Source organism: Cherax quadricarinatus, unplaced genomic scaffold (assembly GCF_038502225.1).
Source record: "Cherax quadricarinatus isolate ZL_2023a unplaced genomic scaffold, ASM3850222v1 Contig1160, whole genome shotgun sequence".
In the NCBI taxonomy this organism is placed as follows: Eukaryota; Metazoa; Arthropoda; class Malacostraca; order Decapoda; family Parastacidae; genus Cherax; species Cherax quadricarinatus.
This window is the reverse complement of record NW_027196186.1, coordinates 1-103,518: the sequence shown is the minus strand read 5'-3', so window position 1 is coordinate 103,518 and position 103,518 is coordinate 1. Positions and strand designations below refer to the sequence as shown.

Here is a 103,518-nt window from a genome sequence, read left to right as displayed (position 1 = left end):
CCTATAGGTTAGGCAAGTAAAGAATTCCCTGTATCAAGATCCCAAGATGTTGCAGTGTCTGTCAGGAATGTAGATAAATGGTTCAGAGAACAGACAAGTTGATAAATCAGAGGAGTTGGAGGAGATTCACAAACTTTGATATAGTGTCCTTTGGTTTTCATGTTTGTGCCTTTTAAATAATCCCTGACATAAAAATGAAAGATATATATATATATATATATATATATATATATATATATATATATATATATATATATATATATATATATATATATATATATATATATGCATGTAGGAGGACTCTAGGGTCTCTAGACTCTTCCTAGAGTAGGTCCTTAGAGAGGGAGCAGAGACGCTGTGTGTGCCAATGACCACAATTTTCAGCACATTCATTGAAACGGGGCAACTACCTGAGGTATGGAAGACGGCAAATGTAGTCCCCATTTTTAAGAAAGGAGACAGAAACGAGGCACTAAACTATACACCAGTGTCACTGACGTGTATAGTATGCCAAGTCATTGAGAAGATTATCAGGAGGAGAGTGGTGGAGCACCTAAAACGGAACAAGCTTATTAACAACAATCAGTACGGATTCAGGGAAGGCAAATCCTATGTCACAAACCTACTGGACATTTATGACAAGGTAACAGAAGTAAGACACGAGAGGGGTGGGTAGATTGCATTTTCTTGGACTGCAAGAAGGCTTTCGACACAGTTCCTCACAAGAGATTAGTGCAAAAGCTAGAGGATCAGGCACGTATAACAGGAAGGGCACTGCAATGGATCAGAGAATACCTGACAGGGAAGTAACAACGAGTCATGGTACGTGACGAGGTATACAGTGGGCGCCTGTGACAAGCGGGGTTCCACAGTGGTCAGTCCTAAGACCAGTGCTATTTTTGGTATATGTGAATGACATGACGGAAGGGATAGACTCAGAAGTGTTCCTGTTTGCAGATGATGTGAAGTTAATGAGGAGAATTAAATCAGATGAGGACCAGGCAGGACTACAAAGAGACCTGGACAGGCTGCAAGCTTGGTCCAGCAACTGGCTACTCGAATTTAACCCCGCCAAATGCAAAGTCATGAAGATCGGGGAAGGGCAGAGAAGACCACAGACAGAGTTTAGGCTAGGTGGCCAAAGACTGCAAACCTCACTCAAGGAAAAGGATCTTGGGGTGAGTGTAATACCGAGCACATCTCCTGAAGCGCACATCAACCAGATAACTGCTGCAGCATATGGGCGCCTGGCAAACCTGAGAACATAGTTCTGATACCTCAGTAAGCAGTCGTTCAAGACTATGTACACAGTGTACGTCAGGCCCATACTGGAGTATGCAGCACCAGTTTGGAACCCACACCTGGTCAAGCATGTCAAGAAATTAGAGAAAGTGCAAAGGTTTGCAACAAGGCTAGTTCCAGAGATCAGGGGAATGTCCTACGAAATGTTAAGGGAAATCGGCCTGACGACACTGGAGGACAGGAGGGTTAGGGGAGACATGATAACGACATACAAAATACTGCGAGGAATTGACAAGGTGGACAGAGGATGTTCCAGAGATGAGACACAAAAACAAGGGGCCACAATTGGAAGTTGAAGACTCAGATGAGTCAAAGAGATGTTAGGAAGTATTTCTTTAGCCATAGAGTTGTCAGGAAGTGGAATAGTCTGGCAAGCGATGTAGTAGAAGCAGGAACCATACATAGTTTTAAGACGAGGTATGATAAAGCTCATGGAGCAGGGAGAGAGAGGACCTAGTAGCGATCAGTGAAGAGGCGGGGCCAGGAGCTATGTCTCGAAGCCTGCAATCACAAACAGGTGAGTACACACACACACACACACACACACACACACACACACACACACACACACACACACACACACACACACACACACACACAACATTTACAAAAAAGTAATCAGGTCACTTGTTCTATCTAGGCTGGAATATTACTGCACACTAACAGCACCTTTCAAGGCAGGTGAAATTGCTGACCTAGAAAATGTACAGAGAACCTTCACGGCGCGCATAACGGAGATAAAACACCTCAATTACTGGGAGCGCATGAGGTTCCTAAAACTGTATTCCCTGGAACGCAGGCGGGAGAGATACATGATTATATACACCTGGAAAATCCTAGAGGGACTAGTACCGAACTTGCACACGAAAATCACTCACTACGAAAGCAAAAGACTTGGCAGACGATGCAACATCCCCCCAATGAAAAGCAGGGGTGTCACTAGCACGTTAAGAGACCATACAATAAGTGTCAGGGGCCCGAGACTGTTCAACTGCCTCCCAGCATACATAAGGGGGGATTACCAACAGACCCCTGGCAGTCTTCAAGCTGGCACTGGACAAGCACCTAAAGTCGGTTCCTGACCAGCCAGGGTGTGGCTCGTACGTTGGTTTGCGTGCAGCCAGCAGCAACAGCCTGGTTGATCAGGCTCTGATCCCCCAGGAGGCCTGGTCACAGACCGGGCCGCGGGAACGTTGACCCCCGGAACTCTCTCCAGGTAATCTCCAGGTAAACTCCAGTGTTCAATATTTCGCAATCTGCCTAGATAAATTCCTAATATCTTCCCCAGTCTTCATTCTATTCTTGTCATGGTGAGTACACCAGACACTTGTTTGCAGTTGGAACTCCTAGTCCATGATAACCAATAGTTTCCTGGGTCGTTAACATTTTTATTTAAAAAACACTTATCTCCTGAGATTTTAGGGTTTCGTGAGGTCTCCTGAAGGAGGGAATATTAGTAGGTGTACTATCTAAACACCCAGACGTCACCTCTTCCTCCAGGTCACTTTTGAAATGGATTCCGGTAGCACAGATCTCCTGGAGGAGTTGACCTGTGGACTTCAGTAGCACTCTGGTAAACTATCCCCTCCTAATTCTAGCTCTTACTCACCCATTCAGTTAATCACAGTTGCGTAGTCGACAGACCTTAATCCTAACAAGCTAGACATAATTTGTAAACTGAGCTCTTTTTATTATTATTAGACTAATGAAAACTTGACTATCTTATCCATGTTAAACTCTTTATAATGGCAATGTATACTGTAGTTGAAGCCAAAGACTAATGTTCAAGAGCAAACATAAATGCACAACTTTTCATGAAAAACCATATCTTTCTCCAGCCAATGACACAAACTATCTCATGTGGAGGCATTAAACAGAAGATGAGATTGTATATTTTGACCTTACTGCTGCAAAGTGCTTTAGCGTGAAGCAGATATATAAATTATTTTCTGACCTATTTAGATATAAATATTATTGAGTACATGTAAATGTGAAACACTTGAACTGGGGTTAACGATACTAAATTATCAATTTTTAAGGTTCCTGTCGAAAACGGTAGATAAATATTCCATAGTTGACAGCTACACCTGCCTATATTCCCTGTGACTCACTCATTCTTCCCTTCATATACCTTTAACTCTGCTCTTTGATTTGGCTCACTACACAGCAAGAAGACCTGAGAAGAGCAGTAGCAGTCACAACAAAGACACTCAGAGCAGACGCCTAGTGTCAACATGTGGAAACATCTACAAGTGTTGGTGTTACTGTCCGTAGTGGTCTTCGCTGCTGCGCAGCTCGCAGCGCCACCAGGTACAAGTAAAATTCTCGTTTTCATTATTTTATTTAGGTTACTGCGATTTTTTAAGTACAGTACTGATCTTTAATACATAATTCTTATTAATGTCTTGGTCTCCTGTTTATCCATTTATGAACATTTTTGCTTGATCTACTTTCTCTGTAGCGAATATCTGTTGCCTGTTCCACTTGTGATATTTTGGAAGACATCATATTGGCACTCCTGTTTGTTACTGTTAGTAACTATTCCATCACTATATTTACCATTTAATTTATCCCAGTCAACAATAACCAAGTGATCTGGAGATCCAATATAATCTGTAGAACAAAAATCTGACAGCCAACTGCGTTATCCTTTTGATCATACTCCCAAGTAGAATCAAAAATAGTAGATTTGTGATTTCTACTGCCAAGCTCCGTGATCTCTAACTTGTTTACATATTCACTAGAACCAAGTCAAGCAGGTTACTCTCTCCCTGACTGATTCCTTCTCAAACAGCTTTAAAAAGTAGTCGTAGACTGCCTTTAGGCAGTTCTCGGACTATAAATTTAGTCAATGAATTCCAGTCAATTTGGCTGAAATTAAAATCCCCAGCTTTCGAGTCTTGAGGCCTGAAGAATCTCCTTTCTGAGACGTTATCTTCTGCTACTTTATAAATTCGAGGATCGGTATGTAACACTGAAGGGGAGTTTTTCATGTCCTTCAAGAAATAGCAACCAATCAAATTCTGTATCTGTCCTATCGGTCTTTATGATGTTTTAACAAAGTCCCACTCCGCCCATTTCTTGTTTCTATAATTGTGGAATAATTTAAATACCTGCATCTGGCATTCGGAAGGCAGGTCAAAACAATTTATGTTAAAACATGTCTAAGTTATTGCAATAATATATAATTCCTGTATGTGCAATGAATCGAAGCGCTATGGATATATGTATAATAGAAGCTGAGAGAGTATGTCATTCATCTTCCCACTTAACGTGCTTTTCTTATAAAGTGTATATATTATTACCTACAATACAATATCTACTCTATTGACGTTTTCTCATATACCTGTTATAAAATAAGCTTAAGACTCTTGACAGGCCACTGACTCGCCACCTTCTCCGCTAAACCAGGCGTGTGCGATTCCTTGCTGGCAATTATCTTCAATAGCCCTGGAATGCCTTATTTTTCTACTCCCACCCTAAAAAAAATCCACATATTGCAGATGCTGTACCCCTTTACTTAATGCAATAGCTTTATTATTTTTTTAGCAACTCCTCACTTCCAGTCTTCCTGACACTTTTACCTCAGCACTCATGCTAACGATGAAATCATGCGGAAATCCAGACAGGATACCACTCATCCTGTACACAAAAATCCTCTATCTCAGCTCAGAGATGACTATTTCTATTTTTCTTGTCCCTGCCACAACATGCCCGATGCACATACCTCACCTGAAAGTGTCCAATAACAAAAAAATACAATTCCTTATATTTCCCATGGCGTTTTTTGCCGACACGTCCATTCACTACCAGGTCAGCTTGTCAACATTTGTTTTATTTTTTCTATTCTCTCCAGACTTACTCACCTCTGCACACTTCCATCTTACTGTCTTCAGTCTTTTAGATGTTTAGCTTCATTTCCTTTCCACCGCTGATCAGTCACCTCCTTTTTGATCATTCCATACTCTCATAGAGGTAGCTATACATTTTCTTATATTTCTCCCTCTTATAAGCTGCATTTCTCCCGTAGACTCTTCCAGCTCTGCCTTCATCTGAAGATAAAGTTGTTCTTGGCTGACAGTAGACATAGTTGTTCATCGTTCAACTATAGGATGACACTCCACTAGCACTGCTCATAACCACTGACTACTCATAACTCAAGTGACACCTCACAATTCTGTATGACGCTTAACTCCAGGTGACAGCGCAAACCCTGACTGACAACACAACTGAGTGCAAACGTCTTCTAGCAGTGTAACAGGTAGTAAGTGAATAGTCGTGCAACAATGTGTTGGTTATAATGACTACTATTCTGTAACCTCAAATGTCACCAACCTGCTCACAAGTCTGGTTCTGTAATTGGGTTTCATCAATACTATTTTATTCCTCCTTGATGACTGTTCATCGATTATTTATATAAATATACTTTGGGATTATGTTCATACTGATGATTTAGTATCTGTAGTGTGTATTTTTCATCCTGAGGAATATCATCAAGCCAGAATTTCCTTTCAGTTTTGAACATCAAAATGGTATACAATACCGACAGGTTGTTAGGTAAGACACATATGCAACAGTTAGACAACTTTATTCCGAAACGTTTCGCCTACACAGTAGGCTTCTTCAGTCGAATACAGAAAGTAGGCAGGAACAGTACATCGTCTTCACATCTCTACTGTTCCTGCCTACTTTCTGTATTCGACTGAAGAAGCCTACTGTGTAGGCGAAACGTTTCGGAATAAAGTTGTCTAACTGTTGCATATGTGTCTTACCTAACAACCTTTCAGTTTTACTCTTTTCATATTTTCATCTTCTTTCTAGAATTATTTTTACTCACATTAAAGAGAAAACAGATAAATTAAATTATACGTAAACAGCCACTTAATTCTGAGTTACAGTTGTTTGTAATTCAAAGGCGTACTCTAGGAAACTCAGGAGAATAAGAGGAGCATTGTTGTATATACAAAAATAGATACCCCACATTGTGAGACTATCCTAATTAATAAGAACTCTTACATGCTAGAAAGGTGCTAAGCATTCAACTACTCTCAATCATTTGTCCTTATCTACAACACTATTACCAATCCAGTCCTTTTCTAAACGCAAATTTATCCATTATGAAAGCATTGTTGTGAGTTCGATCTTGGAGGATTTCCGTTATATATAGCAATCCCTTTATATATGGCAATCCTACGTTAGTACACTTCAACTATCTTCCCTCTATCCACGCCTTTCATGAATTTTTAAATTCCGAGGCTCCAATCAATCTCTGTAGGAAACATTAAATCTCTGCAAAGTTACTAATACATCTGTATACATTTTCTAATATGTAAAAAAAAGAAAAGCACTACATGAGCTAAATAAGATCTAACAGACTATGAATAGTGTTAGTATAATATTGGATCTTTTTAATTTATTCCTCGATATTAAAAGCAGTAATGTATTAATTTCATTGTGAACATTTATGCACTTCTGCCAGACTTCATTTTATACAAGCAAGTGTTTTCCAAGGATTAAGATCTTATACTTGTCCACATTGAGCAGTATTTGCTACTGTTCCTACATCATCTTATTCAAACAATTCTGAAGCTCTCAAGTAAGCTAATTTTTCAGTTGTCAGCGGCCTTTATGTCACAGTTTCCTCGTGTAGATCGCTAAATTAGACCGCGAACATGGGGCCCAACTCTGACCCATGCCTGATTTCAAAAATTAAAAATGAAAATGTTGCTACTTAATAGACTGATCTTAAAACGGCCAAAAACTTAAAGGACTGCAAATTTTAGCAAAAAAAAAAAAAAATTGCCCCCATCTCTCATTTTCCTTTAATACGCGCACAGTTTTGGTCACCGTATTACAGAATGGATATAAATGCTCTGGAAAATGTACAAAGAAGGATGACAAAGTTGATCCCATGTATCAGAAACCTTCCCTATGAGGATAGACTGAGGGCCCTGAATCTGCACTCTCTAGAAAGACGTAGAATTAGGGGGAATATGATTGAGGTGTATAAATGGAAGACAGGAATAAATAAAGGGGATGTAAATAGTGTGCTGAAAATATCTAGCCTAGACAGGATTCGCAGCAATGGTTTTAAGTTAGAAAAATTCAGATTCAGGAAGGATATAGGAAAGTACTGGTTTGGTAATAGAGTTGTGGATTAGTGGAACAAACTCCCAAGTACAGTCCTAGAGGCCAGAACGTTGTGTAGCTTTAAAAATAGGTTGGATAAATACATGAGTGGATGTGGGTGGGTGTGAGTTGGACCTCATAGCTTGTGCTACCAGGTCGGTTGCCGTGTTCCTCCCTTAAGTCAAGGTGACCTGACCTGACTAGGTTGGGTGCATTGGCTTAAGCCGGTAGGAGACTTGGACCTGCCTCGCATGGGCCAGTAGGCCTGCTGCAGTGTTCCTTCGTTCTTATGTTCTTATGTCGGTGAAAACATACTTGTCATTATTCAATATTACGACTCACCGTCACAAACCAAAATGACAGAGGTTGCAACTGTTGTCTTTTACCATGGAGATTATTATCTATTATAAACTTTACGCCCTGCATTTGGTTGTTCTTAATATCAGATTCATTATAACGTATCAAAGTAATATTTACACAGACGGATCTCAGTGATAATTAATTTACTCATTTTATGTACCTTTAAGAGACTTATGACACAGTAATCATGCTAGAATTTTGCAATCTTGTCAATCTGTAAAAAATAATTTGACATGCATTCAGAATTCAAGTCAAACAAAAATATAATTTGTGTACATCTACTACCTGCAAACAACAGCAAATTATTTTTCAGCATGCAGAAATGACACAAAGTGTTTGGTTGAAGGGGGACAGTGTCAAAACTGCTGTCCATATCCTAAGCGTGTGATTTCCGGTTCATGTGATGGAGACTGTAAGTGTTGTGCCGACCCATGCAATTCCACGTTGTGTACTGCCGTCAAAGGCAAATGTATTCAAAATACGAACGACTGTGGTGATGGCATGCTGATCAGGACACTCTGTCAAGGCTACGGATGTGGTTACTGTTGCATCCCAAACCGTAAGCTTCTAAAAATCTTATTTAAAATGTATTTTCATTTTTATTTCGTGATTACTCTTAGATTTATATGCAGTGCTAAACCCGTTTGGGGTTATCACTGCATGAGGCTAAGGGTGGTGGTTCGCTCCTCCGTTCCCTAATCGCAAGACAGACACGCCATTTTCGCACATAGACTTCACCCGACATGAAGAGTGAACGAGCGAGCGAAAGATAGGGAGGAGAGAGAGAGAGAGAGAGAGAGAGAGAGAGAGAGAGAGAGAGAGAGAGAGAGAGAGAGAGAGAGAGAGAGAGAGAGAGAGAGAGAGAGAGAGAGAGAGAGAGAGAGAGAGCGCAAGTTTGTACCTGCATTTACGAATGTATATACGTAATGTAAGGAAAGAATTCAATTATATATTACGAATAGGTAAAATAGGTAAAACTGGTCAATTAGCAAGAACTCATTTAAAATTAAGTCCTTTCTGAAATTTTCTCTTATACGTTTAAAGATATATTTTTTCATTAATGTTAATGTAAAATTTTTTAATTTTGTACCAAAAGAATCTTAGAAAACTTACCTAATCTTATTATAACAAGAACAATTTATTTTAGCCTAACCTAACTAAATATATTTTAGATTTGTTTACAGTAATTTAATACTAAACAAACACAGTGAAATATATTTTTCTCGTTAGGTTCGGAATGATTTTGGCGAAATTATTGCATACACAAATTTTCGCTTGTCCTATATGGCAAGATGAGCGTTGCTATTTAAGCCAAGATCGCAAGTTCTGCCTATTCAGCACGACACACACACACACACACACACACACACACACACACACACACACACACACACACACACACACACACACACACACACACACACATATATATATATATATATATATATATATATATATATATATATATATATATATATATATATATATATATATATATATATATATATATATATATATATGCAAACCAATCACAAACAGGCGATTTCAACAATGTAAATCAAGCTACTAGGGGATGAAACACTACCTCTTGCCCCTTCGCACATCCTTGTTTAAACGGGAGCTAAGCAATATTGCAAGAGTTGCAACAGGTAGGTTGAGGGGAAAGATTAACTTCGAGGTAGGAATGTGTGCTAGTTGATTTAGAATGTTTCAGTTCAGCTCTTCCTTTTCATTCAAGAAACCACAACCAGATAGTGCAAGAACACTTGTCCAAGTGTTTCATCCTGCCTGAGAATCGAACCCGGATCCCTTTAGTTGTGAGCAGAGCGACTCGCCATTCACCTACAGTACATCTACATTCCATGTCCTTATTACACAAGGCAAGGTTCACGTATCTCGCCTGCGAATCTCTAACAAGAAAAAATCATACCCATATTTCTGACATTTCTTACAGACATCTTCATTTACAGTCGAAGTAGCTGTCAGGCAAGAACTGCTTCAAAGTTGGAGAATAAGATCCATTATTAGTATGGACTACTTTATGATAACGACTTTTCGCTCGATGAAACTCTTGCATGAACCAAACGTTATTATTGTATAGTCTTAACTCACGAAATCATAATAACACGATTGCTTACACACTGGGCTGGAGTTTTAAGACTCGCTCGCCGTAGGTTCGAACCTCACCCGTTCCGTGGTTTGTTTATTATATAATGTTTTACATGTTTTGTATCAGTACTTTTCACTGTTTCATTTAGGGTTAATATTTGTCTTTTTTTCTGCCTTTTTCTTGATACAGCAAAGGCCGTTACGTTTCTAATACAACACTTTCATTCAACATAACCACTTATCTTGTTTTTTCTTACGTCACGATTAAAACGTTACGTCAAATTAAAATGTTTCCTATTTTTTTGCTTGGCTATGTCATTGTCAAATATACCATTGTCTGTTATTTATAACTTGATTATTTCAGATTACATTATATGTTTTCATTGGCATGTAACCTAACCTAAATTAGACTACTTCTATTAATAATAATAATAAGAATAATTTAGTTGCGTCAAGTTCTTCTTTGACCTATAACAAAGTTATTGAGTATTTAATGGTATGAGATACCGACTGTTATACGGAACCTTCACTGACGAGAATTCGCCCACAAGGCAGGCTGGGTTTATCAAGCCTCAAATAGATGAACCTGGGAAAGAAAGGTGAGCAAAACGTATAGCAGTGGGTACCAGTTTTCTGTCAAGAGTCCGTGATATTAAAAATGCATTTTAAACATGGATGGAAACCAGTTTTATTAAAAAAAAAAAATATGCGTCAAATTTCTTAATTTCTTAATTCAATGTTGAGATTCACTAGGGCCAATTTTATGCATTTACCTCATGTCCAAGCTATATAATATTTTAAATGCAGACTTTCTTATTGTGTTTTTAATACCTTTAATAAGAAAACAGTCGTAATAAGCATTAATAAAGTTCATTAAAAAAATATAACCTAAGTCTGTAAATTATCTGACAGCATGTGCGAATACCAACTCGTGTAAGAAATACGACAGTGGTGACTGCAAACCAAGCTGTGGTAATACTGAGAGTCCAACTCTTGGATTTTGCCTTAATGGGTGCACGTGTTGCGCCAAGCCGTGCAAGCAGAAGTCGGATTGTAGTAAACTCCAGGGCAACTGTGTTTATCCCAATAACTGTCAAGGTACAATAGTGCTTGGACTCTGTGACGGAGACGAATGCTACTGCTGCATCCAGCGCTGTAAGTTAACTATATTCCGGAGTAATAATAAGGTTTTTCCTGAAATACTGATAATTACGAGGTATGAATATGAAATATTGATGTTTCTAATAAAGTCTTGTATTTAGTATACTAAACTTTTAATATTCTATATTATCAACATTCAGCAACAACGAAAACTACAATAACCACAACAAAGAAAACTACGACAATAGCCACAACAACGACAACAATAGCCACAACAACAACGCCAATACTAACATCAACTACAACAATCTCGACAGAAACAACAGCAGAAGCAGAAACAACAGGAAAACCAACAACAGGGGAACCAGCAACAACAGGGCAACCAACAACAACAGGGGAACCATCAACAACAGGGGAATCAGCAACAACAGGGGAACCAGCAACAACAGGGGAACCAGCAACAACATAAACATCAGTAACAACAGGAACACCAGCAAAAACAGGAGCACTAGCAACAGTATAATCAGCAGGGACACCAGCAACAGAAGTAAAAACCACAACACCTCTTCCAACAACAACGACAAAGAAAGCAAAACACTGCCATCGAGAGCAGCAAAAGTATAAATCAAGACAAATGTCATCCCACCAATAATAATAATAATACAAGTGTCATTCTCACGAATAATAAAACAAAAGCGTTATAACTAAGTTCAGCAAGAGAGAAGTAACATCAAAACTAACCATGTTAAAATCATTTAAGTCAGTCAAGGAGCTTAATTTATCAACCAAGTCTATGTTGTTTTTAACATTAAAGTTAGAAATTTTGCCAACAATAGGGCTCAAAATATCAACAAGTTTTGATGTTACTTCCTTGTTTACGAAAGTTCCTGTTGATGATTTATTAAGTTTCTTATCTGAAGAACTCGTTAACTATGATTAACCATTGCCAGTTCATACTATCATTAAACTTATTAAACTTTGCATTGTTGATGCAAAATTTGTATTTAATGATAAGTTTTACACTCAGAAGTTTGGTATGGCAATGGGAAATCCTCTTTCACCTGTTCTTAGTAACCTATACATGGAATTTTTTGAAACAAGGTTGCTTAACACAATCCTCCCTAATAGAGCTAAATAGTTCAGATATGTTGATGATATTTTGTGTCTTATGCCCAAAAATGTAGATATACACCATTTCCTTGGAAAATTAAATAGCTTAGCCCATTCTATAAACTTTACTGTTGAGTTTGAAGAAAATAACTCATTGCCTTTTCTAGATGTTTTAATTATTAAGGGTAATAATGAATTCAAATTTAAAATTTACAGAAAACCTACAAATAACTGCTCTTATGTCCACTATTATTTCTCGCACCAAGATAGAGTCAAACTGTCTGTTTTCTCATCAATGTTTTTGAGAGCTTTACGAATTTGTAATCCTGAGTTCATAGATGAGGAAATATCCAAAATTTATGAAATAGGTAATGATTTAAAATACCCAAGAAATGTAATTGATAAATCTTTTAAAGTTGCTAGAAATACTTTTTACAATCCAAAAAGGGACAACCAGCCTTATTCAACTAAAAATATGTTGGTTCTCCCTTACCATGAAAACTTGGTTGATATGCCTTCTCTTCTTAAGACTTTTAATATTAAAGTTGTATTCAAAAATCTTGATACAGTAAAAAAAACTTTTGATAAAGAATTCCCCCCAAAATGCTGATGGATGTGTCTATAAGATTCCTTGTAAAATTTGCGATAAAGTTTATTACGGTCAAACTGGTAAAAATCTCGAACTAAGATTAAAACAACATAAATATAGCATTAGAACTGGACAAGATTCCAATGCTCTATTTATTCATGTAAGAGATTTTAACCATCCAATTGATTTTCAAAAAGTTGAGAAAGTAGTATCAAGCAAGTCCATGGTCGACAGGAATATAATTGAATCTTGTTTCATAAAAAGCAGTTTTGACAATAATATGAATATTTCCTTTGGATTATATAAATTAGATCCATTTATAATTAATAGAATTTGGGAAGAATTTAATAATACACTGGACAAATAATAATTTTTAAATTTTCTTGGGTAGAATAGTTTGTTGGTGAGTTGTGCAAAGGACCTGTCCAGTTCGGCTGGCGCGCGTCAGGTGTTTAACCGTTGTGCTATCTGATAGTGAGGTGTTGGCCAGACCCCTTATATAGCTTCCTTGGATGCTTTACTTTCATAGTTCCTTGATAATGTGAGTAGTCACGAAAGCGCTTGGAATTTCTCTATTCTTTCAGGGGCCCGAGACTGTTCAACTGCCTCCCAGCATACATAAGGGGGATTACCAACAGACCCCTGGCAGTCTTCAAGCTGGCACTGGACAAGCACCTAAAGTCGGTTCCTGATCAGCCGTTGGTTTGGTACGTTGGTTTGCGTGCAGCCAGCAGCAACAGCCTAGTTGATCAGGCTCTGATCCACCAGGAGGCCTGGTCACAGACCGGGCCGCGGGGGCGTTGACCCCCGGAACTCTCTCCAGGTAAACTCCAGGTTGTTTTGCATATATATATATATATATATATATATATATATATATATATATATATATATATATACATATATATATATATATATATATATATATATATATATATATATATATATATATATATATATATATATATATATATATATATATGTTGTGCCGAATATGTAATACTGGTCAATTAGCAAGAACTCATTTAAAATAAAGTCCTTTCTGAAATTTTCTCTTATATGTTTAAAGATATATTTTTTTCATTAATGTTGATGTAAAAATTTATAATTTTGCTCCAAAAGAATCTTAGAAAACTTACCTAACCTTATTATAACAAGAACAATTTATTTTAGCCTAACCCAGCTAAATATATTTTAGATTTGTGTACAATAATTTAATACTAAGCAAACACAGTGAAATATAATTTTTTCATTAGGTTCAGATGGATTTTGGCGAAATTATTGCATACACAAATTTTCGCTTGTCCTATATGGCAAGATGAGTGTTGCTATTTAAGCCAAGATCGCAAGTTCTGCCTATTTGGCACGACATATATATATATATATATATATATATATATATATATATATATATATATATATATATATATATATATATATATATATATATATATATATATATATATATATATATATATATATATATATAGGTAGGTAGTAGGTTGGTAGACAGCAACCGCCCAGGGAGGTACTACCGTCCTGCCAAGTGAGTGTAAAACGAAAGCCTGTAATTGTTTTACATGATGGTAGGATTGCTGGTGTCCTTTTTTCTGTCTCATGAATATGCAAGATTTCAGGTACGTCTTGCTACTTCTACTTACACTTAGGTCACACTACACATACATGTACAAGCACATATATACACACCCCTCTGGGTTTTCTTCTATTTTCTTTCTAGTTCTTATTCTTGTTTATTTCCTCTTATCTCCATGGGGAAGTGGAACAGAATTCTTCCTCCGTAAGCCATGCGTGTTGTAAGAGGCAACTAAAATGCCGGGAGCAAGGGGCTAGTAACCTCTTCTCCTGTATATATTACTAAATGTAAAAGGAGAAACTTTCGTTTTTCGTTTTGGGCCACCCCACCTCGGTGGGATACGGCCGGTGTGTTGAAAGAAATATATATATATATATATATATATATATATATATATATATATATATATATATATATATATATAATATATATATATATATAATATATATATATATATATATATATATATATATATATATATATATATATATATATATATATATATATATATATATATATATATATATATATGGCACCTTTATATTAACAATGTATCTCTTAAATCTTCTGTGCCATATTATGCAATAAAATATTCCTATTGGTAAAATATATATATATATATATATATATATATATATATATATATATATATATATATATATATATATATATATATATATATATATATATATATATATATATATATATATATATATACAATAAATGAGCATAGATAATTATTATTTATCAGTTAGACAAGTACGAATTTGGGACACCTAGGTCGCAAAAATGTCCCCCTTCGATACCTACCACTGTCATAACCACAAGTTGCTCTGGACCTATTAATTAAATGAATTATACATCACCAGGAATTCTGGTAAATATATAAATTTGTGAACTGTATATTAAAAATGATTATATATAAATTCACATATACATAACAGAAGGAAAATATATCTTAATATCACTCACCAATTTGACTGGATATTAAGTTGTATCATACTCAGAAAAACCCCACTAACTAAATTTATGAAAACATTGGCCAGAATTATACACAAATCTACAGAGCTTATCTGAGGTTCATGGAGCTGTCTTGTCCAGTCGTCTGATATCTCAAGTTATGCAGGAATGCACATCCAACAATTTCGGCTCCTATTTGAGAGGTGTCAATCCAATTTTAACCTCTAGAGCACGAAAAAATTCTTCCCATTATCTTAACGTTGTATCCAATTCAAAACCATGATGGCGAGTCCCGTCTGCGCAGACGCAGGCTTTCCGTTTTTTATGACATAAATATTATTAAATACAGTATGGCCATCTATTTACATATAAATACTGAATTTCTGGAAAATATATACAGTATTTTCCACACTGCGGCCAGCCGGAGTTCGTTGCTAAACGACTCAAATTGCTCATTTGACACAGGTGGAGGACCTGGGTACATATAGGATCTGGCATCCACACGGCGACATATTACACAAGATTTAATCACCCTTTTTACACTTTGCCGTCCTTGTGGAATCCAGAAAGTTTCCCTAATACAATTTAAGGTATCTTGTACCCCACCATGCATTACATTTTTATGGGCATTTAGAACAATCAAATTTGTTAGATGATGAGTTTTGGGCAGTAAGATAGGGTGTTTAGCATAATCACCCAATTCAGCATTTTGTAACCTACCTCTGCACCTAATTACATTGTTCTCTAAATGCAGCCCCAATTTCTCTATTATGGAACCTTTCACGATTTTTTCTTTCCATCATCAATTTAATCTCATTTCCATAGATTTCCTCCTGTACCCTCTTTATCCAATATTCAAGAGGATGTGAAAACTTAAATGAAATATTCATCTTGTTTAGAAATTTAAACACCAACTTAGTTACATTGATTAGTTTGGGTAAAGAAGAATACCTATTTATATCAATGGCTAAGGGAGGACAAACTAGTGGAGCGGTGGTCACAGTAATTTCAACAGGAGCAATATACGCCTTTTGTACAGGTCAATTAGCTTTATTTACCAACCAGCTCGGTCCTTTAAACCATGATACAGCATTTACAAATTTAGCATAAGGTAAACCTCGAGACAAGAAATCAGCTGGGTTCTCCTCACCAGGTATATGATTAAATGTTAACATATGCTGACTCAAACTATTATACTTCTCTTCCATCTGATTAACTTCAGCGACTCTGTTTTGTACATACACAATTTTACTGTTTCCATTACGAATCCATTTTAAGGATACCTCATTATCAGACCAAATTACAGTGTGGCTAATATTTATCTCATGCAACTTATTTCTTATATAATTAGCTAATTTGACACCTACATAAATGGCTGTTAATTCCAACTGAGGCAAGGTGCGTGATTTAATTGGAGACACTTTAGCCTTAGACATAACAAGAGAAATAACACTATTACATTGAAGGTAAGCAACTGCTCCATATGCCAATTTTGAAGCATCACAAAAAATGTGGAGTATATTTTTCTCATTTGGATTGGCCACCTGGCGTGGGAACTCCAACATTGGAATTTTCTCATAATCACCAATCAATTCATCCCACCCGTTAATGAATTCCTCAGGTAGAATTTCATCCCAAGCACATTTAAGTTTCCATGCTTCCTGAATTAATAATTTCCCTCTTGTAGTAAGGGGTGACACTAAACCTAGTGGATCAAAACATTTGGAAACTTCAGCAAGCAAAACTCTCTTAGTTAATTTATTGGGCATACTGTAATTATTAGGTTTTAACATTAACAAATCTCTCTCAGTATCCCAAGTTAAACCCAATACATTACTACATTTTGGCACTTCATCTCCAGGGTAATCTTTACTTATTTTATCCTTTAATTTGGACGAGTTACTATTCCATTCCCTCAGAGGCATATTTGCACTTTGCATTATTTTATTAGCCTCTCCATAAGTCATTAACAGTTCCTCTTCAGTTGAGGCCACACCCAGGAAATTGTCCACATAAAATTGTTTGCTCATTACTTTACTCAATGGACTTTCCATACGTTTAAGGTGTGCATTTATCGTCGCTTGAAGTAGGAACGGACTGGATGTAGCACCAAATAATACACTCCTACAGCGAAAGGTTTTCACTAGGATTCTCAGGCCATAAGAAGCGGGTACAATCCCGGTCAGCCTCTTGTAAACCCACTCTTAGGAAAGCTTTACTTATGTCAGCCGTAAAGGCATAATTTTTCATCCTGAAATTTAATAAGATATCTCCTAATTTTTCCGTCAACGACGGATCTGTCATCAAACAGTCATTTAAACTAGGTACATTTTTGTTACTACGTACTGGCACTACAATTAAACACAATTCTCAGAGGAGTGGTCTTAGAATCCTTCTTCACTCCGTGATGTGGCGAATAGTGACCATAAATTTTGGCTTCCTCAGGAGGTACCTCTTCTATAAATTTATTAATTAACTGCTCAGCAATTATATCATTATAGGCAGTTAACAATTCTGGTCTTACTCAGTTCGCGGAGCTGAGCCTTTAATTGCCCATATGCCATTCTGTAATTAGTGGGCAATTCTGGATGGTTCAGTCTCCACGGAAGTCGTACCCAGTATTGCCCAGATTCAAATTTTACATCTTTCAAGTACTGCTCCTGAGTAAAATAATTGTCTGGACTTTCTTCATTTACATTTATTCCAATGCTGTCTAATTCCCACAATTTATGCACTGGCTCAACACCATCCTCTATGGAAGAATTATACTGGGGTACAACTTCATGAGTAAGACACACAGTTATTGTATTTGTAGTTTCCTCTAGTCATGAATTATTATTACGAGGAATCCTACCATACATTACATGACCTCCAGCAGTCTTCAAAAGGGTGACACCACATTTCTTTACCATACCCTTTACAAAGGAGGCATAATAGTCACTACATATCAAAATATTTATTGGGCCTACAGAATCATCATTTACACCAGAAGGTGCTAAATTTACATTATGTGAGAGTCTTTCTGTAGCTTTACTAAGCCCTACTGTAGATATTTTCTCTGGAAGTCTATCTACAATTACTGCATTAACACATTTTTTCCTCATAGCCCAACCTGACAGTTACATAAACAGTGTCATACAATTGAGCTCTTTTATCTGAGAGAAAACCAGATAATTTTAGAGTTGTAGGATCTCCCATCTGTACTTTCATACCATCAAGACATTTACGTTTAATGAAAGTACGTTGGGATCCCTGGTCTAATAATGCAGTTACATTTTTTGATTTATGCCTTTTATCATCAACTTTTACATGTAACACAGGTAAGGCTACTTCAGCAAAACCATTATTATTAACATTAGCAGCAATTTTTACATTAGCCACTGTTGTGTCAGGATTGTCAACATTATCATTATTATCAACATTATCATATAGACCCTTACACATGACTATATGGTGTCTTCCTTTGTGACATTGATAACAGAAGTTTAATTTGGCATAACAATCCTTTACATTGTGATTACCCAAACACCTGATACATCTGTCAAGTTCTTCCAATCTTTCAACTTTATCATTCCATGAATTGTATGCAATGCAATTCTTAGAAAAATGAGTACCCTTGAAGAAAAGACAATCTCTCTTTTCTTTGACTGGTTTCTTATTAACTGGGCTACTCTTAGGAGGGTACTTATTCTTCTTACCTTGTGGATAATCATTATTTCTGATTCTTGCTACTTGATATGAACCTATGCAACTCTTTTTAGGAAATGAATTTTGATTATTACTACTGGGATAATTTTTCCCTTTGTGAAACTTGACAGATACCTCAGAGTTATTATGTGTTGCATCTTTAAAATGAGTTAGTTGGCAGGTATGCAACTACACAATTAATTCTTGTAGACCTAGTCTTATTTCCTCCAGACTAAAATAACCCTTGTGATATTTGTTTGAGAACCATTCAAGTGTTTTATAGCTTAATTTATTCTGTACCATGGCACTCAATAACCAGTCTGATTCCTTCAGATTATATTTATTACTTAAAGTTTTGAGAGTGCTCTCCAGTTTAACTCTAAACTGCTCTAAACCTTTGTAAGTGTGATCTGGAGATTTTAAATTAACAATGATATTCACTAGATCCAACCTACTTTTTTCTGTATTACCATAAGTGACTTTCAACAAGTCAACTGCTTCCTTGTAAGAGTCATCTACATTGGGAAAGGCTTGTATGAGCATGTGAGCATCTCCTCTTACCTGTCCTTTGAGGTAAAATAATTTAGTTACACAGGCTAGGTCACTCCTGTCATGCACAAAAATTGACCAAAATTCCTCCCAATTTTCTCCAGGATTAAACAGGCAAACACAATTCTGGGAGTTTTGGCAAAGACATATTATTTGTTGGAGCAGACTGATTAACTGCCTGGTTTACACATTTTAATTTATTCAAGGCCTGACTTTTACAAGAAAGAATCTTTTCCTCTAATTCATAATACTGATTAATCATGAGATCTACTTCAGTCTCATCTACACAGTTTACTAACAAATCTCCTTCATATTTGTTGTAATATAATTCGTATGAATCATATCTATTACCTAAAGCATCTAAATACAATTTTAAATCATCAGTATTCACAGTTTCTTGATTCATTAATTCCAAACATTTATTATATGCCTTGGTTACATGACCCTTTCTAGCTTGCAATGACGCTTTCTTTGCTCTATATTCCATATGTTTGTCTTCTATATTAATTTCCTCATTTTCAGCCATGATGCAATGTATTAAATTCAACTTAATAACACTGATTATGTACTAAATTATGCACTTTATAAAGGTAAATAGTACAACTTACCTTTGAATAAATCCTAGCTACCTGAGCTTAGCAATTACATGTAAGAAATTTATATAAATTTTAAATGTACATTAATACAAACCTTCAGCCAGCCTTGGCTTATCAAAATTAATATTATACAAATTAATATAAATCCTTGCCAGAATTTGGCATAGCAAATTAATATTATACACATTAATATTAGTTACACTTGGCTTATCAATTACACATACACTGATATAAATCTTGGCCAGAATTATCTTATCAAATTAATATTATACAAATACATTAATATAAATCCTAGCCACTTTGGCTTTGCAAAATTAATATACACATTAATATAATTAGCTACACTTGGCTTATCAATTACACATACACTTATACACATTAATATAATCTTTAGCCACACTTGACTTATCCAAATTAATATTGTAATAGTTATAATCCACTACACATTAAGTAAATTTGTGAACTTAACATCCACCTCCTTCTGTCATTTCACATATAATTATTAAGTAATTAACTAATTAATGACTTCACTAATTACCTCCGGTTCAAGAAGAACCAATGGGCAAAATTAAATGTGGAAAATTGCATTTATCTGAATGTATCATTATTTACATAACAATAAATAAGCATAGATAATTATTATTTATCAGTTAGACAAGTAGGAATTTGGGACACCTAGGTCGCAAAAAATGTCCCCCTTCGATACCTACCACTGTCATATCCACAAGTTGCTCTGGACCTATTAATTAAATGAAATATACATCACCAGGAATGCTGGTAAATATAAAAATTTGTGGACTGTATATTAAATTAAAAAATGATTATATATAAATACACATTTATATAACAGAAGGAGAATATATCTTAATCATAACACTCACCAATTTGCCTGGAAATCAAGGTGTATCATACTCAGGAAACCTCTGTCTATACATGAAAATAGCAACTGGCCAGAGTTATAACATAACAGACTTATCTGAGGTTCCTGGAGCTGTCTTGTCCAGTCCCCTGATATCTCAAGTTATGCAGGAATGCACATCCAACAATTTCGCCTCCTATTTGAGAGGTGTCAGCCCAAATTTAACCTCTAGAGCACGAACAATTCTTCCCATTATTCACAACGTGTTATTCAATTCAAACAAAATGGTGACTCTCCCTTCTCTCCAGGCTCAGTTTCCCATTTTCTATGACATAAATGCTATTAAATACAGTATGGCCATCTATATACATATAAATACAGAATTTCTGGAAAATATATACAGTATTTTCCACACATATGTTAAACTATGTTCACCATGGGGAAGTGGAGCAGAATTCTTCCTCCGTAAGCCATAAGTGTCGTAAGAGGCGACTAAAATGCCGGAAACAAAGGGCTAGTGACCCCTTTTCCTGAATTAATTACTAAATTTAAAAAGAATCTTTTTTCTTTTTGGGCCACCCTGCCTCGGTGGGATACGGCAGGTTTGTTGAATAAAGAAGCTGAACTATGTATAATAATTGTACCTATGTGTACCTGCACCTAAGTAAACTTACTTTAGAGTTTATGAACTACTTACAATCCTCATTAAGCAAGTACGACTGTTCAACTGCCTCCCAGCATACACAAAGGGCCCCCTTATGTATGCTGGCTGTCTTCAAAAAGGCGCTGGACAGGCACCTAAAGTCAGCAACTAACTAGCCGAGTCGTGGCTCGTACGCTAGTCTACGTGCGGTCACCAGTAACAGCCTAGTTGATCAAGCCCTAATCCACCCGGAGGCCTGGTCACAAACAGGGCCACGGGGGCGTTGACTCCCGAAACCCTCTCCAGGTATAACCAATGAAAATAAGTTACTATATCCTAAGTTCTCTACACATATGCTGCTATGTATGATAATCTGTTTAACTGTATTTGTGTATACCTGAATAAACTTACCAGATACTGCCTGGCCTACAGGAAGAAGCATTTACCAGACTGGTTGATTTAAGTTTAAAGCCTGTCGACTACGTGAAGCTGCAGGTAGCCTGTTCACCATCACTCAGTAAACTTGAATCACCAAAACATGAATTAAAATAATGTCTCAGCATATATACATTGAGTGAATGATTCTGTGGAAAATTGCATTTATCTGTATGTAACTCATAATGTACATACCAGTAAATAACAAAGATAATTATTATTTATCAGAGTTACGTAGACAAGTAGGAATTTGGGACACCTAGGTCGCAAAAAAATGTCCGGTGGCCTGGTGGCTAAAGCTCCCGCTTCACACACGGAGGGCCCGGGTTCGATTCCCGGCGGGTGGAAACATTTCGACACGTGTTTCCTTACACCTGTTCACCTAGCAGCAAATAGGTACCTGGGTGTTAGTCGACTGGTGTGGGTCGCATCCTGGGGGACAAGATTAAGGACCCCAATGGAAATAAGTTAGACAGTCCTCGATGACGCACTGACTTTCTTGGGTTATCCTGGGTGGCTAACCCTTCGGGGTTAAAAATCCGAACGAAATCTTATTTTATCTTATCTTACCTACCACTGTCATATCCACAAGTTGCTCTAGACCTATTAATTACAAATGAAATATACATCACCAGGAATTCTGGTAAATATATAAATTTGTGGACTGTATATTAAAATTAATGATATATATATATATACACATTTACATAACAGAAGGAGAATATATCTTAATATCACTCACCAATTTGACTGGAGATCAAGGTGTATCATACTCAGAAAACCTCACTGTCTATACATGAAAATAACACTGGCCAGAGTTACAACATTATTATTATTATTATAATAAAAAAGAAGCGCTAAGCCACAAGGACTATACAGTGAGTTACAACATAAACAGACTTATCTGAGGTTCCTGGAGCTGTCTTGTCCAGTCGCCTGATATCTCAAGTTATGCAGGAATGCACATCCAACAATTTCGGCTCTTGTTTGAGAGGTGTCAGCCCAATTTTACCTCTAGAGCACGAAAAATTCTTCTCATTATTCACTAACGTTTGTGTTGACTCAATTCAAACATGGCGAGTCTTCTCTGCGCAGGTGCAGAATTTCCCATTTTTTATAATAATTTTTATTAAATACAGTATGGCCATCTATTTATATATAACTACTGTATTTCTGGAAAATATATACAGTATTTTCCACAGATACCTTGCAGGCGAATTATTTGTACACTGAGAGGTGTTTGCGTCTCGGTGTACATACCATGCGAGTTTATTATAATCTCTATTTTTAACTGATGAGGAGCAAAATACATGCAGCCTTAATTACCTTCTTGTAGTCGATAGACTTGAAACTCATTTAACCAGCTTCCCTGTGCATTTCTAATCAAAATGTTCCGCATAATCAGGGATTTTCCAAAAATTATGGAATAAATGTCTAATTATTTTGTATCAGTTGTATAGTTTTTGAAATATAATGGGGTCCACCTCTGGTGCAAATTGTGGCACCCACAGCCTCGGAGAAGTGGATAAAAACGCTTCAAGGAAGAATATTTGGATTTCTTCCTGAAGCCATTTGAATATTCCACTTCCCTACCACCCCATCTTTTCATTCTTTTTTACCAATAAGTGTATTTTATTACATAATATATTTTGAAATATACTTTGTTTTTAATAATTTTTATTTGTATATTCTTTTAATAAGTAAGTAAGTAAGTTTATTCAGGTATACACAAATACAGTTACATACAATTATCATACATAGCAGCATATGTGTAGAGAACCTGGGATAACCCAAAAAAGTCAGAGTGACTTATTTCCATTGGGGTCCATTTGATATCCAAGCGGAAATAAATAATAGCGTTTAACTTTATTTGGGCTATCTTAATTTAATTTACATATTGGTTAATAAATAAGATAATTGTAGGTATCATAAATTGTGTATTGAAGGTGAATAAATACTTATTTATAATTTATTATTTATAAAAAAAAAAAAGAGGTTGAAACATCCGGGACCTGTTCGCCCCTACAACTTCTAGCAGATGCTGCTTGCTAATGTTTACATGTGAAAGCTGCTGCTGCTGCTACGTTTAGCAGGGCTGTTTCAGCCAACATGTCGCGGTCCATAGAGATTCCTCTACGTGATAGCGATGAGGTAAATACATTAATAGTACAAGTGTATGCCAGGGATGCTGTATTTAGACATTTTTCCTTCCAAATCTGAGTATTTGTGTCGTTTGTGGTCTGTCTACCCCTAGCAGAGCTGTGGCAAATTTCTTATTTAGATACATTTTTCATGCGTATTTGCGTTTAAAAGTCTAGGAGCTGTTATCTTACATAGCTTATTTCAAAGCCCATCCCAGCTTAGCGTAGGCTATCATCCGCCCCGGATGCGACTGGGAAAAGTCTGCTCACTGGTAGTTATTTATTTATTTTATGTCTTTGCAAACAGTACATTGAGATTTTGTATTTACAATAGTGGGTTGCAATGCAAAGAGAGCCTTTTATTATGCCTAGGCATTATGGGCCAACTTAACATTATTGGCTTACAGTCTACTTAGCACTAAGGAGTATGTCATAGTTGTACAGTAGGATAGTAATTATTTCATAGTTGTACAGTAGAATATTAATTATAAATGAATCAAAATTTGTATAATAGAAAGATATATTTATATTTGAAAATGCTTTTTGTGAAAACAATGATTCAATTATATTCCTGTCAACAATGGATAAAAGGTTCAATGTGATTGTTTCAGTTATGATGTGGGAGTACATAGGTGAGTAAATGTATACTGAGTATTTAGCATTTAGTCTAGGGTGATTAAATGGCTTTTGAGAAGAGTCTTAAATTAATTTTCAGACTGGGTTACTTTAATATCTTCTGGTAATGAATTCCATATTTTGGGGCCCTTTATGTGCATAGAGTTTTTACACAGTGTGATATGGACACGAGGTATATCATAGTAAGTAAATTTATTTAGGCACAGGTACACATAAGTACAGTTATTATACATAGTGTAAATTGCCTAGGATAACCAAAAAAGTCAAAGTAGCGCCCTTGACTGACATCTGAAGGACCTTTGTTCGATCCCATCACGAGGGGAAATGATGATCGTGTTTCCCTACACCTATTGTCTCTTTTCAGATAGGTACAAATAGGTACCTGTGTAGGAATAAGACATATGCACAACCAAAAAAAAAATATGTATAGTATATTTTTAACTCTGTATTCAGATTGAAAAAGCTACCATTGGCAGAGCATTTTCTTCAATAAATGTCTTGATTGCAAATATGCCTTATTCCCAAAATCTGTCTATTTTAACATATTTGTACTTGTACAACAGGCACCGGGACATTAGCCAATTGTTGTGGGTTGCATCCTGGAAAAAGCATCGAAAGGCCCTAGTGGAATTAAGCCAGATATAATAATAATAATAAAATCTTTATTTACTACAAGTACATGTACATGGTATACAGGCCTTGCTGATATCAGTGGCATACTACTATATAGAAAGTCGCTTGTTATGCTGAGCATTTTGGGCAAATTAGATCAATGTCCCAGGATGCGACCCACATCAGTCAACTAGCACCCAGGTACCCATTTTACTGATGGGTGAACATAGACAACAGGTGTAAAGAAACACGCCCAATGTTTTTGCCCTGGCTGGGAATCAAACCCGGACCCTTGAGAGCTTTAGCCACCAGGCCACCAGAGCACCAGTAGCTTCATTGGGTTATCTTGGGTTACTAACCTTGCATGTTAATAATCCAAATAATATCCATTTTTAGGTTAGGGTTCTTTAGAGCTTTTCCAGCTGTTACGATGGATCCTTGTGTACAGTGGACCCCCGCATAACGATTACCTCCAAATGCGACCAATTATGTAAGTGTATTTATGTAAGTGCGTTTGTACGTGTATGTTTGGGGGTCTGAAAGGAATAATCTACTTCACAATATTCCTTATGGGAATAAATTCGGTCAGTACTGGCACCTGAACATACTTATGGAGTGAAAAAATATCGTTAACCGGGGGTCCACTGTATTTTATTCTTGACTTGCATCCCAATCAGCAGGCCAGATGAATGAAGTTACATTCAATATGTCATGTTTATCCAGGACATTATATAGTGCAAGGAGAAAATGTTGGTCAAGATACACTTCTAAAATTTTAAATGTTATAAGGTAGTAGATAATGTATGAAAGCAAATTAAATATTTTTTTTACAAAATTACAGTCACAATATGACCTGAAAATAATGCCTCAAATTTTGAAAGCGTTAGGAATCTAAATAAACATGTTATAGGAAAATTGAACATAATTTTGAAATATCTGTTGTATGTAATCAAAGTCCAATGACTGTACAGTACTACTATAAAATCTTGAATAAATGTTTTATATACTATCAAGATCAATATATACTGTATGTGAAGATGTAGATACTATAACAGAAATGTTCTGTTAGGGTAATTTTGTGTTTACAGTTTGTACATGAACTTTACTTAAACCAAAACTTCTTTCTTAAACAGGTCATTGAGCTGGACTTAAGTCAACTTCCTGATGGAGATGAAGTACTGGGTATTCTTACCAATGAGAAAGTGCCACTCAATTATTGGGTGGATCTTGCTGTAAGTGTTCTGTATATTTTAAATTTTATGACTTTTCTTATTTACATTTGAAAATTGTGCAAGCCTTTAAATAAAACATCCTTGTGATTGAGATGGCATTGGTTTTTAGAAATTTCTAGCTTTGAGGGAAGGAAAAATAAAATATGTATATAGAATAAGCAGTATACCTCAAATGTATTTTTATTTATTTATCTTCCTTAGTTTTGCTTCCAAATGAGGCTATTATATCTAGGAATGACTTTGGGGAAAATTACCTTCTTGAGAGTGAGCTTGCAAGCAGTTTTCTATAAAAATTATATGGTGTGGAAGACAGTTCAGTCACATAAATTTGAAGATTTGATGGTTGCTTGTTATCTGTTACTAAATATGTAACATAAAACACTAAGGAAAGTTGTTCATACTATATCCCTTCCAATACACATGCTGTATACTGTATGTGTTGGTGTTGTCGTGTACTATGTACTTGGATATTTTGCCTTGAAACTTCTTTTAGAGTTTATGTTCATGCTATACAATTCACATAATGACCTTATATGTTGGTGCACTTGAAACATCATTTATTCATGAGTAATTTTGAAAGTTTTTCTTTTTTTGGGCCACCCAGCCTTGGTGGGAGACAGCTGATGTGTTAATTAAAAAAAAAATTTGGATTTGCTTGACTCCACCATCAGGCATTTGTAGTCTAGGCATTCCACTTGCGTAAAGTCTAGGCATTCCACTTGTGTTAAGTCTAAGTGCTTTGTGTCCACATTGTTGTAGTAAGATAATATGGCCATGCATCTGATATGGCCATCTACAGATAAGCAGAAAATCTAGAATAATTCCTAATGGAGTAAAGTTTTCTCCAAAAATTGTCATAAGTAAATGTTTCGAGTAGCACTGTTGGTTTTCATCTTCATCATAATACTCCACTTCTTAAACATTTCTTTTGTTGCTTATATTTTTATATTTTGACATAAATAAAAAGAAAAAATATTTGGTGGTTTGAGTTCTGTTGTACGCATTTTGAATGAAAGCCAGTATCTTGTCTTGCAGCAATTCAAAGACAGTGGGCACCTAACCAAATGAAGTTAGGTTGTATTGAAGCAAGCTGGGAATAGGGGTGGAGGGAGAGAGGAAAGAGAAGTGGGGAGATTTATATTCACAGGTTCATAATGTATATGCTTTAATCCTGACAGGAAAGCTGGTTGGTTCAGTAGAGGAGAGAGGATAAAACAGAGGAGGATTCTTTTTACATTTTGAATCCAAATTTTTCCTCATATTTTTGACCAATTGTATTTGTTTTTGGTAGACTATATGGATTTTGGTCGCCGGGTCGCCATATGGAGAAGACCCGGGCCGGAAGTACTGGTGAACTAACTCGAATCGAATTGGATTTTGGTGCCTCTATGATGCTCATGGGTTTTTTTTGGTAAAAATTAGTCAAGAATTGTGATTTTTTCCTGATTCTGGCTCTTGTTAATTGTATTGGAATATGTCTGAAATTTAGAATATTTTTTTGCTTAGTTGTTTTTGGACCAAATTATTTCTTTCTTTTTGTCATATAACTGTTTGGTGCTTGTGTGATAAGCTTGTATTTTGTTGGAAAGCATTCGTTAAAAAATATTGAATCTGCAGTCTTGGAACTCATCCTTTTGCTTTACATGTTATACCAGGTTTGCTTTATGCAGTATGGGGCAGGAATGCATTTATTATGCAAAACTAGGGATACTTGTACTATGTAGTGTACTTATTTATTTTATTGTTTAAATGCTTAAATATATTAATACAATATATTCCAGATTTTGCAGTTTTACTTTGAGAACTTATTTGAAGAATGCATTAAACATTTATTTACTTGATACTCTTTATCTTCAGATTGAGTATTATGAGCAAAAAAATGAGGATGACTTTGTACGCATTTTGGAAGCAAGCCGCACTGATGCCAACACCATGTATCGTGATTCAGAGAAGGACCAGGTATGTACTGATTTGCCAAACTGTCTGTGAAAATATTTAATTTTAATTATTGAAATACATTTAGAAATGTCAAGTTAATGAGATCATCACTATATTGTAGAATTTATTTTTAATTGTTATTACTTCTTACAACTTTATTAAATTACTGTAGAGGAATTATTACTCTACAGATGCGTGCCTTTGATACATTGGCAGCTTACTATGTCCAGAAAGCCAACAAAGAGAAGGATAAAACTATCAAGAAAGATCTTTTCCAGAAAGCCACTTATCTTTATACCACTGCTGATAAAATAATCATGTATGACCAGGTAAGAAAGATAAGACATTTGTAAATCAGAGAATTTATTATCATAATCATATCTAAGTGCTAAAACCATAAATAAATCAGAGAAATGAAGGTAAACATAAAAGTACTTTTTGTATACTAATAATGGGCTGTGTACATCTCACCTTTTCAGCTTTACTTAAAAAATTGGGAAAGTTGAAATACTGGTTTTCATTCAATATTCTGTGAATGCCTTATCTGATCAGTTCAAACCTTTAGCACCAATAACTTGAGAATACAACCTCTGGCTTCAAGCTTTTAACCCTTAACCCTTTGACTGTCGAGGTCGTATATGTACGTCTTACGAGGTACCGTGTTTGACATATACATGTACTCATAAATTCTAGCGGCTTCAAATCAAGCAGGAGAAAGCTGGTAGGCCCACATGTGAGAGAATGGGTCTGTGTGGTCAGTGTGCACCATATAAAAGAAATCCTGGAGTGCATAATAATAAAAAAAAAACTCCGACCGTTTTTTTTAATTAAAATGCCGAATTTGTGGTCTATTTTCGTGTAGTATTTATGGTTGTATTCTCGTTTTCTTGGTCTCATTTGATAGAATGGAAAACATATTATAGAAATAGAGGTGATTTTGATTGATTTTACTATAAAAAGAACCTGGAAATGGAGCTCAAAGTAGGGGAAATGTTTGATTTTTGCCGATGTTCAAAAGTAAACAAATGATGTCATTGTCCAATAAATGTCCAACTAGCCATTCTAATATGCAGTCATGAATGTGTTGATGTTATTTATACAATTATTACAGTATTGCAGTAGTCTGCATAACAGTAAATCTTTTATTTTTTTTTTGTTTGAATAAAAATTCAAAATAGAAAGCAAGAGTAATATCAGAGGGGCTTGGAGACATGACTGATGAATAAAGAAAATGTTACTTTAGAGCCAGGAATGTCTGCATTGTTCATTCTGGGCCTTATTTTGAAATTGTCATATTTTTAATTTTCGTGAAATTATCCATATTGCAAATTTCCGACCACGCTATTGGGTAGTTGAAATTGGTAAATGGGCAGTTTTTTGTACTCGATCGATAGAAAAAATGAATTTCTAAAAAAATAGTTACGAGTTTGGTCGACTGGAACAATGGAATTAGCCGAAAATAGGGCTCAAAGTGGGCGAAATCGCCGATTAATAAATATCGCCGAGGTTGCTAACTTTGCGAGAGCGTAATTCCGTCAGTTTTCCATCAAATTTTGTGTTTTTGGTGTCATTACAATCGGGAAAAGATTCTCTATCATTTCATAAGAAAAAATATATATATTTTTTTTTTTTTTTTTTTTTGAAATTTTGCGACACCAGGAGACACTTCAGGATTGGGGATTGCGACAGTCAAGGGGTTAAACTGTCCAAACGTAGATCTACGTTTTTTCAACATTTGAAAGTATGTAAAAAAAGTAGATTTCTTTTCTTTTTTTACATTTGAAAACGTGTAAAAAAAACTTTGATCTAGGTTTTTTTTTTTTTTTTGTTATATTTGAAAATATGTAAAAAAAAAAACGTAGATCAACTTTTGGAGCACTACGCATGTGAACATAGATCTGCCTGGACAGTTTAAGGGTTAAGTTCTGGTATATTTTGGCATATTGGTCTTTGAATAATAGAGAATTCCTCTTTTGATTAGCTTTAATCTCACAAAGCTGGTGTATGTATTTTAAGTTTTAAATTGCCTTGAGCTGTGTAGTTGCCAATATGCTATTATATTGAGGAAATTGGGATATTAATTCCCATTCAGTAACTTGTGAATTCCTCTTCTGATTGGATTTTAATCTGGAATGTTATTTAACAGTTTTAAAAGCTTAAGCCTCACTCTGTACTATTCCTTTTCTGTACATTGACATAGATGGAGCTGAGTGTTTTTGGATATGGGGATGTCTTTCTCGGATCACACAGAAACTGAAACACATCTAAGTTCATTCGTACTTATCTTCCTTTATCTGCTCAAGACTGTTTTCATTCTTTTTTACGGAGTCTTATTTCACAGTACAAGCAAATAGCAGCAGCTTCTGTTTGTTTAGCAGCTGAAACAACATTTTAAAAATATTGTGCATTTCATCCCATGAAAGATGGAGACTAAAAGAACAAGAATTAAATCTGAAAGGGTGATAGGATCTTGAGAAACCAGATGCCTGGGTTATTTATTGGGGATCTTACCAGATGAAGTGACACAAGTTTTCTGCATGGATTACCCATGCCCAATTTTGTTTTTTTTATTTCCTGGAGACTTTTTTATAAATATTGTAATAGTACTAAGTTTAGAACAATATTTATAGAAAGATGGTCTCCGAAATGCATAAGGAATCCTAATCAGAAATTAACTAAGTTATTATTTTAGCATTTAGTGTTATTTAGCGAATTTCTATTTTGTTGACATTGCAGAAGTGATTGTTGAAAATATGATAATCAATTTTTAATTTCTTATTTTTTACAGCCAATATTATTAGCCAATATTATAAGCCTCAATGATATTTTATCATTTGCACAGAATCATCTGCTAGGCAGAGCTTACTTTTGTCTGTTGGAGGGAGACAAAATGGAGCAGGCTGATGCACAGTTCAACTTTGTGCTCAATCAGTCTGCTAACAACATACCATCTTTACTTGGTAAAGCATGCATTGCATTTAACAAGAAGGTAAGCAGTACAGTACCTGTATTTTATTCTCAGAAATTTAATAACCAAAAACATAAAGAAATAAATCTTTACTTTGTGGGGCTTTTGATTCAAAGACTTGGACATGACCTACCCTTCCTTGGACTGAACCTGATTGCTTCCCATTTCCCCAGCACTGTATAATCCTTATAGGTTTAGCACTAATAATGTGAATCTTTTTTTATTATTTTTTATTATCACACTGGTCGATTCCCACCAAGGCAGGGTGGCCCGAAAAAGAAAAACTTTCACCATCATTCACTCCATCACTGTCTTGCCAGAAGGGTGCTTTACACTACAGTTTTTAAACTGCAACATTAACACCCCTCCTTCAGAGTGCAGGCACTGTACTTCCCATCTCCAGGACTCAAGTCCGGCCTGCCGGTTTCCCTGAATCCCTTCATAAATGTTACTTTGCTCACACTCCAACAGCACGTCAAGTATTAAAAACCATTTGTCTCCATTCACTCCTATCAAACACGCTCATGCATGCCTACTGGAAGTCCAAGCCCCTCGCACACAAAACCTCCTTTACCCCCTCCCTCCAACCTTTCCTAGGCCGACCCCTACCCCGCCTTCCTTCCACTACAGACTGATACACTCTTGAAGTCATTCTGTTTCGCTCCATTCTCTCTACATGTCCGAACCACCTCAACAACCCTTCCTCAGCCCTCTGGACAACAGTTTTGGTAATCCCGCACCTCCTCCTAACTTCCAAACTACGAATTCTCTGCATTATATTCACACCACACATTGCCCTCAGACATGACATCTCCACTGCCTCCAGCCTTCTCCTCGCTGCAACATTCATCACCCACGTTTCACACCCATATAAGAGCGTTGGTAAAACTATACTCTCATACATTCCCCTCTTTGCCTCCAAGGACAAAGTTCTTTGTCTCCACAGCCTCCTAAGTGCACCACTCACTCTTTTCCCCTCATCAATTCTATGATTCACCTCATCTTTCATAGACCCATCCGCTGACATTTCCACTCCCAAATATCTGAATACATTCACCTCCTCCAATCTGATATTCAATCTTTCATCACCTAATCTTTTTGTTATCCTCATAACCTTACACTTTCCTGTATTCACCTTTAATTTTCTTCTTTTGCACACCCTACCAAATTCATCCACCAATCTCTGCAACTTCTCTTCAGAATCTCCCAAGAGCACAGTGTCATCAGCAAAGAGCAGCTGTGACAACTCCCACTTTGTGTGTGATTCTTTATCTTTTAACTCCACGCCTCTTGCCAAGACCCTCGCATTTACTTCTCTTACAACCCCATCTATAAATATATTAAACAACCACGGTGACATCACACATCCTTGTCTAAGGCCTACTTTTACTGGGAAAAAATTTCCCTCTTTCCTACATACTCTAACTTGAGCCTCACTATCCTCGTAAAAACTCTTCACTGCTTTCAGTAACCTACCTCCTACACCATACACTTGCAACATCTGCCACATTGCCCCCCTATCCACCCTGTCATACGCCTTTTCCAAATCCATAAATGCCACAAAGACCTCTTTAGCCTTATATTGTTAAATATTTCCACCTGTGCCCTTGCTATATTAATATGGGAAAAAAGCAGAGATAGATGGGATTATGACTTGAAGTTCTTAAGTTTCTGGTTTCTGTGTTATACAATGGTCCCTTGAGTTATGACATTAATTCATTCCAGAAACCATATCGTGCCTTAAAACAATTGCAAGTCAAACCCCAAAATACGTGGTTTTATGGTAGTCATTCCAGAAGACATATCGTACCTCAAAACAATTGCAAGTCAAACCCCAGAATATGTGATTTTATGGTACAATTCTTTCCTAAACTCTGGAGGTGCAACTTTTACTATAGCTTGAACTTTCACATTCACAGATATAACTTACAGGAGGTAGGTTACTGAAAGCAGTGAAGAGATTTTATGAGGATATTGAGGCTCAGGTTAGAGTATGTAGGAGAAAGGGAGATTATTTCCCAGTAAAAGTAGGCCTTAGACAAGGATGTGTGATGTTACCGTGGTTGTTCAATATATTTCTGGATGGGGTTGTAAGAGAAGTGAATGCGAGAGTCTTGGCAAGAGGTGTGGAGTTAAAGGATAAAGAATCAAACACAAAGTGGGAGTTGTCACAGTTGTTCTTTGCTGATGACAATGCTTTTGGGAGATTCTGAAGAGAAGTTGTAGAGGTTGGTGGATGAATTTGGTAGGTTATGTAAAAGAAGAAAATTAAAAGTGAATATAGGAAAGAGTAAGGTGATGAGTGTAACAAAAAGATTAGGTGATGAAAGATTGGATATCAGATTGGAGGGAGAGAGTATGGAGGAGGTGAATGTATTCAGATATTTAGTAGTGGACGTGTCAGCAGATGGGTCTATGAAGGATGAGGTGAATCATAGAAATGATGAGGGGAAAAGGGTGAGTGGCATGCTTACTTGTATGGGTGTGAAGCATGGGTGATGAATATTGCAACGAGGAGGAAGCTGGAGGAAGTGGAGGTGTCATGTCTGAGGGCAATGTGTGGTGTGAATATAATGCAGAGAATTCATAGTTTGGAAATTAGGAGAAGGTGTGGGATTACCAAAACTATTATTCAGAGGGCTGAGGAGGGGTTGTTGAGGTGGTTCGGACATGTAGAGAGATTTGAATAAAATAGAATGACTTTGAGAGGGTATAAATCTGTAGTGGAGGGAAGGCAGGGTAGGGGTCGGCCTAGGAAGGGTTGGAGGGAGGAGGTAAAGGAGGTTTTGTGTGCAAGGGGCGTGGAATTCCAGCAAGCATGTGTGAGCATATTTGATAGGAGTGAATGGAGACAAATGATTTTTAATACTTGACATGCTGTTGGAGTGTGAGCAAAGTAGCATTTATGAAGGGATTCAGGGAAACCGGCAGGCCGGACATGAGTCCTGGAGATAGGAAGTACAGTGTCTGCACTCTGAAGGAGGGGCGTTAATGTTGCAGTTTTGTAACTGTAGTGTAAGGCACCCCTCTGGCAAGACAGTGATGGAGTGAATGATGGAAGTTTTTCTTTTTTGGGCCACCCTGCCTTGGTGGGAATCGGCCAATGTCTTAATAAAATAAAATAACTTGCAGGTGCTACATCTCCCTTCATTTGGTTCTCTCTTATCTGCAGTAGCAACAGTCTTTCCATCTCTTTGATAATTTCTTTAACTTTTTCACTACCTTAGATTTGTCAGCCAATTTAATATCTTTTATCATGTCTATTTGCTTGATAATAGTAGAGAGGGTTGATTGTGAAAAACCATATTCATGAATTAATTTTAACTCCTGCATCATTTTTTCACAATTTCTTGTTTGATCTTCAGAGAAATTGCCTTTTTACTGGGCACTTTAAGGGCCTTGATGACTAGTAACTCAAAACATGGCATAATTAAATCAAATGCTTATCATATCTCAAATTTTTCATTTGCAACTCGAAACCAAGTTCCATTGAGATTCAGTTGTAACGCAGAATTATCGTAACTCCAGCCTATGGTAACTCAAGGGACCACTGTATTGTACATAATTATTTTGTTAATTTAGCTATAATTAGAATTTTTTCATTACATCACATCTATAAAATATATCTATTACCTCTGTCTCTAATTTTCTTATTAATACAAGCATTCATTTATTATCAGACTGCAATGGGATCTGATTTTCTTTTTTTTTTTTTATACTTAATAAATATGCCCAGAGTAATGCCACTCATCCTTAGAGTTGCAGACCCCTCAAAAAAATTGTGAAAAATAATGAAAAGTACAGTGGACCCCCGCATAACGATGGCATCACATAGCGATTATTTCGCATACCGCTTACTTTAATTGCAAAAATTTTGCCTCGCATACCGCTTAAAAACCCACTTACCGATTTTCATCCGAGACGCGTCCAATGTGCGGCCTGAGGCACGCTCACATGTTCCGCCGGTGGCATTGTTTACCAGCCAGCCTCCGCGGTAACATCCAAGCATACAATCGGAATATTTCGTATTATTACAGTGTTTTCGGTGCTTTTTCTGGAAAATAAGTGACCATGGGCCCCAAGAAAGCTTCTAGTGCCAACCCTATAGCAATAAGGATGAGAATTACAATAGAGATGAAGAAAAAGATCATTGATAAGTATGAAAGTGGAGTGCATGTCTCCGAGCTGGCCAGGTTGTATAATAAACCCCAATCAACCATCGCTACTATTGGTGGTACAGCTGCTGCTGCTGCTGCACTGTCAGCTGCTGCTGCTGCTGCACTGTCAGCTGCTGCTGCTGCTGTAGCACCGTTGTTGGTGTGGCTTATTGAGAATACCAAGAAACAATTAACCCCAGAGGATTTGCCACCCAGGATAACCCAAAAAAGTCAGTGTCATCGAAGACTGTCTAACTTATTTCCATTGGGGTCCTTAATCTTGTCTCCCAGGATGCAACCCACACAAGTCGACTAACACCCAGGTGAACAGGGAAAAATGCCTGGAACTAGTGCTCATATTGGTGAATTTAAAGCCAGCAAAGGTTGGTTTGAGAGATTTAAGAATCGTAGTGGCATACACAGTGTGATAAGGCCTGTTCTGAAAGAAAATGCCAAACAGGACCTACAGTACTCAGGAGGAAAAGGCACTCCCAGGACACAGTGTCTCATCAGTCATTGCTGCATCTTCAATAAAGGTAAGTGTCATTTATTCTTCATTTAGTAGACTAGTACATGCACAATATATACTGTGCATGTACTACTCTACTATTGTGCATGTATCCTTCTCTTTGTGTGTGGGAAAATGTATATTTCATGTGGTAAAATTTTTTTTTTCATACTTTTGGGTGTCTTGCACGGATTAATTTTATTTCCATTATTTCTTATGGGGAAAATTCATTCACATAACGATTATTTCGCATAACAATTACCCCTCTTGCACGGATTAAAATCGTTAACCGGGGGTCCACTGTATTGAAAGACTTATTCAGGCTATCATCAACACCATGTTATTGTTGGGTTGAAGTTTGTAATGACTCAAAGTCATAAACCAACCGAATCTTCGGGCTGGTTTCACTCGCTAAAACTTGCCACCTTTGTCTGGTCTACTGCATACGGTACCTAACTGCTGTGAGATTTGATAACAAGAATGTTTTTATAAATTTATTTGTTCAATTCTTGTTAACTTTTTTTAAAAAATCTCCAATTCAAGTGTGATTCACTAAAATCTATCACTGTACTGTAAGTAATGGCACAGGTACCTCTTAATTTATATATACTACTATTATTTTTAATGCAATATTTTAAAAAAAGATCCATAATAGATACTATTAATTAATGTCAAATTTGGTACAGTAGAGAATAACTAAATATATATGGTCTTATTACTTTTCCTTTTATATCCATGGGGAAGTGGAATAAGAATCTTTCCTCAGTAAGCCATGCGTGTTGTAAAAGTCAACTAAAATGCCGGGAACAATGGGCTAGTAACCCCTTTTCCTGTAAAGATCACTAAAAAGAATAAGAAGAAGAAAATTGTCAAAGTGGGAAGTCTGAATGTTCGTGGATGTTGTGCAAATGATAAGAAAGAGATGATTGTGGATGTTATGAATGAGAAGAAACTGGATGTCCTGGCTTTAAGTGAAACAAAGCTGAAGGGGGTGGGAGAGTTTCAATGGAGAGGAATAAATGGGATTAGGTCAGGGGTTTCAAATAGAGTTAGAGCTAAAGAAGGAGTAGCAATAATGTTGAAGGATAAGCTATGGCAGGAAAAGAGGGACTACAAATGTATAAATTCAAGGATTATGTGGAGTAAAATAAAGATTGGATGTGAAAAGTGGGTTATAGTGTGTATGCACCTGGAGAAGAGAGAAGTGTAGAGGAGAGAGAGAGATTCTGGGAAATGTTGAGTGAATGCGTGGGGAGTTTTGAATCAAGTGTGAGAGTAATGGTGGTTGGGGATTTCAATGCTAAAGTGGGTAAAAATGTTATGGAGGGAGTAGTAGGTAAATTTGGGGTGCCAGGGGTAAATGTAAATGGGGAGCCTTTAATTGAGCTATGTGTAGAAAGAAATTTGGTAATAAGTAATACATATTTTATGAAAAAGAGGATAAATAAATATGCAAGGTATGATGTAGCACGTAATGAAAGTAGTTTGTTAGATTATGTATTGGTGGATAAAAGGTTGATGGGTAGGCTCCAGGATGTACATGTTTATAGAGGGCCAACTGATATATCGGATCATTATTTAGTTGTAGCTACAGTTAGAGTAAGAGGTAGATGGGAAAAGAGGAAGGTGGCAACAACAAGTAAGAGGGAGGTGAAAGTGTATAAACTAAGGGAGGAGGAAGTTCGGGTGAGATATAAGCGACTATTGGCAGAAAGGTGGGCTAGTGCAAAGATGAGTAGTGGGGGGGTTGAAGAGGGTTGGAATAGTTTTAAAAATGCAGTATTAGAATGTGGGGCAGAAGTTTGTGGTTATAGGAGGGTAGGGGCAGGAGGAAAGAGGAGTGACTGGTGGAATGATGAAGTAAAGGGTGTGATAAAAGAGAAAAAGGTAGCTTACGAGAGGTTTTTACAAAGCAGAAGTGTTATAAGAAGAGCAGAGTATATGGAGAGTAAAAGAAAGGTGAAGAGAGTGGTGAGAGAGTGCAAAAGGAGAGCAGATGATAGAGTGGGAGAGGCACTGTCAAGAAATTTTAATGAAAATAAGAAAAAATTTTGGAGTGAGTTAAACAAGTTAAGAAAGCCTAGGGAAAGTATGGATTTGTCAGTTAAAAACAGAGTAGGGGAATTAGTAGATGGGGAAAGGGAGGTATTAGGTAGATGGCGAGAATATTTTGAGGAACTTTTAAATGTTGAGGAAGAAAGGGAGGCAGTAATTTCATGCACTGGCCAGGGAGGTATACCATCTTTTAGGAGTGAAGAAGAGCAGAATGTAAGTGTGGTGGAGGTACGTGAGGCATTACGTAGAATGAAAGGGGGTAAAGCAGCTGGAACTGATGGGATCATGACAGAAATGTTAAAAGCAGGGGGGGATATAGTGTTGGAGTGGTTGGTACTGTTTAATAAATGTATGAAAGAGGGGAAGGTACCTAGGGATTGGCGGAGAGCATGTATAGTCCCTTTATATAAAGGGAAAGGGGGACAAAAGAGATTGTAAAAATTATAGAGGAATAAGTTTACTGAGTATACCAGGAAAAGTATAGGGTAGGGTTATAATTGAAAGAATTAGAGGTAAGACAGAATGTAGGATTGCGGATGAGCAGGGAGGCTTCAGAGTGGGTAGGGGATGTGTAGATCAAGTGTTTACATTGAAGCATATATGTGAACAGTATTTAGATAAAGGTAGGGAAGTTTTTATTGCATTTATGGATTTAGAAAAGGCATGTGATAGAGTGGATAGAGGAGCAATGTGGCAGATGTTGCAAGTATATGGAATAGGTGGTAAGTTACTAAATGCTGTTAAGAGTTTTTATGAGGATAGTGAGGCTCAGGTTAGGGTGTGTAGAAGAGAGGGAAAATACTTCCCGGTAAAAGTAGGTCTTAGACAGGGATGTGTAATGTCGCCATGGTTGTTTAATATATTTATAGATGGGGTTGTAAAAGAAGTAAATGCTAGGGTGTTCAGGAGAGGGGTGGGGTTAAATTATGGGGAATCAAATTCAAAATGGGAATTGACACAGTTACTTTTTCCTGATGATACTGTGCTTATGGGAGATTCTAAAGAAAAATTGCAAAGGTTAGTGAATGAGTTTGAGAATGTGTGTAAAGGTAGAAAGTTGAAAATGAACACAGAAAAGAGTAAGGTGATGAGGGTATCAAATGATTTAGATAAAGAAAAATTGGATATCAAATTGGGGAGGAGGAGTATGGAAGAAGTGAATGTTTTTAGATACTTGGGAGTTGACATGTCGGCGGATGGATTTATGAAGGATGAGGTTAATCATAGAGTTGATGAGGGAAAAAAGGTGAGTGGTGCGTTGAGGTATATGTGGAGTCAAAAAACGTTATCTATGGAGGCAAAGAAGGGAATGTATGAAAGTATAGTAGTACCAACACTCTTATATGGATGTGAAGCTTGGGTGGTAAATGCTGCAGTGAGGAGATGGTTGGAGGCAGTGGAGATGTCCTGTCTAAGGGCAATGTGTGGTGTAAATATTATGCAGAAAATTCGGAGTGTGGAAATTAGGAGAAGGTGTGGAGTTAATAAAAGCATTAGTCAGAGGGCAGAAGAGGGGTTGTTGAGGTGGTTTGGTCATTTAGAGAGAATGGATCAAAGTAGAATGACATGGAAAGCATATAAATCTATAGGGGAAGGAAGGAGGGGTAGGGGTCGTCCTCGAAAGGGTTGGAGGGGGTAAAGGAGATTTTGTGGGCGAGGGGCTTGGACTTCCAGCAAGCGTGCATGAGCGTGTTAGATAGGAGTGAATGGAGACGAATGATACTTGGGACCTGACGATCTTTTGGGGTGTGAGCAGGGTAATATTTAGTGAAGGGATTCAGGGAAACCGGTTATTTTCATATAGTCGGACTTGAGTCCTGGAAATGGGAAGTACAATGCCTGCAGTTTAAAGGAGGGGTTTGGGATATTGGCAGTTTGGAGGGATATGTTGTGTATCTTTATACGTATATGCTTCTAAACTGTTGTATTCTGAGCACCTCTGCAAAAACAGTGATAATGTGTGAGTGTGGTGAAAGTGTTGAATGATGATGAAAGTATTTTCTTTTGGGGGATTTTCTTTCTTTTTTGGGTCGCCCTGCCTCGGTGGGAGACGGCCGACTTGTTGAAAAAAGAAAAAAAAAATATTGCTTATGCATACTTAAAGACAGCTCTGTAAAACTTTGGTAACAATTTCTTCATATTTTAATCCTGACTATGCAAAAGATATGAAAACACTATGCATTGGCTGCTCTGCAGGAAACAACTAATAGTATTATACAGTTAGACCTATGATTTCCTTGGTGATAAAGAATTTATATGCTGTACTGTATGAATATTATCACCAGTTTCTCAGAGGATATGAAAACTGCATATGTTGACCTCTGATAAAGACGAAACATAATTCACTCCTATATGTAAGGATGACTCAAAGTACACCTCTTACTTAGGCTTGAGATTATGCTAAAATCTGGCCCAGGTTGCCTTGAGGTTGATAATATACAGTAGGTTGGTTAATAGGTTAAACCATACCTGCATTGTTGGATAATTTTTATGTTTCTAATCTTAGGTCTTCTGCATACTCAGATTTCTCTTGCAATTAATTTTACAGTAACTTATTGTGGGAATTCTGCCAAATCAAATACAATGATTGATTTTGTTGGACCTTAGAATTTATATCTCAGATAGCTAATTGTTGGATAATAGATGAATAACAACAGTATATATCTGACATTTCATTTTAATAATAAACACATGTAATCTTACTGACAGGATTATCGAGGTGCATTAGCATTTTACAAAAAAGCTTTGAGAACAAATCCTAACTGTCCAGCTGCAGTTCGTCTAGGAATGGGCCATTGTTTCATGAAGCTTGGGAACCAGGATAAGGCTCGCTTAGCATTTGAACGGGCTTTAGAGTTGGATGGAATGTGTGTTGGAGCCTTAGTTGGCCTGGCAGTGTTGGAACTTAACGAGAAGAAGCCAGAAAATATTCGCCGGGGAGTTCAGATGCTTTCAAAGGCATACAATATTGATTCAACTAACCCAATGGTGTTAAATCACCTGGGTAATCACTTCTTCTTTAAACAGGTATGAAAGGTTAATTGTGCATTTTATTTCCTAATATAGTGGAACCTCGGTATGCGACCTTAATTCATTCCAGAAGGCTGTTTGAGTGCTGCTCCATTCGAGCATCAAACAAGTTCTTCCCAATCAATTTTCCGTTTGGTTGGCTGTTATCACTAATTGTCATAGGCCCCATGGTGACTTATTTATACAAATAATAGAAAAAAACACCAAAAAATGCGAAGAAACAGGAAATACGTAGTTTACAACGAAGTTCTGGCAGGTCGTATTTGTTTGGTCGAGTGATGAACTTTGTTCGAGTAGGGAACTGGTTGTATACCGAGGTTCCACTGTATATCTACTAAATTAGAAAAATGTTTCATAGGAATAAATATGATATAATGTGTGTGTTTGCTACATACAGTATTATATTTCCATTTATATAAAGAAATAATTTTTTATTTCATGGTTTCTGTGCTTGTCATTTTCAGGACTTCCAAAAAGTTCAACATCTGGGTCTACATGCATTTCACAACACTGAAAATGAATCTATGCGTGCTGAGTCTTGTTATCAGATGGCTCGAGCTTTTCATGTGCAAGAAGATTACTCACAAGCGTTCCAGTATTACTATCAGGCTACCCAATATGCTGCTCCAAATTTTGTTCTTCCTCACTATGGTCTGGGCCAGATGTATATCAACAGAGGTGACACAGAGAATGTAAGATTACCATAAATAATACTTTTTACTAACTGGTGTACTGGTCTTTTAAGTAGTCTTGTGTTGATTTTGAATAGTTATAGTACTGCCATTTTATTTGAGCATTTTGAACAGTGCAACACCTAGTAACATTTTATAAAGGTTTTACGAGATAAAGGAACACACTCTGTATAATAAAGTAATAATACCTACTATTCAAGGAAGGTTCCTTGATGCTAGTGAGGGGGCTCTTCATCTAAAGAATCGAACCTGCCTTCCCTTCCTTGGATTGTTATTGAATGCTGTCCATTTTCCCAGGCACTGTATGACCTCTAAGAGGTTTAGTGGTTCCCCATGAATGTAATAAGTAGCAGTAGTGTTAACTATATAGGATGCTAGATTTTAGCCTTGTTCATACTTTGGTTTGAAAAATTTAACTTTTGTGAATAAATACTTACGTAAATAAATAATTTATTGGTTTTCAGGCAGCACAATGTTTTGAAAAAGTATTAAAGGCACAGCCAGGCAATTATGAGACAATGAAGATCCTGGGCTCCTTATATGCCAGTTCCACATCTCAGAGTAAGCGAGACTTAGCCAAACAGCATCTTAAAAAGGTAAGCAGTTGTATAATATTGGGCCTGAAGGTCTTTTGCAATTTCTGTATTATGTTTACTTCATGATTCTCTTCTAATCTTTTTGTATTGTCAGTAAAACCTGGTAACCTATCACCCTAATACAAGCTAGCCATTGTATCACATGAATGTTGTATTTATTGTGGCAATCTACTGATTAATGTTACTTCAGATGTGTAATATGTTAAGAGATATATGCATTTACTTGAGTTTTGAAAGTGGGAAATGCAGTGCATGCACTCTAAAAGTTGGGTAGGTATTTTGCAGTTTTGTGGGTTATTGGAGTTGTAGTATCTGTATTCTGGAAAGAGTTATAGAACAAGTGATAGTTAATGTACTCTCTGCTTTTGAGTTACCCCTCCCTGGGGAAAAGAGCGACTGATGTTAAAATAATCATAAATATTGATATGGATTTTTTTTTTCAGGTGACAGAACAATATAGTGAAGATGTGGAGGCGTGGATTGAACTAGCACAGATCTTAGAGGGCAGTGACCTTCAAGGTTCCCTCTCTGCTTATCACAAAGCTACTAAGCTCTTGCAGGACCTTGTACAAATGGACATTCCTCCTGAGATCCTTAACAACATAGCTGCATTGCATTTTAGGTGAGTGGCATAAGCCTCAATTTAATTTGTTCCCATCAGGTTAATATGAATCTGTATTGCATTTTTAGTTAACAATATAATTATTAGGTGCAGTGGAACTGCGGTTTTCGTTTTTAGTTTGTTCCAGAGAGAGTGACGAAAACCAAATTCGACAAAAACTAAAGCAATATTTCCCATAAGAAATAATGTAAATCCAATTAATCCATTCCAGACACCCAAAAATATTAACACTAATTTTAAAGGATAAATGAACATTTAAATCAGTTTTACCTATATTGAGGACTCTTGTTGGTGTTTGGAAGATGGTGAGGAGGGGAGAGGGAGGAGAGGTTATCTCTACCACCATCACTACTAGCCTCTACCATAATCACTACCACCCTCTACCACCATCAGAACCACTACCACCCTCGACCACAATGACTACCACCCTCTGCCACCATCAGAACCAGTACCACCCTCGACCACCATCACTACCACCCTCTGCCACAGTCACTACCACCATCACAACCACTACCACCCTCTACCACCATTGAATTCTATTGTGTTTCTTGCCTTCTTTATCAAAGGGCTGGCACTTGGAACTTTCTTTTACCCCATGGTGGCTTATTGAGCAGTCGCACTCAGTGAGCAAGTACACAAAACATATTATTACGAAATGTTTCGATTGAATGGGTAGGGTAATGTTCACTCAACGAGAAACAAAGCCAGACTGACTCAGAATGCGTGCGTGGGATGCTTTGTGTGGGCGCCAGCAGACGGACACGTTCAGTACGGTGGACGAAAGCTGGGACAATATTTTGACGAAAAATTCATCGAAAACCGAATTCAGTGAAAACCAGGGCAAACGAAAACCAAGGTTTCACTGTACTTTTATGCATACTGTATTTTTTTCTTCATGAAATTATGATGCAAATTTTTATTAATCCACAATTAACCCTTTGACTGTTTACGCCTTATAAATACGTCTAACGCACCACTGTTTCTGACGTATATATACTCAATAATTCTAGCGGCTTCAAATCAAGCGGGAGAAAGCTGGTAGGCCCACATGTGAGAGAATGGGTCTGTGTGGTCACTGTGCACCACATAAAAAAAATCCTGCAGCATACAGTGCGTAATGAGAAAAAAAAACTGATCGTTTTTTTGGATTAAAGCGCCGACTTTGAGGTGTATTTTCGTATAGTATTTATCGTTGTATTCGCGTTTTCATGGTCTTAGGTGATAAAATGGAAATCATATTACAGAAATAGAGATGATTTTCATTACTTTGACGATGAAAACGACCTTGAAACTGAGCTCAAAGTAGCAGAAATGTGAGATTTTTACCAATGTTCAGGAGTAAACAAATCACACCACACATCCAATACACGTCAACAGGGGAGTCTGATATTCTTTCACTAGTGCGCTGATATTATTTATACCATTTTTACAATAATGCAGTAGTCTGCATAACAGTAAATTTTGTATTTTTTTGTATGAATAAAAAATCAAAATAGAAAGCAATAATAATATAAGAGGGGCCTAGAGATGTGACTAATGAACAGAGTATATGTTATTTTAGTGCCAAGAATGTCTACCTTGTTTATTCTGGACCCTATTTTGAAATTGGCATCTTTTTTATTTTGCTTGAAATTGGCCAAATTGCCAATTTCTGACCACTGTATTGGGTAGTTCAAATTAGTAAATGGGCGGTTTTTTGTACTCAGCTGATAGATAAAATGGAGTTCTAAAGAAATAGCCGAGTTTGGTCAACTGGAACAACGGAATTGGCTGAAAACAGGGCTCAAAATCGGCGAAATTGCCAATACGCATGTGTCGCCAAGACCGCTAACTTCGCGGGAGCGTAATTCTGTGAGTTTTCGACCAAATTTCGAACTTTTGGTGTCATTACCATCGGGAAAAGATTCTCTATCATTTCATAAGAAAAAATAACTTTTTTTTTTCAAAAATTTATCGACATAGAATGACAGTTTCAGAAAGGGGCCTGCGACAGTCAAAGGGTTAATAAACAAGATGAAAAATAGAGTGGATATTTGGAACTGCTTTATATGTCAGTGTTGCAAGTTTATAGTGCAATTTTTAGTACAGCTACATGTAGCTGCTTGAATTGGAATTATTTTTTCTCAACATGAGCACATGCCTATGCAAGGAAAAATTCTTGGGAGTGGAACATGGGCAGTGATATACAGTACTGGATGTATTTTCATTTACTGCCTTCTCAATATTAGCCCAGTTTAAGTAGAACTAGGTGAAAGAATTAATTATGTAAGAAACAAGAGTTGGGAGCAGTGTTGGTAGATTGGGTATAAGGATTTAATTTTGTTAATGTCTCTTCTTGAAGCTTGTATATTTTCACAATACTGTATATCACTGTAGGACTTTGTTTCCATATTAATTTAGTTATTTAACCCTTTGATGGTCAGAGAATTAAAAGAAAATTGTATTTCTTATGAAATGATAAAGAATCTTTTTCTGAAGGTAGTGAAACCAAAAGTACAAAATTTAATGGAAAACTTATGAAATTACACTCCTGCAAACTTGACAGTTTTGGCGATATTTATGCATCAGCAATTTTGCCCAATTTGAGCCCTATTTTCAGCCAATTCCATTGTTCTGGTGAAAAAAACTGATAGCTATTTTGCTAGTATTCCTTCTATTCTAATGAGTGAATACAAGAAACCACCCATTTACCTCTTTCACCTACCCAATAAAGTGATCAGAAATTGGTAATTTGGACAATTTCACACAAAACAAAAATTTTTGGCAGTTTAAAAATAGGGTCCAGAATAAACACTGTAGACATATCTGCCACTTAAAAACATTTCCTCTGTTTATTAGTTACATCCCCAGGCATCTCTTATATTACGCTTGCTTTCCATTTTTTATTTTTATTCACACAAAAAAGTAGAAGATTTACTGCTATGTTGACTACTGCATTATTGTAATAATTGTATAAATAATGTCAGCGCATTTATGAACATGTTTTAGACTGACCAGTTGGACCCATATTGGACGAGTGACATAATTTGTGTACTCTGGAAAATCGGCAAAAATCGAACATTTCTGCTAATTTGAGCTCAATTTCAAGCTACTTTCAGCCCTGAAATCAATCAAAATCATTTCTATTTTTGTAATATATCTTCCATTCTATCAAACGAGATCAAGAAACTGAGAATACAACCATAAAAGCCATACGAAAAGTGCTCCCCCCCCCCCCAAAGTCGCTGTTTTAAACCAAAAACAGGGTTGTAGTTTAATTTTTTTTTTCCATTATGCACTGTGTGCTGCAGGATGTTTTTGTATGGTGCACACTGCATAGACCCATGCTCTCATGTCGAGGCCCAAATTTACAGCTCACGGCTTATCTGAGAGAGCTGAGCTCATCACATAAAACAGTGGGACCAACCCAGGCTTCAAAGCCATAGTACAATGGTGCCCCTCCTGAAAAGGTTATTTAGAGCATGTGTTAATTAACTCTTAACTGTCCAAACGTAGATATATGTTCACTCGCATACTGCTTCAAACATACATTTACGTTTTATTTTACATTTGAAGGCATGTAAAATAAAACGTAGATGTACGTTTGGAGTGCTACACAAGTGAACGTAAATCTATGTTTGGACAATTTAAGGGTTAAATATGAAAGGGATTAGATAAAAGAGGTAAGCTATAGATCATGCAGTGTATGTAAATATTAGCAGTAACTTTCCACAGATGTTAGAGATGAGGTCAATGTTTTGAGTGTACTCTTTCTTCTTTTACAGCTGTAGTACTGTTCATGTAACTGTGTGTGCTTACTAGTTACATACGAACAACATGTATATAACCAGCTGACTTTTGTTAAGGCTTTGTGTATTTAAGAACCTTATGTAATGATGACTGGGTCTTTGGCCTTATCCCAGATGTATACCAATGTTAGCTATGGAATGATTCTATTTTAAAGAAGAGTTTCACATCATGTTTTTGTTTCACAGACTTGGCAATTATGAAGAGGCTCACAAACACTTCAAGGGGGCTTGGGACCGTTGTGAAGCTGAGAAAGAACAAGACCCCCAGTACTACTCGTCCATCTCTGTTACCATCAAGTATAACTCTGCTCGGTTGCACGAGATGTTTTGTCAGTATGATAAGGCAGAGAAGCTGTACAAAGAAATCCTCCAAGATCATCCCAATTATGTGGACTGTAAGCTATATTTTAAACTAAAAGGACATAAGTGCAACTAATGTGACATTTTATTGTGGCAATGTTTCGCTCTCCAGGAGCTTTGTCAAACCGGCTTGACAAAGCTCCTGGAGAGCAAAACGTTGCCACAATAAAATGTCACATTAGTTGCACTTGTGTCCTTTTACTTTACATATTGTTGGTAATTGTACCAACATATATATAAGCTATATTTTGTTTGAAATTGTGACCTGAGGATATTAAAGGAAATTTATTCACAATGTCTCATTGGTAATGTATTTAAATTACAATATTGTTTTGAGTAAATGCACTTAACCTTATGTGTTTGGATCTTAGCACTACCAGAATTTGGTTATTCACTTTATTTATTATTATGACTTAAGTTTTATTACTGAACATTTTCACTTTATGGTTTTGTGTGCCTCCACAATGAAGCAGTCAGTGTGCCATATGGTGAAATAATTTTTTCATCTTATATACAATTTAGTACAAGATTTTATAATACACATTCATATTGATGATTTTTCTATTGTGCAGAATTGAGGTATAGCAGCTGGCCTCAGTCAGCCTATGCAGCATGGTTATGCAATATTTTCTCCAATTTTACATTATTCATTAATTAAAAGTACTTCTTGTAGTGTTTTAATGTGTAAAGGCAACTGATGTGTATCATTTTTTTTTAACACACCGGCCATTTCCCACCAAGGCAGGGTGACCCGAAAAAGAAGAAACACTTTGATCATCATTCACTCCATCACTGTCTTGTCAGAGGTACACCTACACTACAGTTAAAAAACTGCAATATGAACACCCTTCAGAGTGCAGGCACTGTAGTCCCAACCTCTAGGACTCAAGTCTGGCTTGCTGGTCTTCCTGAATCCTTTGATAAATGTTACCTTGCTCACACTCCAACAGCACATCAAGTCATAAAAACCATTCGTCTCCACTTGCTCATGTCTAACATGCTCACGCATGCTTGCTGGAAGTCCAGGACCCTCGCACACAAAACCTCCTTTACCCCGTCCCTCCAACCTTTCTTAGGCCTATGGATTTTCTTGAAAGTATTCACACCACACACTGCCCTCAGACACGACATCTACACTGCCTTCAGCCTTCTCCTTGTTGCAACATTTACTGCTTCACACCCATATAAGAGGGTTGGTATAACTACTCTCTCATACATTACTCCTTTTTGCTTCCATGGATATCTCCTCAGTACACCACTCACCTTTTTCCCCTCATCAGTTCTATGATTCACCTCGTCTTTCATAGACCCATCTGCTAAGAAGTTCACTCCCAAATATCTGAATACATTCACTTCTTCCATACTCCCTCCCTCCAATCTGATATCCAGTCTTTCATTACCTAAATTTCTTGTTATCCTCATCACCTTACTCTTTCTTATGTTCATTTTTAATTTCCTTCCTCACTTTTAATATTCCAAACTCGGTCACCAAACTGCAACGTCTCTTCAGAATCTCCCAAAAGCACAGTGTCATCAGCAAAAAGCAACTGTGACAACTCCCACTTTGTTAGATTCTTTATCTTTTAATCCCACACTTCTTGCCAACACCTGAGCATTCACTTCTCTTACAACCCTGTCTCTACAGTGGACCCCCGCGAATTTGCAGTTCCAAATTCGTGGCTTCAGAAATTCGCGGATTTTTCCTTAGAACCCAACTAATAATGGTTTATGGAAATTCCCACAAATTCATGGAATTGTTTTTGGCTTTTTTCATAGCATTATATAATTTTTTATGCATTTTAACACTAAATATTAAGAAAAATATAATTTAATAATTTTGTAACATAAATCTTCCTTCAACACACCGGCTGTATCCCACTGAGGCGGGGTGGCCCAAAAGGAAAAACGAAAGTTTCTACTTTTACATTTAGTAATATATACAGGAGATGGGGTTACTAGGCCTTTCTCCTGGCATTTTAGTTGCCTCTTAAAACACGCATGGCTTGCGGAGGAAGAATTCTGTTCCAGTTCCCCATGGAGATAAGAGGAAATAAACAAGAACAGGAACTAGAAAGAAAATAGAAAACCCAGAGGGGTGTGTATATGCTTGTACATGTATGTGTAGTGTGACCTAAGTGTAAGTAGAAGTAGCAAGACGTACCTGAAATCTTGCATGTTTAAGAGACAGAGAAAAGACACCAGCAATCCTACCATCATGTAAAACAATTACAGGATTCCATTTTACACTCGCTTGGCAGGACGGTAGTACCTCCCTGGGCGGTTGCTGTCTACCAACCTACTACCTATACTAAATTGAATTTTTTTTTTTTTTTTTTTTCAACAAGTCGGTCGTCTCCCACCGAGGCAGGGTGACCCAAAAAAAAAGAAAAGAAAGAAAATCCCCAAAAAGAAAATACTTTCATCATCATTCAACACTTTCACCACACTCACACATTATCACTGCTTTTGCAGAGGTGCTCAGAATATAAGTTTAGAAGCATATACGTATAGAGATACACAACATATCCCTCCAAACTGCCAATATCCCAAACCCCTCCTTTAAAGTGCAGGCATTGTACTTCCCATTTCCAGGACTCAAGTCCGACTATATGAAAATAACCGGTTTCCCTGAATCCCTTCACTAAATATTACCCTGCTCACACTCCAACAGATCGTCAGGTCCCAAGTATCATTCGTCTCCATTCACTCCTATCTAACATGCTCATGCACGCTTGCTGGAAGTCCAAGCCCCTCACCCACAAAACTTCCTTTACCCCCTCTTTCCAACCCTTTCGAGGACGACCCCTACCCCTCTTTCCTTCCCCTATAGATTTATATGCTTTCCATGTCATTCTACTTTGATCCATTCTCTCTAAATGACCAAACCACCTCAACAACCCCTCTTCTGCCCTCTGACTAATGCTTTTATTAACTCCACACCTTCTCCTAATTTCCACACTCCGAATTTTCTGCATAATATTTACACCACACATTGCCCTTAGACAGGACATCTCCACTGCCTCCAACCGTCTCCTCGCTGCTGCATTTACCACCCAAGCTTCACATCCATATAAGAGTGTTGGTACTACTATACTTTCATACATTCCCTTCTTTGCCTCCATAGATAACGTTTTTTGACTCCACATATACCTCAACGCACCACTCACCTTTTTTCCCTCATCAATTCTATGATTAACCTCATCCTTCATAAATCCATCTGCCGACACGTCAACTCCCAAGTATCTGAAAACATTCACTTCTTCCATACTCCTCCTCCCCAATTTGATATCCAATTTTTCTTTATCTAAATCATTTGATACCCTCATCACCTTACTCTTTTCTATGTTCACTTTCAACTTTCTACCTTTACACACATTCTCAAACTCATCCACTAACCTTTGCAATTTTTCTTTAGAATCTCCCATAAGCACAGTATCATCAGCAAAAAGTAACTGTGTCAATTCCCATTTTAAATTTGATTCCCCATAATTTAATCCCACCCCTCTCCCGAACACTCTAGCATTTACTTCTTTAACAACCCCATCTATAAATATATTAAACAACCATGGTGACATTACACATCCCTGTCTAAGACCTACTTTTACCGGGAAGTATTCTCCCTCTCTTCTACACACCCTAACCTGAGCCTCACTATCCTCATAAAAACTCTTTACAGCATTTAATAACTTACCACCTATTCCATATACTTGCAACATCTGCCACATTGCTCCTCTATCCACTCTATCATATGCCTTTTCTAAATCCATAAATGCAATAAAAACTTCCCTACCTTTATCTAAATACTGTTCACATATATGCTTCAATGTAAACACTTGATCTACACATCCCCTACCCACTCTGAAACCTCCTTGCTCGTCCGCAATTCTACATTCTGTCTTACCTCTAATTCTTTCAATTATAACCCTACCGTATACTTTTCTTGGTATACTCAGTAAACTTATTCCTCTATAATTTTTACAATCTCTTTTGTCCCCTTTCCCTTTATATAAAGGGACTATACATGCTCTCTGCCAATCCCTAGGTACCTTCCCCTCTTTCATACATTTATTAAACAAAAGTACCAACCACTCCAACACTATATCCCCCCATGCTTTTAACATTTCTGTCATGATCCCATCAGTTCCAGCTGCTTTACCCCCTTTCATTCTACGTAATGCCTCACGTACCTCCACCACACTTACATTCTGCTCTTCTTCACTCCTAAAAAATGGTATACCTCCCTGGCCAGTGCATGAAATTACCGCCTCCCTTTCTTCCTTAACATTTAAAAGTTCCTCAAAATATTCTCGCCATCTACCTAAATTGAATTATTACCATATATTATTACCATATATATATGCTTCTAAACTGTTGTATTCTGAGCACCTCTGCAAAAACAGTGATTATGTGTGAGTGTAGTGAAAGTGTTGAATGATGATGAAAGCATTTTCTTTTTGGGGATTTTCTTTCTTTTTTGGGTCACCCTGCCTCGGTGGGAGACGGCCGACTTGTTGAAAAAAAAAAGAAAAAATTTACCATATGTAAACCAAAGAAAATGGGGTTGCATGAATTACAGTACATATGGGGGTAACATCGGCATTTTACATTCTGCAGGAGATATAGCAGTACAGTACTGTATATGGGTTTATCTTTACATTTTTTTTTTAAGGGTGATGTATGAAGCTGAGTTCGAAAATAAATTAAAGTGTTTGGGGGCATATTTTGGGTTTAAACTATAAAAATAGGCATTTATAGGCATTTTTTAACCACATCCAGAATTATCGTTTTTTTTTTCAAATTCGTGGGTGGTCTTGGAACGTAACTCCAGCGAATTTGGGGGGAATACTGTATACACATAGAACAACCATGGTGACATCACACATCCCTGTCTAAGGCCTACTTTTACTGGGAAATGGTCTCCCTCTCTCTCAAATACTCTAATCTGAGCCTCACTATCCTGAAAAACTCTTCACTGCTTTCGGTAACCTACTTCCTATTCCATGTAGCTGCATCATCTGCCACATTGCCCCCTCTCCATAAATGCAACAAAAACCTCTTTACCCTTATCTAAATACTGTTCACTTGTATGTTTCTCTGTAAACAATTAGTCTACACAGCCTCCTTGTTCATCTGCGATCCTGCTCTCCATCTTATTCTTAATTCTTTCTGTAATAACTCCCATACACTTTACCAGGTATACTCAACAGGCTAACAAGTCGGCCATCTCCCACCGAGGCAGGGTGGCCCAAAAAGAAAAAAAATCCCCAAAAAGAAAATACTTTCATCATCATTCAACACTTTCACTTCACTCACACATAATCACTGTTTCTGCAGAGGTGCTCAGAAAACAACAGTTTAGAAGCATATACGTATAAAGACACGCAACATATCCCTCCAAACTGCCAATATCCCGAACCCCTCCTTTAGAGTGCAGGCATTGTGCTTCCCATTTCCAGGACTCAAGTCCGGCTATATAAAAATAACCGGTTTCCCTGAATCCTTTCACTAAATATTACCTTGCTTACACTCCCACAGATCGTCAGGTCCCAAATACCATTTGTCTCCATTCACTCCTATCGAACACGCTTACGCACACCTGATGGAAGTCCAAGCCCCTCGCCCACGAAACCTCCCTTACTCCTTCCTTCCAACCTTTTTGAGGATGACCCCTATCCCACCTTCCTTCCCCTACAGATTTATACGCTCTCCATGTCATTCTACTTTGATCCATTCTCTCTAAATGACCCAACCACCTCAACAAACCCTCTTCAGCCCTCTGACTAATACTTTTATTAGCTCCACACCTTCTCCTAATTTCCACACTCCAAATTTTCTGCATAATATTTACACCACACATTGCCCTTAGACAGGACATCTCCACTGCCTCCAACCGCCTCACTGCTGCATTCACAACCCAAGCTTCACACCCATATAAGAGTGTTGGTACTACTATACTTTCATACATTCCCTTCTTTGCCTCCATAGATAACTTTGTTTGTCTCCACATATACCTCTATGCACTACTCACCTTTTTTTTTCCTCATCAGTTCTATGATTAACCTCATCCTTCATAAATCCATCCACACACGCTAACTCCCAAGTATCTGAAAACATTCACTTCTTCCATACTCCTCCTCCCCAATTTGATATCCAATTTTTCTTTATCTAAATAATTTGATACCCTCATCACCTTACTCTTTTCTATGTTCACTTTCAACTTTCTACCTTTACACACACTCCCAAACTCGTCCACTAACCTTTGCAATTATAGGTAGTAGGTTGATAGACAGCAACCACCCAGGAAGGTACTACCGTCCTGCCAAGCGAGTGTGAAACGAAAGCCTGTAATTGTTTTACTTGATGGTAGGATTGCTGGTGTCTTTTGTCTGTCTCATAAATATGCAAGATTACAGGTACGTCTTGCTACTTCTACTTACACTTAGGTCACACTACACATACATCTACATGTTTATTTATACATGCTCATCTGAGTTTTTTTTTTTGTTTTATCTTAATAGTTCTTGGTCTTATTACTTTTCCTTTTATATCCATGGGGAAGTGGAATAAAAATCTTTCCTCTGTAAGCCATGCATGTTGTAAAAGTCAACTAAAATGCCGGGAACAATGGGCTAGTAACTCATTTTTCTGTAAAAATTACTAAAAAGAATAAGAAGGAGAAAATTGTCAAAGTGGGAAGTCTGAATGTGCGTGGATGTTGTGCAAATGATAAGAAAGAGATGATTGTGGATGTTATGAATGAGAGGAAGCTGGATGTCCTGGCTTTAAGTGAAACGAAGCTGAAGGGGGTGGGAGAGTTTCAGTGGAGAGGAATAAATGTTATTAGGTCAGGGGTTTCAAATAGAGTTAGAGCTAAAGGAGTAGCAATAATGTTGAAGGATAAGTTATGGCAGGAAAAGAGGGACTAACTGTGTTAATTCAAGGATTATGTGGAGTAAAGTAATTTTGGATGTGAAAAGTGGGTTATAGTAAGCATATATGCACTCAACAGGCTTATTCCCCTGTAATTTTTACACACTCTTTGGTCCCCCTTTGCCTTTATACAAAGAAACTATGCATTGTCTCTGCCAGTCCCTAGGTACCTTACTTTCTTCCATATATTTATTAAATAAAAGCACCAACCACTTCAAAACTGTATCCCCACCTGCTTTTAACATTTCTGTTTTTATCCCATCAGTCCCAGCTACTTTACCCTCCTTTCATTCTACCCATCTCCCCCACACTCACGACTGGCTCTTCCTCACTCCTACATGGTGTTATACCTCCTTGCCCCATACAAAATTTTGTATGAGGTTATTATTTGAACAAAAGGAAAATTCTCAGAGGATGCAGTCATCAGAGAGAAGTTGTAAGATATTCATCATCCAATCTGCTCTGTCTTATGTACAGTATTGTATTAATGGTTTAAATTTTTGTTTTGGTTTTTAATTTTTTTTTTTTGTAGGCTATCTTCGACTTGGCTGTATGGCAAGGGATCGAGGCCAAATTTACGATGCATCTGATTGGTACAAGGAAGCACTTCGAATGAATAATGAGCATCCTGATGCATGGTCTTTGATGGGTAACCTTCATCTTGCCAAGAATGAATGGGGGCCAGGACAGAAGAAATTTGAAAGAATTTTGAAGGTTTTCACTTATTATTTTTTGTCTTTTTTATTGATTTCTTTCACTTAGGTAGTTCTGTGCATAAACACCAAGATATATATTCAGTGTACAATTGAATCTCATTCTCCCATGTCCTATTTAACTGTAATTTCACTGTCTTGAACTGAGCACTTAATAGTTGAATGCATAAAAAATTATATTAATTTTATCTGTTAGATGGATTACCTAGCTGGAACTCCAAATTCAGTCTGAATTAATGCGTGAAAAGGGTTGAATTTTATTAAAAATTGCCTAGGATAGACCAGTAGGCTTACTACAGTGCTCCTTTATTCTTTGTAAAGTAATACTGTGCAGGAATTAGAGTTTATAGATATCTTTCTTCTAGGTAGTAGGTTGGTAGACAGCAACAGCCCAGGGAGGTACTACCTTCATGCCAAGTGAGTGTAAAACAAAAGCCTGTAATTGTTTTACAAGATGGTAGGGTTACTGGTGTCTTTTTTTCTGTCTTATATACATGCAAGATTTCAGGTACCACTTGCTACTTCTACTTACACTTAGGTCAGACATGCATGTTTTTTTTTTTTTTTTTTTTTTTTTTTTTTTTTTTTTTTTTTTTTTCAACAAGTCGGCTGTCTCCCACCGAGGCAGGGTGACCCAAAAAAAAAGAAAGAAAATCCCCAAAAAGAAAATACTTTCATCATCATTCAACACTTTCACCACACTCACACATTATCACTGCTTTTGCAGAGGTGCTCAGAATACAACAGTTTAGAAGCATATACGTATAGAGATACACAACATATCCCTCCAAACTACCAATATCCCAAACCCCTCCTTTAAAGTGCAGGCATTGTACTTCCCATTTCCAGGACTCAAGTCCGACTATATGAAAATAACCGGTTTCCCTGAATCCCTTCACTAAATATTACCCTGCTCACACTCCAACAGATCGTCAGGTCCCAAGTACCATTCGTCTCCATTCACTCCTATCTAACACGCTCACGCACGCTTGCTGGAAGTCCAAGCCCCTTACCCACAAAACCTCCTTTACCCCCTCTCTCCAACCCTTTCGAGGACGACCCCTACCCCGCCTTCCTTCCCCTATAGATTTATATGCTTTCCATGTCATTCTACTTTGATCCATTCTCTCTAAATGACCAAAGTGAAGAGAGTGGTGAGAGGGTGCAAAAGGAGAGCAAATGAAAGAGTGGGAGAGGCACTGTCAAGAAATTTTAATGAAAATAAGAAAAAATTTTGGAGTGAGTTAAACACATTAAGAAAGCCTAGGGAAAGTATGGATTTGTCAGTTAAAAACAGAGTAGGGGAGTTAGTAGATGGGGAGAGGGAGGTATTGGGTAGATGGCGAGAATATTTTGAGGAACTTTTAAATGTTGAGGAAGAAAGGGAGGCGGTAATTTCATGCACTGGCCAGAGAGGTATACCATCTTTTAGGAGTGAAGAAGAGCAGAATGTAAGTGTGGTGGAGGTACGTGAGGCATTACGTAGAATGAAAGGGGGGTAAAGCAGCTGGAACTGATGGGATCATGACAGAAATGTTAAAAGCAGGGGGGGATATAGTGTTGGAGTGGTTGGTACTTTTGTTTAATAAATGTATGAAAGAGGGGAAGGTACCTAGGGATTGGCAGAGAGCATGTATAGTCCCTTTATATAAAGGGAAAGGGGACAAAAGAGATTGTAAAAATTATAGAGGAATAAGTTTACTGAGTATATCAGGAAAAGTATACGGTAGGGTTATAATTGAAAGAATTAGAGATAAGATAGAATGTAGAATTGCGGATGAGCAAGGAGGCTTCAGAGTGGGTAGGGGATGTGTAGATCAAGTGTTTACATTGAAGCATATATGTGAACAGTATTTAGATAAAGGTAGGGAAGTTTTTATTGCATTTATGGATTTAGAAAAGGCATATGATAAGAGTGGATAGAGGAGCAATGTGGCAGATGTTGCAAGTATATGGAATAGGTGGTAAGTTACTAAATGCTGTAAAGAGCTTTTATGAGGATAGTGAGGCTCAGGTTAGGGTGTGTAGAAGAGAGGGAGACTACTTCCCGGTAAAAGTAGGTCTTAGACAGGGATGTGTAATGTCACCATGGTTGTTTAATATATTCATAGATGGGGTTGTAAAAGAAGTAAATGCTAGGGTGTTCGGGAGAGGGGTAAAGAGGGGGTAAAGGAGGTTTTGTGGGCAAGGGGCTTGGACTTCCAGCAAGCGTACATGAGCGTGTTAGATAGGAGTGAATGGAGACGAATGATACTTGGGACCTGACGATCTGTTGGAGTGTGAGCTGGGTAATATTTAGTGAAGGGATTCAGGGAAACCGGTTATTTTCATATAGTCAGACTTGAGTCCTGGAAATGGGAAGTACAATGCCTGCACTTTAAAGGAGGGATTTGGGATATTGGCAGTTTGGAGGGATATGTTGTGTATCTTTATACGTATATGCTTCTAAACTGTTGTATTCTGAGCACCTCTGCAAAAGCAGTGATAATGTGTGAGTGTGGTGAAAGTGTTGAATGATGATGAAAGTATTTTCTTTTTGGGGATTTTCTTTCTTTTTTGGGTCACCCTGCCTCGGTGGGAGACGACTGACTTGTTGAAAAAAAAAAAAAATAATGAGTGTTAAGTGATCTGCATAATTATAATTAATTTTTTGAGGGTAGGATCCCGTAGAGTTTTATTAAGTGTTCCAGCTGGGAATTCTGTTAAGGCACACCATCCTTGGCCCCAAAGAGTTTGTGATAATGGACTTGGACTGAATATATTTTATTTCTTAGTAATAAATATTCAGTTTATATGAAGTGTACATAAAAGATTTTATGAAATATGTCACTATTGTATGTTGCATAGTTGTGCTTTATTGTTTAATGAAATTATTTGTTGAACAATTATGTTAATAAACTTCATATTTTGGTATATTTATAAGTCTTCTGTTTTTAGTGTGTAGCTTAAGTAGGAGAATTTTAATATTTCTTTTAAGCGACATTGTGTTCATTTTTATTCTTATTTTGCAGAACCCAAGCACCACAACTGATTCCTATTCTTTGATTGCACTGGGTAATGTCTGGTTAACAACACTTCATCAGCCCAATCGTGACAAAGAGAAAGAGCGTAAACATCAAGATCGAGCTCTTGCTATGTACAAAACTGTCCTTCGAACAGATCCTAGAAGTATATGGGCTGCAAATGGCATTGGTAGGTGGACATATTTGGGATTTATAAAAAAAATTTGTTCTCTATTGAGATGGAGTGCACTAAAATAAAGCCTTATCTGTTACAGACCATCTTCATTAAAAAGATAGATTTTTTTTGTTAAGCTAACTGATTTTACATGACCATAACCTTAATAACACAGTTATTCTTTTCTAATATGTATAATCCTTGCCATGATAGATGCTTGGTTACTCAACAATATCCCTAGTAAGAATGATGCACATGTAGATTATTATTCTGAAGTGCATAAGAGGAATGTGTTGCATTTTTCTTTGGTAGGAAATCAGAATACTTTTCTTTTGTTTACAAAATCTGAATTTTGAATGATCAGAAGTGAATAAGTACTTTTTTAAAGTTTTCTTATTGCACTGTTGGTATATATGGGTGTGGTAAGAAAAACCACTTGCAAATGAAATTTGTGGCCTTTGTGAGGAAAGAAAAGATTTTTTTTTTTAAACACATTGGCCGTTTCCCACCAAGGCAGGGTGACCCAAAAACAAAGAAAAACCCAAAAAGAAACAAAAATTTCATCATCATTCAACACTTTCACCATCATTCATACATAATCACTGTCTTTCAGAGGCACTCAGATATGACAGCTTAGATGTCCCTCCAAATTGCCAATATCCCAAAACCCCTCCTTTAAAGTGTAGGAATTGCACTTTCCCTTTCCAAGACTGAAGTCCGGCTAACCAGTTTCCCTGAATCCCTTCACAAAATATTACCCTGCTCACACTCCAACAGCTCGTGAGGTCCCAAAAAATCATTCGTGTCCATTCACTCCTGTCTAACATGCTCATGCATGCTTTCTGGAAATCCTAGCCCCTTGCCTACAAAACCTCCTTTACCCCCTCCCTCCAACCTTTTTGAGAGCGACCCCTACCTTGCCTTCCTTTCCCGACAGAGTTATACTCTAAGTCATTCTACTTTGTTCCATTCTCTCTAAATGACCAAACCACCTCAACAGCCCCTTTGTAGCCTGCTGACTAATTCCACATATGCTCCTAAATTCCACATTATGAACTCTCTGCATAATATTTACACCACACATTGCCCTTAGACATGACATCTCCACTGTCTCCAGCCTCCTCCTCGCTGCAGCATTTACAACCCATGCTTCACACCCATATAAGAGTGTTGGTACCACTATACTCTTGTACATTTCCTTCTTTGCCTCCATGGATAACGTTTTTTTGTCTACACAGATACCTCAAATTATGGGGAATCAAATTCAAAATGGGAATTGACACAGTTACTTTTTGCTGATGATACTGTGCTTATGGGAGATTCTAAAGAAAAATTGCAAAGGTTAGTGGATGAGTTTGAGAATGTGTGTAAAGGTAGAAAGTTGAAAGTGAACATAGAAAAGAGTAAGGTGATGAGGGTATCAAATGATTTAGATAAAGAAAAATTGGATATCAAATTGGGGAGGAGGAGTATGGAAGAAGTGAATGTTTTCAGATACTTGGGAGTTGACGTGTCAGCGGATGGATTTATGAAGGATGAGGTGAATCATAGAATTGATGAGGGAAAAAAGGTGAGTGGTGCGTTGAGGTATATGTGGAGTCAAAAAACGTTATCTATGGAGGCAAAGAAGGGAATGTATGAAAGTATAGTAGTACCAACACTCTTATATGGATGTGAAGCTTGGGTGGTAAATGCAGCAGCGAGGAGACGGTTGGAGGCAGTGGAGATGTCCTGTCTAAGGGCAATGTGCGGTGTAAATATTATGCAGAAAATTCGGAGTGTGGAAATTAGGAGAAGGTGTGGAGTTAATAAAAGCATTAGTCAGAGGGCAGAAGAGGGGTTGTTGAGGTGGTTTGGTCATTTAGAGAGAATGAATCAAAGTAGAATGACATGGAAAGCATATAAATCTATAGGGGAAGGAAAGAGGGGTAGGGGTCGTCCTCGAAAGGGTTGGAAAGAGGGGGTAAAGGAGGTTTTGTGGGTGAGGGGCTTGGACTTCCAGCAAGCGTGCATGAGCGTGTTAGATAGGAGTGAATGGAGACGAATGATACTTGGGACCTGACGATCTGTTGGAGTGTGAGCAGGGTAATATTTAGTGAAGGGATTCAGGGAAACCGGTTATTTTCATATAGTCGGACTTGAGTCCTGGAAATGGGAAGTACAATGCCTGCACTTTAAAGGAGGGGTTTGGGATATTGGCAGTTTGGAGGGATATGTTGTGTATCTCTATACGTATATGCTTCTAAACTGTTATATTCTGAGCACCTCTGCAAAAGCAGTGATAATGTGTGAGTGTGGTGAAAGTGTTGAATGATGATGAAAGTATTTTCTTTTTGGGGATTTTCTTTCTTTTTTGTGGGTCACCCTGCCTCGGTGGGAGACGACCGACTTGTTGAAAAAAAAAAAAAAAAAAAAAAAAAAAAAAAAAAGATACCTCAATGCACCACTCGCCATTTTTCCTTCATCAATTCTATTGCTAACCTCATCCTTCATAAACCCTTTATCTAAATCGTTTGATACCCTCATCACCTTACTCTTATCTATGTTCACTTTCAACTTTCTACCTTTTCACACCCTCCCAAACTCGTCCACTAACCTTTGCAACTTTTCTTTTGAATCCCCCAAAAGCATAGTATCATCAGCAAAAAGTAACTGTGTCAACTCCCATTTCATATTTGATTCCCCATAATTTAATCCCACCTCTCTCCTCAACACCCTAGCATTTACTTCTTGTACAGTCCTATCTATAAATATGTTAAACACCCATGGTGACATTATTCATCCCTGTCTGAAACCTACTTTTACTGAGAAGTAATCTTCCTCTCTCCTACACACCCTAATCTGAGCCCACTATCTTCATAAAAGCTCTTTACAGTATATAGTAACTTACTACCTATTCCATACACTTGCAACATCTGCCACATTACTCCCCTATCCACTGTATCATGTTCCTTTTCTGAATCCATAAATTCAATGAAAACTTGCATTTATGGATTTCCAGTAAGCGTGCATGGGCATGTTAGATAGCAGTGAATGGAGATGAATGTTTCTTGGGATCTGACGAACTGTTGAGTGTGATCAGGGTAATATTTTGTGAAGGGATTCAAGCAGTGGTGGGCACAGCTAACTGAAAAGTTAGCTTCGCTAACCGCTAATCTGCTAACTAAAATATTAGCTCCGCTAATGGTAAACCACTAAACAGCTGAAAAAATTAGCGGAAGCTAATGCTAAATGCTAACCGCTAACTTTTTCACATGAATTCTGATTCGGTTTAATTTTTTGATCTTTTGCTATTAAACGACATACCTATTAATGTCAAGTGCAAACTCCTACTGTATGCGGATGACAGTGTTCTGTTAGTGTCAGGTAAAGACCCAGAAGATATAACTAATGTAATAACACTGGAACTGGAGTCCTGCAGCAGATGCTAATAGACAGCAAACTATCGTTACACTTCGGGAAAATGGAAGCTATACTCTTTCTCACCAAGCATAAACTGAGAAGGGTAAATAATTTTAATGTCCTGTGTAATGGGGAACTCATCACTTAATTTCCTCAGTAAAATGTCTGGGAATCTCCTTTGACCCATGCATGTCAGGAAAACTGATAGGGAACAGCATAGTAAAGAAAGTGAATGTCAAACTGAAGTTTCTCTACAGACAGGTACAGTGTCTATCTACTGAGGCACAGTATCTACCTACTGAGGCTCACAGGGCCCTATGTCTAGGCCTTATACAATGTCATATGGACTACACTTGCTCTTCACGGTACTCTGCCTTGACAAAAAAACTGAAAGCTAGACTACAAATCACCCAGAACAAAATGGTAAGATTCATCCTGGACCTGGGTCCAAGAAAGTATGTAAGCCTGGGTCCAAGAGAACATGTAGGCCTGGATCCAAGAGAACCTGTAGGCCTGGGTGCAAGAGAACATGTAGGCCTGGGTCCAAGAGAACATGTAGGCCTGGGTCCAAGAGAACATGTAGGCCAGGATGAATTACAACAACTGGATATGCTGAATGTTGAAGACAGTAAAGCAATTGAAGTTAAATCAAGTTTATAAAATTGCTCACAAACAGTGTCTCGAATATCTTGCTGCCCATTTTGTCAAGGCTGGGAACCAAACCAATCATTGTACTAGGGGGGGAGAACACACCTTTGTAGTACCCACAGTCAGTGGCCAGGCTTCCAACACCTTTTATTGCACAGCAGTAAAGGAATGGAACAGACTGCCTGCACATGTTAAAGCCAATCACAGTATGAGCCAGTTCAAGAAGAGAGCCAAAAGTTGCCCAATGAATGTAGTGATAGAGAGGGAAGAGAATTATTTTTTATTTTTTTAGCTAACACGTGTAAATGTAAATGACTCATTTTACCTTATTCTTAGTATATCTCCTTTATAGTATAATAATAAGATATTATACTTTAACCCTTTCAGGGTCGAGAGGCCCTCTCCAAAACTCGTTCTCAGGGTCGAAAATTTTTCGGAAAAAAATTATTTTTTCTTATGAAATGATAGAGAAAGTTTTCCCGATCATAATGACACCAAAAGTATGAAATTTGATGGAAAACTTAGGGAATTATGCTCTCGCGAAGTTAGTGGTCTCGACGATGTTTACGCATCGGCGATTTTGCCCACTTTGAGCCCTGTTTTCAGCCAATTCCTCTGTACTAGTTGACGAAAATCATATTTATTTCGCTAGAACTCCATTTTTTCTATCGAATGAGTGCAAGAAACCACCCACTTACCAATTTCAACTATCCAATAAAGTGGTTAGAAATTGGCAATTTTGCCAGTTTCACACAAATTTCAGAAGATGCCAATTTCCAAATAGGGTCGAGAATAAACAAGACAGACATTCCTGGCAGTAAAATAACAATTTCTCTGTTCATTAGTCACGTTCCCAGGCCCCTCTTACATTTCTTTTGCTTTCCACTTTGAATTTTTATTCTCACGAAAAATAGAAGATTTACTGTTATACATACTACTGCATTAGTGTAGGAATGGTATAAATAATATCAGTGCACTTGTGAAAGAATATTAGACTCACCAGTTGATGTGTATTGGATGCATAGCATGATTTGTTTACTTTTGAGCTTTGGCAAAAATCGAACATTTCTGCTAATTTGAGCTCAATTTCAAGGTATTTTTCATTGTGAAACCAGTCAACATCATCTCAATTTCTGTAATATGTCATCCATTCTATAAAATGAGACCAGGAAAACTAGAATACAACCATAAATACCATACGGAAATACAGTGCAAATTCACTGTTTTAATCCAAAAACACGGTCAAAGTTTTTTTTTTCTCATTACACACTGTGTGCTGCAGGATTTTTTTTTTATACTGCGCACACTGACCACATAGACCCATTCTTTCGTATGTAGGCCTACCAGCTTTCTCTCGCTAGATTTGAAGGCGCTAGAATTTAGGCGTTCTAGTATGTCAATAACCCTGGTGACTTATTTATACAATACAGCGGTACCCCGAATTTCAGCCATAATTCATTCCAGAAGGCTGTTCGAGTGCCGTTACCAAATGAATTTGTTCCCATAAGGAATAACGTAAATTAAATTAGTCCTTTTCAGACCCCCAAAAATACACTTACAAAAGCACTTACAAAAATACACTTACATAATTGTTCAAGTTGGAAGCTGTTCGAAATTCAAGGTAGCACTGTAATACAAAAAAAAAAGTGCGAAAAAAATGAAATAGTTTACAGCGAAGTTCTGGTAGATTGTATTTGTTCGGTAGTGCTGAGCTTTGTTCAAGTAGGGAGCTGGTCAGATACTGAGGTTCCACTGTAACTGTATTTGTGTATACCTGAATAAACTTACTAGAATATAAGAGACAAGTACAAAATTTGGAAAAATAATATCAGATCACAATAAAACAAATGCAGCAAATGGCAGAATAATGACAACTTGCATAATGAGAACTTTCAAAATAGAAGATATATCTCCTAAAATGGTATTGTCTGATTGAGGGGGAGGGATATGGAGGACTATAACAATGCTGCTCAGATGAAGATGCTGCTGCTGCGTCAACAAGTCATGTTTACACTTAGTCATCCAATAGCGTGCCTGAGTGACTGTTTGAGAAACACCCACAACAGACAGGAACAAACACATGCACTGTTGAAAAGGCATTGCTTTCCGACTACCAGCAATGTATGAATTTTTTTTTTAGTAGACTCAAAGTTAGCAGAACTTTATTTAGCTGAAGTCAATTGGTCTGCTAACGGTTTCCAAAGTTAGCGGAAACTTTAATCAGCTAAACAAAAAGTTCTTTCTTCTTTCAACACACCGGCCGTATCCCACCGAGGCGGGGTGGCCCAAAAGGAAAAACAAAAGTTTCTCCTTTCACATTTAGTAATATATACAGGAGAAGGGGTTACTAGCCCCTTGCTCCTGGCATTTTAGTCGCCTCTTACAACACGCATAGCTTACGGAGGAAGAATTCTGTTCCACTTCCCCATGGAGATAAGAGGAAATAAACAAGAACAAGAGCTAGTAAGAAAATAGAAGAAAACCCAGAGGGGTGTGTATACATATGCTTGTACATGTATGTGTAGTGTGACCTAAGTGTAAGCAGAAGTAGCAAGACGTACCTGAAACCTTGCATGTTTATGAGACAGAAAAAACACCAGCAATCCTACCATCGTGTAAAACAAATACAGGCTTACGTTTTACACTCACTTGGCAGGACGGTAGTACCTCCCTGGGCGGTTGCTGTCTACCAACCTACTACCTTCAAACAAAAAGTTAGTTCCACTAATTAGCGGTTAGCAGATTAGCGAAACTGTGCCCACCACTGGATTCAGGGAAACCAGTTAGCCAGACTTGAGTCCTGGAAATAGGAAGTACAATGCCTGCACTTTAAAGGAGGGGTTTGGGATATTGGCAGTTTGGAGGAATGTCTGAATGTGTCTGCAAAGACAGTGATTATTTATATATGAGTGATGGTGAAAGTGTTGAATGATGAAAGTTTTTTCTTTCTTTTTGGGTTTTTCTTTATGGGTCACCCTGCTTCAGTGGGAAACGGCCGACGTGTTTAAAAAAAAAAAAAAAAAAAAAAAAATTTATCTGTACAGTGCATTTTGAAGTTTTGTTTATTGTGAGAAAATCAGAGATCTGATTTTTCAAAACTTTATTTTAGGTGCTGTTTTGGCTCATAAAGGATATATTAATGAAGCAAGAGATATATTTGCCCAGGTGAGGGAGGCAACAGCAGACTTCAGTGATGTGTGGATGAATATTGCACACATCTATGTAGAACAGAAGCAGTTCATTAATGCTATTCAGATGGTAAGAAGTAACAAAATTCATTATATATTTTTTTTATCCTTGAACACTTAGGGATCAAAATTGGTTACTGGGGGCAGGGCTTGCTATTGTCTTTATAGCCTTTGTTACACTGGTTAAGCTACTGGTAGAGGCTTTAGGGCTTAAATACACTGGTGGCTCATTAAAATATTAATCCATTGCAAAAGTAATGTATTTTGTTAGTCCTGTGGTTATATCAGCATTTCATGAAATGATCATATGGATGCCCTCAAACTATGCAGTCTCATGCCCAGTGCTAGGCATACCAGTTCCTTTGCTGCCATATAACTAAGAGTTTTTTATAGTAGTGCTGCATTGGAGATATATAATTCCTGGACACCTTGTGTGTGGGACAGCATCTCGTGTCCCCATTGCAAGGAACAACGTCCTGGTGTGCTTTGTTTTGTTTGAGAATGCCATGCATTCTCAAACAAATGCCATGCATTCTCATGCCCACATCGTTATTTTCCTCTTCACTCTCTCCCCCTTATCTTTGTCATACAGTCAGTCTCCCACTCTTGCTGTTTTAGTTTTTGACTGTTGTACATTCATTAGATGTTATATGATTCCTCCAGTCTTTTTTCTTTTTTTCACACCTCCAGTGAGCTACCTGCCAAACTGGAGATAAAATTTTCGAAACAAAATTAAACATGCAAGATTTCGGGTACATCTTGCTACTTTTAATTACACTTAGGTCACACTACACATACATGTACCTGTTTATGTATACACACTCATCTGAGTTTTATTTTATCTTAATAGTTCTTATTCTTATTATTTTCCTTTCATATCCATGGGAAAGTGGAATAAGAATCTTTCCTTCGTAAGCCATGCATGTTGTAAAAGTCAACTAAAATGCCGGGAACAATGGCTAGTAACCCCTTTTCCCATATAGCCTACTGAAAAGAAAAAGAAGACCACCATCATAGTGGGATTTTTTAATGTGCGTGGATGTTGTGTGAATGATAAGAAAGAGATGATTGTGGATGTCATGAATGAGAAGCTGGATGCTCTGGCTTTAAGTGAGACAAAGCTGAAGGGGGTGGGAGAGTTTCAGTGGCGAGAAATAAATAGGATTAGGTCAGGGGTTTCAAATAGAGCTAAAGAAGGAATAGCAATAATGTTGAAGGATAAGTTATGGCAGGAAAAGAGGGAATATAAATGTATAAATTCAAGGATTATGTGGTGTAAAATAAGGGTTGGATGTGAAAAGTGGGTTATAGTATGGGTTTGTGCACCTGGAGAAGAGAGAAGTGTAGACAGAGAGAGATTTTGGGAAATGTTGGGTGAGTGCGTGGGGAGTTTTGAACCAAGTAAGAGAGTACCTGTGGTGGCGATCTCAATGCTAAAGTGGGTAAAAATGTTGTGGAGGGAGTAGTAGGTAAATTTAGGGTGGTAGAGGTAAATGAAAATGGGGAGCCTTTAATTGAGCTATGTGTAGAAAGAGGTTTGGTAATAAGTAATAAATATTTTATGAAAAAGAGGATAAATAAGTATACAAGGCATGATATATCACGTAATGAAACTAACTACCATCCTGCCAAGTGAGTATAAAACGAAAGCCTGTAATTGTTTTACATGATGGTAGGATTGCTGGTGTCCTTTTTTCTGTCTCATAAACATGCAAGATTTCAGGTATGTCTTGCTACTTTATTTACACTTAGGTCACACTACACATACATGTACACATTTATTTATACACACTCATCTGAGTTTTCTTTGATTTTATCTTAATAGTTCTTGGTCTTATTACTTTTCCTTTTATATCCATGGGGAAGTGGAATAAGAATCTTTCCTCCGTAGGCCATGCGTGTTGTAAAAGTCAACTAAAATGCCGGGAACAATGGGCTAGTAACCCCTTTTCCTTTAAAGATTACTAATAAGAAGAAGAAAATTGTTTTCTTTCTTTTTTGGGTCACCCTGCCTCGGTGGGAGACGGCCGACTTGTTGAAAAATATATATATATATATATATATATCTTTCTTTCTTTCAACACACCAGCCGTATCCCACCGAGGTGGGGTGGCCCAAAAGGAAAAACAAAAGTTTCTCCTTTCATATTTAGTAATATATACAGGAGAAGGGGTTACTAGCCCCTTGCTCCTGGCATTTTAGTCGCCTCTTACAACACGCATAGCTTACGGAGGAAGAATTCTGTTCCACTTCCCCATGGAGATAAGAGGAAATAAACAAGAACAAGAGCTAGTAAGAAAATAGAAGAAAACCCAGAGGGGTGTGTATACATATGCTTGTACATGTATGTGTAGTGTGACCTAAGTGTAAGCAGAAGTAGCAAGACGTACCTGAAACCTTGCATGTTTATGAGACAGAAAAAAAAAAAAACACCAGCAATCCTACCATCGTGTAAAACAATTACAGGCGTACGTTTTACACTCACTTGGCAGGACGGTAGTACCTCCCTGGGCGGTTGCTGTCTACCAACCTACTACCTACAATATATATATATATACAGTGGACCCCCGGTTAACGATTTTAATCCGTGCAAGAGGGCTCATCGTTATGCGAAATAATCGTTATGCGAATGAATTTTCCCCATAAGAAATAATGGAAATAAAATTAATCCGTGCAAGACGCCCAAAAGTATGAAAAAAAATTTTTTTTACCACATGAAATGTTAATTTTAATACACACAAACTGAAAAAGGCATGCACAATTAAATGACACTTACTTTTATTGAAGATCTGGTGATGATTGATGGGATGGGAGGAGGGGAGAGAGTGTGTTACTGTTTAGAAGGGGAATCCCCTTCCATTAGGACTTGAGGTAGTAAGTCCTTTTCTGGGGTTACTTCCCTTCTTCTTTTAATGCCACTAGGGCCAGCTTCAGAGTCACTGGACTTCTTTCGCACAAGATATCTGTCCATAGTGGCCTGTACCTCTCGTTCCTTTATGACTTGCCTAAAGTGTTTCACAACATTGTCAGTGTAATAATCACCAGCACGGCTTGCAATAGCTGTGTGAGGGTGATTTTCATCCATGAAGGTTTGCACTTCAAGCCACTTAGCACAGATTTCCTTTATCTTTGTAGTAGGCAACTTCTTAAATTTCTCTCTCCCCTCCTCCGAAGCAATTTCCTCAGGTGTGGCCTCTTGCTGTTGAAGTTGATCTATCAGCTCATCAGTGGTTAGTTCTTCATTGTCCTCCTCCACCAACTCTTCCACATCCTCCCCACTAACCTCCAACCCCAAGGACTTTCCCAATGCCACAATGGATTCCTCAACTGGCATAATCCTCTCAGGGTTAGCCTCAAACCCTTCAAAATCCCTTTTGTCTACACATTCTGGCCACAGTTTCTTCCAAGCAGAGTTCAAGGTCCTCTTTGTCACTTCCTCCCAAGCCTTACCTATAAGGTTTACACAATTGAGGATATTAAAGTGATCTCTCCAAAACTCTCTTAGAGTCAGTTGAGTTTCTGAGGTCATTACAAAGCACCTTTCAAACAGAGCTTTTGTGTACAGTTTCTTGAAGTTGGAAATAACCTGCTGGTCCATGGGCTGCAGGAGAGGAGTGGTATTAGGAGGCAAAAACTTCACCTTAATGAAGCTCATGTCCCCAGAAAGTCGCTCTGCCACGTCTGTAGGATGACCAGGGGCATTGTCTAACACCAGGAGGCACTTAAGTTCTAATTTCTTTTCAGTTAGGTAATTTTTCACATTGGGGGCAAATGCATGGTGTAACCAGTTATAGAAAAATTCCCTAGTGACCCATGCCTTACTGTTTGCCCTCCACAGCACACACAAATTATCCTTGAGGACATTCCTTTGCCTGAACGCTCTGGGAGTTGCAGAGTGATACACTAATAAAGGCTTAACTTTGCAATCACCACTAGCATTGGCACACATCAACAAAGTAAGCCTGTCTTTCATAGGCTTATGTCCTGGGAGTGCCTTTTCCTCCTGAGTAATGTAGGTCCTGCTTGGCATTTTCTTCCAGAACAGGCCTGTTTCATCACAATTAAACACTTGTTCAGGTTTCAGTCCTTCAGTTTCTATGTACTCCTTGAATTCCTGCACATATTTTTCAGCCGCTTTGTGGTCCGAACTGGCAGCCTCACCATGCCTTATCACACTATGGATGCCACTACGCTTCTTAAATCTCTCAAACCAACCTTTGCTGGCCTTAAATTCACTCACATCATCACTAGTTGCAGGCATTTTTTTAATTAAATCGTCATGCAACTTCCTAGCCTTTTCACATATGATCGCTTGAGAGACGCTATCTCCTGCTATCTGTTTTTCATTTATCCACACCAATAAGAGTCTCTCAACATCTTCCATCAATTGCGATCTTTGTTTCGAAAACACAGTTGAACCTTTGGCAAGAACAGCTTCCTTGATTGTCTTTCTGGTGCCCACAATAGTAGCGATGGTTGATTGGGGTTTCTTGTACAGCTTGACTAGGTCGGCTATACGCACTCCACTTTCATACTTATCAATTATCTCTTTCTTCATCTCTATAGTAATTCTTACCCTTTGAGGTGTAGGGTTGGCACTAGAAGCTTTCTTGGGGCCCATGGTCACTTATTTTCCAGAAACAGCACCGAAAATACTGTAATAATACAAAATATTCCGAGTGTATGCTTGGATGTTACCGCGGAGGCTGGCTGTTAAACAATGGGACGGAGCGGCACATGTGAGGCTGGCTGAGGGCACATTGGACGCGTCTCGGACGAAAATCGGTATGCGGGTTTTTAATCGGTATGCGGGGCAAAAATTTTGCGATAAAAGTAATCGTTATGCGGAAAAATCGCTATGCGATGCCATCGTTATGCGGGGGTCCACTGTATATATATATATATATATGAATGATGATGAAAGTATTTTCTTTTTGGGGATTTTCTTTCTTTTTTGGGTCACCCTGCCTCGGTGGGAGACGGCCGACTTTTTTAAAAAAAAAAAAAAAAAAAAAAATATATATATATATATATATATATATAAAATAGTATTTTCTTTTTGGGGATTTTCTTTCTTTTTTTTTGGTCACCCTGCCTCGGTGGGAGACGGCCGACTTGTTGAAAAAAAAAAAAAAAAATTATATATATATATATATATATATATATATATATATATATATATATATATATATATATATATATATATATAATTTTTTTTTTTTTTTTTTTTTTTTTTTTTCAACAAGTCGGCCATCTCCCACCGAGGCAGGGTGACCCAAAAAAAAGAAAGAAAATCCCCAAAAAGAAAATACTTTCATCATCATTCAACACTTTCACCACACACACACATTATCACTGCTTTTGCAGAGGTGCTCAGAATACAACAGTTTAGAAGCATATACGTATAGAGATACACAACATATCCCTCCAAACTGCCAATATCCCAAACCCCTCCTTTAAAGTGCAGGCATTGTACTTCCCATTTCCAGGACTCAAGTCCGACTATATGAAAATAACCGGTTTCCCTGAATCCCTTCACTAAATATTACCCTGCTCACACTCCAACAGATCGTCAGGTCCCAAGTATCATTCGTCTCCATTCACTCCTATCTAACACGCTCATGCACGCTTGCTGGAAGTCCAAGCCCCTCACCCACAAAACCTCCTTTACCCCCTCTTTCCAACCCTTTCGAGGACGACCCCTACCCCTCTTTCCTTCCCCTATAGATTTATATGCTTTCCATGTCATTCTACTTTGATCCATTCTCTCTAAATGACCAAACCACCTCAACAACCCCTCTTCTGCCCTCTGACTAATGCTTTTATTAACTCCACACCTTCTCCTAATTTCCACACTCCGAATTTTCTGCATAATATTTACACCACACATTGCCCTTAGACAGGACATCTCCACTGCCTCCAACCGTCTCCTCGCTGCTGCATTTACCACCCAAGCTTTACATCCATATAAGAGTGTTGGTACTACTATACTTTCATACATTCCCTTCTTTGCCTCCATAGATAACATTTTTTGACTCCACATATACCTCAACGCAGCACTCACCTTTTTTCCCTCATCAATTCTATGATTAACCTCATCCTTCATAAATCCATCCGCCGACACGTCAACTCCCAAGTATCTGAAAACATTCACTTCTTCCATACTCCTCCTCCCCAATTTGATATCCAATTTTTCTTTATCTAAATCATTTGATACCCTCATCACCTTACTCTTTTCTATGTTCACTTTCAACTTTCTACCTTTACACACATTCTCAAACTCATCCACTAACCTTTGCAATTTTTCTTTAGAATCTCCCATAAGCACAGTATCATCAGCAAAAAGTAACTGTGTCAGTTCCCATTTTGAATTTGATTCCCCATAATTTAACCCCACCCCTCTCCCGAACACCCTAGCATTTACTTCTTTTACAACCCCATCTATGAATATATTAAACAACCATGGTGACATTACACATCCCTGTCTAAGACCTACTTTTACCAGGAAGTATTCTCCCTCTCTTCTACATACCCCATCCTGAGCCTCACTATCCTCATAAAAGCTCTTTACAGCATTTAGTAACTTACCACCTATTCCATATACTTGCAACATCTGCCACATTGCTCCTCTATCCGCTCTATCATATGCCTTTTCTAAATCCATAAATGCAATAAAAACTTCCCTACCTTTATCTAGATACTGTTCACATATGTGCTTCAATGTAAACACTTGATCTACACATCCCCTACCCACTCTGAAGCCTCCCTGCTCATCCGCAATCCTACATTCTGTCTTCTAATTCTTTCAATTATAACCCTACCGTATACTTTTCCTGGTATACTCAGTAAACTTACTCCTCTATAATTTTTACAATCTCTTTTGTCCCCTTTCCCTTTATATAAAGGGACTATACATGCTCTCTGCCAATCCCTAGGTACCTTCCCCTCTTTCATACATTTATTAAACAAAAGTACCAACCACTCCAACACTATATCCCCCCCTGCTTTTAACATTTCTGTCATGATCCCATCAGTTCCAGCTGCTTTACCCCATTTCATTCTATGTAATGCCTCACGTACCTCCACCACACTTACATTCTGCTCTTCTTCACTCCTAAAAGATGGTATACCTCCCTGGCCAGTGCATGAAATTACTGCCTCCCTTTCTTCCTCAACATATAAAAGTTCCTCAAAATATTCTTGCCATCTACCTAATACCTCCTTCTCCCCATCTACTAACTCCCCTACTCTGTTTTTAACTGACAAATCTATACTTTCCCTAGGCTTTCTTAACTTGTTTAACTCACTCCAAAATTTTTTCTTATTTTTATTAAAATTTCTTGACAGTGCCTCTCCCACTCTTTCATCTGCTCTCCTTTTGCACTCTCTCACCACTCTTTTCACGTTTCTTTTACTCTCCATATACTCTGCTCTTCTTATAACACTTCTGCTTTGTAAAAACCTCTTATAAGCTACCTTTTTCTCTTTTATCACACCCTTTACTTCATCATTCCACCAATCACTCCTCTTTCCTCCTGCCCCCACCCTCCTATAACCACAAACTTCTGCTCCACATTCTAATACTGCATTTTTAAAACTATTCCAACCCTCTTCAACCCCCCCACTACTCATCTTTGCACTAGCCCACCTTTCTGCCAATAGTCGCTTACATCTCGCCCGAACTTCCTCCTCCCTTAGTTTATACACTTTCACCTCCCTCTTACTTGTTGTTGCCACCTTCGTCTTTTCCCATCTATCTCTTACTCTAACTGTAGCTACAACTAAATAATGATCCGATATATCAGTTGCCCCTCTATAAACATGTGCATCCTGGAGCCTACCCATCAACCTTTTATCCACCAATACATAATCTAACAAACTACTTTCATTACGTGCTACATCATACCTTGTATATTTATTTATCCTCTTTTTCATAAAATATGTATTACTTATTACCAAATTTCTTTCTACACATAGCTCAATTAAAGGCTCCCTATTTACATTTACCCCTGGCACCCCAAATTTACCTACTACTCCCTCCATAACATTTTTACCCACTTTAGCATTGAAATCCCCAACCACCATTACTCTCACACTTGATTCAAAACTCCCCATGCATTCACTCAACATTTCCCAGAATCTCTCTCTCTCTCCTCTACACTTCTCTCTTCTCCAGGTGCATACACGCTTATTATAACCCACTTTTCACATCCAATCTTTATTTTACTCCACATAATCCTTGAATTTATACATTTGTAGTCCCTCTTTTCCTGCCATAGCTTATCCTTCAACATTATTGCTACTCCTTCTTTAGCTCTAACTCTATATATATATTAATAAATAAAAGGAAACAGGCATAAATAGAATAGCTTAGTGTAAGATGCTGTAAAAATAATTAAACATTGAGACATTTATGCAACATATGGGAATCTTTATTGAGGAAATGTTTCGCTTCACAGTGTCTTCATCAGTCCAATACAAAGTAGAAAGGTGTAAGGAGTTTGAGGTAATCAGTCCCCCAGCCTGGAGTCGATGTGTTCAGTGTTAAACCATTTATCACATAATTAAACATGTTAAATTGTATGAGATAGATATTATAACACTGCATTTAATTGAAAGGCTGGGTAATTTAAAAAGATATGTAATGTTAAATGACAGTTCAAAATTAAATTTATTGAAAAGAAGAATTATGAGTCAAAGAAAAGACACTTCTTATATATAGTGATATTTCTCATAGGCTGTCAATGATGTACATAATTATTGTTGTAGTGTTAGGAAGTTTAGGTTTGGGTTAGCAGATTTGTTGCAGGAAGAATGATAGTCTTGACTTATTTCTTTTCAGTATGAAAACTGTCAAAAAAAATTCTTCAAATACCCAAATGTTGAAGTTCTTGGGTACCTTGCACGGGCATACTTCAAAGCTGCTAAATTGAAGGAAGCAAAGTATACTCTGCTTAAGGTAAGTGTGAAAGTAGGTTTTTTTTAAGAGCTGCCATTACTTGGAGATTAACCTCTTGCTTCCCAGAGCTTTGCTGGATGCACCACCCTCATACTCTCAAATATAATTAAATATTTATATTTTAGGGGGTATAAAAGAAGTGAATACTTTCAGATATTTGGGAGCAGACTTGTTAGTGGATGGGTTTATAAAGGATGAGGTAAACCATAAAATTGATGAAGGAAAAAACGTGGCTGATGCATTGAGGTATTTGTGGAGACAAAGAACATTATCTATAGAGGCAGAGAAGGGAATGTATGAGAGTAAAGTGGTATCAACACTCGTATATGGGTGTGAAGTATGGGTTGTGAATGTTGCAGCGAGGAAGAGGCTGGAGGCAGTGGAGATGATGTGTCTAAGGGCAATGTGTGGCCCTTGGCTAAAGCTCTCGCTTCACATGGCGAGGGTTTGCGTTTGATTCCCAGCTTGGGTAGAAACATTGGCCATGTCCCTTTACACCGGTTGTTTATGTTCACCCATCAGTAAAATGGGTACTTGGGAGTTAGTCGACTAGTGTGGGTCGCATCCGGGGACAATGACCTAATTTGCCTGAAATGCTCTACATGACAAGGGGCTTTCCATATAGTAGTATGTCATTGATGTCAGCTAGGCCTGTATACCATGTACATGTACTTGTAGTAAATAAAGATATTAATTATATTATTAAGAGAATTCATAGTGTGGAAATTAAGAGGATATGTGGAGTTACTATATGTATTATTCAGAGGGCTGAGGAGGAGTTGTTGAGGTGGTTTGGTTATTTAGAGAAGATGGAGCAAAATAGGATGACTTGGAGGGTGTATAAATCTGTAGTGGGGGGAGGAGGGATAGGGGTCATCCTAGGAAAGGATGGAGGGATGGGGTAAAAGAGATTTTGTGTGCAAGGGGCTTGACATGCAGCTTGCATGTGAGTGTATTAGATAGGAGTGAGTGGAGAGGAATGTTTTTTTGGGACCTGCCGAGCTGTTGGAGTGTGAGCAGGGTAATATTTTGTGAAGGGATTCAGTGGAACTGGTTAGCCGGACTTGAGTTCTGGAGGTGGGAAGTACAATGCTTGCACTTCGAAGGAGGGATTTGGGATATTTACTGTTTGGAGTAACATCTAAACTGTCGTATCTGAATGCTTCTGCAGACAGTGATTACGTGTGAATGAGGGTGAAAGTTTTTTTGGGTGTGTGGGGGGGGGGTCACCCCTGCCTCAGTGGGAGATGGCCGATGTGTTAAAAAAAAAAAAAGTCAAGTTTGAGAGCTAAATTCTTTGTATGTGGATGATGCCAAAATAATGAGGAGAACGTAAACTGATGAGAAAAGTCAGAAAATGAGTACCATCTTAGTTGGGGGTGGGGGAACTCAGAATCAGTTACAGAAAAAGATGATGGAATGATTACTCCAAACAGGTCCTATGAAACACACACAACACTGTAACATCATCATCACACAGCACAAGCTAAACATGCAAATATGAGAGTGGCATTGAAGAACCTAGATACAGAGACCCTTTTAGAATTTTTTTTTTTTCTATTATTGGTATAACCATTATTGAGTATGTAGTGCTGGTGTAAAAGCATTGCTTGGTGAATGAAGAGGATTGCATCAAAACTGGTACTTAAATTGAAGGTAATGAGCTACAAGAAAATAATATAAGAACTAAGTTTTATGATATTGATAGAGCGAAGAATAAGAGGGAATGGGATTATGGCATATAAAATACTAGTGATGATAGCCAGGGTAGACAAGGATAGGCCCTTTACCAGGTATGCCATAGAAACATGGGGAAATTGTTGAAATTAAACTTGTAAACAAGTTACTAGGATATCTGGTAGCATTTCTTAACCCTTTCAGGGTCCAGTGGCAAAATTTCCAAGTGCACAATAGTGTCCAAGAATTTTCAAAAAATAATTTTGTTATTTTTTCTTATGAAATGGTAGAGAATCTTTTTTGGAAGGTAATAAAATAAAAAGTATGAAATTTGATGGAAAATTGACGAAATTATGCTCTCGCGAATTTTGATGTGTCAGCGATATTTACGCATCGGTGATTTTGCCGAAATTGACTCCCATTTTAGGCCAATTACCTTATTCCAGTCGACCAAATTCTTAGCTTTTTCACCAGTATTACTTCTATTCTATCGATTAAGCACAAGAAATCGCCAACTCAACTGTTTCAACTACAAAATAAAGTGATTGGAAATTGGTAATTTGGCCAATTTAGTGCAAAGTTCAAAATATTCCAGTTTCAAAATAGGGTCCAGAATAAACAATGCAGGCATTTCTGGCACTAAACTTATATTTCCTCTGTTCATTAGTTATGTTTTCAGGCTTTACAAATTAATTCCATTTTGATTTTTAACCCTTTCAGGGTCCGTCCCGTAGATCTACGGCTTTATGGTGAGTGTCCAAACCGTAGATCTACGCCATGAGCTCAGCTCACTCTGATAAACTGTGAGTGGTACATTTGGGCCTAGATATGAGAGAATACATCTATGTGGTATGTGTGCACCACATAAAACAGATCCTGCATCACACTGTGTATAATGAGAGAAAAAAACTGAAATCATGATTTTTTGATTAAAACAGCAACTTTGCAGTGTTTTTTCGTATGTTTTTTATAGTTGTATTTGCGATTTCTTGGTCTCATTTGATAGAATGGAAGACATATTACAGAAATAGAGATGATTTTGATTGGTTTTAGCACTGGAAATGGCTTGAAACTGAGCTCAAAGTAGCGGAAATGTTAAATTTTTGCCGATATTCAAGAGTAAACAAACGACCTCACACGTCTAATACACGTCAGCTGGTGGGTCTAATATACATTCACAAATATGGTGATGATATTTATACAATTATTACAGTATTGCATAGCAGTAAATCTTCTATTTTTTGGTGTGAATAAAAATTCATTATGTGAATAAAAAATCAAAATGGAATTTATTTGTAAAGCCTCAAAACATGACTAATGAACAGAGGAAATGTTAGTTTAGTGCCAGGAATGCCTACATTGTTTATTCTGGACCCTATTTTGAAATTGGAATATTTTGAACTTTGTGTTAAATTGGCCAAATTAACAATTTCCGATCACTTTATTTTGTAGTTGAAACAGTTGACTTGGCGATTTCTTGTGCTCAATCGATAGAATAGAAGTATTACTAGTGAAATAGCTAAGAATTTGGTTGATTGGAATAATGTAATTGGCCTAAAATGAGAGTCAAAGTCGGCAAAATCGCCGATTCGTAAATATCGGTGACACCTCAAAATTCGCGAGAGCATAATTTCGTCAATTTTCCACCAAATTTCGTACTTTTTGTTTTATTACCTTCACAAAAAGATTCTCTACGATTTCATAAGAAAAAATAACAAATTTTTTTTTTGAAAATTCTTGGACACTGGTGCGTGACTCCAGATTTGGGCCTTGGACCCTGAAAGGGTTAATTCACATAATGAATTTTTATTCAAACCAAAACATTGAAAATTTACTGTCGTGCAATATTGTAATAATTGTATAAGTAACATCAGCACATTTGTGAACGTATATTAGACCCACCAGCTGGCGTGTATTAGACGTGTGAGGTCATTTGTTTACTCTTGAACATTGGCAAAAATTTAACATTTCTGTTACTTAGAGCTCAGTTTCAAGCCATTTTTAGTACTAAAACCAATCAAAATCATCTCTATTTCTGTAATATATATTCCATTCTATCAAATGAGACCAAGAAATAGCAAATACAACTATAAAGAACATACAAAAAAACACTGCAAAGTTGCTGTTTTAATCTAAAATTATGGTCTCAGTTTTTTTTCTCTCATTATGCACTGTGGGCTGCAGGATTTGTTTTTTGTGGTGCACACATACCACATAGATGTATTCTCTCATATCTAGGCCCAAATTTACTGCTTACAGCTTATCAGAATGAGCTGAGCTCATGGCGTAGATCTACGGTTTGGACCCTCAACGCAAAGCCATAGATCTACGGCACGGACCCTGAAAGGGTTAATCACATTTTTGGCATGACAATGATTGAATGATAGTGAAAATATTTCTCTTTTTTTTTTTTGGTGTTACCTATCCTCGGTTGGGGATGGCTGGTGTGCTAAACAAAAAAAAAAAATGAGTAGAGGTGTTATAAGATGAACAATAATACAGTAAAGCAAGCTCCATACAGATTTAAAAGTAGGTGTGACATTTGGCCAGAAGTTAAGAAATAGGATAAAGAGCTGGAGCTCAGTCCTCTCAAACTTAGTTAGGTAATTACAAATATAGTGGACCCCCGAGTTTCGTGAGCCTCATGCTTTGTGAATTTTGACTTTTGGCAACTTTTTTCATCAAAATAAAGCCTCACGCTTCATGATTTGTGTCATGATTCATCCGTCGTACGGAATGCATACATGCGGCCGGGCGTATACAAAGGAGTCAGTGTAGCATTCTTTGTGGGTGAGTGACCCTCACCCCATGCGTTCATACGATACATTTCATAATAATCCATTTTTTTGCTTTTGAAACTGCTAAATAAGCCACCCTGGGCCCAAAGAAAGCTTCTAGTGCCAGCCCTTTGATAAAGAAGGTGAGAAACACGATAGAATTAAAAAAAAGGTTTGTAGAAAAATACGAAAGTGGTGGTGGTAGAGGGTCGTAGTGATGGTGGTAGAGGGTGGTAGTAGTTGTGGTGGTGGTAGAAGGTGGTAGTGGTTGTGATGGTGGTAGAGAGTGGTAGTGATAGTGCTAGAGGGTGGTAGTGGTTGTGATGGTGGTAGAGGGTGATAGCAGTTGTGATGGTGGTAGAGGGTGGTAGTGATGGTGGTAGAGGGTGGTAGTGATGGTGGTAGAGTGTGGTAGTGGTTGTGATGGTGGTAGAGGGTGGTAGTGATTATGATGGTGGTAGGGGGTGGTAGCGGTTGTGATGGTGGTAAAGGGTCGTAGTGATTGTGGTAGAGGGTAGAGCTGCAAGAGCTCTTTATGGAATGAGATTCCCCTTCCAAACAATAGTGTAACTTCTCCATCTTCTCCCCTCCTCCTGTCTTCCATACACCAACAACAGTCTTCAATAAAGGTAAGCGTGATGTTGTTATTGTTTTATTCTTGATTTATCATTCTTTTCTGTATGTAAATCTATATTTAAACTATAAAAAAATAATTGTTGTTGGTAGACAGCAACCGCCCAGGGAAGTACTACCGTCCTGCCAAACGACTGTGAAACAAAAACCTGTAACTGTTTTGCATGATGGTAGGATTGCTGGTTTCTTTTTCTGTCTCATAAACACGCTAGATAACAGGGACATCTTGCTTCTCCTACTTACACTTTGGTCACACTTCACAGACACGCACATGCATATATATATACATACATCTAGGTTTTTCTCCTTTTTCTAAATAGCTCTTGTTCTTTTTATTTCTTCTATTGTCCATGGGGAAGTGGAAAAGAATCTTTCCTCCGTAAGCCATGCGTGTCGTATGAGGCGACTAAAATGCCGGGAGCAATGGGCTAGTAACCCCTTCTCCTGTATACATTTACTAAAAAAGAGAAGAAGAAAAACTTTATAAAACTGGGATGCTTAAATGTGCGTGGATGTAGTGCGGATGACAAGAAACAGATGATTGCTGATGTTATGAATGAAAAGAAGTTGGATGTCCTGGCTCTAAGCGAAACAAAGCTGAAGGGGGTAGGAGAGTTTCAGTGGGGGGAAATAAATGGGATTAAATCTGGAGTATCTGAGAGAGTTAGAGCAAAGGAAGGTGTAGCAGTAATGTTAAATGATCAGTTATGGAAGGAGAAAAGAGAATATGAATGTGTAAATTCAAGAATTATGTGGATTAAAGTAAAGGTTGGATGCGAGAAGTGGGTCATAATAAGCGTGTATGCACCTGGAGAAGAGAGGAATGCAGAGGAGAGAGAGAGATTTTGGGAGATGTTAAGTGAATGTATAGGAGCCTTTGAACCAAGTGAGAGAGTAATTGTGGTAGGGGACCTGAATGCTAAAGTAGGAGAAACTTTTAGAGAGGGTGTGGTAGGTAAGTTTGGGGTGCCAGGTGTAAATGATAATGGGAGCCCTTTGATTGAACTTTGTATAGAAAGGGGTTTAGTTATAGGTAATACATATTTTAAGAAAAAGAGGATAAATAAGTATACACGATATGATGTAGGGCGAAATGACAGTAGTTTGTTGGATTATGTATTGGTAGATAAAAGACTGTTGAGTAGACTTCAGGATGTACATGTTTATAGAGGGGCCACAGATATATCAGATCACTTTCTAGTTGTAGCTACACTGAGAGTAAAAGGTAGATGGGATACAAGGAGAATAGAAGCATCAGGGAAGAGAGAGGTGAAGGTTTATAAACTAAAAGAGGAGGCAGTTAGGGTAAGATATAAACAGCTATTGGAGGATAGATGGGCTAATGAGAGCATAGGCAATGGGGTCGAAGAGGTATGGGGTAGGTTTAAAAATGTAGTGTTAGAGTGTTCAGCAGAAGTTTGTGGTTACAGGAAAGTGGGTGCAGGAGGGAAGAGGAGCGATTGGTGGAATGATGATGTAAAGAGAGTAGTAAGGGAGAAAAAGTTAGCATATGAGAAGTTTTTACAAAGTAGAAGTGATGCAAGGAGGGAAGAGTATATGGAGAAAAAGAGAGAGGTTAAGAGAGTGGTGAAGCAATGTAAAAAGAGAGCAAATGAGAGAGTGGGTGAGATGTTATCAACAAATTTTGTTGAAAATAAGAAAAAGTTTTGGAGTGAGATTAACAAGTTAAGAAAGCCTAGAGAACAAATGGATTTGTCAGTTAAAAATAGGAGAGGAGAGTTATTAAATGGAGAGTTAGAGGTATTGGGAAGATGGAGGGAATATTTTGAGGAATTGTTAAATGTTGATGAAGATAGGGAAGCTGTGATTTCGTGTATAGGGCAAGGAGGAATAACATCTTGTAGGAGTGAGGAAGAGCCAGTTGTGAGTGTGGGGGAAGTTCGTGAGGCAGTAGGTAAAATGAAAGGGGGTAAGGCAGCCGGGATTGATGGGATAAAGATAGAAATGTTAAAAGCAGGTGGGGATATAGTTTTGGAGTGGTTGGTGCAATTATTTAATAAATGTATGGAAGAGGGTAAGGTACCTAGGGATTGGCAGAGAGCATGCATAGTTCCTTTGTATAAAGGCAAAGGGGATAAAAGAGAGTGCAAAAATTATAGGGGGATAAGTCTGTTGAGTGTACCTGGTAAAGTGTATGGTAGAGTTATAATTGAAAGAATTAATAGTAAGACGGAGAATAGGATAGCAGATGAACAAGGAGGCTTTAGGAAAGGTAGGGGGTGTGTGGACCAGGTGTTTACAGTGAAACATATAAGTGAACAGTATTTAGATAAGGCTAAAGAGGTCTTTGTGGCATTTATGGATTTGGAAAAGGCGTATGACAGGGTGGATAGGGGGGCAATGTGGCAGATGTTGCAAGTGTATGGTGTAGGAGGTAGGTTACTGAAAGCAGTGAAGAGTTTTTACGAGGATAGTGAGGCTCAAGTTAGAGTATGTAGGAAAGAGGGAAATTTTTTCCCAGTAAAAGTAGGCCTTAGACAAGGATGTGTGATGTCACCGTGGTTGTTTAATATATTTATAGATGGGGTTGTAAGAGAAGTAAATGCGAGGGTCTTGGCAAGAGGCGTGGAGTTAAAAGATAAAGAATCACACACAAAGTGGGAGTTGTCACAGCTGCTCTTTGCTGATGACACTGTGCTCTTGGGAGATTCTGAAGAGAAGCTGCAGAGATTGGTGGATGAATTTGGTAGGGTGTGCAAAAGAAGAAAATTAAAGGTGAATACAGGAAAGAGTAAGGTTATGAGGATAACAAAAAGATTAGATGATGAAAGATTGAATATCAGATTGGAGGGAGAGAGTATGGAGGAGGTGAACGTATTCAGATATTTGGGAGTGGACGTGTTAGTGGATGGGTCTATGAAAGATGAGGTGAATCATAGAATTGATGAGGGAAAAAGAGTGAGTGGTGCACTTAGGAGTCTGTGGAGACAAAGAACTTTGTCCTTGGAGGCAAAGAGGGGAATGTATGAGAGTATAGTTTTACCAACGCTCTTATATGGGTGTGAAGCGTGGGTGATGAATGTTGCAGCGAGGAGAAGGCTGGAGGCAGTGGAGATGTCATGTCTGAGGGCAATGTGTGGTGTGAATATAATGCAGAGAATTCGTAGTTTGGAAGTTAGTAGGAGGTGCGGGATTACCAAAACTGTTGTCCAGAGGGCTGAGGAAGGGTTGTTGAGGTGGTTCGGACATGTAGAGAGAATGGAGCGAAACAGAATGACTTCAAGAGTGTATCGGTCTGTAGTGGAAGGAAGGCGGGGTAGGGGTCGGCCTAGGAAGGGTTGGAGGGAGGGGGTAAAGGAGGTTTTGTGTGCGAGGGGCTTGGACTTCCAGCAGGCATGCGTGAGCGTGTTTGATAGGAGTGAATGGAGACAAATGGTTTTTAATACTTGACGTGCTGTTGGAGTGTGAGCAAAGTAACATTTATGAAGGGATTCAGGGAAACCGGCAGGCCGGACTTGAGTCCTGGAGATGTGAAGTACAGTGCCTGCACTCTGAAGGAGGGGTGTTAATGTTGCAGTTTAAAAACTGTAGTGTAAAGCACCCTTCTGGCAAGACAGTGATGGAGTGAATGATGGTGAAAGTTTTTCTTTTTCGGGCCACCCTGCCTTGGTGGGAATCGGCCAGTGTGATAATAATAAAAATAATATAATTTTGGGTGTTTGGAACGGATTAATTGGATTTATATTACTTCTTATGGGGAAAATGGTTTCGACATTCATGAATTCTGACTTTTGGCAGACTCTCTGGAACAGATTAATCACGAAACTCGGGGGACCACTGTATGTAAGAATTGAAGCTAAGGGCTTCTTTTTTATTTGCAGTTTTAACTAACAGTGTCTGTGTTCTCTATGATTTATTTTAATTAGTGTATTTCAGTTGCTTTCACACTTGAAATTGTGACAAAGTAAATTTGGAAAATATTAGTTTTTATGTAAACTGAAGTGTTGTGCATGCAGTACATTTAAGCAAAGGCATATCAAGAATGAACCAAACGTTTTAGAATTGCACTTTGCATTTACTTATCAATTTAATGTAGGAGCATTCAAGCTTTAATACATTGGAACTTGACTTTTCTCTACCACAAATACATTGCAGGCTCGTCATGTTGCACCTCATGATACAGTGATCCTCTATAACTTGGCATTAGTGTTGCAGCGTTTAGCCATGCAGGTACTCAGGGATGAAAAATCTGTTCTTAAGACTGTGTTGGCAGCTGTGCACGAGCTGACATTGGCCCAGAAGTGAGTAACCATAACTGTCTTCTTGTAAAGCATTAGGATAAGACCCTATATTTATAGATTCTGTATATATAATGTTCTATTTACTACAGTTGTCATATCATGAAGAAGAGTACTAGAATCTCTGCTGATACAGTTTGTTTCTGCTGAAACGTTACCCATGGAGGCAAAGAAGGGAATGTACGAGAGTATAGTGGCAACAACAGTTATATGGGTGTGAAGCATGGGTTGTAAATGCAGTGGAGATGTTGTGTCTAAGGGCAGTGGTGTAAATATTATGCAGAGAGTTTGTAGTGTGGAATTTAGGAGGAGGTGTGGAGGGGCTGTTGAGGTGGTTTGGTCATTTAGAGAGAATGGAACAAAGTAGAATGACTTGGAAAGCGTATAAATCTGTAGAGGAAGGAAGGTGGGGTAGGGGTCGTCCTTGAAAAGGTTGGAGGGAGGGGGTAAAGGAGGTTTTGTGGGAGAGTGGCTTGGACTTCCAGAAAGTGTGTGTGAGCATGTTAGAAAGGAGTGATTGGAGATGAATGGTTTTTGGGACCTGACAAGCTGTTGGGGTGTGGTATGAGGATATGACCAGAGATTTGGTAAGGTGGGTAATGATGGAAATACGGGATAGGGTTGGGGGGTGGAGGCAGAGGTGGGGTTATAAAGGTAAGTGGCCTAACCACTTTGGCATGATTGTTGGAGTGTAAGCAGGGTAATATTTTGTGAAGGGATTCAGGGAAACCGGTATTGAGTCCTGGAAATGGGAAGTACAGTGGAACCTCATCTTACAAACTTAATCCGTTCCATGACCTTGTTCTTATCCTGATTTGTTCATATGCTGAGCCAGTTTTCTTCATTTAAATTAATTAAAAAGCCATTAATCTGTTCCGACTCTCAGGAGGCACGACAAAATACAATATTTCGCTAATATCAGCTCTACAGCTTATTCATCTATCACAATTCATCTGATATGCATAAACAATATTAATAACATAGAAATATGATATATACTCTAAAATGAATAAATTAGGCCATTACATGGCGAGTGATGGCGACGGCAGCGGCAGCAGCATCCGCTGTTTACTCTCCCACTGACTATAGTATCTTCCCATGTTCTTATTATAAGAGAAAACAATGTGTGAAGGCTAACTGCATTAGATCACTACGTAATTTCATAAGGAAAACATAATGTAAAGAAATAAATTGGTGTATGTAGTACTACAGCATGTACCTTGGAGAAGAGATCCTTACGGAGGTTGATAAGGAGAAGAGATGCTTGCGGAGGTTTATGGTGAAGAGATACTATCGCTTAATTGCTTAACATAATTGCTAAACTCTTAATGCTACACTTAATTAAGAACGTAAAACCATAGGAAAGGAGGAACACTGCAGCAGGCCTGTTGGCCCATACTAGGCAGGTCCTTCACAGATCCATCCCACTAATAGAATATTTGCCCTCATAAGAACATAAGAAATAAGGAACACTGCAACAGGCCTACTGGTCTATGCGAGGCAGCTCCAATTCTCCCCACCAGCTTAAGCCAATGCCTTGACCTAGTGAGGTCAGACATGTCACTTAAGGGAGGAGCACTGCGTCCAACCTAGTAGCTAGTCAAGTCCATTTCACAGACACCCACACCCACTCATAAGAACATAAGAAAGAAGGAACACTGCAGCAGGCCTACTGACCCATGAAAAGCAGGTCCATGTTCCCCCCCCTACCCCCGGATTAGACCAGTGACCCACCTAGTCAGGTTACTTCAACTTAAGGAAGGAGTATGGCATCAGACCTAGTAGCACAAGCTAGTCAGGTCCAACTCACACCCACCCAAACCCACTCATGTATTTATCTAACCTATTTTTAAAACTACACAACGTTTTAGCCTCTATAACTGTACTGGGGAGTTTGTTCCACTCATCCACAACTCTATTACCAAACCAGTGCTTTCCTATATCCTTCCTGACCCTGAATTTTTCCAACTTGAAACGATTGCTACAGGTCCCGTCTTGGCCGGAAATTTTCAGCATGCTATTTACATCCCCTTTATTTATTCCTGTTTTCCATTTATACACCTCGATCATATCCCCCCTAATTCTACGCCTTTCGAGAGAGTGCAGATTCAGGGCCCTCAGTCTATCCTCATAGAGAAGATTTCTGATACATGAGATCAACTTTGTCATCCTCCTTAATGGTGTGAACTTAACTGCTACAATTTGCTGGTGCTATAGCCTTTATAGACTCCTGCTTTAGTATTGTGCATATCATAAAAGTGCTACACTGATATGCTACCCTCATGCCTCGTTTGTGTTTTTCTATAATTTCAAGCTTTACTTCCATAGATATCATCCTCTTTTTCCTCTCAGCACTGTCCTTTGCACTTGCTGTCTTAGGACCCATGGTTAGAAAAAAGAAATTTGGCGAAATAACTGTACAAAACGTGAGTAAAACACAAGAATTCCTTCCATCGCGAGTATGCATGTGTTGCTGTTGTGGTACTCAGCCTGCCATTTCTTGGTGGTGTTCTGAAGCTCACTTATTATTATTAATATTATAATTATTATTATCAGTACATAAGTATTATTATATAGGTAGTAGGTTGGTAGACAGCAACCGCCCAGGGAGGTACTACCGTCCTGCCAAGTGAGTGTAAAACGAAAGCCTGTAATTGTTTTACATGATGGTAGGATTGCTGGTGTCCTTTTTTCTGTCTCATGAACATGCAAGATTTCAGGTATGTCTTGCTACTTCTACTTACACTTAGGTCACACTACACATACATGTACAAGCATATGTATACACACCCCTCTGGGTTTTCTTCTATTTTCTTACTAGCTCTTGTTCTTGTTTATTTCCTCTTATCTCCATGGGGAAGTGGAACAGAATTCTTCCTCCGTAAGCCATGCGTGTTGTAAGAGGTGACTAAAATGCCGGGAGCAAGGGGCTAGTAACCTCTTCTCCTGTATATATTACTAAATGTAAAAGGAGAAACTTTCGTTTTTCCTTTTGGGCCACCCCGCCTCGGTGGGATACGGCCGGTGTGTTGAAAGAAGAAGAAGAAGAAGTATTATTATATTATTATTATTATTTTTTTTTTTTCAACAAGTCGGCCGTCTCCCACCGAGGCAGGGTGACCCAAAAAAGAAAGAAAATCCCCAAAAAGAAAATACTTTCATCATCATTCAACACTTTCACCACACTCGCACATTATCACTGTTTTTGCGGAGGTGCTCAGAATACAACAGTCTAGAAGCATACACATATAAAGATACACAACATATCCCCCCAAACTGCCAATATCCCAAACCCCTCCTTTAAAGTGCAGGCATTGTACTTCCCATTTCCAGGACTCAAGTCCGACTATATGAAAATAACCGGTTTCCCTGAATCCCTTCACTAAATATTACCCTGCTCACACTCCAACAGATCGTCAGGTCCCAAGTACCATTCGTCTCCATTCACTCCTATCTAACACGCTCACGCACGCTTGCTGGAAGTCCAAGCCCCTTACCCACAAAACCTCCTTTACCCCCTCTCTCCAACCCTTTCGAGGACGACCCCTACTCCGCCTTCCTTCCCCTATAGATTTATATGCTTTCCATGTCATTCTACTTTGATCCATTCTCTCTAAATGACCAAACCACCTCAACAACCCCTCTTCTGCCCTCTGACTAATACTTTTATTAACTCCACACCTCCTAATTTCCACACTCCGAATTTTCTGCATAATATTTACACCACACATTGCCCTTAAACAGGACATCTCCACTGCCTCCAACCGTCTCCTCGCTGCTGCATTTACCACCCAAGCTTCACACCCATATAAGAGTGTTGGTACTACTATACTTTCATACATTCCCTTCTTTGCCTCCATAGATAACGTTTTTTGACTCCACATATACCTCAACGCACCACTCACCTTTTTTCCCTCATCAATTCTATGATTAACCTCATCCTTCATCAATCCATCCGCCGACACGTCAACTCCCAAGTATCTGAAAACATTCACTTCTTCCATACTCCTCCTCCCCAATTTGATATCCAATTTTTCTTTATCTAAATCATTTGACACCCTCATCACCTTACTCTTTTCTATGTTCACTTTCAACTTTCTACCTTTACACACATTCCCAAACTCATCCACTAACCTTTGCAATTTTTCTTTAGAATCTCCCATAAGCACAGTATCATCAGCAAAAAGTAACTGTGTAAATTCCCATTTTGAATTTGATTCCCCATAATTTAATCCCACCCCTCTCCCAAACACCCTAGCATTTACTTCCTTAACAACCCCATCTATAAATATATTAAACAACCATGGTGACATTACACATCCCTGTCTAAGACCTACTTTTACCGGGAAGTAGTCTCCCTCTCTTCTACACACCCTAACCTGAGCCTCACTATCCTCATAAAAACTCTTAACAGCATTTAATAACTTATCACCTATTCCATATACTTGCAACATCTGCCACATTGCTCCTCTATCCACTCTATCATATGCCTTTTCTAAATCCATAAATGCAATAAAAACTTTCCTATCTTTATCTAAATACTGTTGACATATATGCTTCAATGTAAACACCTGATCTACACATCCCCTACCCACTCTAAAACCTCCTTGCTCATCCGCAATCCTACATTCTGTCTTACCTCTAATTCTTTCAATTATAACCCTACCGTACACTTTTCCTGGTATACTCAGTAAGCTTATTCCTCTTTAATTTTTACAGTCTCTTTTGTCCCCTTTCCCTTTATATAAAGGGACTATACATGCTCTCTGCCAATCCCTAGGTACCTTCCCCTCTTTCATACATTTATTAAACAAAAGTACCAACCACTCCAACACTATATCCCCCCCTGCTTTTAACATTTCTGTCATGATCCCATTAGTTCCAGCTGCTTTACCCCCTTTCATTTTACGTAATGCCTCACGTACCTCCCCCACACTTACATTCTGCTCTTCTTCACTCCTAAAAGATGGTATACCTCCCTGACCAGTGCATGAAATTACTGCCTCTGTTTCTTCCTTAACATTTAAAAGTTCCTCAAAATATTCTCGCCATCTACCCAATACCTCCATCTCCCCATCTACTAACTCCCCTACTCTGTTTTTAACTGACAAATCCATATTTTCCCTAGGCTTTCTTAACTTGTTTAACTCACTCCAAATTTTTTTCTTATTTTCATTAAAATTTCTTGACAGTGCCTCTCCCACTCTATCATCTGCTCTTCTTTTGCACTCTCTCACCACTCTCTTTACCTTTCTTTTACTCTCCATATACTCTGCTCTTCTTATAACACTTCTGCTTTGTAAAAACCTCTCATAAGCTACCTTTTTCTCTTTTATCACACCCTTTACTTCATCATTCCACCAATCACTCCTCTTTCCTCCTGCCCCCACCCTCCTATAACCACAAACTTCTGCCCCACATTCTAATACTGCATTTTTAAAACTATTCCAACCCTCTTCAACCCCCCCACTACTCATCTTTGCACTAGCCCACCTTTCTGCCAATAGTCGCTTATATCTCACCCGAACTTCCTCCTCCCTTAGTTTATACACTTTCACCTCCCTCTTACTTGTTGTTGCCACCTTCCTCTTTTCCCATCTACCTCTTACTCTAACTGTAGCTACAACTAAATAATGATCCGATATATCAGTTGCCCCTCTATAAACATGTACATCCTGGAGCCTACCCATCAACCTTTTATCCACCTATACATAATCTAATAAACTACTTTCATTACATGCTACATCATACCTTGTATATTTATTTATCCTCTTTTTCATAAAATATGTATTACTTATTACCAAATTTCTTTCTACACATAGCTCAATTAAAGGCTCCCCATTTACATTTACCCCTGGCACCCCAAATTTACCTACTACTCCTTCCATAACATTTTTACCCACTTTAGCATTGAAATCCCCAACCACCATTACTCTCACACTTGATTCAAAACTCCCCACGCATTCACTCAACATTTCCCAAAATCTCTCTCTCTCCTCTACACTTCTCTCTTCTCCAGGTGCATACACGCTTATTATAACCCACTTTTCACATCCAATCTTTATTTTACTCCACATAATCCTTTAATTTATACATTTATAGTCCCTCTTTTCCTGCCATAGCTTATCCTTCAACATTATTGCTACTCCTTCTTTAGCTCTAACTCTATTTGAAACCCCTGACCTAATCCCATTTATTCCTCTCCACTGAAACTCTCCCACCCCCTTCAGCTTTGTTTCACTTAAAGCCAGGACATCCAGCTTCTTCTCATTCATAACATCCACAATCATCTCTTTCTTATCATCTGCACAACATCCACGCACATTCAGACTTCCCACTTTGACAGTTTTCTTCTTCTTATTCTTTTTAGTAATCTTTACAGGAAAAGGGATTACTAGCCCATTGTTCCCGGCATTTTAGTTGACTTTTACAACACGCATGGCTTACGGAGGAAAGATTCTTATTCCACTTCCCCATGGATATAAAAGGAAAATTAATAAGACCAAGAACTATTAAGATAAAATCAAAGAAAACTCAGATGAGTGTGTATAAATAAATGTGTACATGTATGTGTAGTGTGACCTAAGTGTAAGTAGAAGTATTATTATTATTATTATTATTATTATTATTTCTTTTCTTTCAACACATCGGCTGTATCCCACCAAGGCAGGGTGGCCCAAAAGGAAAAACAAAAGTTTCTCCTTTCACATTTAGTAATATATACAGGAGAAGGGGTTACTAGCCCCTTGCTCCTGGCATTTTAGTCACCTCTTACAACACGCATGGCTTACGGAGGAAGAATTCTGTTCCACTTCCCCATGGAGATGAGAGGAAATAAACAAGAGCAAGAACTAGTAAGAAAATAGAAGAAAACCCAGAGGGGTTTGTATATATATACTTGTACATGTATGTGTAGTGTGACCTAAGTGTAAGTAGAAGTAGCAAGACGTACCTGAAATCTTGCATGTTTATGAGACAGAAAAGACCCCAGCAATCCTACCATCATGTAAAACAATTACAGGCTTTAATTTTACATTCACTTGGCAGGACGGTAGTACCTCCCTGGGCGGTTGCTGTCTACCAACCTACTACCTAGGATTATTATTATTATTAATTTAGGGAACTGGAGCACAGATTCAATTCCCTTGATCAAGAGCCCCTCACCATGTACATACTACTACTACTACTACTAATAATAAAAATAATAATTATTATAGCTAATAATAATAATAATAATTTAGGTAGTAGGTTGGTAGACAGCAACCGCCCAGGGAGGTACTACCGTCCTGCCAAGTGAGTGTAAAACGAAAGCCTGTAATTGTTTTACATGATGGTAGGATTGCTGGTGTCCTTTTTTCTGTCTCATGAACATGCAAGATTTCAGGTACGTCTTGCTACTTCTGCTTACACTTAGGTCACACTACACATACATGTACAAGCATATGTATACACACCCCTCTGGGTTTTCTTCTATTTTCTTACTAGCTCTTGTTCTTGTTTATTTCCTCTTATCTCCATGGGGAAGTGGAACAGAATTCTTCCTCCGTAAGCTATGCGTGTTGTAAGAGGCGACTAAAATGCCAGGAGCAAGGGGCTAGTAACCCCTTCTCCTGTATATATTACTAAATGTGAAAGGAGAAACTTTTGTTTTTCCTTTTGGGCCACCCTGCCTTGGTGGGATACGGCCGATGTGTTGAAAGAAAGAAAGAATAATAATAATAATAATACAATATAATGTAGTAGGTTCGTAGACAGCAACCACCCAGGGAGGTACTACTGTCCTGTCAAGTGAGTGTAAAACAAAAGCTTGTAATTGTTTTACATGATGGTAGGATTGCTGGTGTCTTTTTTCTGTCTCACAAACATGCAAGATTTCAGGTACGTCTTGCTACTTCTACTTACTCTTAGGTCACACTACACATACATGTACACGTTTATGTATACACACTCATCTGAGTTTTCTTTGATTTTATCTTAATAGCTCTTCTTCTTATTGCTTTTCCTTTTATATCCATGGAGAAGTGGATTAAGAATCTTTCCTCCGTAAGCCATGCGTGTTGCAAAAGTCAACTAAAATGCCGGGAACAATGGGCTATTAACCCCTTTTCCTGTATAGCCAACTAAAAAGAAAAAGAAGAAAACCATCAAAGTGGGATGTTTGAATGTGCATGGATGTTGTGCGAATGATAAGAAAGAGATGATTGAGGATGTTATGAATGAGAAGAAGCTGGATGTCCTGGCTTTAAGTGAAACAAAGCTGAAGGGGGTGGGAGAGTTTCAATGGGAAGAAATAAATGGGATTAGGTCAGCGGTTTCAAATAGTTAGAGCTGAAGAAGGAGTAGCAATAATGTTGAAGGATAAGTTATGGCAAGCAAAGAGAGAATATAAATGTATTAATTCAATGATTATATGGAGTAAAATAAGGGTTGGATTTGAAAAGTGGGTTATAGTAATCATTTATGCACCTGGAGAAGAGAGAAGTGTAGAGGAGAGAGAGAGATTTTGGGAAATATTTAGTGAGTGCATGGGGAGTTTTGAACTAAGTGTAAGAGTACTTGTAGTTGGGGATTTCAATGCTAAAGTGGATAAAAATGTTGTGGAGAGGGTAATAGGTAATTTTGGGGTGCCAGGGGTAAATGAAAATGGGGAGCCTTTAATTGAGCTAGGTGTAGAAAGAGGTTTGGTAATAAGTAATACATATTTTATGAAAAAGAGGATAAATAAGTATACAAGGTATGATATAGCATGTAATGAAAGTAGTTTGTTAGATTATGTATTGGTGGATAAAAGGTTGATGGGTAGGCTTCAGGATGTACATGTTTATAGAGGGGCAACTGATATATTGAATCATTATTTAGTTGTAGCTACAGTTAGAGTAAGAGGTAGATGGGACAAAAGGAAAATGGCAACAGCAAGCAAGAGAGAGGTGAAAGTGTATAAACTAATGGAGGAGGAAGTTCGGGTGAGATATAAGTAACTGTTGGCAGAAAGGTGGGCTAGTGCAAGTATGAGTAGTTCGGGGGTTGAAGAGGGTTGGAATAGTTTTAAAAATGCAGTATTAGAATGTGGGGCAGAAGTTTGTGGCTATAGGAGGGTGGGTGCAGGAGGAAAGAGGAGTGATTGGTGGAATGATGAAGTAAAGGGATTGATAAAATAGAAAGATGTAGCTTATGAAAGGTTTTTTACAAAGCAGAAGTGTTATAAGAAGAGCAGAGTATATGGAGAGTAAAAGAAAGGTGAAGAGAGTAGTGAGAGAGTGCAAAAGGAGAGCAGATGATAGAGTGGAAGAGACACTGTCAAGAAATTTCGATGAAAATAAGAAAAAAATTTGGAGTAAGATAAACAAGTTAAAAAAACCTAGGGAACAAATGGATTTGTCAGTTAAAAACAGAACAAGGGAGCTAGTAGATGGAGAGCTGGAGGGATTGGGTATATTGCGAGAATATTTTGAGGAGCTTTTAAATGTCGATGAAGAAAGGGAGGCAGTAATTTCATGCATTGGCCAAGGAGGTATAACATCTTTTAGGAGTGAAGAAGAGCAGGATGTGAGTGTGGGGGAGGTGTGTGAGGCATTACGTAGAATGAAAGAGGGGTAAAGCAGCTGGAACTGACGGGATCATGACAGAAATGTTAAAGCAGGGGGGAAGGATATAGTGTTGGAGTGGTTGGTATTTTTGTTTAATAAGTGTATGAATGAGGGAAAGGTACCTAGGGATTGGTAGAGAGCATGTATAGTTCCTTTATATAAAGGGAAGGGGGACAAAAGAGATTGCAAAAATTATAGGGGAACAAGTTAACTGAGTATACCAGGAAAGGTGTATGGTAGGTTTATTATTGAAAGAATTAGAAGTAGGATTGCAGATGAGCAAGGAGGCTTTAGAGTGGGTAAGGGATGTGTAGATCATGTGTTTACATTGAAGCATGTATGTGAATAGTATTTAGATCAAGGTAGGGAAGTTTTCATTGCATTTATGAATTTAAAAAAGGCAAATGATAGAGTGGATAGGGGAGCGATATGGCAGATGTTGCAAGTATATGAAATAGGTAGTAAGTTACTAAATGCTGTAAAGAGTTTTTATGAGGATAGCGAGGCTCAGGTTAGGGTGTGTAGAAGAGAGGGAGAATACTTCCTGGTAAAAGTAGGTCTTAGACAGGGATGTGTAATGTCACCATGGTTGTTTAATATATTTATAGATGAGATTGTAAAAGAAGTAAATGCTAGGGTGTTGGGGAGAGGGGTGGGATTAAATTATGGGGAATCAAATACAAAATGGGAGTTGACACAGTTACTTTTTGCTGTGGTACTGTGCTTATGGGAGGTTCTAAAGAAGAGTTGCAAAGGTTAGCGGACGAGTTTGGGAGGGTGTGTAAAGGTAGAAAGTTGAAAGTGAATATAGATAAGAGTAAGGTGATTTTTTTTTATTTTTATTATCACACTGGCCGATTCGCACCAAGGCAGGGTGGCCCGAAAAAGAAAAACTTTCACCATCATTCACTCCATCACTGTCTTGCCAGAAGGGTGCTTTACACTACAGTTTTTAAACTGCAACATTAACACCCCTCCTTCAGAGTGCAGGCACTGTACTTCCCATATCCAGGACTCAAGTCCGGCCTGCTGGTTTCCCTGAATCCCTTCATAAATGTTACTTTGCTCACACTCCAACAGCACGTCAAGTATTAAAAACCATTTGTCTGCATTCACTCCTATCAAACACGCTCATGCATGCCTGCTGGAAGTCCAAGCCCCTCGCACACAAAGCCTCCTTTACCCCCTCTCTCCAACCTTTCCTAGGCCGACCCCTACCCCGCCTTCCTTCCACGACAGACTGATACACTCTTGAAGTCATTCTGTTTCGCTCCATTCTCTCTCTACATGTCCGAACCACCTCAACAACCCTTCCTCAGCCCTCTGGACAACAGTTTTGGTAATCCCGCACCTCCTCCTAACATCCAAACTACAAATTCTCTGCATTATATTCACACCACACATTGCCCTCAGACATGACATCTCCACTGCCTCCAGCCTTCTCCTCGCTGCAACATTCATCACCCATGCTTCACACCCATATAAGAGCGTTGGTAAAACTAAACTCTCATACATTCCCCTCTTTGCCTCCTAGGACAAAGTTCTTTGTCTCCACAGACTCCTAAGTGCACCACTCACTCTTTTTCCCTCATCAATTCTATGATTCACCTCATCTTTCATAGACCCATCCGCTGACACATCCACTCCCAAATATCTGAATACATTCACCTCCTCCATACTCTCTCCCTCCAATCTGATATTCAATCTTTCATCACCTAATCTTTTTGTTATCCTCATAACCTTACTCTTTCCTGTATTCACCTTTAATTTTCTTCTTTTGCACACCCTACCAAATTCATCCACCAATCTCTGCAACTTCTCTTCAGAATCTCCCAAGAGCACAGTGTCATCAGCAAAGAGCAGCTGTGACAACTCCCACTTTGTGTGTGATTCTTTATCTTTTAACTCCACGCCTCTTGCCAAGACCCTCGCATTTACTTCTCTTACAACCCCATCTATAAATATATTAAACAACCATGGTGATATCACACATCCTTGTCTAAGGCCTATTTTTACTGGGAAAAAATTTCCCTCTTTCCTACATACTCTAGCTTGAGCCTCACTGTCCTCGTAAAAACTCTTCATTGCTTTCAGTAACCTACCTCCTACACCATACACTTGCAACATCTGCCACATTGCCCCCCCTATCCACCCTGTCATACGCCTTTTCCAAATCCATAAATGCCACAAAGACCTCTTTAGCCTTATCTAAATACTGTTCACTTATATGTTTCACTGTAAACACCTGGTCCACACACCCCCTACCTTTCCTAAAGCCTCCTTGTTCATCTGCTATCCTATTCTCCGTCTTACTCTTAATTCTTTCAATAATAACTCTACCATACACTTTACCAGGTATACTCAAGAGACTTATCCCCCTATAATTTTTGCACTCTCTTTTATCCCCTTTGCCTTTATACAAAGGAACTATGCATGCTCTCTGCCAATCCCTAGGTACCTTTACCCTCTTCCATACATTTATTAAATAATTGCACCAACCACTCTAAAACTATATCCCCACCTGCTTTTAACATTTCTATCTTTATCCCATCAATCCCGGCTGCCTTACCCCCTTTCATTTTACCTACTGCCTCACGAACTTCCCCCACACTCACAACTGGCTCTTCCTCACTCCTACAAGATGTTATTCCTCCTTGTCCTATACACGAAATCACAGCTTCCCTATCTTCATCAACATTTAACAATTCCTCAAAATATTCCCTCCATCTTCCCAATACCTCTAACTCTCCATTTAATAATTCTCCTCTCCTATTTTTAACTGACAAATCCATTTGTTCTCTAGGCTTTCTTAACTTGTTAATCTCACTCCAAAACTTTTTCTTATTTTCAACAAAATTTGTTGATAACATCTCACTCACTCTCTCATTTGCTCTTTTTACATTGCTTCACCACTCTCTTAACCTCTCTCTTTTTCTCCATATACTCTTCCCTCCTTGCATCACTTCTACTTTGTAAAAACTTCTCATATGCTAACTTTTTCTCCCTTACTACTCTCTTTACATCATCATTCCACCAATCGCTCCTCTTCCCTCCCGCACCCACTTTCCTGTAACCACAAACTTCTGCTGAACACTTTAACACTACATTTTTAAACCTACCCCATACCTCTTCGACCCCATTGCCTATGCTCTCATTAGCCCATCTATCGTCCAATAGCTGTTTATATCTTACCCTAACTGCCTCCTCTTTTAGTTTATAAACCTTCACCTCTCTCTTCCCTGATACTTCTATTCTCCTTGTATCCCATCTACCTTTTACTCTCAGTGTAGCTACAACTAGAAAGTGATCTGATATATCTGTGGCTCCTCTATAAACATGTACATCCTGAAGTCTACTCAACAGTCTTTTATCTCCCAATACATAATCCAACAAACTACTGTCATTTCGCCCTACATCATATCTTGTATACTTATTTATCCTCTTTTTCTTAAAATATGTATTACCTATAACTAAACCCCTTTCTATACAAAGTTCAATCAAAGGGCTCCCATTATCATTTACACCTGGCACCCCAAACTTACCTACCACACCCTCTCTAAAAGTTTCTCCTACTTTAGCATTCAGGTCCCCTACCACAATTACTCTCTTACTTGGTTCAAAGGCTCCTATACATTCACTTAACATCTCCCAAAATCTCTCTCTCTCCTCTGCATTTCTCTCTTCTCCAGGTGCATACACGCTTATTATGACCCACTTCTCGCATTCAACCTTTACTTTAATCCACATAATTCTTGAATTTACACATTCATATTCTCTTTTCTCCTTCCATAACTGATCATTCAACATTACTGCTACCCCTTCCTTTGCTCTGACTCTCTCAGATACTCCAGATTTAATCCCATTTATTTCCCCTCACTGAAACTCCCCTACCCCCTTCAGCTTTGTTTCGCTTAGGGCCAGGACATCCAACTTCTTTTCATTCATAACATCAGCAATCATCTGTTTCTTGTCATCTGCACTACATCCATGCACATTTAAGCACCCCAGTTTTATAAAGTTTTTCTTCTTCTCTTTTTTAGTAAATGTCTACAGGAGAAGGGGTTACTAGCCCATTGCTCCCGGCATTTTAGTCGCCTCATACGACACGCATGGCTTACGGAGGAAAGATTCTTTTCCACTTCCCCATGGACAATAGAAGAAATAAAGAACAAGAGCTATTTAGAAAAAGGAGAAAAACCTAGATGTATGTATATATATATGCATGTGCGTGTCTGTGAAGTGTGACCAAAGTGTAAGTAGGAGTAGCAAGATATCCCTGTTATCTAGCATGCTTATGAGACAGAAAAAGAAAACAGCAATCCTACCATCATGCAAAACAGTTAAAGGTTTCTGTTTCACAGTCATCTGGCAGGACGGTAGTACTTCCCTGGGTGGTTGCTGTAAGGTGATGAGGGTACCAAATGATTCAGATAAAGAAAAATTGGATATCACATTGGAGAGAGAGGGTATGGAAGAAGTGAATGTTTTCCGATATTTGGGAGTTGATGTGTCAGCGGATGGGTTTATGAAGGATGAGGTTAACCATAGAATTGATGAAGATAAAAAGGTGAGTGGTGTATTGAGGTATATGTGGAGATAAAAAACGTTATCTATGGAGGCAAAGAAGGGAATGTATGAAAGTATAGTGGTACCAACACTCTTATATGGGTGTGAAGCTTGGGTTGTAAATGCTGCATCGAGGAAGCGGTTGGAGGCAGTGGAGATGTCCTGTCTAAGGGCAATGCTTGGTGTAAATATTATGCAGAAAATTCAGAGTGTGGAAATTAGGAGAAGGTGTGTAGTTAATAAAAGTATTAGTCAGAGGGCTGAAGAGGGGTTGTTGAGGTGGTTTGGTAATTTAGAGAGAATGGATCAAAGTAGAATGACTTGGAGGGCATATAAATCTGTAGGGGAAGGAAGGTGGGGTAGGGGTTGTGCTTGAAAAGGGTGGAGGGAGGGGGTAAAGGAGGTTTTGTGGGTAAAGGGCTTGGATTTCAAGTAAGTTTGCGTTAGCGTGTTAGATAGGAGTGAATGGAGACGTATGGTTTTTGAGACCTGACGAGCTGTTGGAGTGTGAGCAGAGTAATATTTAGTGAAGGGATTCAGGGAAGCTGGTTATTTTATATAGCCGGACTTGAGTACTGGAAATGGGAAGTACAATGCCTGCACTTTAAAGGAGGGGTTTGGGATATTGGCAGTTTAGAGGGATATGTTATATATCTTTATATATGCTTCTAAACTGTTGTATCTGGGTGCCTCTGCAAAGACAGTGATTTTGTATAAGTAAGGTGAAAGTGTTGAATGATGATGAAAGTATTTTCTTTTTGGGGATTTTCTCTCTTTTTGGTTCACCCTGCTTCAATGGGAGATGGCCAACTTGTTGAAAAACAAAAATTAGTAATAATAATACTAATAATAACAGTAAGGAGAAACTTCAAAAGGCTGCCAGTAGTTGGCACCACCATCATCAAAACATTGGTAACTACTACTACTTTTCACATGTCTAGACTTAAGTAGTCTATATGTATTAGGTTAAGTCTGCCTGAATTACCTTGGCATGATAGTGGAGGGAGGGGGTAAAGGAGGTTTTGTGGGTAAGGGGCTTGGATTTCAAGTAAGTTTGCGTTAGTGTGTTAGATAGGAGTGAATGGAGACGAATGGTTTTTGAGACCTGACGAGCTGTTGGAGTGTGAGCAGAGTAATATTTAGTGAAGGGATTCAGGGGAAACCGGTTATTTTCATATAGTCGGACTTGAGTCCTGGAAATGGGAAGTACAATGCCTGCACTTTAAAGGAGGGGTTTGGGATATTGGCAGTTTGGAGGGACATGTTGTGTATCTTTATATGTGTATGCTTCTAAACTGTTGTATTCTGAGCACCTCTGCAAAAACAGTGATAATGTGTGAGTGTGGTGAAAGTGTTGAATGATGATGAAAGTATTTTCTTTTTGGGGATTTTCTTTCTTTTTAGGGATTTTCTTTCTTTTTTGGGTCACCCTGCCTCGGTGGGAACGGCCGACTTGTTGAAAAAAAAAAAAAAAAAAAAATTGTAACCTTTGCAAAGAAATAAATATTGTATTTATTTATTTATTTATTTATTTAACCCCTTGACTGTCGCAACCCCCAATCCTGAGGTGTCTCCTGGTGTCGCAAAATTAAAAAAAAAAAAAAATTATTTTTTCTTATGAAAAGATGGAGAATCTTTTTCCGATTGTAATGACACCAAAAAAAACGAAATTTGATGGAAAACTGACGGAATTATGCTCTCGCGAAGTTAGCGACCTCGGCAATATTTACAAATCGGCGATTTCGCCCACTTTGAGCCCTATTTTCTGCTAATTCCGTTGTTTCAGTCAACCAAACTCATGGCTATTTATTTAGAACTCCATTTTTTCTATCGATTGAGTACGAGAAACTGCCCATTTACCGATTTCAACTACCCAATAATGTGGTCAGAAATTTGCAATTTGGCCAATTTCATGAAAATTAAAAAATATGACAATTTCAAAATAAGGTCCAGAATGAACAATGCAGACATTCCTGGCTCTAAAATAACAATTTCTTTGTTCATCAGTCATGTCTCCAGGCCCCTCTGATATTACTCTTGCTTTCTATTTTGAATTTTTATTCAAACAAAAAATAGAAGACTTACTATTATGCAGACTACTGCAATACTGTAATAATTGTATAAATAACATCAACCCATTCATGACTGCATATTAGAATGGCTAGTTGGACATTTGTTGGACAATGACATCATTTGTTTACTTTTGAACATTGGCAAAAATCAAACATTTCCCCTACTTTGAGCTCCATTTCCAGGTTCTTTTTATAGTAAAATCAATCAAAATCACCTCTATTTCTACAATATGTTTTCCATTCTATCAAATGAGACCAAGAAAACGAGAATACAACCATAAATACTATATGAAAATAGACCACAAAGTCGGCATTTTAATTAAAAAAAACGGTCGGAGTTTTTTTTTCTAATTATGCACTGCGTGCTCCAGGATTTTTTTTATATGGTGTACACTGACCACACAGACCCATTCTCTCACATGTGGGCCTACCAGCTTTCTCCTGCTTGATTTGAAGCCGCTAGAATTTATGAGTATATATACGTCAAACACGGTACCTCGTAAGACGTATATATACGGCCGCGACAGTCAAAGGGTTATTAAGGAACCTCCCTTGAGGGGGAAGTTTGCATCCTGAAATTTCGTTCATATCCAGAAGCAGAAAATCAACCAAACAACTGTTTGTATCTTGAAAAATTTGCATGGTAGGGCATTCATAAGCCAAGGTTCCACAGTACAATACCTACACTTTAAAGGATGGGTTTGGGATATTGCCAGTTTGGAGGGACGTCTAAGCTGTCGTATCTGAGTGCCTCTGCAAAGACAGTGATTATGTATGAGTCATAGTGAAAATGATGAATGATGATGAAAGTTTTTTCTTTCTTTTTCGTTCATCCTGCCTCGGTGGGATATGGCCAACATGTTAAAAAAAAAATCCCATTATCACGAGGTAGGGCAAGTAAAAGGGAAAAGGAAAGGGAAGGGAAGAGAAAGATTTAGACTACATTATATATCTCGGAGTACATTTTCTTTTCTTTTTTAACACATCGGCTATTTCCCACCAAGGCAGGGTGGCCCGAAAAAGAAAAACTTTCATCATTCACTCCATCACAGATGTCTATGCCATTCCTGGTTACACAGCCATATACAACTGTAGGCCAGATCAACAAGGGGGTGGCACAGCTATATACTACTCAGACCAACTAGAATGTATCACTAATACTTGCACAAGGGATGAACATGGGGAATATATAATAGCTAAATTCAAATCCAAATACCTACAAAAACCTCTCACAGTGATAAACATCTACAGAGCACCACAGTCAAACATTAGCCATTTTAGTGAAGACCTAGGAAGTATGATAACTGATGCACGCATGAACAAAGATCACTTACTACTCTCAGGTGACTTCAATATAAATCTCCTACAAGACCAAGATCCACATGTTACTGAATTCACAAACACTATGAGTAACTGCATGTTGCTACCAACAGTAACAAAACCTACAAGAGTCACAGAGACTAGTGTTTCCCTACTAGACCACATCTGGACCAACACCATATCCCCCTTAAGATCAGGCATAATCACAGATAATACCACAGATCATTACCCTACCTTCCTCATAGCAAACCTTGGCAAATTACCCCTAGACACTACTAAAGTCACTTTCAGGCTTCACGATGAGGCAGCTATCAATAACTTCACAGCAGCAGTGACAAACATTGACTGGCACACTGAGCTAGAAATCTATACAGATATTGATGAATGTATTAATAATTTTCTAAAAAAGACCCAATACCTCTATAACAAGCACTGCCCTAAAAAAACTAAACAGATGACTGCGAAGAGACTGAACAGTCCCTGGCTAACACCCAGTATCCTCAAATCCATAAATACAAAGCACCAATACGAAAAACGGTAGAGAATGGGCCATATAACCAGAGACCAAACAAAAGGTTACTCGTCAATCCTAACCAGCCTAATAAGAAGGGCTAAAAAATTGTATTATGAGAACAGATTATCCAACTTACGAGGTGACATAAAAAAGACCTGGAAAACCCTATCAAAAATACTAGGAACAAAAAAGTTAACACGAAATAGCAAAATTGAATTAACAAAACCAGATGAACCCCAATTCCCACCTACTGAAACAGCAAACAGACTCAATGATTTCTTCTCCACTATAGGAATAAACCTTGCCAATAAAATCCCAAGCTCAGATAACCCACCCAGTGACTACCTCACTGGCAACTATCCGAACACACTGTTCCTAGCTCTGACTAACCCAACTGAAGTCTCCCTTATTATCAACAAACTAAAAAACAAAACAGGAGATTTAAATACCTTACCACCCATTATATACAAAAAAGTGTCACAGGTGCTATCACCAATCATTGCAACACTCTTTAACAAATTCATTGAATCCTCTACCTTTCCTACAGTTCTCAAAATAGCAAGGGTCACCCCGATCCATAAAGGAGGAGACCACACAGACTTGAATAACTATAGGCCAATATCCAACTTACACCCTCTCTCTAAAATCTTCGAAAAATTAATCCATAAGCGTATCTATTCCTACCTCATCTCCCACAACATACTCAACCCCTGTCAATTTGGGTTCAGGCCTAATAAAAATACTTATGATGCTATTATCCACATGCTAGAACATATTTATACAGCAATAGAGAAAAAAGAAGTCCCACTGGGGATCTTCATTGACTTATGTAAAGCTTTCAGTACAGTTGACCACGACTTGCTCCACATGAAATTGTCGCACTATGGTATAAGAGGGCACTCCCTCAACTACCTAAAGTCATACCTCAGCAACAGAAGCCAATATGTGAACACAAATGGGGCAAACTCTTCCGCACAGCCAATTACATTTGGTGTCCCACAGGGAAGTGTCCTAGGCCCTCTTCTCTTTCTCATATACATAAATGACCTACCAAATGCATCGCAACTACTCAAACCCACACTATTTGCAGATGACACTACATTCGTCTACTCTCACCCGAACCCCGTCATGCTAGCCAATACTGTAAATACCGAATTACAGAAAATATCAACCTGGATGAGGACCAACAAACTTATTCTAAACATTGACAAAACCTACTACATTCAGTTTGGTAACAGAGCTACAGATGTGTCTCTAAACATAATGATAAATGGATCACCTATCACAAAACTCACAGAGGGAAAATTCTTAGGAATCCACCTTGATAATAGACTCAAATTTCAAACACATATACAACAAATTTCCCCAAAAATTTCAAAGACCATAGGCATACTATCGAAGATATGGTACTGTGTTCCACAGTCAGCCCTCCTGGCCCTATATCACTCACTTATTTACCCTTATCTCACATATGGAATTTGTGCATGGGGCTCAACAACAATAAACCATCTCAGACCACTAATCACCCAACAAAAGGCTGCAGTCAGAATGATGATAAATTCCCACTACAGACAACACACTCCACCAATATTCAAAACTCTAAACCTACTCACAATTCAAAACATCCATACTTATTACTGCACCTACTACATAAATAGAGCACTTAACTCTGACATAAACCCTCCCCTCAAACATCTCCTTACCAACCTTAACAGAACACATGACCATAACACAAGGC

The 103,518-nt window shown here is 38.0% G+C and overlaps 1 protein-coding gene across 1 annotated transcript; it reads left to right on the top strand.

Moving 5' to 3' along the window:
* The first annotated feature begins 24,041 nt into the window (after window positions 1-24,041).
* LOC128690877 (RNA polymerase-associated protein Ctr9) lies at window positions 24,042-83,744 on the top strand. The gene is made up of 15 exons (XM_070080870.1): window positions 24,042-24,174; window positions 26,546-26,644; window positions 28,502-28,603; window positions 28,774-28,911; window positions 31,425-31,571; window positions 40,980-41,297; window positions 41,765-41,992; window positions 42,457-42,588; window positions 43,032-43,210; window positions 47,185-47,393; window positions 54,821-55,002; window positions 58,013-58,193; window positions 65,338-65,486; window positions 74,259-74,375; window positions 83,579-83,744. The coding sequence occupies exons 1-15, from the start codon at window positions 24,133-24,135 to the stop codon at window positions 83,726-83,728; spliced, it is 2,373 nt and encodes a 790-aa protein (XP_069936971.1). The 5' UTR covers window positions 24,042-24,132; the 3' UTR covers window positions 83,729-83,744.
* The last annotated feature ends 19,774 nt before the right edge of the window (window positions 83,745-103,518 follow it).

What these genes read in the sequence shown, in the direction of transcription:
- LOC128690877 (XM_070080870.1), top strand. Translation starts at nt 24,133, where the DNA reads ATGTCGCGGTCCATAGAGATTCCTCTACGTGATAGCGATGAG. An exon ending in AATTTGAAAGAATTTTGAAG is followed by an intron (nt 55,003 to 58,012) that starts GTTTTCACTTAT and finishes CTTATTTTGCAG; the next exon opens with AACCCAAGCACCACAACTGA. An exon ending in ATGGGCTGCAAATGGCATTG is followed by an intron (nt 58,194 to 65,337) that starts GTAGGTGGACAT and finishes ACTTTATTTTAG; the next exon opens with GTGCTGTTTTGGCTCATAAA.